The sequence below is a fragment of the Carettochelys insculpta genome, chromosome 15 (genome assembly GCF_033958435.1).
Source record: "Carettochelys insculpta isolate YL-2023 chromosome 15, ASM3395843v1, whole genome shotgun sequence".
In the NCBI taxonomy this organism is placed as follows: Eukaryota; Metazoa; Chordata; order Testudines; family Carettochelyidae; genus Carettochelys; species Carettochelys insculpta.
In genome coordinates this window covers 39,643,669-39,758,496 of record NC_134151.1, presented here as the reverse complement: position 1 = coordinate 39,758,496, position 114,828 = coordinate 39,643,669, and the positions used below count along the sequence as shown (strand labels likewise).

General features: G+C 55.1%; 3 protein-coding genes across 6 annotated transcripts; 2 read left to right on the top strand and 1 right to left on the bottom strand.

Annotated features, from left to right (window-relative positions):
* The first annotated feature begins 492 nt into the window (after positions 1-492).
* RGS14 (regulator of G protein signaling 14) lies at positions 493-15,876 on the top strand. 2 transcript variants are annotated; one of them, XM_075009923.1, is made up of 14 exons: positions 493-618; positions 3,282-3,303; positions 4,936-5,090; positions 6,546-6,638; positions 7,339-7,482; positions 10,079-10,228; positions 10,460-10,580; positions 10,733-11,118; positions 11,349-11,425; positions 11,862-11,988; positions 12,582-12,663; positions 13,775-13,833; positions 14,178-14,271; positions 15,075-15,876. In XM_075009923.1, exons 1-14 carry the CDS (start codon positions 574-576, stop codon positions 15,227-15,229), a joined length of 1,710 nt encoding a protein of 569 aa, XP_074866024.1. In that variant the 5' UTR covers positions 493-573; the 3' UTR covers positions 15,230-15,876. The 2 variants fall into 2 exon arrangements, with proteins under 2 accessions (XP_074866024.1, XP_074866025.1); XM_075009924.1 differs by lacking the exons at positions 10,460-10,580; positions 10,733-11,118.
* A 560-nt stretch (positions 15,877-16,436) lies between these two features.
* On the bottom strand, positions 16,437-25,088 carry F12 (coagulation factor XII). The gene is made up of 13 exons (XM_075010112.1): positions 25,035-25,088; positions 24,480-24,519; positions 23,905-24,004; positions 23,540-23,613; positions 22,736-22,843; positions 22,141-22,272; positions 21,818-21,922; positions 21,257-21,431; positions 20,705-21,118; positions 20,498-20,634; positions 17,355-17,498; positions 16,941-17,089; positions 16,437-16,622 (listed from the first exon to the last, which is right to left on the bottom strand). The coding sequence occupies exons 1-13, from the start codon at positions 25,086-25,088 to the stop codon at positions 16,437-16,439; spliced, it is 1,818 nt and encodes a 605-aa protein (XP_074866213.1).
* Positions 25,089-48,349: 23,261 nt separating this feature from the next.
* Positions 48,350-96,889, top strand: GRK6 (G protein-coupled receptor kinase 6). Of its 3 annotated transcripts, none has more exons than XM_075009548.1 (16): positions 48,350-48,457; positions 62,543-62,638; positions 68,566-68,678; positions 69,117-69,194; positions 69,521-69,621; positions 81,462-81,554; positions 81,936-81,999; positions 82,806-82,946; positions 84,812-85,002; positions 85,603-85,640; positions 85,820-85,909; positions 89,319-89,527; positions 90,174-90,311; positions 90,948-91,085; positions 91,361-91,495; positions 95,185-96,889. In XM_075009548.1, exons 1-16 carry the CDS (start codon positions 48,406-48,408, stop codon positions 95,233-95,235), a joined length of 1,728 nt encoding a protein of 575 aa, XP_074865649.1. In that variant the 5' UTR covers positions 48,350-48,405; the 3' UTR covers positions 95,236-96,889. The 3 variants fall into 3 exon arrangements, with proteins under 3 accessions (XP_074865649.1, XP_074865651.1, XP_074865650.1); XM_075009550.1 differs by having other exon boundaries at positions 94,431-95,312; XM_075009549.1 differs by lacking the exon at positions 81,462-81,554 and having other exon boundaries at positions 95,183-96,889.
* Positions 96,890-114,828: the final 17,939 nt, after the last annotated feature.

Below are 114,828 nucleotides of genomic sequence, written 5' to 3'. Positions count from 1 at the left end.
GCCCCAGGGCATTGTGGGAGCGCCAGGGACGAGGGACGAGCCGTGCTGCCCCAGGGCATTGTGGGAAATCTGTGGTCGTGGCGGTGTGAGGCTCTGACAGCGCTGTACCATGGAGGGATCTGGTCTCTCCAGGCGCTCGCCCCAGGGTAACTCCCAGGCCCTTCTACAAGGTGGTCCCGTGAGCCCTCGGCTGTGGCCGGCATTTGCGGCTCTGCGCTCCCCAACGGCCGGGGCCTCCATCAGGGCCAGCTGCCTCCCCTGGCGGCCAGGCCTCGTCTCCTGGGGACTGGCAGTGCTGGCGTCCGCGCCCGAGCCTTGGGGCGTGTAGCCCAGGCCCTGGGGCGGGGACGGGGGGGCCGTGCTTCAGGCAGGGAGGCTCCTCGAGAAACCCCAGTTCTAGCTGCGGTTTGGTTTCCATGGTGACACTTCCTGCGGTGGCGAAAAGAGGTAGTGAGCAGCCCGGCAGCCCGGCAGCGAGCGTCCTGCGCTGCTCCTCTGCCCGGGCTGCCCGCAGCCCGCTGGCCTGCCCTGGGCTTGCCTGCCCAGCCCCATGCTGCCAGCCCCCAGCTGAGGATGCCCGGGAAAGTGAAGCACCTGAGTGTGGAAAACAGCCACCTGGTGAGTGCAAGGCCTGCTGGGTGCTTGGCTGGGAGCCGGGCCGGCTGCGCTGGGGGTGCGACTGGGCCATGCCGGACCTGTGGTGCTCGGCTGGCCCTGGCCAGGGAGGTTCCCCCAGGATGTGCTGGGGGAGGCTGCCCCCCCCACCAGCCAATCTGTGCTGGCTGGAGGTTGCTGGTGCTGGGCCACTAGAAGGCACCAGCTCTGGGTGCTACCCCCCAGCCCGGGCCGCTCTCCTGCAGAGGAAGCGAATGGACAGCTGGTATCCTGGGCCTTGGGGCAGGGGGGCGGCTCAGGCTCCCTGACTCCAGGGTGGCTCAGTGCAGCTGGTACCCTGCCCCCACACAGCTCTGCTGCCTTCAGAGGATGCTGAGCAATGGGCCCAGGGCCAGGTGCTGGCTGGGGGTGATACTGCAGGGAGGTGCGGGGACTTGCAGAGTCTGTCCCAGAGATGCCGGCAGCTCACAGCCACCTTTTCCAGGCAGAAACACCATCACCAATCTGCCTGGCTTGCACCCTTGAGCAGGCTGGGTTGGGCTGAGGCCAGAAAGGCTGGGGGCCATGGGGGGGTGCAGCCCCCGTGAGAGGCCCTGGCAGGCCTGGGTGTGAGCAGCGCACAGGACTCAAAGAGTGGAGGGATGGGAGGAGTCTGTGGGTTTGGACTGAGCAGCATGAACCCAGCTGGGGCCTGGCAGGCAAGGGATGATAAGCGGGGGTGGGAGCTACGTAGCAGGCAGGCAGGGCAGGGCAGGGCTGGGGGAGCAGGCGGGCAGGGCAGGGCAGGGCTGGGGGAGCAGGTGGGCAGGGCAGGGCTGGGGGAGCAGGCGGGCAGGGCAGGGCAGGGCTGGGGGAGCAGGCGGGCAGGGCAGGGCTGGGGGAGCAGGCGGGCAGGGCAGGGCAGGGCTGGGGGAGCAGGCGGCCAGGGCAGGGCTGGGGGAGCAGGCGGGCAGGGCAGGGCAGGGCTGGGGGAGCAGGCAGGCAGGGCAGGGCTGGGGGAGCAGGCGGGCAGGGCAGGGCAGGGCTGGGGGAGCAGGCGGGCAGGGCAGGGCAGGGCTGGGGGAGCAGGCGGGCAGGGCAGGGCAGGGCTGGGGGAGCAGGCGGGCAGGGCTGGGGGAGCAGGCAGGGCAGGGCAGGGCAGGGCTGGGGGAGCAGGCAGGCAGGGCAGGGCTGGGGGAGCAGGCAGGCAGGGCAGGGCTGGGGGAGCAGGCGGGCAGGGCAGGGCAGGGCTGGGGGAGCAGGCGGCCAGGGCAGGGCAGGGCTGGGGGAGTAGGCGGGCAGGGCAGGGCAGGGCTGGGGGAGCAGGCGGCCAGGGCAGGGCTGGGGGAGCAGGCGGGCAGGGCAGGGCAGGGCTGGGGGAGCAGGCGGGCAGGGCAGGGCAGGGCTGGGGGAGCAGGCGGGCAGGGCAGGGCTGCGGGAGCAGGCGGGCAGGGCAGGGCAGGGCTGGGGGAGCAGGCGGGCAGGCAGGGCAGGGCTGGGGGAGCAGGCGGGCAGGGCAGGGCAGGGCTGGGGAGCAGGCGGGCAGGGCAGGGCAGGGCTGGGGGAGCAGGCGGGCAGGCAGGGCAGGGCTGGGGAGCAGGCGGCCAGGGCAGGGCTGGGAGATCAGGCAGGCAGGACTGCATAGAAGGCGGGCAGGGCAGAGCTGGATGCGGGGAAGGGGTACGCTGGGTCTAACACATACATGACCTGTGCGCCAGACACCAGGAAGCCTTGGGTCAGTTGCCTAGGTGGGAGCAGTTCCCTCATCTCCAGCTTTCGGAAAGGGGATGCCAGGTCTGAATTTTCAGGGGGCAAAGGGGAGCTGCTCCCCATTTGGGTGCCTGGTTTCTGGAGACCCTGGATGGCTCAGAACTGTTGGGCTGCAGGGTGCTGTGCTGGCAGGATGCACAGCCCGTCACAGGCAGCCCCAGTGGTGTGGAAAGCCCTCCATGGCCCTGGTCCTCAGCACCCAGGAGCGTGTCTGACAGCCATTCGCCAGGGCCAGGAGCCATGGGGTGTGGCAGGCCGTGGGTGGCCATGGGCTGCTGGAGGCTGCATTAGCTGGCAGAGAACGCATTGCCTGCCCTCCTCCCTGCCGCGAGCCCCAGGTGGGGAGCTCTTCCACAGGGGCAGGGTGCTGCCATACAGAAACGCCTGCTCCAAGGGCTGGGAGGCAGCCTGCAGCTGTCAGCATATTGGAGGCTGACTTCCTCTGCCTTTTCCTGCCCTCCCTCCCCTTCCTGTGCTGCAGTGCCGCAGCTGATAGCATCAGCCCTTGCTCAATCCCCTCGGTGAGAGGGCACGGCAGAACACTCAGCTTGCCAGCTGGCTGTGGCCCAGCCGGGCAGGGTAAACATCAGGAGCCCAGCTCCACGCGAATGCTGGATGGCTCCTGCACACAGCAAGCACCCGCGCTGGGGGCCAGCTGGCTTCCGGGGTGCTCCAAGGTGACTCAGGGCTGCACTGCTCCCCTGTGCCCCTGCCTAAATTGTAATTGCTAAATGGGGTGCGCCTTCATGTCCCTCCCTGCCCCTCTGGGTGGCCCTCCCTGCACCCCAATCCTGCAGGCACCAGTCACCATGTCCTTGCATGCCCCTGGGCTGAGCCCCTCTCCCCCAGGAGCTCCCTATAGCTGCAGGGTGCAGGCCTGGGATCCTGGCTGACCTCTCCTCCTCCTGTCCTTGCAGAGCCTGGCTGTGTCGGATGGAGGTGAGTCGGACCCTGGTGGGGAGATGTGGACAGGGGTGGGGGTGGAGGGTGCTGGGAGAAACCCAGGTGTTACCTGCACACAGTTCTCTATTATACGCTGTACGGGCGCCCACCTAAACTCAGTTCCTAGGCACCTCACTTCACCCGCTGTGGGCCCTGGGCTCCATTTCTCTCAGACAGTAACACCCTTACCCTCTGAACCCCACCCCCGGGCATCTGACAAAGCGGGTCTTCGCCCACGAGAGCTCATGCTCCAAAATATCTGTTAGTCTATGAGGTCCCACAAGGCTTCTTGTTGTTCTCAAAGCTACAGACTAACGTGGCTCCCTCTCTGATACTTGTCATCCTTAACCACTGTTTGTTACAATCACCCCCGCAGGGCTCACCCACCGTGCAGCCAGTGCTCACCACGCCCCATAAGACAGAAAAACTTCTCTCAATGCCCATCAGGAGCAGGTCCGTCTGAGGGACTGTGGCTTCTGCATAGCGTCATTGGCGGGGCGGAGGGCTGGCAGCCCCGGTCTTGGGGCTCTAGCCTGACCTTGCTTCGCAAAGAGCTGCCTTTTTCTGTGGGAAAGGCCAGCTTCTGTAGTGAACGAGCCCTGCTGAGCTGTACCTCAGCAATTGTTTTTCTGAACTTTGACTAAGGAGTCCTCACTTAGTGTACGAAATTCCCTCCTACTGGGCTGCTGCTCTGGAAAATTCAGCGTGTAATAGATCGGAGCGGCCAGGGGCCCAGGGAGCCTCAGCCAGACAGTTCCGAGGGGCCCCAGCGCCCGGACGCGAGAGAGGAAGATTTCCCACCCGGCTGCTGAGCTGTGGTTGCTGGCTGGACAGGATGCTGGGCACTGTTGGCTGCGACCCGCTGGGGAGCCGTGTGTTGCCTGGTGCTGGTGGGTGCCCAGGGCAGGAGAGCGCATTGTGCTCCTGTCCTGGAGCTGGAAAGGGAGGCCGTGACTTTCTGCTTCTCCCCACCGGCTGCTGCTCCCCTGAGCTGGCTGCAGGCGAAGGCCTTAGGCCTCCCAATATGGCTATATCCTTCCACGTGAACAGTGACCAGCTTGTCTCAGTGCCCAGCCTTAGGGCTGCTCAGCCACAGTCCAGAGCCCCTGGCCCCACACTGCCTGGGGACGGGGGGGCCGAGCTCCCTCCCCGCCCGCATTCCCCAGGAGACGGCTTGCTGCCCAGGCACTAGCCTCGCTCCCCGTGCCTGGCACCTGCACAGCTCCTGCTGGGCCCTAGGTACAGAGCCCCCCTGGGCCACTTACAAAACCTTGGCTGTTCTCTGAGGCTGGTGCCCCTCCCTGTCAGGGGGGCTCGCCCATTCCTGAGCCCAAGAGCCTAGGCCCACTGCAGGCCAGACCCCTCCGAGCTGTGCCAGGCTCTTTGCAGGTGCAGTGCTCCCACTCAGGCTCCGTTTGGAAGCGCCTCTCCCCCGTCTGCTGGTGCCCTGCTGGTTTGGATGTGCCAGAGGGGGCCTGTTCCAGGCCATGGGCCCTAGGACTGCAGCTCCTGCTGTGGAGTGCCTGGCTTCAGCATGTAGGGGAGCAGGGCTCCTGGCCTGGCCTGAGAGGACAGCACCCCCCTCCAGCGGGGCAGGGCGAGGGACTGACCCCTCTTTCTGCACCCTAGAGTTAAACAGCTCAGGGCCCCGGGGCAGTAGCCGCAGTGTGAACAGCCTGCCTGGAGCCCAGAATGCAGGCTGCACCGCACGGCTGCCTGTGGCCCGCTGGGCCGAGTCCTTCGAGATGCTGCTGCAGGACCGGGTGGCCATCGCCTACTTCACCGTGAGTCCCAGGGTGTCAGACCCAGCCAGACCTGCCCCGCCCAGCTGCTTCCCGTGTGGGTCTGGGGGATCCTGGCACTGGGTACTGGGACGCAGCATCCCGGCAGTCTTGGGCCTGGGAGTGCTGACGTGCCCTGGCCAGTAGTTGTCCTGCAGCCGCAGGGCCAGCCACAGCAGCCTGCCTAACCCAGCTGCCAGGTGCTGGGGCTGCGAGGGCTCTGGCCGCCCAGCCCTGCCCTCCAGATGGCTGCCTTCCTGGAGCCTTTGACGGAGTCTCTGCTCCATAGCCCCCTGCATGGGGCCAGAGCCGGGCCGGGGCCCTGAGCACGCAGAACCAGCCTCCCGAGGGCCCAGTGCTGCACTTTGGGTCTGCCGACTTTTCAGTGAGATACCTGCCATGGCCTGGCCTGGCTGCTTTCCAGGGACCTGGGAATCCCTGGGCATCAACCCCAGGCCTGGGGCTCTCCCGTGCCAGCTGGTGGTGCTGGGTGGGAAAAGGGCTGGTGCTCTGGGCTGGAGCTGAGCAGGGCTTGGGCTGGTGATGACAGGAGGGGGTTTGTCTGGCTGGGCTTGGCTGGGGCTGGGTGGGGGCAGGGCTGGCAGTGCCGGGCAGGGGCAGGGCTGGCAATGCTGGCAGTGCCAGGCGGGGGCAGGGCTGGCTGTGCTGGCAGTGCCGGGCGGGGGCAGGGCTGGCAGTGCCGGTTGGGGGCAGGGCTGGCTGTGCTGGCAGTGCCAGGCAGGGGCTGTGCTGGGGCTGTGCTGGCAGTGCCGGGCAGGGGCAGGAGTGGCAGTGCTGGGTGGGGGCTGTGCTGGCAGTGCCAGGCAGGGGCTGTGCCGGCAGTGCCGGGCGGGGGCAGGGCTGGCAGTGCTGGCAGTGCCGGGTGGGGCTGTGCTGGCAGTGCCGGGCGGAGGCAGGGCTGGCAGGGCTGGCAGTGCCGGGCGGGGGCAGGGCTGGCAGTGCTGGCAGTGCTGGGTGGGGGCTGTGCTGGCAGTGCTGGGCGGGGGCAGGGCTGGCAGTGCTGGCAGTTGCGGGCAGGGGCAGTGCTGGCAGTGCTGGCAGTGCTGGGTGGGGGCAGTGCTGGCAGTGCTGGGCGGGGGCAGGGCTGGCAGTGCTGGCAGTTGCGGGCAGGGGCAGTGCTGGCAGTGCTGGGCGGGGGCAGGGCTGGCAGGGCTGGCAGTGCTGGGCGGGGGCAGGGCTGGCAGGGCTGGCAGTGCTGGCAGTGCTGGGTGGGGGCAGTGCTGGCAGTGCTGGGCGGGGGCAGGGCTGGCAGTGCTGGCAGTTGCGGGCAGGGGCAGGGCTGGCAGGGCTGGCAGTGCCGGGCGGGGGCAGGGCTGGCAGTGCTGGCAGTGCTGGGTGGGGGCTGTGCTGGCAGTGCCGGGCGCGGGCAGGGCTGGCAGTGCTGGGGCTGGGTGGAGTAGCAGCACCAGTGAGGCTTACGCTCTTCTCCTGTGCCAGGAGTTCCTGAAGAAGGAGTTCAGCGCTGAGAACGTTTACTTCTGGCAGGCGTGCGAGCGGTTCCATCAGATCTCGGCCACAGACACGCAGCAGGTACTGGGCCCACGGGCGGGCTCACGCCTCGGGCCAGCCTCTGCGCCCCACTGCCGGCACCGGGAGCAGAGCCTGCCAGGAGCAGGAGCAGGTGCAGGCTGTGGCTCGCCCCGGGGCTGCCACACTGGGAAGTGGCTCCCAGCCCCTGGCAGCGTTGGAGAGCTCACCGACGGGGCTGCCTACAGGGTTTTGACTAGCAGGGGCTCGCTCAGTCCCCAGCGCAGGGCTGTGCCCATGGGCAAGGGCTGAAGCGAGACAGGGTGGCCTGGGTGGCTTCCCCCACTAGGTGAGGCAACAGGGCTGTGGCCCAGAGGAGGGGCCTCCGCCCGCCGCCCCAGGCAGCAGCCCCAGGGTCGTTCCGCAGCAATGCTTCCCCAGGCCCCATCGCCGCAGGGTCTCTGGGCCCAGGGGCAAGCGAGGGCCTGGCCGGGGCTGGGTGCGCGTGGACAAAGCAGTTCTGCTGAGCGAGAACAGCCCCGGGGAGGGCTGAAGCCGCCTGCTGTGGGGCTCAGGCCAACCTCTGACAGGTGTGGGGCTGGGGCTGGGCCAGGCTCCTGCTTCCTTGTCTCAGTCTGGTGCTGGGGCGCTGGGCTGGACGGCCCTCCCTGGTGCCCCACGTGGCAGCTCATGACGGCTGATGACCTGCTGTGGGTGTGCAGGGCTGGGCCAGGCCTCCCCACTGACAGCTCTGACTCCCCAGCTGGCCCAGGAGGCCCGGCGGATCTACGACAACTTCCTGTCCAGCCACTCCGTCAGCCCGGTGAACATCGACCGGCAGGCCTGGGTCGGGGAGGAGATGCTGGCGGTGCCCACCCCTGACATGTTCCGCGCCCAGCAGCTCCAGGTGAGCACTGCTCTGACACAGCCCCGGCCGCTGGGAGGGGCCATGGAGCCAGCCCCCCAGATTCAGAATGGACGAGCCAGGGACACGTCCCCTGCTCCCATGAGCCGGCAGTGGGGCGGGAATCCTGAGCACCAGGCACTGGGACGCCTCTTCCTGCCTCTGAGAGTGGGGAGAGGTCCTGGCCTGGCTGGGCTCTGGACTGGGTGGGGGAAGGGCTGACTAGGGCTGTCTGTGGGGCAGTGCGGGGGCGCAGGGTGGGGGAGGGCTGACCAGGGCTGTCTGTGGGGCAGTGCGGGGGCGCAGGGTGGGGGAGGGCTGACCAGGGCTGTCTGTGGGGCAGTGTGGGGGCGCAGGGTGGGGGAGGGCTGACCAGGGCTGTCTGTGGGGCAGTGTGGGGCGCAGGGTGGGGGAGGGCTCACCAGGGCTGTCTGCGGGGCAGTGTGGGGCGCAGGGTGGGGGAGGGCTGACCAGGGCTGTGTGCAGGGCACAGGGCAGGGTGGGAATAGGGCTGACCAGGGCTGTCTGTGGGGCAGTGCGGGGGCACAGGGTGGGGGAGGGCTGACCAGGGCTGTCTGTGGTGCAGTGCGGGGGCGCAGGATGTGGGAGGGCTGACCAGGACTGTCTGTGGGGCAGTGCGAGGCGCAGGGCAGGGTGGGGGAGGGCTGACCAGGGCTGTGTGGGGGGGGGCACAGGGTGGGAATAGGGCTGACCAGGGCTGTCTGTGGGGCTGTGCGAGGGTGCAGGGTGGGGAAGGGCTGACCAGGGCTGTGTGTGGGGCAGTGCGGGGGCACAGGGTCAGGGAGGGCTGACCAGGGCTGTCTGTGGGGCAGTACGGGGGCGCAGGGTGGGGGAGGGCTGACCAGGGCTGTCTGTGGGGCAGTGTGGGGCGCAGGGTGGGGGAGGGCTGACCAGGGCTGTCTGTGGGGCAGTGTGGGGCGCAGGGCAGGGTGGGGAAGGGCTGACCAGGGCTGTCTGTGGGGCAGTGCGAGGCACAGGGCAGGGTGGGGGAGGGCTGACCAGGACTGTCTGTGGGGCAGTGCAAGGCGCAGGGCAGGGTGGGGGAGGGCTGACCAGGGCTGTCTGTGGGGCAGTGTGGGGGCACAGGGTGGGAATAGGGGTGACCAGGGCTGTCTGTGGGGCTGTGCGAGGGTGCAGGGTGGGGAAGGGCTGACCAGGGCTGTCTGTGGGGCTGTGCGGGGGCGCCGGGTGGGGGAGGGCTGACCAGGGCTGTGTGTGGGGCTGTGCGGGGGCGTAGGGTGGGGGAGGGCTGACCAGGGCTGTCTGTGGGGCAGTGCGGGGGCACAGGGTCGGGGAGGGCTGACCAGGGCTGTCTGTGGGGCAGTACGGGGGCGCAGGGTGGGGGAGGGCTGACCAGGGCTGTCTGTGGGGCAGTGTGGGGGCACAGGGTGGGAATAGGGCTGACCAGGGCTGTCTGTGGGGTAGTGTGGGGCGCAGGGTGGGGGAGGGATGACCAGGGCTGTCTGTGGGGCAGTGTGGGGGCACAGGGTGGTAATAGGGCTGACCAGGGCTGTGTGGGGGCAAAGGGTGGGGGAGGGCTGACCAGGGCTGTCTGTGGGGCAGTGTGGGGGTGCAGGGTGGGGGAGGGCTGACCAGGGCAGTGTGGGGGCGCAGGGTGGGGGAGGGCTGACCAGGGCTGTCTGTGGGGCAGTGTGGGGGCACAGGGTGGGAATAGGGCTGACCAGGGCTGTCTGTGGGGTAGTGTGGGGCGCAGGGTGGGGGAGGGATGACCAGGGCTGTCTGTGGGGCAGTGTGGGGGCACAGGGTGGGAATAGGGCTGACCAGGGCTGTGTGGGGGCACAGGGTGGGGGAGGGCTGACCAGGGCTGTCTGTGGGGCAGTGTGGGGGTGCAGGGTGGGGGAGGGCTGACCAGGGCTGTGTGGGGGCACAGGGTGGGGGAGGGCTGACCAGGGCTGTCTGTGGGGCAGTGTGGGGGTGCAGGGTGGTAATAGGGCTGACCAGGGCAGTGTGGAGGCGCAGGGTGGGGGAGGGCTGACCAGGGCTGTCTGTGGGGCAGTGTGGGGGCACAGGGTGGGGGAGGGCTGAGCAGGGCTGTGTGGGGGCGCAGGGTGGGGGAGGGTTGACCAGGGCTGTCTGTGGGGCAGTGTGGGGCGCAGGGTGGGGGAGGGCTGACCAGGGCTGTCTGGGGGGCACTGTGGGGGCACAGGGTGGGAATAGGGCTGACCAGGGCTGTGTGGGGGCGCAGGGTGGGGGAGGGCTGACCAGGGCAGTGCGGGGGCGCAGGGTGGGGGAGGGCTGACCAGGGCAGTGTAGGGGCGCAGGGTGGGAATAGGGCTGACCAGGGCTGTCTGTGGGGCAGTGTGGGGGCAGAGGGTGGGAATAGGGCTGACCAGGGCTGTGTGGGGGGTGCAGGGTGGGGGAGGGCTGACCAGGGCTGTCTGTGGGGCAGTGTGGGGGCACAGGATGGGGGAGGGCTGACCAGGGCAGTGCGGGGCACAGGGTGGGGGAGAGCTGACCAGGGCTGTGTGGGGGTGCAGGGTGGGGGAGGGCTGACCAGGGCTGTCTGTGGGGCGCAGGGTGGGTCAGGCAGCACTAACGAGCTCTCCCTCCCGCTCAGATCTTTAACCTGATGAAGTTCGACAGCTACGCGCGCTTCGTGCGCTCCCCGCTGTACCAGGCCTGCCTGAGCGCTGAGAAGGAGGGGCAGCCGCTCCCCGCCTGGCCGGCTCATGCCCAGCACCGCAGCCCCCCGCCTGACCCAGGCCAGGTACCCGCCCCGCGTCCCAGCCCAGAGCGGCGCCGACAGGCCGGGCTGCTGGAAGGGCTGCCAATGTGGGCACCGTGCAACCCAGCTTGGCCTGAGCTGAGCGGTGTCGCACCAGGGGGCCTGGGGCACACAGCGGGGAGGGGGCAGTGTCTCCCCCAGGACTCGGTGTCGCGGGGCGGGCGGGGGCAGCCCCTGTGCCCTGAGCCAGGGTCTGCTTCTCTTGTCCCCTAGAAGGCGAAGCTGAAGCCGGGGAAGTCGCTGCCACTGGGGGTGGAGGTGGCTGGCAGCTGTGCTGGCAGGAGCCCCCAGAGGTCCTTCAGGAGAGCCAAGCAGAGAGAGCCCTCGTGGACCGGTGAGCCCCATGCCGGCCCCGCCTGGCTCCCGTCCCACGGCCTCTGGCTGCTCCCTGCCACAGGGCCCAGAGCTGGCCCCCCACGCTGGCCCAGGCACTGCAGGGCACTGGCAGCGCCCACCCTGACCCCAAGCCATCCCTCTGTGCCCTAGAGCTGGGAGACAGCAGTGAGGGCCTGTCCCTGTGGCGCGAGTCCCAGGGCTCCTTGAACTCCTCTGCCAGCCTGGACCTGGGCTTCCTCTTGGCGTCCTGCGGCGGCAGCGGCAGCTCCCAGCTGGACGTAAGCGCGCAGCTGCCGGAGCCATTGCCTGGCTGCACCGCCTCTTCGCCACACGGCCACAGGAGGAGCCTGGGCGGCACAGAGCCTGAGCCGCAAGCCCGGCCCAGCAAGTACTGCTGCGTGTACCTGCCGGACGGCACAGCCTCACTGGCCTCCGTGCGGGCCGGGCTCTCCATCCGCGACATGCTAGCAGGCCTCTGCGAGAAGCGCGGCTTCAGCCTCCCGGACATCAAGGTCTACCTGGTGGGAAAGGAACAGGTAGGGCTGGGCTGGGCTGGAGGAGGTAGCTGGGCAGGCTGGGCCCTGACCCGGCCCTGCACTGAGACCTGGCGCACCGCCCTGCAGACAGGACTTCCCTGAGCCCGGGCTGGGGGGCTCAGAGCCCCATCTCCTGTGGGAGGGGCTGTGTCTCGGGCAGAGCCTCGTGGCGCATGCTGGAGGAGGCGCACTCTGGGTCTGACTGTCTCCTCTGGGCTGGCTCTTCCCAGAAGGCGCTGGTGCTGGACCAGGACAGCGTGGTTCTGATGGACCAGGAGGTGAAGCTGGAGAACAGAGTCAGCTTCGAGTGAGTGGCAGCTGCTGGGCGAATGACCCTGGCACTCTGGGGGAGCAGCACCTGCAAGACAGGCTCTGAAATGTCCCTGGCTCCCCATGGCTGGCGTGGGGCACGGCAGTGGCTCTGGTGCTGAGCGTAGTGGTGCTCACGCCCCCAGCCAGCTGGGGCAGGCCCTCCGAAGAGCAGACAAGCATGGCTCTGCTCTGCCCCTGCACACACTGGCCTGGGCGTTGCAGGGCACTGGCAGTGCTCAGCCTTACTGGCTAGCAAAGGCCGTTCTGCTCATCCCTGCCCTACACAGCCTCATCTCCTCCGCTGCTGCCTGCCCCACACTGCCTTGCTCAGCCCTGCCCCAGCCCTGCCGTGTCCCGCTGCCAGGTCTTGCTCCACCCTGTGCTGCATGGCCCATCCTGCCCCAGGTTCCTTCCTACATCTGTCTTCGCAGGCTGGAAATCAGCCCCCTGAGTAAAACCGTGCGCATCACTGCCAAGTCGACCAAGTGCCTGCGGGAGGCTCTGCAGCCGGTGCTGGGGAAGTACGGTGTGGATGTGGAGCAGGCGTTGCTGCGGCGGGTAAGAGCTGCCGGGCAGCTGTGGCAGAGGGCGATTCCCCACACCCCGCAGAGGCCTAGGACCCCGCAGAAATTGGGCACCTGTCTCACAGTGCTGGAGAGAAGCATCCCCTGGCCACCCAGGGCTTCAGCAGCAGGGTCAGCTCTTTGTCCCGGCCAGACTAGGGCTTCCGCTGCATGCAGTGACTCAGCCACAGAGCTCAGTGCTGGGGCTGCCGACATGGCTTCCCCAGAGGCTGCCCACCCGCCTGCCCGTGGGCAGAGCTCCTGTGCCAGGGACTGGGCCGCCTGCGCGTGGGCAGAGCTCCTTCCCCAGGGACTGGGCCGCCTGCGCGTGGGCAGAGCTCCTGTGCCAGGGACTGGGCCGCCTGTGCGTGGGCAGAACTCCTGTGCCAGGGACTGGGCCGCCTGCGCGTGGGCAGAGCTCCTGCGCCAGGGACTGGGCCGCCTGCGCGTGGGCAGAGCTCCTGTGCCAGGGATTCCCCTCCCACCTGGGTGTGGCTTGGGGCCTCGCTGCCCCTTGTACTGTGGCCAGGGCCTGCTGTCTCTGCTCTCACTGCTCTATCCCATTGGCCACCCCCCGTGCTGGTGCAGCAGGGCGATGCAGGAGCCGTGGACCTCGAGAAGCTGGTTGGCACCGTGGCTGCACAGAGGCTGATCCTGGAAGCTGCGACAGGTGCGTCCCTCGGGCGAGAGGCCAGGCTGCAGCGCCCCTGCCACCCAGCTGCCTGCCCAAAGCAGCCCACGCCCGTGGCTGGCCCAGGGCCCTGTGGGCCGTGTTCCTGGGAAGCTGCTCAGGAGACATCGCAGTGGCACCCGGCTGACTGGCAGAGCGCCCCCAGCCGGCAGCTTGCGTCTCCTGGTGGGCACAGCCGCATGCGCCCCCGGGCACAGCCATGGCTCTGTGCGTGGATGGGACGACCCTGCCCAGAGCAGCATTTGGCAGGAGCATTGCAGTGGCGCCCGGGAAGTCAGGTGCTTCCCCTTCCCTGGGCAGGCCCAGCCTCTGCCCCCATGGGCCACAGTGTGCCCTGCGCTCTTCCTGGGGACAGGGGCACCGCCCTGCGCCGTTCCTGGGGGCCGGGGCACCGCCCTGCGCCGTTCCTGGGGGCCGGGGCACCGCCCTGCGCCGTTCCTGGGGGACAGGGGCACCGCCCTGCGCCGTTCCTGGGGTGTTTAGGGGCAGGGGCACAGCCCTGTGCCATTCCTGGGGTGTTTAGGGGGCAGCGGCACCGCCCCGTGCCATTCCTGGGGTGTTTAGGGGGCAGGGGCACCGCCCTGCGCCGTTCCTGGGGTGTTTAGGGGGCAGGGGCACCGCCCTGCACCGTTCCTGGGGTGTTTAGGGGGCAGCGGCACCGCCCTGCACCGTTCCTGGGGTGTTTAGGGGGCAGGGGCACCGCCCTGCGCCGTTCCTGGGGTGTTTAGGGGGCAGGGGCACCGCCCCGCACCGTTCCTGGGGTGTTTAGGGGGCAGCGGCACCGCCCCGTGCCATTCCGGGGGTGTTTAGGGGGCAGGGGCACCGCCCTGCGCCGTTCCTGGGGTGTTTAGGGGGCAGGGGCACCGCCCTGCGCCGTTCCTGGGGTGTTTAGGGGGCAGCGGCACCGCCCTGCGCCGTTCCTGGGGTGTTTAGGGGGCAGGGGCACCGCCCTGCGCCGTTCCTGGGGTGTTTAGGGAGCAGCGGCACCGCCCTGCGCCGTTCCTGGGGTGTTTAGGGGGCAGGGGCACCGCCCCGTGCCATTCCGGGGGCCAGGCATTCAGACTGACTTGCTGAGGTACTTGCCTTGCAGAAGGGAAAGCGACAGGCGCCTGTGACACCGCTCAGGCCCCTTGCCCCCCTCAGTGCAAGGTGAGTTTGATGAGTGGAGACAGCGCTGGGGGGGACTGACGAGGGGGGTGGACGACGGGGGGCAGTGCTGGGGGGGCGGGCGATGGAGGGGCAGCGCTAGGCCAGGCCTGAGCTGTGGCTGAGCCTGGCCTGGCCTGGGGGTCCTCAGACCTGTGGCTCTCCCAGGGCAGCCAGCCTGGCAGGCACAGGGCGCCTTTGGGTGCGTGTGCGGGGAGCTGAGTGGGGGCGCGGCGGGTGCAGCCAGGCTGGCTTTGGGCCGGCTCTGTGACCCGAAGGGAGGCTGATCTCCCTGCCGGGTGGGCTCTGACCTCGCCCCGCTGCTGAGCGTGCTCCCCCCCGGGCAGGACCCACCGCTGGAAGCAGAGGCGCCCGCCTCCTTCGCCAGGCCACGGCCCCCACCCCCGCAGAGCGCGAACCGGCACACGTACGACCTGGAAGGTGGGCAGCGCGGCACCGCCCACTCGGCAGCCAGGCCTGGGGGGCGGCCCGGGGTGTGCTGGGCAGAACGTGTCCGAGGCACACTCAGGGCCAGACAGCAGTGGGCAAACAGGGGCTGGGAGATGGGGTCTGAGGCAGGTGGGGCTCCAGGAGCAGCATGAGGAGCAGAAGGGGGCTGTGGGGGGGAGGTCTGAGTGCTGTGTGGGGCTGTGTGGGTGGCAGTTTGAGGGCCGGATGGGGTTGTGGGGGGGTGTGTCTGAGTGCTGGGTGGGGCTGTGGGGGGGGCGGTTTGAGGGATGGATGGGGTTGTGGGGGGGGGTCTGAGTGCCGGGTGGGGCTGTGGGGGTGGGGCTTAGTGCCAGGTGGGGCTGTGGGCCAGGTGGGGTTGTGGGGGGGGGTGGTTTGAGGGCCACATGGGGTTGTGGGGGGGTGTCTGAGTGCCAGGTGGGGCTGTGGGGGGGGTCTGAGTGCCGGGTGGGGCTGTGGGCCGGGGGGGCTGTAGGGGGGGCGGTTTGAGGGCCGGATGGGGCTGTGGGGGCGGGGTCTGAGTGCCAGGTGGGGCTGCGGGCCAGGTGGGGCTGTGGGGGGGGGGTCTGAGTGCCAGGTGGGGCTGCGGGCCAGGTGGGGCTGTGGGGGGGGGGGTCTGAGTGCCAGGTGGGGCTGCGGGCCAGGTGGGGCTGTGGGGGGGGGGGGTCTGAGTGCCAGGTGGGGCTGCGGGCCAGGTGGGGCTGTGGGGGAGAGTTCTGGGGATTCTGGCACAGTCTGGCTCTGCCCAGTGACCCTCTCTCCCTCTGTCCCTGCAGGGCTGGTGGAGCTGCTGAACCGGGCCCAGAGCTGCCAGGCCAACGACCAGCGTGGGCTGCTCTCCAAAGAGGTCCTGGTCCTGCCTGACTTCCTGCAGCTCCCGAGGCAGGACGCTTGCCCCAGCGAGGGCTGTGAGCAGCAGCCTGGCTCCTGAAATGCAGCCCAGCCCTCCCCACAGGGAGCTGCGGCCTGGGCTCAGCCACCTGCCCCCGCTGAACTGCACTTCCTTCAGCGCCAGTGCTGGGGATCCCCAGCCCCACATTGTCCTCAGCCCCAGCGCCCTGGCCCCATCCGGCCTCCGTAAAGTGCTCGGGCCCAAGACTGTTGTGTAGTGCCGCTGTGAGCTGCCATGCTCCACCCCAGGGGCAGCTGCATCTCCGAGGCCAGTGACAGGAGCCTGTATATAGTTTGTACGTCAGTCGTCTTCAAGCACTTTAGGATGTAATATATGCCTGATTAACAATCCGCATGGCACAGTGCCTCTGCTGCCGACCCCAGAGCAATGGGGGCGAGGAAGCTGCAGCCCCCACCACCACTGCCTGTGTCCGCACATGGGCCAAGGCAAGATGGCAGCTGCCCTGGGGAGGCCCTTGGGGTGACGTGTCGGTGGAGGGGGGATGGTGGTGGAGTCTGTCCCAGTACCCCAGGGGGATGCTAGGGGCGCTGTGCTGCCACGTGGGGTGTGGGGTCTGTCCCAGTGCCCAAGGGCAGCGCTGGGTGCTGTGCTGCAGGGAAGTGGACAGGGTCTGTCCCAGCGCCCAAGGAGGTGCTGTGCTGCAGGGAGGGGGCCATATCTCTCTCTGTGGGCAGCGCCAGGGGTACTGTCCCAGGGAGTGGGGTGGGGTGTGTCCCAGTGGCAACATTAGGGGGTGCCAAAGAGTGGGGGGGCGCTAGGGGATGCTCTAGTGCCTAGCCCTGGAGGATGAGGGAGCTGGGGGGGGGCGGGGGGGGGCTACACTTACTGGCCTTTTGCTCCTGAGATTTCCACTCCACTTTCTGGCCGAAGCTGGGTGTCCAGCCAGCCCGTATTGGCCGGGACGGGCCTGTGCTTGGGACACCAGAAAGGGGCCCCGACCTACATTTTAAAGGGACCAATTGTCCCCTTTTGGGGCCCTCCCCCGCTGACGTTTTTGGCTGGCAGCTGAGCAGGCGCAGTGGCCAGAGAGCAGGTAGGTCACTTTCCTGAGCCTCAGGGTGGGTCCTGGCCAGAGCTTAGGGGAGCGTCGCACCCAGCTCCACCTCCTGCTCCCTGAGCCTCCTGCCACCAGGCCCAGCAGCCCCACCCTGAGGACCTAGGAAGGGGCCAGGAGGCTCTGTCCTGCTGACGCTGGCCCTGGGCCACACAGAGAGAGGCAGAGGCTTTATTTAGGGGATGCGGGCGCAGCGCCCTCCGAGCCGATGTGCTCCTGGATCCAGGCGAGGTAGTGGGCCACCTTGGTGTAGACACCGGGCTTGTTCTGCTCTCCGCAGCCCACGCCCCAGCTGACGATCCCCTGTAGCGTGGCCCGGCCCTGCGCCTCGCACACCAAAGGGCCGCCAGAGTCGCCCTGCAGGGGCAGGAGCCACTCACAGCAGCCAGCAAGAATGGGGCCAGCCTCTCCAGGGAACAGGGGCAGGACGCAGTGCAGGGAAGGGGGCTGACAGGCGGGGGTCCCACAATGCGAGGGGGGTGGGGATGGCAGGCAGGGGCCCATGGCACTGGGTGTGGGATGGGCGCAGCCAGCCGGCTCCAGTGATGGGACAGAGGCTTGCAGCAGAGGGTGGCCTGTGAGGGTGCCTAGGCTGCTGTCCCTGGGGTGGGGGACTCTGCTCAGGAAGGGCTGATCTGGGCCACCCTGCCTGGCTCCCCAGTCCCACTGTCTCACCTGGCAGGCGTCGGTCCCGCCCTCCAGGTAACCAGCACACAGCATGTCTGCGGTGACCCTGGTCCCGTGCAGCAGGGGGGAGCGGCACTGCTCCTGGGGAACGATGGGGACCACGGCTTCCTGCAGATATTCCGAGAGCTGCCCAGCCCCTGCCCGGGAGAGGAGAAGGCACGTGTGTGAGCAGGAACGCTGCTGGCCCCCTGCAAGCCTGGCAGAGACGTTGGCACAGGGAGGCCTCAGCTTGTGTCACCGCGGCGTCCAGCCCGCTAGGGCACGGTGGGGGCAATGTCACCCCTGGCTCTCCCGACGCCAGCCGAGGCAGCCGCTGGTCCTGGGGGCAGAAGGGACCCTGGGGGTGCTACAGGACCAGGCGCTGGGCTTCCAGTCGCTCTGGGGAGTGGGCGGGTCGCTCACCTTCATACAGGTGCCCCCAGCCGGCAATCTCGCAGGGCCGGCTGGTGTTGAGCGGCTCCGACGCACTGGGCAGGCAGGCTGGCAGAACGGAGTGGGAGAACTCGGCACAGCGGCCTGGGGCTTCTTCCCTCAACCGCACCAGTGCTAGGACAACAGGAAAGCAGTGGTGATGGAGAGCCCTGGGGGGGCCGTTTCCTGCACCCCGGAACGGCCCCTCCAGGATCGAGCTCACAGCCCTGGGTCCTGCAGGCCAGCGCTCCAACCGAGCCCACTGCTCTCAGTGGGGGGATGGGCATTCACCACTGTCACGGCTGGGGGGGTGGGGGGCGGAATGGGTGCTCACCACAGCTGTGGCTCACAGGGTCATGCAGGGGGTGGGCGCTCACTGCTCTCGTGGCTCTGGGTCGGGGGGGGTGATGCGGGGGATGGGCGCTCACCACTGTCATGGCTCTGGGTGCAGGGGGGATGGGCGCTCACCGCTATCGTGGCTGTGGCTGGGGGAGGTGATGTGGGGGATGGGTGCTCACCACTGTCACGGCTCTGGGTGGGGGAAGTGATGTGGGGGATGGGAGCTCACTGCTTTCACGGCTCTGGGTACGGGGGTCGTGTGGGGAATGTGGTGACACGTGACTGGATTTTTTTATGTTGGATGTGGAAGCCTTTGTATGCGCTCAGTGTGTCTTTTGGAGCCAGACATTGTGCCGGGCCGTGGGGGCCTAAGGAAAGCCGAGGATGCCCTGAGTCTGTGTCGTGCTAGGAGGCAGAGTCGCAGGTTTTAGCTGTACCAGAAATGCTGTAGTGATAAGATACCCAAGGGGAGGTGAGAACAACCACAAGTCCTGGGGCACCTTAAAGACCAACAGATATTTTGGAGCATAAGCTTTGGTGGGCAAAGACAAAGGCCCAGACGGCCACCACACATCACAGGGACGTGGGACTTTTCTCCCGGGCTGCCAGGAATGACAACGCAGGCCCATGACCCACCCGGTCAGGTGGTAAGACAAGACCTGGGGGCGAACGGAATTTTCCCTCTGCACATTACAAGCTAGCAGCACCCGTCTTAGGCTTTCGTCTTCATCTTTTGTTCCCGTCCCAAGGTCGCATGATGGAGCACGCTGGCTCCAGGCCACGTAAGCGGGACCGTGCCCTGCTGGGTGGGCTGCAGAGACGTTCACGACTCCATGTAGGACATGGCTGGCTGCACCAGCAGCTGTCGCCAAGGTGGGTAAAGCGTCGCTTCAGCCACTGTCTCCCTCACCCTGTTCTTTCTTGCTTTGTAACTAAACCTTTAGGGCTGTGTCTACATGCAAATGGCCATTTCGAAGATTACTAACGAAGCGCTGAAATACATATTCAGTGCCTCATTAGCAAGAGGGTGGCCGCGGCACTTCAGCAAATAGGAATAAGGGGATTTCGAAGTTGCTGGGGTCCTTTCGGAAAGGACCCCTGTCTGAATGAGCCGCACAGCAGCGAGCCGCGGCAATTTCAAAGTGCCACAGCCCCCCGCATGCTAATCAGGTGCTGAATATGTATGTCAGCACTTCATTAGTGATCTTTGAAATGGCAATTTGCATGGCCCTTTCGAGGTTTTGGGCTAGTGTAGACACGGCCTAGATGTTTAGATTTGAAGGACTGGCACAGTGTAGTGACTTGAGTAAGAGCCAAGTGTACATTGACCAGAGCTGTGGCTGGACCTTTCAGGGCCCAGGAGAATCTGTGTGGAGCTGATGAAATAGGTTTGAAGAGCCTCTCACCTGATTTGGAGGTTGCAGGTCTGGGCTGGTGCAGCAGCTGGGAGGTCTGTGGGTTTGCTTGTGTGGCTCTGGCTGGCCCGTGGGGCTGGCAGAGGTGCTGTGGTGGCTGGTTGGATTTGCCTTAGTGAGAAGGAAATCCCAGCCTGGGGCTGTGAGTGGCCGGGTTTTAAGCAAAGATACCTTGGACTGATTCCCTCTGCTGTACCCAGAAACCTCGTTCTATTGCGTGGGCGCCCACCACTGTCGTGGCTCCAGGAGAGGTGTCATGCAGGGGATGGATGCTCACCACTGTCATGGTCCTGGGTGGGGAAGGTCACCACAGGGGATGGGCGCTCACTGATGCCATGGGTCTGGGTATGGGGGGGTCGTGTGGGGGATGGGTACTCACTGCTGTTGGGGTTCTAGGTGTGGGGGATGGGCGCTCATCACTGTCATGGCTCTGGGTGTAGGGGTCACCATAGGGGATGGCCATTCACTGATGCTATGGCTCTGGGTGGGGGAATGGGCACTCACCAATTTTGTGACTTTCAGTGGACGGGTCATCGCGGGTGATGTGCACTGACCACTGGTGTAGCTCTGGGGGTGGGCATTGCGCGGGATGGGCGCTCACCGCTGTCGTGGCGCTGGGTGGGGGTGGGCATTGCGCGGGATGGGCGCTCACCGCTGTCGTGGCGCTGGGTGGGTGGGCACTGCAGGGGATGGGCGCTCACCGCTGTCGTGGCGCTGGGTGAGGGTGGGCGGGCCCTGCGGGGGAAGGGCACTCACTGCTGTTGTGACACTGGGAGGTGGTGGGGGGGTGGGCTCCGCAGGGCATGGGCGCTCACCGCTGTTGTGGTGCTGGGTGGGGCTGGGGGGGTGGGCTCCGCAGGGCATGGGCGCTCACCGCTGTCATGGCGCTGGGTGGGGGTGGGCCCTGCGGGGGATGGGCGCTCACCGCTGTCATGGCGCTGGGTGGGGGTGGGGGGGTGGGCTCTGCAGGGCATGGGCGCTCACCGCTGTCATGGCGCTGGGTGGGGGTGGGCCCTGCGGGGGATGGGCGCTCACTGCTGTCATGGTGCTGGGTGGGGGTAGTGGGGGGGGGGCTCTGCGGGGGATGGGCGCTCACCGCTATCGTGGTGCTGGGTGGGGGTGGGCCCTGCGGGGGATGGGCACTCACCGCTATCGTGGTGCTGGGTGGGGCGGTGGGCCCTGCGGGGGATGGGCGCTCACCGCTGTCATGGCGCTGGGTGGGGGTGGGGGTGGGGGGGCCCTGCGGGGGAAGGGCGCTCACCGCTGTCATGGCGCTGGGTGGGGGTGGGGGTGGGGGTGGGCCCTGCGGGGGATGGGCGCTCACTGCTGTCATGGCGCTGGGTGGGTGGGGGGTGGGCCCTGCGGGGGAAGGGCGCTCACCGATGTCATGCCGCTGGGTGGCCTGCGAGTAGTTCTCGTGTAGCACGTAGCTGTGGGCACGGAGCTGTGCGGAGCCCTGGCTGCTGCTGTTGTAGTGGGTCTGGCCCAGCCTCACAGAGATCTGGGAGACGCTCGGCCTGCAGGGCGACCAGGCGTCAGTCGGGGAGCACCAGTGCCCCTGCCGCGTGTGCACGGCCCCCGACTTGCCTGTGCTCCAGGCAGTGCGCAGCTGTCAGCACCCAGCAGGAGGCGATCAGCGTCCCCCCGCAGAAGTGCTCCCCCAGGTGCAGGGCTGCCAGGTATGGGTGGGCAGCGGGCAGCGCCAGCATGCCGCCGACCACGCGGCTGCGCTGGGACAGGCTCTTTCTGTACCGCTGCCCACAGGCCGGGGCCGAGTGGTTGCTGCTGCTTGTGGGCTTGGCCTCTGGCTGGCCTCCTGCTCCCTCTGTGCCCGCAGCACCTGTGGGGAAAGTGCCGGTCACTCCAGGGTCCCCCCACCCCTCCCCGAGAGCCGGGGGCCTACCTGCTTGTGGCTTGCACAGGGGGATGCTGCAGAACTCCCAGCTGAGCTGCCTGTCCCTCAGCACGTAGCACCAGGGCTGGGTGTCATTATCAGGGTTCCTGCAGTGGTGAAGGCCCCACTCCATCAATGGACTCCAGTCCAGAGCGGAGCACCCGCCCCATCTCCCCCAGCCCGCGGCGGGGGCCTTGCACCTCCTACCTGCCAGCTGCACTTGCTGGGCTGGGGCCCCCACTCACCTGCAGAAGGCATGGCTGCCCAGGCCCCTGATGAAGGCGTCTTGCAAGGAGTGGCTGGAGAACTCGTGGGACAGCAGGTGGGAGTCCCAGGGCAAGCATGGCGCCCCCGAGAGGGTGCTGTGGGCTGTGCCCCTGTACAGGAGCCCGTTCCCGTCGTAACAAGCCTGCTTCTGGTCTGTGGGTAAAGAGACGGTCACTCGGTGCCCTCCGCGGCCCCTCCCTGCAAGGCCTCGGGCCCGACCAATGCTCCCCCCAGCTTCTCCGTCCTGGTGCAGAGCAGACCCTGTGCCCCACCCACAGGAGCAGAGCCAGCTGGGGGCGCCCTGCTGATCTCTCCCGAGCAGCCGCACGAGCGCCCCGCTTACAGGGCGCTCCGACCACGTGGACGCTTCCAGTTCTGCTCTGTGCTGCTCCCTCCTGGGCTCTGGGCGGCCGGGTGCCTGCAGCTCCAGTCCTGGCTCCGAGACAGCCACCAGGCCCAGCCCCCTGGGGTCCAGGCACCCTGACCTGGCCGGTGCTGCCCTCTGTCCCTGCCCTGGGGCAGGCTCTGGGTGGCCGTACCTATGTCACAGAAGCGCCCCACGTAGCCGCTTCGGCAGCTGCAGACATGCTCCCACTTCATCTCCATGCAGCGCCCTCCGTTCAGACAGGGGTTTCTGCGGCACGCTGCAGAGCAGAGACAGGTCTCGGGGCTGCCTCCATGGGGCTGGCACTGACAAGCTGGGGCCAGTCTGGCACACAGCGTCCAGCTCAGCCACCCCTAAGCAAAGAACATCACCGCAGCCTAATGCAGCTCCACCCCCAGCCAGGTGTTTGGAGTAGCCTCTGCCTCCTGTGGGGGGGACCCCGCCACCGTGGGCTAGTGCCCCTTGCCCCACGCTCACCCTTGCCATGGGCTCGCTGGCAGACAGCCTTCCCTCTGGCACAGTGGCACTCCTCCACGTGCGGGGGCTGGGACCTCAGCCACTTCTCTCCCTCAGAGAAGTACGCCAAAAGCTGCTCTTCAAAACAGCTCTCTGCAAAAGCCGAGGGGGCAATGAACCGGGGCCACCCCTCCCCCCAGCCCAGCCCAGCCCAGGCACGGCTCTGTCTCACCCTGGCCTCTGCCCACGCCCGCTTCGGCCAGTCCTGCTCCTGCTCACTGCAAACCCAGGGCCTGCTGCTGGCCAGCCAGCTGGGCTGGCGTTGGGGGTGACTGACCTCGTGGAGGTAACTCGGCCCAGTGGGGCTGAGCAAGGCTCTGGGGTGTGGGAGCTCTGCCCTGGACAGGCCCCGCTGCAAGCTGCTGCCACTGGCAAGGCGAATCCTGGAGCAGCCCTCCCTTGGCAGTGTATGCGGCATGCCCCAGTCGCTGGCACAGCTTGTGGCTGGCAGCCAAGGGGCAGGGGCCCAGGGGATGCAGCAGCAGCTGGGTCAGACTGGGGGGGGTCCCCACTGCCTGTGGCCCCAGCGAGCGAGTTGGGTGCTGGGCCCAGTCACCTTTCTGGCAGTGCTTGCCATGGAAGCGGGCAGGGCATTTGCAGTGGTAGCCGCCCTGGATGCTTGTGCAGACCCCTCCCTTCTCACAGGGGTTGGGCATGCAGGGATCTGCAGAGAGAGGACAGAGTTACATGTGCTGGAGGCCCCAGCAGGCGCAGGGCCAAAGGTACCTGCACTAGGACTGCCAGGCCCCTCTGGGACCTAGCCTGCGGGCCTGGGGCAAGAAGCTGGGCAGGGGAATGCCAGTGTCCCCAGGGAGCTGTGGGAGGTGGTCCCGGGCTGCCTGCAGGGTGGGTGCCCCAGGTGACTGCACTGGGCAGCAGAGTCCAGGTCATGAGGTCGCTGTAAAGGCAGAACTTGCTCCCACCGGGTAGGGGAGTGCCATGGGGGCAGCTATCTCCTGGGGGCACAGATCCTGCTCACCCCTCCCCACACTCCTGTGCCCCGGGGCAGCAGCATCCAGCTCTGTGGGTGTCTGACTGACTCCGCCCGGGCTGGGCTGCTGCTGGCTCTGCTCTGTCTGACAACCCAGCTGCAGAACATGCCTGCTGTGGCTTCTGGCTCCCCCACAGCCTGTGGGGTGCCCACGGAGAAGTGTTCGGGGCAATGCCAGCCGCTTCTGCACCCAGCTCACTGGGCACGAGGGGAGAGGCACAGGGAGGGCCAGGAGCAAAGGGGGCATCATGCCAGCGAGCTGGGGCACCACAATGCTAGCTCACCCCAGGCACCATTCTCCCCAGGGCAGTAGGGGCTTATCTCCTCCCACCCCGCAGGGGTCACTTGGGCTCCCATTGGCTGCCAGACCTGTCACGCCCGCCGCCTCCTCCTCACACAGAGTCCACTTGCCGTGCTCGTCGTAGTTCTCAGTGGTGGCGCACCTGCCAGGGAGGCGCCAGTGAGGGCTTGGCACGGTCTCTGGCTCGGCGTCGTGGGGCACCTGCCGGCCAAGGGCCTTGCCCTTCCCTGGGGCTGACGCCTTGTCCCCAGGGAGCGATCCCAGCTCCCCGGAGGGGTCTGCTCTCCCTGCAGCTCTAGCCCTGGGCACCGAGGCAGCCATCCCGCCCCACCCTGCCCCACACCTTTGCCAGAGCGCGCTGGTGGATGCCCCTCCCTGCAGCCCGGACCCTGCCTTGGGGCTCGGGGCACATGGAGGGGCAGCAGGCTCTTACCAAGGCTGGGGCCTGGCCCCGTGGCCCCGGATGCAGGAATAATGCATCTTGCGCTGGTAGCGGAAGGGGAAGTGGCAGGTCTCCCCAGCAGCTGCTCTCCCTGCAAGGGAAGGGCAGAGGGCGGGAGCTGCCTTGACACAGCCCCACCCTGGGGGTCTGCAGGCCCCTTCTCTCCCCCACCCAGCAGGCGGGAGGGATGGAAAGTCCTTGTTCTCATCTCTCCTGGCACACCCCAGCTCCCAGCCCGGAGGGAACTGCTCCCAGCGGCGGCTGTCCATGCAAGGGGAGGGCAGAGGGCGGGAGCCGCCCTGACACAGCCCCACCCAGGGGGTCTGCAGGCCCCTTCTCTCCCCCACCCAGCAGGCGGGAGGGATGGAAAGTCCTTGTTCTCATCTCTCCTGGCACACCCCAGCTCCCGGCCCGGAGGGAACTTCTCCCAGAGGCTGCTTGTGCCCGTGACACCCCCAGGACAGGCTTCTAGCCACAGCCAGGTGCCCCCGTACTGGCAAGCCCAGGCAACAGCGGGCATGTAGCCAGGCAGCCGGGGGCTGCTGTCCCCCATGGCCAATACTCACCCTCCTCATTCATCCTTGGGTGGGGCTTGGGAGACCGATGCTGCAGGAAAGAGCCCAGTGAGTATGTGCACGGGTCCCCCACACTGGTCCCTCACTGCTGCCCAGGCTGAGTGGCCAACCCTGGGGCTCCCTGTCCTGTGTGCCTCTGGGGACAGGGCCTAGCCCATGCCTGGCTCTGAGACTCTCTCATGGGGGTGCTGCTGCTCTCTGTGGTCCTTCAGTCCCTCCCCAGGGGCTGGTGCCCCACTCCCAAGTGCCCAGAGAGGGACGGGCAGCAATAACAGGGCAATGGTTCTCAGGACTATCCCACTCCATGGCATAGACTTTCCCCAGCCCCAGTGAGTGTGGGCCGTGCCTGGCTCCCAGCCCCACACTCAGCTCTCCAGGCTCTAAGCCTGGGCATCGCCAGCCAGGACTAGCCTGGGGCTTGAGGGACACTCAGGGGTCGGGGCACACGAAGGAATGTGGGGGCAGAAGCTGGAAGGGTGGGCGTGACAGAGGGTTGAAGCCAGGGAAAATTGCTGTGGTTTGGGGCGGGGAGTGGGGGAACCTTACCGGGACAGTAGCCCCCAGGCTGAGCAGCAGAACCAGCAGCAGCAGGGACATCATGGTGCTGTGCAGGGCAGTGGCTACGCCTGCTCTCAGGCAGAGCCAACAGTCCCAAATTGATCCAAGCCAAAGCAAAGGTCTTCTGGGGCTGCTGGGAGTGGGGGCAGAGCGTAAACAAACCTGCTCCCTTTGGACTCTGCTGAGACTTTCCAATTCACAACGCACTGCTGAGAAAAACCAGCAGCCGCAGCCCAAGACTCACCACACCAAGGTGGCCAAAAAGGAGGGATCAGGGATCAGCTGCTCATCGGGGAGTGCAGGGGAGCAGGGGCACAAGTGCTTTACGGAAGGGATGGGGTGCACAGGGCATGGGGCTGGGGGCCACAGCAGAGCAGCAAGGCTGGCTGGGGTCTGGCTGGGGCAGGTCTACCGCAAACTCAGAGACAGCAGGAGAGGGCCAGCAACGACACTTAGACGCTAGAGCCGCAAGAATGGGCAAAGGTGTCTTGTAGTGCTCAAGCAGCGCAATCTACAGCAGAGCCCAGTTTATCTGATCCAACTGGAAGTGGGCACAGAGTACCAGAAGGAGGCTGCCAGGCAACTCTCCAGTACCACATTCTACAGGCCTCTGTCCGAGGAGCCCACTGAGGAGTACACAAAGAAACTGCAGCATCTGCTCAGGACCCTCCCTATAAAAACACAGGAACAGATTTACACAGACACACGCCTGGAACCCAAACCAGATTTATTCTGCCTGCTACCCAAGAGCCATAATCTTGGGAATCCCGGACGCCCCATCACCTCAGGCATTGACATCCTCACCACAGCACTGTCTGGATATGTGGGCTCTCTACTTAGACCCTATGCTACCAGTGCCCCCCAGCTTTCCTCGAGGTACAACAGACTTCCTCAGGAAACTGAAATCCATTGGTGGCCTTCCTGAAAACACCATCCTGGCCACCATGGATGTAGGGGCCCTTTACACCAATATCCCACATGAAGATGGACTCCAAGCTGTTAGGAACATTATCCCTGATGAGACTGTGGCACAAATGGTGGCGGAGCTTTGTGACTTTGTCCTCACCCACAACTATTTCAGATTTGGGAACAAATTATACCTTCAAATCAGTGGCACTGCTATGGGCACCCGCATGGCCCCACCGTATGCCAACATCTTTATGGCTGACCTGGAACAGCGCTTCCTCAGCTCTCGTCCCCTGGTGCCCCTCCTCTGCATTGATGACAATTTCATCATCGGGACCCATGGGAAGGAGGCTCTTGAAGAGTTCCACCGTGATTTCAACATTTTCCACCCCACCATCAACCTTAGCCTGGACCAGTCCCCACAAGAAATTCACTTCCTGGACACTGCTGTGCAGATAAGCGACAGTCACATAAATACCACCCTATACCGCAAACCCACGGACCACTGTGCTTATCTACACGCCTCCAGCTTCCATCCAGAGCACACTACATGATCCATTGTATACAGCCAGGCACTAAGGTACAACCGTATTTGCTCTGATCCATCAGACAGAGACAAACGTCTACAAGACCTTTACCAAGCTTTCCTCAAACTACAATACCCACCTAAGGAAGTGAGGAAACAGATTGATACAGCCAGATGGGTACCCAGAAGCCACCTGCTAGAAGACAGGCCTCGCAAGGAGAACAAGAGAACACCACTGACCATCACATACAGCCCCCACCTAAGGCCTCTCCAGCACATCATCAGTGATCTGCAACCCATCCTGAACAGTGATCCTTCACTCTCACAGACCTTGGGAGGCAGGCCTGTTCTCACCTACAGACAGCCTGCCAACCTTAAACAAATCCTCAGCAGCCACTACAAATCACAAACCAGTGACTCTATGCCAGGAACCAGCCCCTGTAACAGTCCTCGCTGCCAACTCTGCTCACATATCTACACCAGTGACATCATCACAGGACATAACAAACATCAACCGTACCATCAGGGGCTCCTTTACCTGCACATCTACTAATATAATATGTGCCATCATGTGCCAGCAATGCCCCACTGCACTTTATGGCTACGTCTACACATGCCCCAAACTTCGAAATGGCCATGCAAATGGCCATTTTGAAGTTTACTAATGAAGCGCTGAAATGCATATTCAGCGCTTCATTAGCATGCGGGCGGCAGCGGCGCTTCGAAATTGACACTCCTCGCCACCGCGCGGCACATCCAGACGGGGCTCCTTTTCGAAAGGGCCCCGCCTACTTCGAAGTCCCCTTATTCCCATGAGCTCATGTTTGGGGCACGTGTAGACACGGCGTACATTGGCCACACTGGACAGTCTCTGTGTAAAAGAATTAATGGACGTAAATCAGCCATCAGGAAGGGTAATGTACAGAGGCCTGTGGGAGAGCACTTCAGTCTCCCTGGATGCCCACTGGCAGATTTAAGGGTGGCAGCCCTGAAACAAAGACATTTCAAATCTCAGAGAGAAATCTGTGAGCTGCAATCTATCTGCAACTTTGACTCCAGTAACCAAGGATTAAATGGAAACTGGGAGCGGCTCGCCCCTTCCACAAAGAGCTTCTCTGCCCTAGGTGTTAACATCTCCCATTAGACTGAGAATGGGCCATATTCCCCCCGCACCTCCACCCCGCCTCTTATCTGACCTGGTTTTTCCTCTCTCCATACACACTGCTGACAATGGGCCTTTTCCACCCTGACTGAATAGCCCTTGTCAGCTCTGGGCCTCCCTCTTCCCGGGACCCACCTCTCTAAGTACCCCTCTGAACCCACACACCACCCCCACTCATGCATCTGACGCAGTGGGCCTTTGCCCACAGAAGCGTATGCCCCAAGACACCTCTTGGTGTGCACGGTGCCCCAGGGCTTTATTGCTCTGGAAGCTGCAGACTGACAGGGCTGGCTCCCTCTCTGCACTTGGGGACAGGTGGGTCACCAAGATGTGAGTCCCGAGGATGGGAAAACCTGATGCTGCAGTGTCATCTAGTGGGCAAAGGCAAAACCTGCTTCTGGCCCTGTGCTGCTTGCTCAGCGCCGGGTAACTAAGGGTGGGATGGCCTGGGCTCTGCTGTATTGTGCCCAGCAAAGAGGAGGTTAAAGGGTGACTCATTACAACCAACAGGCAACTAACAGGGGAACAAATGTTTCACAATGGCCTTTTCCATCTGGCAAGGAAAGAGATGGCACCTTGGTGAGCAGCTGAAGCGAGATAAACTCAGCCTGGAAATTAGCTGTAGGGGTTCTCCGTCAGGGAGCACTGTTAACCAGAGATAGGCTGCGTTCCGAAGAGCCGCTCTCGGAATGATTCGGAGAGGGTCTCTGGCCTGCTGTGTGCATGGGGTCAGACTAGGGTAAGCGTCTGCAACCAAAACAGCAAGAAGAGCCATTTCTTCCAATTTGGTAAAAACCTCAATAAAGAGCCGCAAGGCACGTGAATATGAGACGGTCCTTAACACATCATGTCAAGCCACACTTTGTGCAGCCCCTATTTCGAGAGCAGCACACACTGATTTGTAATGTGACACGTCTTCACAAACTTTTTATGTATTCTATTTCCTCCCACTTCACGTGTGCTTGTATCACTGTCTTCCTGAGTTTCACTCCTGAACCGTCTCTCTGAAGGACCTGGGAGAAGTTATGCAATGTTTCGAGATTCCATATAATTTACTATTTAGATATGAGTTGTTCACTTTTGGGCTTTTAGACATTCACTGTTTATCGAAAATTACCAGGAGGGGCTTTTTTACTTTGCAATTACAGCATTGGGAGCCTCGAAAGTCTGTCCTGAGAATCTATTACTCTTGCAGATGTTAGGCAAAATACAGCAGGCACTTATCATATGAGAACCCTAATGAGAAACAGCTAGCCTTGGCCTGAAGCACCACCATTTTCCCTACAGACTTTAAACACATACTCCACTTTCATTCAACAACTACTCTACATAAAGTCAAACTGTCTTCTTTCGACAAAGTACCCATTAAAAGGTTTCTGGAGCTAGGGAACCAAAGATAAGCTGGATCTTCTGGAATGACAGGATAAATCATAACTCTGCTAATGTCCATAATGGTCTATGCAGCAAGTAAGCTCGAGTTTCTGTAGCTTCCAGTATAATGGACCTTTCTAAGGCAGTGGTATTAACTCTGGTGATTCGTTTTCATGATGATCAACAGTACATCATGGAGAAGTGCTCCTTCCTGATATTGTGTGGGTGTTGACCCAGATAGTTTTGGAAACCTATCCTGCAGAACCAGCAATAACTTTCCATTTATCATCAAGCTTTAATGCAGCACATCTGCACCTTCCTCGTAACAACACGAGCCTCCATAACAGAAGCCCTGAGAGTTGATCTACCAACACCCAACTGCAACCAAACTATTTAGATCCAGCAGAAGCAGAGACCCTTTTTCAATTTCTAGATCAAACCAGTCAAGAAAGCAGGTTAGAAAGTGTCCAGACTGAATTTCACACGTTCCAGCTGCAAAGCCTGGGAAAGGGTTCCTAGATAAATTGGAGGATTGGTCCTAAACAAATCAGATAAAGTTCAACAAGTGCAGAGTCCTGAACCTAGTATGGAAGAATCTCAAGCACTGCTACAGGCTGGGGACCGACTGCCTGGCTGAGCAGCAGTTCTGCAGAAAGAGACCTGGGGATTACAGTGGATGAGAAGCTGGATATATGAGTCAACAGTGTGCCCTTGTTGCCAAGAAGGTTAATGGCATGTTGGGCTGCCTTAATAGGAGCAACGGCAGCAGATTGAGGGAAGTGGTTATTTCCCTCTATTTGGCACCAGTGAGGCCACATCTGGAGTACTGCATCCAGTTCCGGGTCCCCCACTACAGGAAGGACGTGGACAAACTGGAGAGTCCAGCAGGAGGGCAAGGAAAATGATTAGGGGGCTTGGGCACAAGAGTTATGAGGAGAGGCTGAGGGAACTAGTCGTATTTAGTCTCCAGAAAATGAAAATAGTGGGGGAATTTGATAGCAGCCTTCAACCACCTACCTGAAGGGGCGTCTAACAGGTTGGGTCAGAGATCCCCTTGAGACTGTCACCTGATGGACTGATCATACCACTGCACCTGCTTGCTTGACCTCTGGGGAATCCCACCACCGGAACCTCCAGTCTCCTCCAGCAAAGGCACAAAGTTGGGGTAACTACCCCCAGCAGAGCAGCACAAACACTGAGAACAGCTCCACTTGGCAAGGCTCAGTCACAGGGACTTGACACAGCACCCACGTACACTGCCCCAATGAGACCAGAACCCCAGACAAATGAGCCGCAGGAGGCAGAAGGTGTTGGTTCGTAGGGGTAGCAGCTAATTGACAGGGCACCTGACAGCTGGAGAATGTTACAGAGAGCGCCTATTGTCAGGGCCTACCAGTGGGAGCTAAGCACCCACTACTTTTCACATGGGTGCTCCCAGCACAAAGCACCCATAAAGTCAGCACCTATGTTAGCTGCTCCATTATCTTGCACAGGACTAAGCTCAGGCCAATAATTAGCAAGACACATGGTTCACCTTTTCAAAATTCGCACCTCACCAGTGACCCTTCTAGTCAGTACTCCAGAGCTTTGTGCAAAGTAACGTTAATGATGTAATAAGGTCTTTTAAACCAGCTCTTTTGAAACTCTTGGATGCTGGTTGCCTAGGCCTTTTGATTGAAAAGTGCCTAGCTTTAGTAACATTAATTAGCCAGATATCACGTAAGAGATTGCCTCACCTACGAGGTCACATTCTGCAGGAAAAATGAAAGACAATGGATTCTGGGAGCAAAACCAGGGGTACTAGGTAGACACTCAATGCCTCACTTCAGAGACAAACTGCCAGCGGGTTTCACTTTATGAAAGGCTCACAATCAAGCTCTCTAGAAAACGCTGCAAACAGTGGGCAAGTTAGATGGGAAAACATCCTATTCATTCAATTTAGTCTCTGCAATATGTAATGATGACAGACACAGGTTGCCAGCACCAGGGATTAAACCTACAATCGTAGGGACTAAAGCCCTGTGCTCTATTGCACAAGCTGAAGGATAGCTGGCTCAAGCAGAGAATGCACTCACCCTAGTATGAGGTCTCATAGAATCACAGGGCTGGAAGGACCTCAGGAGGTCATCTAGTCCAGCCCCCTGCTTCAAGCAGGATCAACCCCCACTAAGTCACCCCAGCCAGGACCTTGTCCAGCCAGGACTTACAAACCTCTAGGAATGGAGATTCCACCACCTCTGTAGGCAACGCATTCCAGTGCTTCACCACCCGCCTGGTGAAAGTTTTTCCTAATATCCAACCCACTCCTCTCCTCCTGTAACTTCAGACCATTGCTCCTTGTTCTGCCATCTGACACCACTGAGAACAGTTTCTCACCATCCTCTTTGGAGCTCCCCTTCAGGAAGTTGAAGGCTGCTATTAAATCACCCCTCAGTCTTCTCTTCTGTAAACTAAACAAGCCCAAATCCCTCAACCTCTCCTCCTAAGTCACGTGCTCCAGCCCCTTAATCATTTTTGTTGCCCTCCCCTGAACCTGCTCCAGCAAATCCACATCCTTTTTCTTTTATTGGTGGGGGGGAGGCTCAAAACTGGACACAATATTCCAGATGTGGCCTCACCAGTGCTGAATAGAGGGGAACAACCACTTCTCTAGATCTGCTCCAAATGCTCCTCCTAATGCACCCTCATATGCTGCTAGCCTTCTTGGCTACAAGGGCACATTGTTTACTCATATCCAGCCTTTCATCCACCATAACCCCAGGTCCCTTTCCATCGTACTGCTGCTCGGCCAATCAGTCCCCAGCCTATAACAATGCTTGGGATTCCTTGTTGAGCCGCATCAGATTTCTTTTGGCCCACTCCTCCAACTTATTGAGGTCACTCTGGATCTTATCTCTACCCTCCAACAAGTCTACCTCTCCCCCAAGCTTAGTGTCGTCTGCAAACATGCTGAGGGTGCAATCTAGTCCCTCATCCAGGTCATTAATAAAGATGTTGAACAACAACAGCCCCAGAACCGAGCCTTGGGGGCGCAAGTCCTGTGGCATCTCATAGACTAACAGATATTGGAGCATAAGCTTTTGTAGGCATCTGACATGATGTATCTGACAAAGCGGGTCTTTGCCCACAAAAGCTTATGCTCCAATATCTGTAAGTCTATAAGATGCCACAGGACTTCTTGTTGCGTGTCTAAGGCTACATCTACATGACAGCCTAAGTTCAATATAAGCTACGCAATTAGTGATATGCCAATTGGGTAGCTTATTTCAAGTAGCTTTCAAAATAGGCTATTTCGCAACATGGCACTGTGTAAAGGGCACCACATTGTGAAATAAAGCACTATTTCGAGGCATTCTTGTATTCCTCCCCTTCACTGTACAGGGATTCTGACACATAATGGCTACGTCTACACGTGCACCCAACATCGAAATAGCTTACTTCGATGTTGCGACATCGAAATAGGCTATTTCGACGAATAGCGTCTACACGTCCTCCAGGGCCGGCAACGTCGATGTTCAACTTCGACGTTGCTCAGCCGAACATCGAAATAGGCACAGCGAGGGAACGTCTACACGTCAAAGTAGCACACATCGAAATAAGGGTGCCAGGCACAGCTGCAGACAGGGTCACAGGGCGGACTCAACAGCCAGCCGCTCCCTTAAAGGGCCCCTCCCAGACACACTTGCACTAAACAGCACAAGATGCACAGAGCCGACAACGAGTTGCAGACCCTGTGCCTGCAGCATGAATCCCCCGCTGCAGCAGCAGCAGCCAGAAGCCCTGGGCTAAGGGCTGCTGCCCACGGTGAACATAGAGCCCTGCAGGGGCTGGAGAGAGAGCATCTCTCACGCCCCCAGCTGATGGCCGCCATGGAGGACCCGTCAATTTCGACGTTGCGGGACGCGGATTGTCTACACTGTCCCTACTTCGACGTTGAACGTCGAAGTAGGGCACTATTCCTATCCGCTCATGGGGTTAGCGACTTCGACGTCTCGCTGCCTAACGTCGAAGTTAACTTCGAAATAGCGCCCGACGCGTGTAGACGTGACGGGCGCTATTTCGAAGTTAGTGCCGCTACTTCGAAGTAGCGTGCACGTGTAGACGCAGCTAATGCCTTTTATCTCGAAACCTGTTTTGAGACAACAGGCCACGTCACAGATGTAAGCAGCTATTCCAGGATACCACCGTATCCTGAAACGGTGCCCACCGTTTGGATGTAGCCTAACTGTTGTGTGGTAAGCAGTGCTGTGAGCAAAGGTGTGATGACAGGTTGAAGCTCTTTTGTCTGGTATTCTCTCATCTGGCAGTATCTGTAGTCCAGCATGACCATGGATGTTGCTGGACCAGAGAGGCCCAGCTGCCCAAAGCCAGACTGGCAGGAGGATGCGCCAGCTAGAGGGCAGAAGCAGGGAGCTGAGTCGTAAATCCCTGATGGCAGCCATGCAGGAATGGGGAGCCATGCTGGGGATCCTGCAGGGAGCTGCCCAGGGGCAGGGATCCCCAGCAGCAGCCCTGTGGCAGCAGAGCGCCTGGCTAGGGATCCTTAGCAGCAGTCCCACAGCTGCAGAAGCCCAGCTGGGATATGAAGCCCACAGGCAGCCTGGGAGCAGGGAGCAAGTGCCACCCAGAAGGGGCGACTCCCCCTGGACAAGCCTGGAGGCCCAACTTTCCCAATGCAGCACATTTCCTAGTTTGGGATCACTCAGGTGCCGAAGGTGCTGCACCAGGGGATGTACACCCTGCAGTATACAAGAGAGTTCTGTTCCTTCCAGAGCAGCAAATCTGAGCTCTTCAGCAGTGCAAGGGCTGGTGGCTGGAGCGATGCTCAGAGGTTGGAGCTTGTTGATCACTACAACCCCTTAGAGCAGGATTTGGGAACCTACAGCCAGCAGGACAATTCAGCAGCCACACAGTGAGGCTACCTAACTTGCAGCATCTGCGTGTGTAGTACGACGAAAGGCCTAAGCCCATACAGCACAGGCCTGGTTTGAAGCCTAAGGCCCAGCAACAACAGACAAAACCTGGCTCAAAGCAAAGCTGACCTGTGAGCAAGAAGGCAGCGCCTGCTAACAGAGCTTGGCACAGACAGGGCTGAGTACCACACCCCCTTTGGGAATCGGTCCAGATGCAGGACAATAATTGCTACCGTTCATAAATTGAAATCACAAGGCACCACTCATTAAAAAACCCCTTGGTGCCTACTTGGTATTTTGTCTGCCAACTGCAGCCAATCCCAGGTGCCCCAGAGAGCATGAACAGAGCAGGTAATCACCAAGCAATCCCTCCTCTGTTGGCCATTTGCATTTCTGACACGGGAGGGGGACACCATTCACATCCATCCGGGCTAACAGCCATTGACAGACCTACCCTCCATGAATTTGTCTAGCTTTTTCTCTGAATCTCGTTAAAGTCCTGGCATTCACAACAGCCTCTGGCAAGGAGTTCCACATGCTGTGTGTGCATCACGTGAGGAAATACTTCCTTCTGTTTTAAACCTGCTACCTATTAATTTTATCTGGTGACTCCCTCGTTCTCGTGTTATGTGAACAATAACTTTTCCTTATTTATCTTCTACATGTCATGATTTTATAGACCTCTGTTGTATCCCCCCTTCCTCAGGGTCCATTCCTTGCCCTGTTGAGGTGGCTTGTGTGTCTCAGGGACCCGGAGAGCGGTGCCAGCGGGAGCTACAGCTCCTGAAAGGGTAACCCAAACTGGACAGGTCAAAGGATAGAGACCAGACAAACGTGGATCACCTCTCCCTGAGGTAAAAGGGGTTGGCATAGGGTTAACAATGCTAGCTGTAAAAAAACAAAAGTTACAAAGAAACTTACAACTACACAAGTCTTGGGAAGAGCTGACAATCTGCTTGCATTGAGTATGAAGCATGGCAGGGAAAGCCAAAAGGAAGCTGCCCTGCAGATGACTCGTCTCTCACCCAGGACAACCACTCGGTTTGGTATGTGGAATGTTTGGACCATGGATCAAGCAGGGAAGGCAGCACAGATTGCTGTGGAGATGAAACAGTACAAGCTTGCAGTTTTGGGCTGTGTGAGACAGGACGGACAATCTGGGCAGCTATACCTGTCAACAAGCGAAACTCATCTACTCAGGACATGAGGATGAACCACACACACAGCAGGTGCGGGCTTTATGTTATCAAGAGGCATCCGATGCTCCAGTGGAATGGACAGCAGTATCAGCACGCATCATCACAGCCAGATTCTATATCAAAGTGCGAAACGGGGCTGCTTGTGCAATGTTATGCACTCACAAATGAAGCAGCTGAGGAATATAAAACCGACTTCTATGAGAAACTACAAAGTGTGGTGAACCAGAAAGCTAAGAAGCATATGTTGATTTTGAAGGGGCAACTTCAATGCGAAATCTTGAAGCATCAATACAGGCCAAGAACAGACCATGGGAAAAGAAGGCCTAGGCAACATGAATGGAAAATGGAGAGCACTTCAGTAACTTTTGTTCCTTCAACAGATTTGTGTGGAAAAACACTACCACCTGTCACCAAAGGATCCATAAGGCCACTTGATAAGGATATCAATGGCAGGCTAGGGAAAGCAACAGCTGCATTTAAGACTCTCCATCCCATATGGAGTTCACAAATAACATCTGTGAAGACAAAACTGCTGATCTTCAACACAAACGTGCAGCGTGTGCTCTTGTATGGCTGCGAGACCTGGCGAATTAAAAAGTCTTCAAATCACAAGCTACAGACATTCATAAACAGATGCCTGAGGTACATCCTCCCCATCAAATGGCAAGACCTGGTCACAAACAAGGAGCTTTGGAACAGAGCAGGACAAGAACCAACTGACATTGAAATCAAGAGAAGAAAGTGGGATGCCTAGGCCAGACTCTCAGAAAACCATCATCCAGCACTGTCTGTCAGGCTCCCAGATGGAACCCACTAGGAAAATGCACCAGAGGAAGATCTTGAACAATGTGGAGGTCTACTGAGACTGAAAGACAACAACTGGGGTACTCAGAGTCAGCAAGAAGTTTTGTCCCAAGACAGAGTGAAGGGGAGGAGACTTTTAGATGACCTATGCACCCAGGAGAGTACGAAAATGAAGTAGCGGTATCATATCCTCCATTAGTCTCTTCTTTTCTAAGCTCAATATTCACAGTCTTTATAATCTCGCCCCATATGGCAGCCATTCCAAATTATTTTGTTGCCCTTTTCTGAAATTTTTTCCAGTGCCAAGGTATCATTTTTGAAATAAGGCAACCACGTTTGTATGCACTGGTTGAGATGTGGGCATACCATGAATTTATATAGAGGCAGTAAGATATTCTCTGTCCCCTTTTTAATGATTTCTAACACTCTATTGGCCTTTTTGACTACTGCTGCTGCACATTGAGCAGATGCTTTCAGAAAACGATCCACACTGATGTCTCTCAGGTGGTAATAGCTAATTGAGTACCCATCATGTCATACATGTATTTGGGATTTTGTTTTCCCCGAGATGCATTACCTTGCATTTATCAACATTTAAAATGCATCTGCCATTTTCTTGCCCAGTCACCTAGTTTTGTGAGATTCTTTTGAAGCTCTTCAGTCTGCTTTGGCTTAACTATCTTGACTAGTTTAGTATTGTAGTATCAGTCTAGCCACGCTGAGCAGCCACACAGGAGCAAGGAAACTGCTGGAGTCCCTTGCCAGACTGGAATGCTCAGCACTCACAGCCATGCTGGGCAGCCGGGCAGCAGCAGGGAAACAAAACAGCAGGGGCCCCTTTCTCACTAGAGCACTCACCAGGTCACACTGGGCAGCTAGGTGGCAGTGAGGAAATCAGTGGAGCTCCTCCGCACCTGGTGCAGCTGCAGCAGGAAGCCAGACCATGCAGCTGTCTCCAGGAGCATCCAGCCCCTGCAATCAGTTAAGGAGGCAAGCGGGAAGATGAGAGAAGGCCCACAAGCTTCTTCTCTGTATAGGGTGCCAGGAAAAGGGAGGAATGGGCAGCCATATTTGAGCAAGAGCCACTTCCCTGGATGGGGCGCTAGGAGAAGCAGTAAAGGGCAGCCTGAGCCACGCCAGCCACCGAGCCCCTGCTTTAACTAGGCAGACATAGCGGGCCAGCCCCATAAGCTCTACTCTCTCTGTGTGGCTACGAGGTTTTTTTAACTTCTTGTAATAGCATCTTTGGCACATGCTGTCTTTCCTCATGACAGATGTGTTGATGTTGCAGGGGGGCTACCTGAAGGTGCCAACCTTTTTCAAACTAAAAATGACTTCTTCAAACAAAAGAAGTAGTCAGTGTCGTTTTTAATGGAAAATGGACAAATGACGACTTTTTTGTGGAGGTGAAATGCAAGATTGCCCGATTTGTGGAGAAGCAATTTCTGTCTTTGGGGGAAAAAAAAACACCACCACACAGCATATCAAATACGAAGATGACCATGGACAGCTCCATGCTGGACAAAAGTAAAGAACTTAAGACTTTGTACACACAGTAAACAATTTTTACAAAAACACAAAAGCACAAAACACGAGTTACGTGATGAGTTAAATTACTGCAAAAAAATTCATTCAGAAAGAACATTTGTAAAGGAGTTTATCATTTTGACTGCAGCTTCACTGGCATCAGAGAAACTTAGATTATTTGACAACACAAAAGCAGTCCAGTAGCACTTTAAGGACTAACAAAATAATCTATTGGGTGATGAGTTTACCGGACTGCTTTTTCGTTTTCATAGTATATAGACCAGCAAGGCTATCTCCAGATTATTTGACAGTGTGAACTTATTTCCTAGAACTGTTTCGACAGAATGAAGGATATGGCTCAGGAAATTCAAATACTTCTGAACAGTTCCACAGCTGACTTTGAGTTCTACTCTCTGGCTGTTGATGAGAAGTTGTAACAAATACAACCCAGCTGACTGTTTTCCCATGTAAAAAAAAAAAAAAAAAAAAGAATGACACCAGGTTTTGAGAGAACTTGCTTTCTTTAGTACCAATTTATGACATGATCAGAGGTGATGCCAATTTGAAGTCACATCAGGAATGCAAAGGCTTCAGTTACCATTTGAAAAATTGGCAGTCTTTCTAATGATAGTGATACTGCTATGGATGTATCTCAGAGGGGATTAGTTGCCTTCCTCAAAAAAGAAGTATGCCACCTTAGCCTTGACCCAAATCAGGTTAGTGTGTGTCATTTCGCCATCCATCAAGAGAATCTGTGTACAGCCCATGCGACTAAACAACATAATATTTGCAAAGTATCAAGCATCAACTTTATCAAAAGTAAAGGATAAACCAGCTCCCAGTTTAAAGATCTACTGAAAGACTGAAGCAGAATATGATTTAGTTGGTTATTGTGAGGTGCGTTGGCTGAGCTGAGAAAGGGCAATGATGTGGTTTTACAAATGGAGGAACGAAGTGAAACTTCTCATGGAGATGAAGGGGACCTGTGGCTGAGCTGAGTGACCTCAAATGCCTTCCTGGTTGACATTACCTAGTACTTAGCAGAGCTCAATTTCAAATTGCAAGGGCCTAACCAGCTTCTTACTTCCCTTGTCACAAAGGTCAAACCATTCAAAGGTAAATTAAAGATGTGGCAAATGCAAGTGGAAAAGGGCAACATGGTGCATTTCCCATCTCGTCAAAGGCAGAAAACTGCATCAACAGAATACACCAGAAAGTGTATAAATTTACTTCACAAATTTTGTGACAAATTCAAGGCCTAAGATTGAAGGAACTAGAATTAAGCATTTGCTCTCAACACTGTTCAATGTAGAACTACTTAATGTACCTGCCCTGGGCTTACCATAGAATCCTAGGGCTGGAAAGGCCCTCAGAAGGTCATCTGGTCCAGTCCCCTCCCTAAAGCAAGGGTCAACCCCAAGTAAATCAACCCAGCCAGAATTTTGTCAAGCTAGGACTTAAAAACCTCTAGGGATGGAGATTCCACCACCTCTCTTAGTAATGCATTCCAGTGCTTCACCACCCTCCTGGTGAAATAGTTTTTCCTAATATCCAACCTATACTTCTCCTGCTGTAAATTCAGACCACTGGAGATACACCTGTCTTACAGAACTGGAACTAAGCAGTGAGGTGGCAAAGTTTGCAGATGACACCAAGTTGTTCAGGACAGTCAAAAGCAAAAGGGATTGTGAAGAACTACAAAAAGATCTCAGCAAACTGAGTGATTGGGCAGCAAAATGGCAAATGAAATTTAATGTGGGTAAGTGTAAGGTAATGCATGTTGGAAAAAATAACCCAAATTACACGTACTACATGATGGGGTCAAAATTAGCTACGACAGATCAGGAAAGGGATCTTGGAGTTATAGTGGATAGTTCTCTGAAGACATCCACGCAGTGTGCAGCGGCAGTTAGTAAGGCAAATAGGATGTTAGGAATTATTAAAAAAGGGATCGATAATAAGACAAAAGATATCATACTTCCCCTATATAAAACTATGGTACGCCCACATCTCGAGTACTGCGTGCAGATGTGGTCTCCTCACCTCAAAAAAGATATATTGGCATTAGAAAAGGTTCAGAAAAGGGCGACTAAGATGATTAGGGGCTTGGAAAGGGTCCCATATGGGGAGAGGCTAGAGAGACTGGGACTTTTCAGTTTGGAAAAGAGGCGATTGAGGGGCGATATGATAGAGGTATATAAAATCATGAATGGTGTGGAGAAAGTGAATATAGAAAAATTATTTACCTTTTCCCATAATACAAGAACTAGGGGACACCAAATGAAATTGATGGGTAGTAGGTTCAAAACTAATAAAAGGAAATTTTTCTTCACACAGCGCACAGTCAACCTGTGGAACTCCTTGCCCGAGGAGGCTGTGAAGGCCAGGACTCTATTAGGGTTTAAAAAAGAGCTTGATAAATTTTTGCAGGTCAGGTCCATAAATGGCTATTAGCCAGGGATAAAGTATGGTGCCCTAGCCTTCATAACAAGGGCAGGAGATGGATGGCAGGAGATAAATCACTTGTCTTCTGTTCTCCTTCTCTGGGGCACCTGGCATTGGCCACCGTCGGCAGATGGGATGCTGGGCTTGATGGACCTTTGGTCTGACCCAGTATGGCCGTTCTTATGTTCTTATGTACCTTCAGAGGTCATTGAGGTTAGTCCCCTGCCCTCTCAGCAAGACCTATTGCCATTCCTGATAGAATTTTTTAAAATTTGTTTGCCCTATATCTCTAAATGGCCCCCTCACAACCAAGGGTTTAGCAGAACAATGGTCAAACCACTTAGCTATCCCTGCCACCAAAACCTATTTGCTCCAGGCCCCTCAATGGCCTCCTCAAAGTCTGAGCTCACAACCCTGGGTTTGAAAGGCCAATGTTCAAACCACTGAACTATCCCTTTCCTCCTTCTTGGCATCTTGTTCTGTCACCACTGAGAACAGCCTCCCTCCATCCTCTTTAAAGCCCACCCCTTCAGGAAGTTGAAAGCTGCTATCAAATTGTCCCTCACTCAGTCTTCTCTTCTGCAAACTAAATAAACCCAAGTCCTTCAGCCTCTCCTCAGGGGTCACATGTTCCAGCCCTTTAATCATTTTTGTTGCCCTCCACTGAACCTGCTCCAATGCATCCAGCGCCTTTCTGTGCTCATGGGCCCACAATTGGATGTAATACTCCAGATGTGGCCACACCAGTGCCTAGTAGAGAGGAATAACAAGTCCTCTAGATCTGCTGGAAATGCTTCTCCTAATGCACCCCAATATGCCATCAGACTTCCTGGCTACAAGGGCACACTGCTGACTCATATCCAGCCTCTCATCCACTGTAATGCCCAGGTCCTTTTCTGCTGCACTGCTGTTTAGCCAGTCGGTCCTCAGCCTGTAACAATGCTTGGGATTCAGCAGCCTCACCCCCAGTGACTGCCATCCCTCTCCTCTGCTCCTAGCAACCGTCCCATCTGTCACATGGCTGGATTTTTATATTGGGTATGGAAGCCATTTTGTGTGACTAATGGCCCCATATATTGTGCTAAGGGGGCCATGTGAAGCATCTAACAAAACCTGGCAATGCCCTGAATCTGCGTATGCTACTCATAGGTCTGTCTTATGTATGTAGGTAAACTCAGACATTTTAAGCTATGTAGCAGTGTTAAAAAATGTTTGTGTGCTAAGCTTCACAATAGTAAGCATGAACTCAGCCCCAGCAAGTATGAATGAACTATCAACAAGCGCTCAAGTGTGGAATCCACATCACAGATGCTTGGGACTTGTGAATGGGATGCAGCCCACTGGTCAAGCAACCTGGATGACACAAAGGAACAGGTGCATCTCAGAAATTTGAGACTAATCTCCTGGGATTTATCCAATGGCAGTTTGCTACAACAGCCCACCTGAGTTGGGGGGTGGGGGGCAGAACTTGAAGGGACTATGGGAAGAAGAGGCTTTGTCCTGGAACACAAAAGAGAGAAACCATACTGTTGGACTTAGAGGATCCATCTTGGATCTTTTGTCTTGTGGTCTCCAAGGGTCCATGTCCCAGCATGTGGGCCCCAGCAGGCTGAATCTGCAATGCTCTAATGACTGAATCTAGGTAGCCTGAAATGAACTTTCAGAGACTCACAAGAATCAGCAAACACCACCCCTGGATGCATCAGTAGTTATGACTGATGTATGTGAAGTTGCTTCCGATGGTGGGAGAGGTCTTCGGATCTCATTGGGCAGCTACCGCCCACCTCAAGCTAGGCAGCCCCCAGCCAAGTAGGTGCTGCCTCGCCACGGTCCACTTGCTCCACTGGGTGTGTGGGGCTTAGGGAATCACTGACAGGTGGATCGTTAACCTTACGCCAGGCAAAACAAACAAGCAACAAAATAATCCAGCCTTCAGGCTGGGCACATGGAGCGTAAGGACCATGACTCTGGGCCTTACAGAAGACCTACAGAGCATTAGTAACCCCCAGAAGACAGCAATCTTTAACGAGCTGAGAAGACTGCGGATGGACATTGTGGCCCTCCAGGAAACAAGGCTATCGTCCTCTGGATGTCTCAGGGAGAAGGACTTTTCCTTTTTCTGTCATGGGAAGCCTCCAGAAGAGACCAGGGGACACGGTGTTGGCTTCGCAATCAGAAACAGCCTAGTTGGCTCAGTCATACCACCAAATGTGGGAACTGAGAGAATGCTGAAAATCCAGTTTCAAACACCAGTGGGCATGGTCAACATCTTCAGCGTCTATGCGCCTACTTTAACTTCTGCCCAAGAAGTTAAGGACAAGTTCTATGATGAACTTAGCATTGCCATCAGTGAGGTACCTTCCCATGAGCCGTTATTCATCCTTGGCGACTTCAACGCCAGAGTTGAGGGCGACCACCACAGCTGGCCATCCTGTCTGGGACAGTTTGGAACAGGGAAGATGAATGAACATGGACAGCGCCTCCTTGAACTCTGCTCCCAACATGACCTCTGCGTAACCAATACCTTCTTCAACGTCAATCCCCAGCACAAAGTTTCATGGCGACACCCAAGATCGAAACATTGGCACCAGCTTGACCTCATCCTCACCAAATGCAGCTGTTTAGGGAACGTTAGGGTGACACGTAGCTACCACAGCGCAGACTGTGACACTGACCATTTGCTTGTGTGTAGTAAGGTGCACATCCAGCCACGAAGATTCTTTCGCTCCAAAAATGAAGGGAGGCCGCGCATTGACACTGGCAAGACTCATGACCCTTCAAAAGTATGCGAGTTTGCCCAAGCACTTGAAGAGGCCTTGCCCCGCCCGGACGACACTGATATCAGCAAGAGATGGGAACAACTACGGGACGCTATCTATAATACTGCGATATCTACCTTTGGGAAGAAGACAGTCAAGCCTGCTGATTGGTTTGAAGCCCACACTGAAGTGCTGGCGCCCCTGATTGAGAAGAAGAGACAGGCACTGGCTGCATACAGGTCCTCTCCCAGTGAGGTGAACCTGCAGGCACTAAGGTCTGCTTGCAGTCAAGTGCAGCAGGTTGCTCGGCGGTGTGCCAACGATTACTGGCTCCAAATCTGCTCCAAGATTCAGCAGGCTGCAGACACTGGTAACATGCGAGGAATGTACGATGGGATCAAGCAGGCCATCCGTCCATCACAAGGAAAGACTGTCCCACTTAAGGCAGCCACAGGCAAGGTCCTGAAGGACAGAACCAAGCAGATGGAATGCTGGGTGGAACACTACTCACAGTTGTATGCCAGAGAGACCGTAGTTACAGAGAGAGCCCGGAATGCCATCAAGCCTCTGCACACCATGACTGAACTCGATGCTGAGCCCACCTTGGAGGAACTCAGTGACGCGCTAAAAGCACTCTCTTCTGGAAAAGCCCCAGGGAAAGACAATATTCCCTCAGAAATCCTCAAATGCGCTAATGGTACCCTAGTTTCAGAGCTGCATGGAATACTTTGCCAATGCTGGAGAGAAGGCAGCGTACCGCAAGATATGAGGGATGCTAACATCATTACTGTCTACAAGAACAAGGGTGACAAAAGTGATTGTAACAACTATCGCAGCATCTCCCTTCTCAGTATCGTGGGGAAGCTATTTGCACGTGTTGTTCTGAAGAGGCTCAATGTACTTGCGGAGAGAGTCTACCCTGAGTCTCAGTGTGGGTTCTGAGCTGAAAGGTCCACCATAGACATGGTTTTCTCCATTAGGCAACTACAAGAAAAGTGCAGGGAGCAGAACAAACCTCTGTACATTGCCTTCATCGACCTGACCAAGGCATTTGACCTCATCAGCAGAAAAGGTCTGTTCGTGATTCTGGCTAAGATCGGCTGTCTGCCAACGCTGCTCAGCATTATTAGGACCTTCCATGAAGGGGACCGTCGTATATGATGGATCCACATCCAAACCCTTTGAGATTCTCAGCGGAGTGAAGCAGGGGTGTGTGCTGGCTCCAACGCTGTTCGGCATCTTCTTTGCAGTTTTGCTCAAATATGCCTTTGGAACTGCTACAGAGGGCATCTCTCTCCGCATGAGAATGGACGGCAACCTGTTCAAACTGTTGAGGCTTAGAGCGAAGACCAGGGTGCCTATGAAGCGTCTAAGGGAGCTCCTTTTTGCTGACGATACAGCTATTGCTGCTCACACTCAGCAGGAACTGCAGTCACTCATAACTCGCTTTGCGGATGCATGTATGGAATTTGGCCTCACAATCAGCTTAAAGAAGACCCAGGTGATGGGCCAAAACGTGGGTAACGAGCCACCTATCAACATGCTAGACTACGAACTGGAAGTCGTCCATGAGTTCGTGTACCTAGGCTCGACGATCTCGGACAACTTGTCACTTGATAGTGAGATCAACAAGCGCATTGGAAAAGCCGCCACAACATTCTCCAGGCTGACGAAGAGAGTATGGGCTAACAATAAGCTCACTGTACACACCAAGGTGCAGGTCTACACAGCCTGTGTTTTGAGCACACTGCTGTACGCCAGTGAAACACGGACTTTGCGCTCAAAACAAGAGCAGCGGCTCAACACATTCCACATGCACTGCCTTAGGTGTATATTTGGTATCTCATGGCGGGACAAGGTCCCCAATAGCGCAGTGCACAGGCACCGCCTCCACGTTCACCCTTCTCAAACAGAGGCGTATGCGCTGGCTGGGCCACGTCTCACGCATGACGGATGGCCAAATACCGAAGGACCTCCTCTTCGACGAACTGGCGTCTGGAAAGAGGCCAAAAGGGTGACCTAAATTGCACTACAAGGACACGTGCAAGCGTGACCTCAGCGCTCTCTATCAGTGTGAACACCTGGCATTCGCTCGCCTCAGACAGGCATGCCTGGAAACAGGGAGTGAAGGAAGCTCTTGCTATGTATGAAACTACCTTGGTGAAGGAAGCAGAATACAGGAGAGCCCTCAGGAAGATCCATGCCCGTGATACCAGAGCGACATCTGCTTACTGCTGCTCACCGTGCGGAAAGGACTGCCACTCCTGCATTGGATTGCACAGCCACAGAAGACGCTGCTCAAATCAGTCCAACTGGGGCACAAACCCATGATCCCTCGGGATCGAAGGATGCCTACTACTATGTGAAGTATTGTTTTAACAATTCTCTCTAATTCTGTTTTTTTTATTAATAAATCCTTAGATATTAGATCTAAAGAACTGGTGAATGTGTTGCTTTGAGTAAGATCCAAATACATATTAACTAGGGTCTGGAGCTGGGCCCTGTGGGGTCTGGAAGAATCTGTGCAGTGTTGTTGAAACAGGCGTAAAAGCCTCTCACCTTAAGCTGGGGGTGGTTGGTCTGGGCTGATAGAGCAGCTGGGCAGTCTGTGGGTTTGCTCGTGTGGCTCCTGGCGGGCCAGTGGGGCTGGCAGAGGTGCTGTGGTGGCTGGTTGGATTTGCCGTAGGGAGAAGGAAATTCCAGCCTGAGGCTGTAAGTGGCCGGGTTTTAAGCAAAGGTACCTGGACTGACTTCTCTGGCTGTGCCCAGAAAACCTGTCCTGTCACAAACAACAAGAAGTTCCGTTGCACCTTAAAGACTAACTGATGTTTTGGAGCAAAGACCCACTTTGTCAGCTGCATGGGATGAAGCAAAACAAAACAGCCATCAGGCAGCAGTAGTAGCATCCTTCAGTCTACATAGACTATGGAACACGCCCTTCGTAGTTCTGTTTGGCATCCTCATTTGCAGTGTCGGCTGTGACTGTGAAGACCCACACGAGAGTGACAGTGCTTACTGCATCTGTTGCATATGTAATGGGTGTCTGGCAGGTCCTTGCTGTGCTTTCTGTGGGCTCGCTTCTTCTTTGCTAGCTGTCTGATCCTCAACTCACCTTTCTGAAGGCCCTTGTATAGTTCCTGCCTCCGTCTGCTGCGATCGTCTGCCAGCTCCTCCCAGCTGTCTGGCTTGATGTCTACTTCCCTGAGGTCTCTCTTGCAAACATCTTTGTAGCGCACCTGGGCGCGTCCGGGAGGTCTTTTGCCAGAGGCTAGCTCACCATACAGGATGTCTTTTGGGATCCTTCCATCATTCATCCTGTGGACGTGGCCAAGCCAGCGGAGCCGACACTGCCTGAGGAGGATGTGCATAGCTGCGATTCCAGCTTGCTCAAGGACAGTAGTGTTGGACACTCTGTCCTTCCACGATATTCCAAGGATACGCCTGAGGCAGTGCAAGTGGAAGACGTTCAGCCTCTTTTCCTGGCGGGCGTACAGGGTCCAAGTCTCGCTGCCATAAAGGAGGGTGCTGAGGATGCAGGCTCTGTAGACTTGCATTTTGGTGTGAGTGTACAGCTTGTTGTTATTCCACACTCTTTTGCTGAGTCTGGACAGAGTTGTGGCTGATTTACCAATCCTCCTATTTAGCTCAGTGTCCAACGACAGGGTGTCAGTGATGGTGGACCTGAGGTAAACGAACTCATGGACGACCTCTAACGTATAGTTGTCAGTGCTGATTGATGGAGAAACAGCAACGTCCTGAGCAAGTACATTTGTCTTCTTTAGGCTGACGGAGAGCCCAAAGTCCTTGCATGCTTTGGAGAACTGATCCAGCAGCTTCTGAAGCTGGTCTTCTGTGTGTGTGACATGACAGCAGTGTCATCTGCGAACAGCATATGTCTGATAAGGACTTCCTGCACCTTAGATTTAGCTTTCAGCCTTGCAAGATTAAACAGTTTCCCGTCAGATCTTGTGTGCAAAAAGTTGCCGTCTGTTGAAGATCCAAAGGTGTTTAAGGAGGAGTGCGAAGAAGATCCCGAACAATGTCGGAGCAAGGGCGCATCCTTGTCTGATGCCGCTCCTGATGTTGAAAGCATCCGATAATGTGCCATCCTATTGGACGATTCCTCTCATGTCTTCGTGGAAAGACTGGATCATCTTGAGTAACTGTGGCAGATGTCCTATCTTGTGGAGCAGTTTGAACAGTCCATCCCTGCTGACCAAGTTGAAGGCCTTGGTTAGGTCGATGAAGGCAATATAGAGTGGCTTGTTCTGCTCCCTGCATTTCTCCTGCAGCTGCCTCAGAGAAAAGACCATGTCGATGGTAGACCGCTTTGTGTGGAATCTGCACTGTGATTCAGGGTACACGCTCTCAGCAATCTTCTGGAGTCTGCCGAGGATGACGCGAGCAAACAGTTTACCAGTGACGCTTAGGAGGGAGATTCCATGGTAGTTGTTGCAGTCGCTTCTGTCTCCTTTGTTCTTATACAAGGTTACAATGTTAGCGTCACGCGTATCCTGTGGAACCTCACCCTCTTTCCAGCACAGGCACAGCAGCTCATGCAGGGGTTCCAGGAGTGTGTCCGCGGCGCATTTGATTACCTCTGGTGGTACCGTCCTGGCCAGGGGCCTCTCCTGCTGCAATGCTGTCGATGGCTCTCTTGAGTTCATCCACAGTCGGTTCCTGGTCCCGTTCGTCCATTACTGGTAGGAGCTCGACGGCATCGAGGGCTGCGTCAACCACGACATTCTTGCGTGAGTGCAGCTCGGAGTAGTGCTCAACCCAGTGCTCCATCTGTTTGGCTTTGTCAGCGATGACTTCACCAGATTTGGATTTCAGAGGTGCCGTCTCGTTCTGGGGGGGTCCTAATGCCTCGTTCATACCCTGGTACATCCCCCTGAGGTTCCCAGAGTCAGGCAGCGCTTCAAACACTGACACATCACTGATGAGCGTCCCTGGGACAGACCCACCTCTTCAGATCACCAGCGACCCCCAGGGACCTCCCGCCCCCAGCGACCCCCAGGGACCTCCTGCCCTGCCCTGCCCTGCCCTGCCCCGCCCCGCCCCCAGCGACCCCCAGGGACCTCCTGCCCCGCCCCGCCCCCAGCGACCCCCTCCCGGCCCCCAGCGACCGCGACCGCCTTCCCCCTTCTCCGCCGCGAGCAGCTTGTCCCTGCCCAGCGCGCAGCGGTCGCCCCGCCCTTGCCGCTGACGTCCCTGCACCGCCCCCGCCCCCGCCGGGCCCACAGAAAAGGCCGTTAGGAGCTCCGGCACAGGGTTTTCCTATCACCACCGGGATCACGGCAGAGTGGCAGCTGCTCCTCCAATCAGAAGCAAGCTCCGTCCCGTAGGCGGGGTTCATTCCCTCGGGCCATAGCGCTTGCCGGTTACAGCTCCGACAGTGCGTTCCGCTGATTGGCAGATTTCTGGCCTATCAGGCTCCAGGGATGACTAGAGGCCAGTTTAGCCAATCCCCGCGACCTGACGCCCGGCTCTGGGTCCCCGCCCCTCCACACCTCCTTCGCCTCCGGGCCAATACGAGTGCAGCGGCGCGGGGACGGCGGAGCTCGTGCTCCTTGCGGCCCAATCAGAGCGCGGCGCGGGAGGCCAGTGCGCGCGGACTGCCGCGCTCAGGTAAATAGTGGGCGGGGCCAACGGCAGGGGTGTGGCCGGAGCCGGAGGCGGGCTCTGAGCCGGAGCCGGAGGCAGGGCGAGCCCGGCCGGGCAAGAGGCGGCGCCGCCCGGGCCCCATGGAGCTGGAGAACATCGTCGCCAACACCGTGCTGCTCAAGGCGCGCGAAGGTGAGGCTGGGCCCCGCCTGCTGCCTCGGGCCTGTCCGGTCGGCGGGACCGGCCGGCTCGTACCGGACCGCTGGGGATGGGCCCCAAGCCACGTGTGAGGGTGTGTGTGTGTGTGAGGGGGGATCAGCGGGGGGGGAGGCCCCGTGGCGGTGTGTGTGTGAGGGGGGATCAGCGGGGGGGAGGCCCCGTGGCGGTGTGTGTGTGAGGGGGGATCAGCGGGGGGGGAGGCCCCGTGGCGGTGTGTGTGTGAGGGGGGATCAGCGGGGGGGGGGAGGCCCCGTGGCGGTGTGTGTGTGAGGGGGGATCAGCGGGGGGGGGAGGCCCCGTGGCGGTGTGTGTGTGAGGGGGGATCAGCGGGGGGGGGGAGGCCCCGTGGCGGTGTGTGTGTGAGGGGGGATCAGCGGGGGGGGAGGCCCCGTGGCGGTGTGTGTGTGAGGGGGGATCAGCGGGGGGGAGGCCCCGTGGCGGTGTGTGTGTGAGGGGGGATCAGCGGGGGGGAGGCCCCGTGGCGGTGTGTGTGTGAGGGGGGATCAGCGGAGGGGGGAGGCCCCGTGGCGGTGTGTGTGTGAGGGGGGATCAGCGGGGGGGAGGCCCCGTGGCGGTGTGTGTGTGAGGGGGGATCAGCGGGGGGGGGAGGCCCCGTGGCGGTGTGTGTGTGAGGGGGGATCAGCGGGGGGGGGAGGCCCCGTGGCGGTGTGTGTGTGAGGGGGGATCAGCGGGGGGGCCCCGTGGCGGTGTGTGTGTGAGGGGGGCTAGTGGGGTGGCTGTGTGTGTGTGTGAGGGGGGCTAGTGGGGGGGGCTGTGGCCGTGTGTGTGAGGGGGGCTAGTGGGGTGGCTGTGTGTGTGTGTGAGGGGGGCTAGTGGGGGGGGCCGTGGCCGTGTGTGTGTGAGGGGGGCCCGTGGCCATGTGTGAAGGGCAGGGTGGATAGGAAGGATGGGTGGTGCAGCAGATAGTGTGGGGGTGGTAGGCACTGTCAACTTCCTGAGCAGAGGAGTGTTGGGGTTTGGCCAAGCCCCAGAGCGTGGAGAGGCGCTGCAATTCCCAATACACTGCCTAGTGCAGGACATGTGACTGTGGCACTATGGGCAATGCCATGGAGCTGGTGAGAGGCAGTACTTCAGGAGATGCCTGGAGAGGGCTAGGGTTCAGTGCCAGGGTTACTGAGGGTGAAGGCAGTTGGAAGGCCTAAGTGGAGGAAGAAGGCAGAGTGTCTGACCTGGGAGGGTGCTGGGGGAGCTCCTGTTGCACAAGATAAATTCTTCTGCCTGTGAGATGTTAAGCAAGAAGCTGAGCCATAGCCACAAGCGGGCATGTTTGAGGCAGGCAGAAAGTGGGCATAGAATCTTAGAATCCCAGGGCTGGGAGGGACCTCAGGAGGTCATTGAGTGCAGCCCCCTGCATCAAGCAGGATGAACCCCAACTGAGTCATCCCAGCCAGGACCTTGTCAAGCCGGAACTTAAAAACCTCTAGGGATGGAGATTCTACCACCTCTCTAGGCAACACATTCCAGTGCTTCACCACCCGCCTGGTGAAACAGTTTTTCCAAATGTCCAACCCACATCTCTCCTTCTGTAACTTCAGACCATTGCTCCTTGTTCTGCCATCTGACACCACTGAGAACAGTTTCTCACCCTCAGGCTCCTATTAAATCACTCCTCAGTCTTCTTGTCTGCAAACTAAATCAGCCCAAATCTGTCAGCTTCTCCTCATAGGTCCTGTGCTCCAACTCCTTTATCATTTCCGTTGCCATCCTCTGAACCTGCTCCAGCACATCCACATCCGTTCTATACTGGGTGTTCCAAAACTGGACACAATATTCCACATGTGGTCTCACCAGTGCCGCATAGAGGGGAACAACAACTTTTTTTAGATCTGCTGCAAATGCTGCTTCTAATGCACCCCAATATGCTGTTAGCCTTCTTGGCTACAAGGGCACACTGAGGTAGAAAAAGAATCAGCGATTTAGCTAGAGAGGTTGGAGGGGGTTAGGGCTACTGCAAAGTCAAGAATATTCCTTGAATGAAAAAGCAAAAAGAGGGTGATTGTGCTGAGGGATCTGAGTCCTGTACTGAAAAAACAGTCATGGAAGTTTAGGGAAGACTTTTCCCAAGGGTTGATGAGAGGGTGGTGGTTGGTGCTGTGATATGGGGCACCTTTTAGAGAGTTGGAGAAGGTTCCAAAGGCAAATGGAATTGTTGAGAGTGGACAGAGAGTAAGAAGAGCGAGTTGTGTTTAAATTATAAGGGAGGGGGAAGACTGTAGAATGGATTATGTTGGATGTGGCTGAGCATGTGTAATGGTAGTACCGTAAACTCTTGACATGCACGATTTTGCGTTGAGCTTAACTTGAGTTAACACAAGTTAAGTGCAACTCAAAATCTTGCTCCTCCCCAACCCTGGTTCATCTCCCGACCTCATGGCACCCCGGTTAGCACCCCTGCGCCAGCCCTGCTCACCACCTGTGCACTTCTCCAGCTCAACCCGCCACGTGTGGCTCTGGCTCAACTCCACCCCTGCCCCTCTGCAGGCCGAACTCACCCCAGGCTTCACCCCCAGCCCACTGCGAGGCTTGACCATCCCCAACTGCCCCCACAACCCCAGGACTTATATTTCACAAGGAGTTCCAGGTGCTCCTGCTGCTTCCCCAGCTGCCAAACGTGCGTTCCGCCAGGAAAAAAGCCACCCCTGACTTATGTGAAATTCGAGTTATGTGAGGGTGGGTGGGAACAGAACCCTTGCGTAACTCAAGGCACTGCAGCGTATCTGAATAAGCTGGGTGAGACTTGTGACATTTCTGTGAAACCCCAAATGTGGGCGTCAGTCAGCCTGGCTCGGTTCACAACGTGACATCTTGTAGGATCCTTTGCTGCTGGTGGATGTTCATCTGCCAGTTAAGAGAGCCTTTCATAATTTTTGCCTGAAGTCTGGATAATGGATTTAGCAGCAGGTATCACAATCTGTGACCTTGGTTTGGGTCACTGCAATGAACTGTACATGGGCTACATCTTCAAAGGAGCCTGTTATGTTACATTCAGTGCAAACACTCCAAGGACTAAACAAGGTTTTATTAAGCCTGAGACTAGTGGGAATATTGGACACCTTAAAAGTCCAGTGGAACAAGTTGCTTTTAAACAAAGGACCCTTCTCCATCAGTATGTGCTACTCAAACACTGGAGTAGAGAACTCCAGCATGCAATTGGCTTTCATTGTACCAACTGAGCAAGATGCATGAACAGTGTCCAGATGTGGACAGACTTGTAGAGACTCCTTCCCTTCTGGTAACTCTGGGTGCTGTTAGTAAAACAAAGAGGTTTCTTTACTGTGTATGATTTTTGATTGACAGTGCCTGAAGTCATCGGGAGATTTCAACTTACCCAGAATGTGAATTCCCCAGGGGAAGCATCTCAGCCTGGCATACTGTGGCCTGCGTGGCTCGCAGCCCATTTGTTCATGGTATTGGCTTTAACTTATAAGGCCCTGGATTGTTTGGGTTGTGCCTCCTTTAAATACCATCTTTCTCCTTTTATGTTTCCTCAGCAGCTTTGCTCTCCAGTGCACAAGCTCACGGGCCTGTGGCTTAAGCATGAGCAGCCTACAATGGGACACTTTGGTGAAAAATCCTTGATTCCTGCCTTCCCTCTCCTTGGTCTGCCAAGTCCTGAACTAGATAGTCTATGTGTGTTCCTGGGATTACCACTGGAGAGGCTTTTAGGCAGTGCTCTGCCTCGTTTGTAATGTCTTCAGGTTTTGTGCATGTCCTAAAACGTTATATCTAAATGCCTCAAATGTCTGGGGTGAGTGAAGAAGAGAAAGTATTGTCAGGGGTAGAGGAGATACCAACGTGCATTAAGTAGAAGTCAGTTTCAGAGAGAGAAGGCAACTCCTTACTCTACTTTTTCCTGGCCAGATGAATGTAGAGAAGACACTGAATGAGGTAGAAAAGGCAGCCAGAGTTGCCAGCACTCTCTAGTCTGAGCTCTTCGTCCTACAAGCAGAGAATCTGTTACTGGCAGCCCACTGAAAGCATGTGTCTGTTCATCAGTACTACAGACTTCCTGCTCTTTCTCCTTTGCTGAGCAGGAGACCCCTTTCTTACTTGAGGTCTGATGATCCTCTCTCCCTCCCCTCACTCTCCCAGTAGGTTTTCTGCCCTGAGCAACTTTTTAAAGACCTTGCTGCATAGTCTGAAGATGGCTGGGGTGTCTGTGAGGACAAGTATGCAGTTCAAAATTTCCCAGCTCACAGTGCTACTGTGGCCAAGCCTGCCCACAGCCGCCAAGGCGATGCAACAGTGCCAGTTTTGATAGGTGGTATAGGAGAATCCTGCACATAGGGCCTTGTTTTCTCTTTTCTGCTTTCCACTGCTGTTGCACAGTCAAATTCTGGTGCTGGGTGGTCACCCACAATAACCTTGGTGTTTTTACCCTTATTTAGAATTTCTCCTCATCTCAATCTGTATTCAGTGGTGATTGCAGAGACGCTCTCCATCTGCTAGCTGCTCAGTCAGGTAGAAATACTAAGTGAGGGTTTGCTGCGACAGGCTGTGGGATGGGCATTATTTGATTTTCTGTGATGTATTTTCAGTCCTGATGGCTAGCTGGCTCTTGGTTTCTTCATCACGGTCTGAGAACCTAGAATCTGAATATCTTATGCTGCTGGGTGGTTTGATTCTGGATTGCTGCTTAGACAATGCTGAGATGGTTACCAATGGAGAGGAGCAGTTAGGGCATTGATCTAGTAATGCAGAGAAAAGCCACCATAGCAAGAGCCATATATATGACTAACAAGAGTATGTAGAATAGTAACAGAGAGGTAGCCATGTTAGTCTGTGTGCCATCAAAACAAAACAGCAGTAATGTAGCACTTTAAAGACTAACAAAATGATTTATTCGGTGATGAGTTTTCGGTTAGCGTATGGGAGGAAGAGTATGGACATGTAGAGTTAGAACAGTTAATGCAAACAGAATTTGGAAGAAAGAGTAGCTCCTGCTTTGAGGGTTAAGCCCATTAGAAGTTAGATGAGATCTATAGCGTAGGTGGTTTATCTCACATCTGTTACTCTTGGGTTTCTTGTAACTTCCCTGAGGCAGCTGGTGTTGGCCTGTCACACTCAGGATACTAGACAAGTATAGGTTTGATCTGGCCTGGTGATGTCTTTGTTGCCAAAAATCAAACTGGACCCTGCAATTTGCACTCTGGACTTCTAGTATGTCATCTCAACTCTGAGGATTGTAGACTTCACTGATTAGGAAGCTGGTGAACTCTGCAGGGCTGATGGGGTAAATTTACCCCTAAATGAAGCCCCCTCAGAATTTGGTGTTCAGTTCAGCATTTGTGAGACTGGCACCTCTTGTGACTTTTCCTTCCTGCTGATGTTACACCAGGATCTCAAGCCCCTTTAGGTTTTTTCCATTTCTGGGCAGCAGTTCTTCCATCAGCAGAGCTATCTACACTCTGTACTGTGGATTGCTGTGTCTCCAGAGCCTGCCCCAGAGGCTGTTGCTATCATAAAGGCGCAGGAGCAAAGCTTGCCTCTGCAATCTCTTGGACAAAATGGTGAATTTCTGCCTGACAATCCAAGTGCCTCTGTTGTGACCCTTTCCACCCCAGCGCTGATCCCAAAACTGTACAAGGTCAGATCCACTCATTTGCTGCCTCCCATATGGTTCATGGGCCTCAGCTGTCTCCAAAATGGAGCAGGCTTCTTCAGTCCTGAGGCTGAATTCTGTTCAAGGACTTTTGGATTGGGCAGTGGGCAACTAGCAGTGGAATTGAGTGAAATGTAGTGCTGCTTAGTGACGAGCCATTGGAACAGCTTACCACATCAAAGCTGGTTGTAAACAAACAAGGAGACATACCTGTCTCATAGAACTGGAAGGGACCTTCGGGGGTCATCAAGTCCTGTCCCCTGCACTCACAGCAGGATCTATCACCATCCCTGAGCGATTTTGTTTTAAAAGTATTTTCCCCAGGCCCCTAAATGTCCCCCTCAAGGATTGAGCTCCCAACCATGGCTTTAGCAGGCTAGTGCTCAAACCACTGAGTTATTCCTCCTCCCAAAAAGAAGCTTAGTTCAGTCACATGGTATGGAACTCAGTAGTGTCTCATATGGAGTGGAGCAGAAGTTAATTCCCTTCATTGCAGGAATAGCTGGTAAAATTTCCTGGCCTCTTGTTATGTAGGCCAGACTAAGTGAACAGAGCATGGGCACTGCTGAATTTCAAGTTTCTGTACAGGTTTTGAAGGGAATCATAGAATCATAGGGCTGGAAGGGACCTCAGGAGGTCATCTAGTCCAGCCCCCTGCTTCAAGCAGGATCAACTCCCACTAAGTCATCCCAGACAGGACCTTTTCAAGCCAGGACTTAAAAACCTCTAGGGATGGAGAATCTACCACCTCTCTAGGCAACGCATTCCAATGTGTCACCACCCTCCTGGTGAAGTAGTTTTTCCTAGTATCTAACCTACTCCTCTCCTTCTTCAACTTCAGATCATTGCTTCTTGTTCTGCCATCTGACACCACTGCGAACGGTTTCTCACCCTCCTCTTTAGCGCTCCCCCTCAGGAAGTTGAAGGCTGCTATTAAATCACCCCTAAGTCTTCTCTTCTGTAAACTACACAAGCCCAAATCTCTCAGCCTATCCTCATAGGTCTTGTGCTCCAGCCCCTTAATCATTTTTGTTGCCCTCCCCTGAACCTGCTTCAGCAAATCCACATCCTTTTTATACTGGGGGTCCCAAAACTGGACACAATATTCCAGATATGGCCTCACCAGTGCTGAATAGAGGGAGAACAACTACTTTTCTAGATCTGCTTGAAATGCTCCTCCTAATGCACCCCAATATGCCGTTTGCCTTCTTGGCTACAAGGGCACACTGTATACTCATATCCATCCTTTCATCCACCATAACCTGTAGGTCCCTTTCTGTCATACTGCTGCTGAGCCAGTCGGTCCCCAGCCTATAACAATGCTTGGGATTCTTCTGCCCCAGGTGCAGCACTCTACACTTCTCCTTGTAGATCTACATCTTTTGGCCTAATCCTCCAATTTATCCAGGTCACTCTGGATTCTCTTCCTACCCTCCAACGTATCTACCTCTCCGACTAGTTTTGTGTCATATGCAAACATGCTGAGGGTGCAATCCAGTCCCTCATCCAGGTCAATAATAAAGATGTTGAAAAATACCGGCCCCAGAACCGAGCCTTGCGGCACTCTGCTTGAAACCAACTGCCATCCAGATATTGAGCCAATGACCGTTACCCGTTGGACCTGACTGTCAAGCCAGCTTGCTATCTATTTTATAGTCCAAGATCCAATCCATTTTTCCTTAACTTATGGGCAAGAATGTTATGAGTGACTATATCAAAAGCTTTGCTGAAGTCCAGGTATATCATATGCACTGACTTCCCCATGTCCACAGAGCCTGTTACCTTGTCGTAAAAGCTAATCAGATTGGTCAGGTAGGACTTGCCCCTGGTGAATCCATGTTGGCTACTTTTGATCGCCTTCCCCTCTTCCAAGTGCTCCAAAATGGATTCCTTGAGGACCCCTTCCATTATTTTCCCAGGAATTGAGGGAAGGCTGACCGGTCTGGATTGTCTGGATGTCCCTGGATTGTCCTCCTTTCGTTTTTTAAAGATGGGCACTACATTTTCCTTTTTCCAGTCATCCAGGATCTCCCCCGATCTCCAAGAGTCTTCAAAGATAATGGCCAAAGGTTCAGCAGTGACCTCTGCCAATTCCCTCAGTACCCTGGGGTGCATTAAGTCTGGGCCCATGGATTTGTGTACATCTAGTTTTTCTAGATAGCTCAGAACTTGTTCCTTCCCCACAGGTGGCTGCCCTCCACCTTCCCATACTGCATTGTCCAAGACGTTGTGTGGGAGTTGACTTTGTCTGTGAAGACTGAGGCAAAAAAAAGCATTGAGCACTTCAGCTTTTCCTACATCATCTGTCAAAACAAAAAGCTGAACAGGGACCAGTGCAGACAAACTCCTCAAGTTGCTTGAAGATCAGGTTTAGGGGGTGGAAGACTCTGGCCAGGTAATCCTGGAGCTAATGCTCGTGCCACTGAGGTGGGAACCGAAATCCATGCAGTGTCAGATTTTGATACAGACAGATCTATTGCCTGAAGGGACAAGCTGTAAAATCTCTCTGGAGGAAAGTACATTGGGGCAATTATCTTGCTCCTAGATTCAAGAGATATGAAAGGAACACTGCTACTGCAGTGATGGCCATAAGCTGCTGACTTCCAGGGGCTGGAGTGAGATACCTGCACATGGGGGAAGTGGAGCCTCAGCACCAATTTTTAGCAACTCTCCAGCAACGAATTTTGGTATTAGTGGTTGCTTTGTATGGTCATCTGGGTGCAGCTAAGCACACTCAGTTTATGCTGTACAGTCATTAATTAGAACCATGGAAAGCACCAGTCCGGAGTTTGCACTATGTGTGATTCAAGAATGGAAGATGCTCAGCTAGGTGCTTTGGTGGGTGAGAGCAGTAGGTGGCTCTACCACCTTTCTGCATACCCATGTCCTGAGGGTCAAATTGTCAAGCTCCATGGTGGTTGAGAGCAGCCCATGCTGGTGGACAGAACTGCTGTACCCGCTAGGATTGCTAGCCAGTCCTGCTCTCCCTGGAACGCCATGTACACCAGGGATCTCGAACTCACAGCCCTTCGGCCATCTGTGGCCCGAGTAGTTCAACAGCCTGGCATGCACATGACTCCCTATGGCCCTGGAGCAGGAGTGTCCATACTCTTCCTCCCAACTCCAGCTCTGCTCCTACTCTGCCCTCTTCCCCAAGGGATGTGGCCTCGGGGATTATCTGAGGGGGCCTGGCACAGGCAGAGAGCAAGGGTTGGGGCCCTCCTGAATCACTGCAGCAGTGATAGCTACAGGGAAGCGGAGTGACAGCAGCCTGTGCTCTGATCTATTGCTATCTTGCAAGCCAGCCTGGTTGCTCGGCATGGTGTGCCTCAGCCTGCTCCACAGCAGGCTGAGTTTGCCATCATGGTGAAGAACAGCAACCAGCCCCAGAATACCACAGGTTAACCTGAGTATGGAGGACTGTCATGTCCATAGGACAGTTGGGGCAGCCGTCACAGCTCCCCTCAAAAATGCAGGGCCTGTGGCCATTGCCCTGAACCATCCTATGAATGGGGCATAGCATTGCTATAGGCTGGGGACTGACTGGCCAAGCAGCAGCACAGCGGAAAGGGACCTAGGGGTTCTGGTGGATGAAAGGCTGGATATGAGAAAACTGTGCCCTTGTAGCCAAGAAGGCTAACGGCATGCTAGGGTGCATTAGGAGGAGCATTGCGAGCAGATCTAGAGAAGTGGTTGTTCCTCTCTAATCAGCGCTGGTGAGGCCACATCTGGAATATTGTGTCCAGTTTTGGGCCCCCAGTATAAAAAGGATGTGAATTTGCTGGAGCAGGTTCAGCGAAGGGCAACAAAAATGATTAAGGGGCTGGAGCACAAGACCTATGAGGAGAGGCTGAGGGATTTGGGCTCGTTTAGTTTACAGAAGAGAAGACTGAGGGGTGATTTAATAGCAGCCTTCAACTTCCTGAAGGGGAGCTGTAAAGAGGATGGTGAGAAACTGTTCTCAGTGGTGTCAGATGGAAGAACAAGGAGCAATGGTCTGAAGTTACAGAAGGAGAGGTGTAAGTTGGATATTAGGAAAAACTACTTTACTAGGTGGGTGGTGAAGCACTGGAATGTGTTGCCTAGAGAGGTGGTAGATTCTCCATCCCTAGAGGTTTTTAAGTCCTGGCTTGACAAGGTCCTGGCTGGGATGACTTAGTGGGGGTTGATCCTGCTTGAAGCAGGGGGCTGGACTAGATGACCTCCTGAGGTTCCTTCCAGCTCTGTGATTCTGATTCTAGCTCTGCAAACATCTCTCCCAGGCCACAGGGACATGCCAGCAGATGTGTGGAGATAGCAGCTGGAAGCCAGTGTAGCCCCACTGCGCTGGTGATAGGGGCCCTAAGAGGGATGTTAATTGTCGGGGCGGCAGACGGGGCTCGAGGAGGAGAAGGAGAAGGAGTACAATGAAACCTCCTTCTCTGCCTGGGAACTCGCCAGAGAGGGAGTGCCTGCTGGCCCTCTAAGGCTACATCTACGCATCAGCATTATTTTGAAATAATACATTCCAGAATAGCTATTCTGAAGCAGCTTATTTCAAATAATAGGGCTACATTGGAATGCATTTGAAATAGTGCCACTGGGTGCCATTATGGCTTATTTCGAAATAGTGTTATTCCATGTCTTAACAGCGCCTATGATGAAATAGCTATTTGGAAATAGGCATTTTCCTCCTGCAGTGAGGATTATGAAATTTGAAACAAAGTGACCGCTATTTCAAATTTATTTTGAAGTGTAGATGCTATCAACGTTATCTCAGAATAACTGCTGTGTTACTGTAGCCTAAGAGGATTTAATGACTGGCACTGGCCTTAAGATAAATTGAGTCTGAGACCCTTGATATACACTGGTGCAGACAATGAGAGCAGGGGTGATGCTGCCCTACTTGGTGGCAAGTATCAGAGGATAGCCATGTTAGCCTAGATCTGCAAAAACAACGAGAAGTCCTTTGGCACCTTATAGTGTAACAGATATATTGGATAGTAACAGAGAGGGAGCCGTGCTAGTCTATATACTATCAAAACAAAAAGTCAGTCAAGTAGCACTTTGAAGACTAACAAAATAATTTATTAGGTGAGCTTTCGTGGGACAAAGTGGGTCTGTCCCAAAGTGGGTCTGTCCCACGAGAGCTCACCTAATAAATTATTTTGTTAGTCTTCAAAGTGCTACTTTACTGCTTTTTTGTTTTGATAGATATATTGGAGCATAAACTTTTGTAGGCAAAGACCCACTTTGTCTTATGCTCCAGTATATCTGTCAGACTGCAAAGTGCCACAGGACTTCTGACTGCTGCTTTACGTGTTAGAACGGTGCATTTCAGGGAATCCTCAGCTGCTGCCTGAAAGGCAGTAGAAGTTTCCATTGTACTGCTGCAGTAGGGACAGGAGGGGCTGAGGATTTGGCCCACTCAGTGTAAAGCTCTCCATTAAATTAACTCCGCACCCTTGCTCCACAGGCCTATAAGAATGGAGCAGCCTGGCAGCATGTTCTGACCGGTGTTCAGCTCCTGCAGGCTTTGGGTGGGAAGGAGCTCCTCCTGGAGAATGGCCTGCCCTGACTCCTTCCCCTTAAGGCAGACGCTAGTGGCTGAAGTGCCTCCATTGCCGTCTGCTGCAAGGGGGTTGTGTAGGATGGGCCCTCAGAGCTGAGCTGGGCCTCTGCTTGCTGTAACTGAGGTCAGAACATGGGGCGTGAATGCTTTGCTGCTACGTTCCTTTCTAAACAAACCAGGCAAAAGAAGCTTGAGTTCTGTGGCTCTCTCCTTCCCAACTCCCAAGCAGGGAGGTTCTAGGTCTGCCCTTCATCAAACCCTCTGTACTGGGGGGAGGCTGTCCCTGGTTTGTCCTTTGTGCCTGTCACTGCAGGCTGTGTCTGAGAACAAGGTATCTGTGCTGCTGGCTCCTTCCCATCGCTGCTTGCCCTGGGCTTTGAGTCATTTCCTTCCTGGGTTTGTACAGTTGCACAGCAGAGCTGCTGATGCTGGGCAGATGAAATGGTGCTGCCTACAGAATGTGGCGCAAACTCTGGCATGTGCACCAGGGGCTAAGCTCCTTGGGCTCCAGCCTGTGGTCCCATTGGTGGCTGCATGAGATGCTCCAAGTGGAATTCTGCTTTATCCCGAGCCTAAGTGGTGTGTTGGACTGGTGGCACGTGGCCTAGTACCAGAGGTAGCAGTGTCTCCTCTGGCTGTTTTTCTCCCTGAAGCTTTCAGTGTTGCATGTTTGGACTGTGTGTAGTGAGCCTGTGGGAAGCTCTTTGCCCCAGAGAAGGCAAGCTGATTTAAACAGCCCTTGTTGAAGACAGCAGTGTCAAGGGCTGGACAGAGCTGGAACACTTGGTCCTGTACTGTACCTGAGGATTTTCTGCTGGGTACAGTTCCTTCCCCCACTTTTTCTGCCAGGGCTCTTGTCTGTTTATTTAGTAAGTACCCTATCCTGTTCCTTTGTCCTGTCAAGTTGGTCTCTTATAGGTCCCCTAGTGACGGCTGCAGGAAATCTGGCTGGGGAGGGAAGTGCAGACTGGCCAGGAGCAACACTAGGGGTTGGTTAATGTCTTCAGCAGTTCTTGGTGTACTACTGCCAGCTGCTTTTTCAATAGCTGATCAGTCAGTTGGAGGAAAACATCTTCCTTCTTTCGGAAGAGTCCCATTTCTATGCCTGAATCAGCTGAATCTGGCACCGTTGCTGGATGGGAGGGAAGGCAGCTGTGCTTTGGGCTGGTTTCCAGAGTGACTGTCCCACCCTGTGGCGTTTTAATACTAGCTTTTTACATAAAGTATTGTATACCCAGTATTTGAGGGCATCCGTCTCCTGTCCCACAACACTGGGCAGTTAGCCCTAGGAGACTGACCTGCTTTTAGCAGTATTGATGCTGTAATGATACCTGGCACTTGGATCTTGCTTTCCAGGTGTTAACTAACCCTTGCTCCTTATCTGGGAGGGAGGAATAGTGGCAGAGAGGTAGCCGTGTTAGTCTGTACTCCAATAAAACAAAGCAGCAGAAATGTAGCACTTTAAAGACCAACGAAATGATTTATTCAGCGATGAGTTTTCATGGGACAGACACACTTGGAGTTCAGTTTTGCAGGTGGGGAGGCTGGTATTTGGAGAGAAGGAAATGGGAAGGAAGATCAGTGTAGATGGGATTGAGCTGGAGAACTCAGAGAAGCTCACATATCTGGGGAGCAGCAGTACGCATGATCTAGACTGTAAGAAGGAAATAGCGACTAGAACAGTGAAAGCAAGAGCAAGTTTGAAGGCGATGGATAAGATCTGGAAAAGCAAAACAATTAGCTTAGGAACGAAGCTGAGCGTCTTGCAAACGTGTGTACAAATGTGAGATGTGGGCGATAACGAAAGAGTCTAAAAGAAAAATATTGGTTTTCGAAAGGAGTTATAGAAAGATTCTGAGAATAGGATGGATGCAGAAGGTCACCAATGAGGAATTATATAGATAGAACCTGATGCAGAAGGTTATAAAACGGAAGCTACAACTATTTGGGCATATTTGCTGAATGAACGACGAACAAAAAATCAAGACCCTGGTATTCGGCATAATGGGCTGTTCGAATCAGAGAGGCAGACCCCACAGAGAATGGATGGATGATATAGTAGATTGGTGTGGAGCTAGTCCACAGAACGTAAGCCTCTCTGTGCTGGACAGGGAACAAAGGAAAGGAATAGTGAGAGAGGCATCAGACACCAACGGGCGCTGAGCCCACGGTTATTGGTGATGCCGAGGAGGCTGAAGCGATGTGCCCAAGGCTACCCAGTGAGTCGGCTGCAGAGTTGAGATTAAAGTAGAAATTTACGTCTTCAATTCTACATGGATTTTTTGATAGCATATTGCTTCCATGTAGTGAATATATTTAGTCTCGGACGACTAGGTAGCATGAGCCTCTCTAATTATGCTAGGCAGGAAATTATGCCCTGGGGACTCCATACTCTCGCAGCACCTGGTAAATGTTGCCCGTCAGTGGAGGTTACTTTCAGAGATGAATTTGGAGTACGGGCCTGGAAGCTAGAGCAGCATTGGGCACTCTTAGGCCTTTCCAGTTTCCATTCTATGCCACAGTTTCCCCACCCATAAATGCAGGTAACTCCTTAAAAACGCTCGGACAGAAGAGCTTATTGTGGATTCAGTGGTTTACTGTTCCTCTCTAGTGAGCTGAGTGATTTATCTTTCTTTTAACAGCAAGGCAGGGTCTTGTCATGCAGAAAGGCACCTCTGCTATCTAGATCTGCTGCCTGGGGCTCAGGTCCCCAAGGTGCCTTGCCTTGTAGCTGTTCCAGGCAGTCCATCCCCTGATTCCCGTTGCCTGGATGGGGTGTGGAGGTGGAGTAGAGGTGTCTACTTCTGTGCTGCCAGGTCTGACACAGCGGCTGAGCCTTGTTCCTGACTGCTTCATTGTGATGTCTGTTCTGTGTCCCCTGCAGGTGGTGGAGGGAACAGGAAGGGCAAGAGTAAGAAATGGCGCCAGATGCTGCAGTTCCCACACATCAGCCTGTGTGAAGATCTCCGGCAAGCACTCGGTGAGGAATAGCTGTTCGTTGAATGTTGAGTGCTGTCCCGTGCCCGCTTTGCATGTGGGGCTGGTAGATATACACGTGTGGCTTTCTTGGGGTCCCTGCTAGTTGCTTAGCAGGCAGTTGTTCATTGTCCTGCTAGCTCTGCCTAATTGCATTTGTGAGACTCGGTGCATCATGGGGCACCATCATGTGCATGAAGCACAGGTCTGCCAGACATGGTCAGAGACAAGGTACAGAGAGGGGGGATGCAGTAAGTTATATTTTCTCTGAGCCTGTTGGACGCATCAAGCAAGATCCGTCGGAGTCCTCTAGATTGACCAGTGGCTGTCAGCCTTCCCAGACTACTGTACCTCTTTCAGGAGGCTGATTTATCTTGTGTATCCCCCAGTTACATTTCACTTAAAAGCCACATGCTTACAAAGTCAGACATAAAAATACAGAAGTGCCTGAGCACACTTCTGCTGAAAAAGGCTGACTTTCTCCTTGTACCATATCGTACAATAAATCAGCTGGACTACAAATAGTGTACTTACGTTGCAGTGCATAGTGTAGAGAGCAGTAAGAACAAGTCGTTATAGGAAAGTGTAGCTTTTTAACATAGCCTGTTACAAAATAAGGCAAATCTCTCTTGGAGCTGATGTACCGCCTGGAAGATTTCAGCGCACCTCTAAGGGTTATGTATTTCTGGTGGAGAACCACTGCCCTAAATGTTAGAGATTTGCCCAGGGGCAGGAACTTCCTTTTTTGTGTGAACAACGCCGAACCTCACATCCCATTTGAGGGCTACCCCTTTCATAAATGACAAAGCTGGTTTCTATAGCCACAGCCCCACATGCTCCCTGGCAAGCTGAGCCTAAATTCTTCACCACACTTCCTGGGCCTCCAGTGCAGCGTGTTCATTCCACTTACCAAAGGCACTCTGGAGTGAGTTGCAGCCCAGATAGCCACAGTTGATGCAGGAAAGTTGGGTTGTTCATTCTGATATTCAATTCAGTTTATTGTATGCAGTCCCCATGTTTTCAGTACTGGGAGTGCTTCTGGGTTTATTACTGATACAGCGTAACTGCATCAGCAAAGCCATGGCAAAAGCTGGAAGTTTTGGCAGTAGAGAAGGACCTGGAGTCATTTGAGGCTGTGGGATAAACACTTTACACATGAGTAGTAGTAAAATAGTGCAGTCACATTTCAAGCTGTTATCCTTAATTTTCAGCATTAACACACACTTCAGATGAGTGATGTGGTTCACCACACTGAGCTATTGTTTCAGGCTGTCTACAAATTAGGGCAGATGCCATTGCATCAGGTGCATTCAGGTCACATTGTGAAGGTTTCTGTGTAACATGAGGCGAGCCATACTAGGCCAGATCAAAGGTGCATCCAGCCCAGTATCCTGTCTTTTCACAGTGGCCAGTGCCAAGTGCCCCAGCGGGAATGAACAGAGCTGGTAATCATCAAGTGATCCATCCCCTGTCACTCATTCCCAGCTTTTGACAAACAGGCTAGGGACACCATCCCTGCCCACACTGGCCAATAGCCATTGATGGACCAAACCTCCGCAGATTTACTAGCTCTTTCCTGAACCCTGTTGTTGTCTTGGCCTTCACAACATCCTCTAGCAAGGAGTTCCATAGGTTGACTGCATTGTAAGAATCATAGAACACTAGGACCGGAAGGGGCCTCGAGAGGCCACCGAGTCCAGTCCCCTGCCCCGACGGCAGGACCAATCACTATCTGCACCATCCCTGATAGACATCTATCTAATCTGTTCTTAAATATCTCCAGCGAGGGAGATTCCACAACCTCCCTTGGCAACTTATTCCAGTACTTGACCACCCTGACAGTTAGGAACTTTTTCTTAATGTCCAACCTAAACTTCCCTTGCTGCACTTTAAGTCCATTGCCTCTTGTTCTCGCCTCAGAGGCCAAGAAGAACAAGTTTTCTCCCTCCTCCTTATGACACCCTTTAAGATATCTGAAAACCGCTATCATGTCCCCCCTCAATCTTCTTTTTTCCAAGCTAAACAAGCCCAATTCTTTCAGCCTTTCTTCATAAGTCATGTTCTCCAGACCTTTTATCATTCTAGTTGCTCTTCTCTGGACCTTCTCTAATTTCTCCACATCTTTCTTGAATTGGGGTGCCCAGAACTGGACACAATATTCCAGCTGAGGTCTAACCAGCGCAGAGTAGAGTGGTAGAATGATTTCTCGTGTCTTGTTCACAACACACCTGCTAATGCATCCCAGAATCATGTTTGCTTTTTTTGCAACAGCATCACACTGTTGACTCATATTTAACTTGTGATCTACTAGAACCCCTAGGTCCCTTTCTGCTGTACTCCTTCCTAGACAGTCTTTTCCCATTCTGTATGTGTGAAACAGATTATTCCTTCCTAAGTGCAGCACCTTACATTTATCTTTATTAAACTTCATCCTGTTTACTTCAGACCACTTCCTTCTGTTTGTTTGAAACCTGCTGTCTAAAGACTATCAAATGAAATTAATAAAGTGCTACATGACTGCTGTTTTGTTTTGATAGAATACAGCCTAACGCGGCAACCTCTCTGTCACTGCTCACCTCCTAGTTCTTGTGTTATGGGAAGGACTCAAGAGCACTTACTTATCAAATTTCTCTGCACCAGTCATGATTTTATAAACCTCTGTTATATCCCCATCTTAGTTGTCTCTTTTCTAAGCTAAAAAGTCCCACTCATTTTAAACTCTCCTCAGAAGGCAGCCATTCCAAGCTCCTAATAGTGTTGATTGCTGTTTTCTGAACTTTGTCCAATGCCAAGATATCTCTTTTTTTGAGATGGGACATCACATCTCCTTGAAGTATTTGAGGTCTGGCTGTACCATGGATTTGTACAGAGGCAATAGAATATTCTGTTTTACTCTATATCCCTTTCTTAAAGATTCTCAACATTCTGTTCCCTTTGGCTGTAGCTGCACTGAGTGGCTGTTTTCAGAGATGTATCCACAATGACTCCAAGGTGTCTCTTGAGTGGTAGCAGCTAATCCAGATCCATCATTTGATATATACAGTTGGGGTTCTGTTCTCCCAGGTGTACTAGCCAAGAGGTTATTACACTTTGGCTGTGACTCTCTGCTGTCTGAGCACACTCTGAGCTAGGTGTGGCTTTCTTGTCACCAGCGCCAAGCCCCACCAGAGGTGAGAGCAAAAGGGACCTGTTCTAACTTCCATCTTGCTTCTAAGCCCCAAGCTTGCCCTGCCTCAGCACTACTGCACCCCTTTGTCTTGCCTTGTCTGACACATCCCACCCGTCCCCACAATGCCCTTTCCCTAGAGGTGGAGGGTGCCACTGGGGAGCTTAGAGCCCAATTCTCGTTTGGCTTTTTAAATAAAAGTTGAGATTGTGGAGCAGTTCTGTCCCTGATCACTGAACATAGGGCTCAGTGGGTGGCAGCCGCCTTAGTCACTACCCAGTTCCATAGCCGTCCCAGTTTGTGTGTGTAATTCTGGGCAGAGATTTTCCTTCAGCTGGCCTCCATGGGGCTCAGACCTCCGCTCAGTCGGCACTGCAAGCATTTTGTTGCCAGTGCATTTCATCTGCTGTTGTGCTACCTGTTGACTATGCTGGCTGATGGAATTTAAATGCCTTTTCCACTGTCCTCTGGAAGGCCTGGGTCCTGTCCTTTGTTGGGTTGCTCCCCATGTCCCTTCTACCTCCTTTGCTGGGCTCCAGCTTTGTGCTTACTGGCTGTACATCTGCTCCAGAAAGACACCCCTTCTCATTTACAGCTCCAGGGCTGAGGTGCTGCTGTCCTGATGGGCAGCCCACGTTCAGGATTTGTTTCCAGCAGGGGGTCTCATGTTTCCCCTCTCGATAATGGCTTTGGTGCCAGGTGTGGGCATTCTTGTTTCCCTCCCCACCCAACCAAGCAGGTGGGCAGGCTCCTCTGCTTCACTGAGCTTCGAATCCCATTGCAGAACTCCAGCCTCTCTGCATGCATTGGCACCTGGAGGCCTGTGCAGCGCTGGGGCCAGTGATGGCGGCAGGGGATCTCTGACCTCTCACCTTTCTCCCCGGCGTGCGCTCATTTTCCCCATAGAGAAGGCAAGAGTGCAGCTAGTGAGGCAGCAGTGTGGCCCACTCCTCTGGGCTGGAGCTGTTGTCTCTGAGCTCTGCACCACTCAGGAAACCACAGCTTCCTCAGGAGCAACTGCTGCATAGGGGAGGGGACCGCCTACAATATGCCTGCCGTGGGGGCGGGACCTGGCAGCCTATCAAGGAAGAGCTTGAGGACCCCTGTCCTGGGGGGGGGAAGAGGTGGTGCTGAATACAGGGAGATGTGTTCCTACCAACCATACCTCCTGGCACTTTTCTGCCCCCCATACCATCCCTAGTGAGGGGGCATGGCCCTTCCATTGCCACCCTGCTCTCCCCTGTGCTGTGAGGGCTTTCTGGCCTGCGTGGAGGGCTGGACCCCAAGAGAAAATGGAGCCCCCTGCAGGCTGGAGGTGTCCTGGTCCTGGTGGCTGAGGGTGGGCTCTAAAACATTGCTGATTAAAGAGAAATAAGCAATGTTTCAGATGGGTGTTGCAGGAATCGGGTCTCAAACCACTCCTCGGTATTTTTACCAGAAAGCTGAAAGACATGTAACATCACTGTAGACTTAAAAAGAAATAACAACAAAATGGCAGATGGCCCAAAGATTGATTGGAGGGTGGTAAGTAAAGGTGAGGAGAGGTACTGATACCGGCTGGTATGGATTGCTTGGGGTGTGGGGCGTGAGCACCTGGACTTTTGTATGGGCAAAGGCAAAATTATACACCTAGGAATAAAGACTATAGACCATATCTTACCCTGGAACACAGGGTCTGAAAAGGACTTTGGGGCTTGGCCAGGAGAGGCAGTGTGGTAGACACCACCTGAACATTATTCCCAGTTTGGTGCAATGGCTAAGAGTTAATGCGTTGCTGTACTGTATCAGCAGGGGACTCTTAAGCAGCTACAGAGAGGTGATATTCCCCTTGTATTCAGTGTTAGTGAGACTGTTTCTGGGTAGCGTCCAGTTCTGATGTCCACACTGCAGGAGGCATGTTGAAGAATTGTGAAAGGTTCACAGAAGAGCTTTAAGAGCAATATGAGGTCTGGGAAATCTGCCATAGAGAGAGAGAGGGTTAAGGAGTTAAATAGATTTAACTTACTAAACAGAAAGCAGTGGTGACCGGACCATGGACAGTGAAGATCTCCATGAGGAGAAGGGTTTTGATTGGAGGGTGCTGTCATGTAGAAGACAGGCTGACCAAGATCATCTGGCCAGATATTGACGCTAACAAGATTAGATGAAGGGAGGAAGTAAAGTACCAAGTTCTGAAAGTGAAGGGAATTGCCTGTTGGAACAGCTTGGCGTAGGCTCACATCAGGTGGAGTCTCTACCCAGGACTGGGTGTCTTTCTAAATCTGTGGTGTCCAAAACATGGTGAACAGGGCAGTGTAGTGTGGCAATATGCAGCTCAGCGGCTCAAGATGATGAGAGGCAACCCACCAGCTGCTCCATGCACGTGCCCTACCACATGGTGGGATGCACGTGTAGCGGCAGCAGCAGAGGTGGCTCCTACGGCCCCAGCCTGGCTTCAGCCCAGGGTAGCTCGTGCGGCAGCAGCTGCAGTCAGTAATCTTGTGGGGCGCCTGCCTGGGGTTGTGTGTGCCTGGTCTGAGGGGGGTGGGAGAGGCAGTGGCTATCTGGTAACTTCCTCTTGGACAGCACCCTGCTAAATGCTATGCTCTAGTTCAGCAGCAAGTTATGGGGTATGATTCTTTGGCCTGTATAACCAGGAGGTCAGACTGGGTAGTCACAGTGCCCACTGTTGGCCAGATCTGTGAATTCTCATTGGCTTGGCTATGATGGGCTTTGCTTATATCTATGTTCCAGCAAGTGCCTCACTTCTTCCTTTGCATTTGCAGAGCGGGACTATCGCAGCCTGTGTGAGAAGCAGCCGATTGGGCGCCTGCTTTTCCGGCAGTTCTGCGAGACGCGGCCTGAGCTGTCACGCTGTGTCATGTTCTTGGATGCTGTGGTAAGCACACACTGCTTGAGAACCTCCTCCAGGATGCTCTCGCCCAGGTTGAGAGAGTCTGGGGCCAAGGCCCAACTGAACTAGAGCCCTCAGTGTGTTACTATTGTAGGGCTGTGTTGTGTGGAGACTAAATCCTGGGCCCTTCTTCCGTTACCTCAGCAGGGTGACTGCTTTATGCTGCGTGGTTTCCCTTGGGAAAGAATCTGTCACCTGCTGTTCCGTGAGGATCTCTGTAGAGGTTGGGGCGATGGTTGGAGTGGGAGTCGGGAGGTGCTCAGCTTGCAGGAGCCCTCTGTGCCAGTGATAGGGAGAGACCCATACTCCCGGGGGGGGAGATCTTGAGGGCAGGCAGCTAATTCACACTTTTCTGCGGCACTCTCTGTGCATACACTCCATGCTCAGCAGGGCCACCTTACCAGTCTCACTTTCTTTGTACAGGCAGAGTATGAAGTGACTCCAGATGAGAAGCGGAAGGAATGTGGACAGCACCTGATTGACAGCTACCTAAACCCCCATGTAAGTAAGCGACCTGAGCAGGCTGCTGTGGAGGCTCAGCTGTTGGCTCCATACCAGCACAGATAAGAGGGATACTTGGGAAGCAGATGGCATTATCATCCAGATACTCAGTGTGCTCAGGAGAGAGCAAGCCCCACCCCTAATGCAGGGCATCCTCTTACAGTCAGGAAGGAGGGAGCAGAGGAACAAAAGTCCTTGACTTCTAAGTGGCCTGAGGCAGGCTGAGACTTGTGTTGGGTTCCCCTGGATTCTGTTGTCCTAGCGAGAGCCTGTTGATGACCCTGGGGCTCAGCTCCCTGCGTCTAATTCAGCTTCTCCTTTCCCAGAGTGCGGATCATGTGCCTGAAGTTCCCTTGCAACTGGTGGGTGTCTGTTCTGAGAGGCTGGAGCAGGAACCATGCAAGGAATTATTCAAGGAATCAACCAAGTAAGTTGAGGAGGGGCCCTGGCGCATGGCTAGAGGTTGCACTGGATAACATAAATATTCCCAAGGGAACGTATCAGAGGGGTAGCTGCACTAGTCTGTATGCACAGAAACAACAAGAAGCCCTGTGGCAGGGGAATGGACACAGCAGGTAATTGGCCGAGCCCAGTGTAGCCATCAACATGTGCCCTCACGGGAACAATGTGTGTTGCTCCCAGGATTTGAATCTTGCTCCCTAGCATTGACAGCTAACATGATCTGCATTTGCAATGAGCACGCTGAGTCTCACCTGCACTGACTGGGGTGGTGGTGGTGAGTGCAGGCCAGGTACTGCATTTCCCTGGGTTTCAAGGGTCTTTGGAGGCCACAGCTCTGTTCTTGTGTTCTTTGTTTTTCATAAAATCATAGGGCTGGAAGGGACCTCAGGAGGTCATCTAGTCCAGCTCCTGCTTCAAGAAGGATTAGCCCCAACTGAGTCATCCCACCCAGGATTTTGTCAAGCCGGGACTGAAAACCTCAAGGGATGGAGATTCCACCACCTCTCTAGGCAACACATTCCAGTGCTTCACCACCCTCCTGGTGAAGCAGTTTTTCCTAATATGCAACCTATGCCTCTCCTTCGGTAACCTGAGACCATTGCTCCTTGTTCTGTCATCTGACACCACTGACAAAAATTTCTCTCCATCCTCTTTGGAGCTCCCCTTCAGGAAGTTGAAGGCTGCTATTAAATCACCCCTCAGTCTTCTCTTCTGTAAACTAAATAAGCCCAGATCCCTCAGTCTCTCCTCAAAGGTCTTGTGTTCCAGCCCCTTAATCATTTTTGTTGCCCTCCGCTGAACCTGCTCCAGCACATCCACATCCTTTTCATACTTGGGGGGGGACACCCAAAACTGGACACAATATTCCAGATGTGGTCTCACCAGTGCTGAATAGAGGGGAACAACCACTTCTCTAGATCTTCTCAAAATGCTCATCCTAATGCACCCCAGTGTGCCGTTAGCCTTCTTGGCTACAAGGGCACAGTTTACTCATACCCAGCCTTTCATCCACCATAACCCCTAGGTCCCTTTCCATTGTACTGCTGCTGAGCCAGTTGGTCCCCAGCCTGTAACAGTGCTTGGGATTCTTCCACCCCAGGTGCAGGACTCTGCACTTCTCCTTATTGAACCTAATCAGATTTCTTTTGGCCCAGTCCTCCAATTTATCCAGGGCCCTCTGGATCCTATCCAGAGAGTAGGGAGGGTAGACTTTGATGCCTTGGTGTCATCTGCAAACTCGCTGAGGGTGCAATCCAGTCCCTCATCCAGGTCGTTAATAAAGATGTTGAACAACACCGTCCCCAGAACCGAGCCTTGTGGCGCTCTGCTTGAAACTGACCACCATCCAGAGATCCAGATATTGAGCCCCCACCGTCAAGCCAGCTTTCTATCCATCTTATAGTCCATTGATCCAATCCATCCTTCTTCAGTTTATGGGCGAGAGTGTTGTGGGAGACTGTACCAGAAGCTTTGCTGAAGTCAAGGTATATCACATTCACTGACTTCCCCATGTCCACAGAGCCTGTTACCTTCTAATAGAAATTAATTAGAGTGGTCAGGCAGGACTTGCCCCTGGTGAATCCATGTTGGCTACTCTTGATCACTTTCCCCTCTTCCAAGTGCTCCAAAATGGATTCCTTGAGGATCCCCTCCATTATTTTCCCAGGGATTGAGGTAAGGCTGACCAGTCTACAGTTCCCTGGATTGTCCTTCTTTCCTTTTTTCAGGATGGGCACTACGTTTGTCTTTCACCAGTCATGTGGGATCTCTCTCAATCTCCAAAAGTCTTCAAAGATAATGGCCAAAGGCTCAACAATAACATCTGCCAATTCCCTCTGTACCTTGGGTGCATTTTTCTAGGTAGCTCTTAATTTGTTCCTTCCCCGCCGATGGCTGCCCTCCACCTTCCCATACTGCATTGTCTCGCACCGCAGTGTGGGAGCTGTCCTTGTCTGTGAAGACTGAGGCAAAACAAGCATTGAGCACTTCAGCTTTTCCTACATCATCTGTCACTAGGTTACCTCCCTCACCCAGTAACAGCTCCACACCTTTCCTGATAACCCTCTTATTGTTAACATGCCTGTAGAAACCCCTCTTATTATCCTTCACATCCCTCGCCAGCTGCAGTTCCAATTGTGCTTTCGCTTTTCCGATTACTGCCCAGCATTCTCCAGCCATATTTTTATGCTCCTCCTTAGTCAATTGTCCACGTTTCCATTTCTTATATGCATCGTTTTTGAGTTTAAGCTGACCAAGGATTCTTCTTCGAGTGTCCCCGTGGGTGCTCCACATTAGGTGTCGGGCTCGCCCGGCGCCGCAGATCGGATCTTCCAAGCAGTTTCTGCCGGACCGCGCATGCGCCGGTGCGCGCCGCTCCCCCACGCGCTCCCGGCCATGTGCGCGATCCGGTCCCCGCCAGTTCCTCTTAACCGCCGTCGGCTGCAGACGGAATCCAACTAGGCTAAGGCTAAGTAGTGTATTCAACGACTTTATCTGTTTTTTCTTAAAGTTTTTTCAGGCACTTAGGCTACTATAAGCTTGCCGGTTGTTATTTTGTAAAAAAAAAAAAAAAAAAACAACAACGAACAAGCTAGGAGAGGGACAGCTCAGCCAGTCCCAGTAACAAGCGCCGGAGGCCAGGAGCTAGGGCTATCAGCCCTCCTGCTAAGGCAGGCCATCGGACGGGGAAAACGGCACAAAGAAGGTGCTAAGTACCCACTTAAAAACTCAAAGACTCATCAACAATGTCCTCTTCAGGCTTTAAAAAAAAAAAAAAATGCTGCTTCTTGATAAGGCCCTCCAGCCAGAAGCGCCGGAGCGGCCGCAGCAGGAGGGACCCTCCGGGGCCCTTAAAAGGAAAGCTGCCTCCCTCACTCCATCAGCGCAAAAACGGAGGAAAGTATCTCCAGCCCGATCCCTGCCGGCAGCAACAGCGAGCGGGACGGGAGGAGCAAGCAGCCCCCAGCCGCAGCAACAGCTGATCGGCAGCTGCACGGAGAGCCACGTGGAAGCGGCTCAGCCTCCGATACTCAGCCAGCCACCCCGCACCGCAGGCAGGGCGGCGGCTAAGCAAACGCCGGTACCGGCGGCACCGCAGGCAGCGACACCGACCCCCGCGGAACCGGCGGTGCAGAGCGCGCAGGCACGTAGCCTGCCGGCACCGGAGGACACCGCACATGCGGCATCGCCCTCAAGCGTGCCTAGCACGGTGCGGACGGGGCCGGAATCCCCTGTATGCTCCCCAGCCCGATCCCTGCCGGCAGCAACGGCGAGCGGGACAGGAGGAGCGAGCAGCCCCCAGCCGCAGCAACAGCTGATCGGCGGCGGCACGGAGAGCCACGTGCAAGCGGCTCAGCCTCCGATAATCAGCCAGCCACCCCGCACCGCAGGCAGGGCGGCGGCTAAACAAGCGCCGGTACCGGCGGCACCGCGGGCAGCGGCACTGACCCCCGGGGAACCGGCGGTGCAGAGCGCGCAGGCACGTAGCCTGCCGGCACTGGAGGACACCGCACATGCGGCACCGCCCTTGAGCGTGCTGAGCTCGGTGCGGACGCCGGAATGCCCTGTATGCTCCCCAGCCCGATCCCTGCCGGCAGCAACAGCGAGCGGGACGGGAGGAGCGAGCAGCCCCCAGCCGCAGCAACAGCTGATCGGCGGCGGCACGGAGAGCCACGTGCAAGCGGCTCACCCTTCGATAATCAGCCAGCCGCCCTGCACCGCAGGCAGGGCGGCGGCTAAACAAGCGCCGGTACCACCGACCCCCGGAAAACCGGCGGTGCAGAGCGCGCAGGCACGCAGCCTGCCGGCACCAAAGGACACCGCACGTGCGGCACCGACTTCGAGTGTGCCGAGCTTGGTGCGGACGGGGCCGGGATCCCCTGTATGTCAGGGGCGGAGTTACCTCCTCAAGGGAGGGGGAAGACTGCACACAAGAGGAGGCATTGCAGCCCCTCTCCGCACAGGGCTGTGGAGTTGCTTTCTCACAGCCCTCCGCTATGTTGCAGACTCCAACTAGAAGGCAGGGGTCCCCCCCCCCTTGGCCTACCCGGAGCCCCCTTCTCCATTTCTGCAACCAGCCTCACCCTGGCTGGGACCACCTCCACCCTTCCTGGGATTTGAACCGCTGGACTATTAGGCAAAGTCACTCTCTCCGGGGTCTCGACGGTCTCCCTCCCCCAGACGCACAGGGTATGCACCAAGGGAGTGGTCTAGGTCACCTTCCCAAGACCAGTGCTTATACTGCCATGGTTGCCCCTACCACGCAGGGCATAGACACCATCGGCAATCTACTAGGGAAAGATCCCTACGAACGATCTCGTACCCCCGAGGGCAATTGCGACCGGGGACAGAGACTTAAGCATCTCAGGGGGTTGGAACCTCAGGTTATGGAACCCCGAGATTTTCCTCGCACACCTCTAGTGAGAGGGTGTACCATCATCAGCAGGAACCGGAAGGGTCCAGAGAGACATACCCCAGCGGTTCCTCGCTTTCCTCCCCGGATGAGGCTACGGCCCCGGGGGGCGTCCATCCTCCGGACGATCTCAAACAGTTCCAAGAGCTGTTTTACGAGGGTGGCCTTCACGCAAGGCTTCCAGACAGCAAAGGTGCAAGAGCAACACCATAAGCTCCTCAAAAATCTGAGACCTCCGGCCTCCTCCAAAATAGCAATACCGCTGATGACGCAATCTTGGAGTCTGCCACTATGATATGGCAGACTCCTGCGACTATTCCGCCTGTCCACAAAAGAGCGAAAAAAATAAATAAATAAATAAATACTTCGTGCCCACGAAGGGCATGGAGTTCCTGTTCAGCCACCCACAACCAAATTCTTTGGTGGTGGAGTCGTCGCAACGTGGGGGAATAGACAAACATGCCAAAAAGCTAGAGCTGTTGGGCAGAAAGGTCTACTCCTCCTCCACGCTACTGTTGCCAATGGCAAATTACGCAGCGCATCTAGCGAACCATAATTTCGACAACCACATTAGGTTGACCTCCCTCATGGACTCGCTTCCAGAGGGCACGAAACCAGTGCTCAAGGCCATCATCCGACCATTTTATAACCAGTGGCAAAGGATCACCACAGACAAATGGGTGCTAGAGATCATAGCCACGGGGTACGCCATCCCCTCCCAGTTGCTCCCACCGCCATGACCTCCACCCGGGGCCCCACCTCCAGGAGACCTCCCATGTAGCGAGGCTCAAGCAGGAGGTAGACCATCTCATGCTTGTAGGGGCAGTGGAAAGAGTGCCGGAGCAACTGCAAGGGAGAGGGTTCTACTCCAGGTACTTCCTCACGGGGAGGCCCATCTTAGATTTTCGAGGCCTCACCAGTACCTGCGCAAGCAACGTTTTCGGATGATCACAAACGCCTCCATCCTTACGGCACTAGACGATGGAGATTGGTTCGCAGCCCTCAACTTACAAGGTCCTACCGTTTGGGCTCTCCTCAGCCCCCAGAGTCTTCACCAAGACCTTGGCAGTGGTGTCAGCCTACCTGCACAGACAGGGGGTATTTATATTCCAGTATCTGAATGACTGCCTACTCAAAGGGGCCTCAAAGGAGGAGGTACTACGCATAATATGTGTCACAGCAGGCACATTCTCTTCGCTCGGCCTGCTTATCAATCTGACAAAATCAAAGACAGACCCCACACAGGACATAGAGTTCGTAGGGGCACGCATAAATTCTATTACAGCGAGGGCGTATCTACCAGAGACTCGCTTTCGGGCCATCGGCTCCCTCGCGCAAGGCTTCACCTTCAGCCCTATGGTGCCGGTTCTGACGTGCTTACAGCCGCTGGGCCACATGGCAGCAGCGACGTTTCGTAGAACAGAACTCCAGGTTACACATGCGCAGCATGCAGCATTGGCTGGCGAGCGTATACAAACCGGCAGCACACAGTTCACAGGATGGCGTCGCCCACAACGGAGGTGCGCAAATCCCTGCAATGGTGGGTAAACCCCGAGAACCTGCTAACAAGGGTACCCTTCCACCAACCACACGTATTGGTTTTTCTTACTACAGATGCCCCCCTCATAGGGTGGGGAGCACACATGGGCGAAGAGGTGACGCAAGGGCTGTGGTCCTCTATGGAGCAGTCACTGCACACAAATATACTGGAGCTCAAAGCAGTGTTCCACGCCTGCAGACACTTTCAAGACCAACTGAAAGGCAAGGTAGTCGGGATCAGTACAGACGATACCTCCACCATGTTTTATATAAATCGGCAAGGAGGAGCTCGGTCCCGTGCCTTATGTGTAGAAGCAGTCCAGTTGTGGAACTGCTGCATCGCCAACAATGTAACCTTGAAAGCCTCGTACTTACCAGGCGCTCGCAATGTGAAGGCAGACCAGCTGAGCAGGCGTTTCGCACTCACGCACGAGTGGCAGATCCGTCCCGATCTGCTGCAACCGATTTTTCCACGCATGGGGTTTTTCCCCAAATAGACCCTGTTTGCTACTCAGCACAACAAGAAGTGCCCACGATTCTGCTCCAGGGCAGGACTGGGACGGGGGTCCCTGAGGGATGCCTTCGCGATCTCATGGAGGGGCCCCCTGCTTTACGCTTTCCCTCCCACAGTGCTCATCCACAAAGTGTTGCAGAAAGCCAGGAGGGAAGGAACCTGAATGATCCCGATAGTCCCAACGTGGGATCGACAGCAATGGTTCCCCCTATTCCTGCGCATGTCGGACCGGCCACCGATGTCCCCTCCGGTGGCGCGGGATCTGCTCACGCAAGCCCAGGGGTCCATAGTGCATCCGCACCCCCAAAGCCTGCGACTACAAACGTGGTTAATCCATGGCTCAGCTCCCTAGAGAGCACATGTACGAAGGAAGTGCAGCAAGTCCTAGAAAGTAGCAGGAGGACTTCCACCAGGAAGACCTTCAAGCAGAAATGGACTCGCTTTACGGCATGGTGTTCTACCAAACAGCTAGCCCCCTTTCGGTGCCTATGGCTGTGATATTAGAGTATTTACTGGACCTCCAGAGAGGAGGACTCTCGCTATCCTCGTTTCAGATCCACCTGGCCGCCATTTTGGTGTTCAGACACGAAGAGGAAGGGCACACGGTGTTCGCCCATCCCATGGTTACCAGGTTCTTCAAAGGGCTGGTAAGCCTATACCCCCCTCAGAAACCGCTTCCACCTCTGTGGAACTCGGACCTGGTGCTTAATGCGAAAGGGGACCACCGTTTGAGCCTTTGGCCACGGTTTCCCTCCGCCTCCTTATGATGAAGACGACCTTTCTTCTCGCAATCACGTCAGCTCGCAGGGTGAGCGAGCTTGAGGCAGTTATGGCAACGCCGCCCTGCGCTGTTTTTCCAAGGAGGCGGTAACCATACGGCTGCATCCAGCCTTTGTTCCTAAAGTTTTTTTCTGAGTTTCATACTAACGAACCTATTGTTTACCCTTGTTTATCCAAAGCCTCATAACTCTAACAAAGAGGCGCACCTACACCTCCTGGACGTGAGCAGGCGCTAGCCTTCTATATGGACAGGACCAAGTCCTTCCGGAGAACGGATAGGCTCCTAGTCTCTATCGCTCCCAAATCAAAAGGAGAATGTCTCTCTTCGCAGACAATCTCTAAGCACATCGTATCTTGCATAAAAATGTGCTACAAACTCAAAAAGACTCCTTTACTGGCCACGCCCAGGGCTCATTCCACTAGGGTGGTGGCAGCATCAATAGCCTTTTTTTCAAGGGCGTTGCGCTAAAAGACATTTGCAGAGTGGCGACCTGGTCATCCTGTGACACCTTCGCCAAACATTACGCCCTTCACAGGGTATTCCAAGAGGATACCCGTCTCTCGGCAGCGGTCCTCTCGGGGACAAGCTGCACATAATCCGATTACCCACCTCCTATCTTGGGTTACTGCTGGGTAGTCACCTAATGTGGAGCACCCACGGGGACACTCGAAGAAGAAAGAGAGGTTACTCACCGTAGTAACGGTGGTTCTTCGAGATGTGTCCCCGTGGGTGCTCCGCTACCCGCCCATCCTCCCTGCTCCGGATCTCTGTTTAGTGTTTTGCAGGAGCATCCGAGGCAGTTGGTCAAGGAACTGGCGGGGACCGGATCGCGCACATGGCCGGGAGCGCGCGGGGGAGCGGCGCGCACCGGCGCATGCGCGGTCCGGCAGAAACTGCTTGGAAGATCCGATCTGCGGCGCCGGGCGAGCCCGCCACCTAATGTGGAGCACCCACGGGGACACATCTCGAAGAACCACCGTTACTACGGTGAGTAACCTTTCTTTTCCCTGTTAAGCCAAGCTGGTTGCCTACCATATTTGCATTTCTTACTATGCAGCGGGATGATTTGTTCCTGTGCCTTCAGTAAGACTTCTTTAAAATACTGCCAGTTCTTTTGAGCTCTTTTCCCCTTCATCTTCATTTTCTAAGGGATCCTGCCCATCAGCGAGTTGAACTTTGCTCTTTTGAAATCAAGGATCTGTAAGTTACTGCTCACCCTTCTTCCTTTTGTCTGGATCCTGAAATCTGCTATCTCATGGTCACTGCAGCCCAGGTTGCCTCCCACTTCTACTTCTCCTACTAGTTCTTCCCTGTTTGTGAGCAGCAGGTCAAGTTGTTCATGGCCCCTGGTTGGTTCCTTCAGCACTTGTACCAAGAAGTTTTTCGTGGTGTTTGTCATCATTCTGAGGGGAGCCTAGTTCTGATGGTCAGCCTAAACTACCTTTTGTTGGACTCCCCAGTCCATCTCTTTGGGACAGGTGCTCTGCCTACCCGAATGCTGTTTGCATGTGGATCTGGCTGCTGTGGACACCTGGTAGCAACCACGAGTCAGGGGACTCCAGGAGGTGGAGCATGCAGGGGCCTGAAGTCTACTTGTGTAGGGAGAGCTACAGAGAAGGGGCAGGGGTGTTCTGTACCTTGTATGCCTGCAAAGCTGTGGTGTCCAACGAATTCTGAAGCAGTAGCCATGCTGACAAACTAGTCATATTATTGTGAAGATATTTCTTCAAGCCAACTAGCTGCATGAGGCTGGCACATTGGATGCCACAGCTGTAAAGGAAGCTGGTCTCTTCACTCCCGGCCCCCCTATCCAGCTCAGACACTGCCTGGTAGGATACTAGCTCTAGCAGTAGCTTTTGTGGAATGGAACCAAAAGTGTTGTATGAGCAAGGACTCTCCAGTCTGGGCCCTGCTGTCTCTTGGCAGCCTCCTGAAAAGGGAAGCGCCCATCTGCTGCTCTTGCTTTCTGCAGGACTCCTCTCATTAGGCTGGCTTTGGCGCTGGCCTCAGGAGCCAGAAATGCTTCACACGGGTTCCCTGGCAGCCACCTGTGCCGACTTTGCATCTGAAATAGTGGAGCCCTGGGATCCTGCTTCAGGCTCCTACACGCAGCAAAGGTGCCTCAGCAGATGATTAGTGTCTGGGTGTGGGCCTTGGTGAGGAGATGTCATGGACTCAGTTTGTGCTCTCTCCTGGCCCCGTACAGTCCCTGGGCAGAACCCTCTTCGGTGCCACAGCCCTTCTCAAGGGTCTGCTGTGTTTCAGGGTTATGTCACAGGCCCTGCCACCTCACTGAGTGTCCAGCATGCCTACTTCTCACTGTGGTTCTCCTCAAGGAACCGCCTTGCTCTTCACCCCGGTGCCTTGTACTCCCAAAAGGAATAATACAGCAGTCCAGTTCGCTAGGCTAGAGCAACTTTCAGCCAGTGGAGAACACAAGGATTTATTGAACATCTGAAGCAGCACAGGAAACTCTCTGGACCTGACCTCCCTGAGCACAGTATATCTAGGTCTCTCCTGCATCCAGGTGGGCTCTGCCTGCTCTTTCTTCCCAGTCAAGTAGTTTCCTCCTTCCAGCGGGGCATCCTATACTACTGGCCCCGACAGCTACTCCCTAGTCCTTTGTCTTCTGTCCCAGGTAAACAGATCACTGGGGTCCTCTGTCCTCCATCCTTTGTTACCCCCTGCCTGGAACTGACTTGTCCTCTCTCCTCAGCCCTTTGTGCTCCCACTGGCCAGAACCAGCTGACTGCCAATCTGGGGTGGGTCTCTTAGCCACCAGGTAGCTAGGGTTCCTCATCTCCAGGCCATTGTCCAAGGTCCCAGCTGCTAGACCAGGTCACACCAGGTCCTCTGCAATGACCAACCCTCTCTCATCACCTTGATAAACATGCAGCACACAAGGAAACTGGGGCATGTGCACACTGATCACAAAAACGCAACAAAAATCCTCACCATTGTCATAGGGCGCTGCGGCTAAGGGTTCCTTCTCAAGGGGCAGACCGCACCTCATCTGTGTGTGTGCAGCAACGACAGGCCAGCCCAAGGGTGACATTGTCATAGGGCGCTGCGGCTAAGGGTTCCTTCTCAAGGGGCAGACCGCACCTCATCTGTGTGTGTGCAGCAACGACAGGCCAGCCCCAAGGGTGACATTGTCATAGGGCGCTGCGGCTAAGGGTTCTTTCTCAAGGGCAGACCGCACCTCATCTGTGTGTGTGCAGCAACGACAGGCCAGCCCCAAGGGTGACATTGTCATAGGGCGCTGCGGCTAAGGGTTCTTTCTCAAGGGCAGACCGCACCTCATCTGTGTGTGTGCAGCAACGACAGGCCAGCCCAAGGGTGACATTGTCATAGGGCGCTGCGGCTAAGGGTTCTTTCTCAAGGGGCAGACCGCACCTCATCTGTGTGTGTGCAGCAACGACAGGCCAGCCCCAAGGGTGACATTGTCATAGGGCGCTGCGGCTAAGGGTTCTTTCTCAAGGGCAGACCGCACCTCATCTGTGTGTGTGCAGCAACGACAGGCCAGCCCAAGGGTGACATTGTCATAGGGCGCTGCGGCTAAGGGTTCCTTCTCAAGGGGCAGACCGCACCTCATCTGTGTGTGTGCAGCAACGACAGGCCAGCCCCAAGGGTGACATTGTCATAGGGCGCTGCGGCTAAGGGTTCTTTCTCAAGGGCAGACCGCACCTCATCTGTGTGTGTGCAGCAACGACAGGCCAGCCCCAAGGGTGACATTGTCATAGGGCGCTGCGGCTAAGGGTTCTTTCTCAAGGGCAGACCGCACCTCATCTGTGTGTGTGCAGCAACGACAGGCCAGCCCAAGGGTGACATTGTCATAGGGCGCTGCGGCTAAGGGTTCTTTCTCAAGGGGCAGACCGCACCTCATCTGTGTGTGTGCAGCAACGACAGGCCAGCCCCAAGGGTGACATTGTCATAGGGCGCTGCGGCTAAGGGTTCTTTCTCAAGGGCAGACCGCACCTCATCTGTGTGTGTGCAGCAACGACAGGCCAGCCCAAGGGTGACATTGTCATAGGGCGCTGCGGCTAAGGGTTCTTTCTCAAGGGCAGACCGCACCTCATCTGTGTGTGTGCAGCAACGACAGGCCAGCCCAAGGGTGACATTGTCATAGGGCGCTGCGGCTAAGGGTTCTTTCTCAAGGGGCAGACCGCACCTCATCTGTGTGTGTGCAGCAACGACAGGCCAGCCCCAAGGGTGACATTGTCATAGGGCGCTGCGGCTAAGGGTTCTTTCTCAAGGGCAGACCGCACCTCATCTGTGTGTGAGCAGCAACGACAGGCCAGCCCCAAGGGTGACATTATTACCGGTGGCTGCTGTCTCACTGGATGGCTGGCACTCCTGGGAAAGTGCTCCTGTGGTGGGGAGCTTGGGGCAAAGCCTACCTACCCTGGCAGGGATGCAGCTAGGCAGGAGGCCAGCTACCACTTGGAATAGCAACATGCTGAGCCCGAGTCTGAGTTGGTGAGCTGCTCCATCCCACAGACAGCATTTACAACAACCTCCTGCCCAGCAGGCATCACTGACTGCCTTCCCGTCTCTCAGGCTCATCCATGACTATCTGAGTGTGGCTCCCTTTGCTGATTACCTTGACAGTATTTACTTCAACCGCTTCCTGCAGTGGAAATGGATGGAAAGGTAATTCTGTCCTGCTCCTCTCGGCAGCGCTGCACCCCCGGGCCCTGCAGGCTGGGGGCACTGCTCAAAGGGAACCTTCACCCCGTCCTTTGGTCCTGGTGGAAGCCAGTCAGGTGGGAGCAGATGTTCCAATACTTCACATCAACACAGGGTGCTGTTCTCCTCAGCACCCCCAGGCCCTTTTTCAGGCTCGAGACAGCCATGAGGCCCTCCTTTCCCTGGGGCTGCAGACCCATAGTTACCCTACCCCCCGACTCCCTGGGCTAGCTCAAGCCAGATGTGCCTGCTGTACCAGGGTGTCTGGGGGACTTGTGCCATGCAGCATGGCTCCTCCCTGCTCCCCCTCCCACCTCATGTTTGCCTCTTGTGCTTTGTTCACAGGCAGCCCGTGACCAAGAGCACTTTCCGCCAGTATCGCGTGCTGGGAAAGGGAGGCTTTGGTGAGGTGAGTGGCCAGCATGTTCTCCTGCCTTTGAGGGTGAGGGAGATTCAGGGCCCAAAGCTTTGTCCAGCCAAAGGGCCCAGCCTGTCTCCTAGGATAGGACTGGCCTTTGCTTTCTGACCCAGTCCCCAGGAAAGACTTACTTGCTGGCCGCCCTCTGCTCCTGCTCCCCTTTTCTGAAGCTGGGCAAGCACCTCCTGTTGGACACTAGAGCTGTGGCAGGTGGGAAGGAAGAGCCTGGCACACTGTGTGTTCAGGAGAGGCAATTCTGGGGCACTTATGGCACCTGCCACTGTGTGGGAAGAAGGCCAGTATCATTACCTCCCATTTTACAGATGGGGACACTGAGGCACACAGCTGGGATTTTCCTGTGTCAGTGGCAGAGCTGGAATTAGAATGCAAGATTTATGGACTCCCAGTCCCTTGCTTACACCATTCTTTTGCACCTCTCCTCAAGCATCCCTCCATGGTGGCCAATCAGTTGCCGGTCTTGTGAGCACCTGGTGACAGGTGTCCAGGTTTCACTGCCATGTACTCACAAGGGGACAGCTCAAAGTTGGCCAAAGCAGGTAACAAGAAGAGTTAGCTGGGAAGGTCACACAGGGGCCTGCAATCAGTGACCAGAAGGCAAGGGAAGCTGAGTAGACCCCACACCAGGGAAAGACTGGCTCTGGTGGCCTGCTTGGCGGGCAGACCCAGAAGGGCGTGCCAGAAATGTTAACAGTTTGCCTAGGGCTGGAGTCTGATCCCTTGACCTGCACCAGCTGAGTCCAGGGTTAAGGTCTGGCCTGCATGCTGGTTTCCTCCAGGTGTGTGCATGCCAGGTGCGAGCCACTGGGAAGATGTATGCCTGCAAGAAGCTGGAGAAAAAGCGGATCAAAAAGCGGAAGGGGGAGGCCATGGCCCTGAATGAGAAGCAGATTCTGGAAAAAGTGAACAGTAGGTTTGTAGTAAGTACATGGGACCTGCTTTCATTTTGCATCCGGGGACTGAGACGCGGGCTGCCCAACCCGCAGCTCCCTACTCTTTAGAGGCTGCCTATGTGGGCCCTACTGTGACCTTTCCCAGTGGCTGGGCTGTAAACGTGCCGTCTCCCTGGCTGCGCACAAGAGGACATGGTCACGTGCTCTGAGGAGGGGTCGGGGAGAACCCAGAGGATGCGCTGATCTTCAGTCCCCCTCCTGTGGTCCATGTTAACAGGAGTCATCAGGACTGTACTTGCTGCGTGCTCAATGGGGTGCGGAAGCATTGGGCAAACGCCAGTCATGAGTGAGCCACAGCAACCCCCACAGCCCCCCGGGGTTCTACCTGCAGCTCTCCGTCGCCCTGGTACATGAGAGCCGTGCGTTTACCTGCCCCTGCTAGACACCCCCACAGCCCCCACAGCCCACCGGGGTTCCACCTGCGGCTCTCCCTCGCCCTGGTACATGAGAGCCGTGCGTTTACCTGCCCCTGCTAGACACCCCCACAGCCCCCACGGCCCACCGGGGTTCCACCTGCAGCTCTCCGTCGCCCTGGTACATGAGAGCTGTGCGTTTACCTGCCCCTGCTAGACACCCCCACAGCCCCCACGGCCCACCGGGGTTCCACCTGCGGCTCTCCCTCGCCCTGGTACACGAGAGCCGTGCGTTTACCTGCCCCTCCTAGACACCCCCACAGCCCCCCGGGGTTCCACCTGCGGCTCTCCCTCGCCCTGGTACATGAGAGCCGTGCGTTTACCTGCCCCTGCTAGACACCCCCACAGCCCCCACGGCCCACCGGGGTTCCACCTGCGGCTCTCCCTCGCCCTGGTACATGAGAGCCGTGTGTTTACCTGCCCCTGCTAGACACCCCCACAGCCCCCACGGCCCACCGGGGTTCCACCTGCGGCTCTCCCTCGCCCTGATACATGAGAGCCGTGCGTTTACCTGCCCCTGCTAGACACCCCCACAGCCCACCGGGGTTCCACCTGTGGCTCTCCCTCGCCCTGGTGCACGAGAGCCGTGCGTTTACCTGCCCCTGCTAGACACCCCCACAGCCCACCGGGGTTCCACCTGCGGCTCTCCCTCGCCCTGGTGCACGAGAGCCGTGCGTTTACCTGCCCCTCCCCGACAGTAAACGTGCATTTAGCTGTAAGGGAAAGCTCAGCCCATGCAGCCAGCCCACCTCTGAACTGCTGCCGCTTAGGGGTTATGCGTACAGGTCTCCTGAGCGACTCTGGTACCTGTTCCCGTGCCCGAGGACCAGGCAATGCACGGTGTGGAGCCTGCTGCTTCTGGCTGTGTAGCACTGAGCAGTGCAACAGTTCCTGCCAGATAGGTCTGTCGAGTGGGGGCCTGCATGAAATGGTTCCACAAAGCTGCTTCCTGTCCAGGTCTCTTGCTCTCCCGGCTGGCTAGCAGCTTTTGTTCTGACCTCTTCCCTGGAGGTTTCCCCGCTTCTTCTAGAGACAAACCAGCCCGTTCACTTCAGTGTGCAGTCCAGAGGGAAGCTCCTGTGAGCCAGGGCTCTGCCTAGCCAGGCTCTCTAGCCACTCTGCCGTGGGAGACTTGGGTTTGAAAGGTTTTCCTCTCTGCAGCGTCTGCCCTGGCTGGCTAAGGGCTTTGCAGCGGGAAGGCAGGTGAAGCCAGAAGAATAGGTGGAGTGCAAATGCCTCTCTTCTAAGAGGTAATTCCCATTATGTCTGATAGTTGATGAGGATGCAGAACGGTTCTAACCTTGCCTGCCAGGTAGCTGTGCCCATATCAGGCTGCCTGGGGGGAGCACGGTCTCTGTCAGCACCTCTATGTGCAGCAGTATTGTTGTCTTCTAACAGCTTTTCCACCCTGTCTTGCAGGTGAGCTTAGCCTATGCATATGAGACTAAAGATGCCCTCTGTTTAGTTCTCACTCTCATGAATGGAGGGGACCTCAAGTTCCACATCTACCACATGGGCGAGGCTGGTTTTGAGGAGCCTCGGGCTGTGTTCTATGCAGCTGAGATCTGCTGCGGCTTGGAGGACCTGCACCGGGAGAGGATAGCGTACAGGTGAGCGAGCTCTCCATGTGCTTCCGGGCAGGGGTACAGATGTCCCTCCCATTGGCAGAGCTCAGGATTTGTGCCCTCCGGTGATGGTGGCAACAGGGCCTCAAGGGGAGACACAGTCTGACGTTTAATGGGCTGGTTGTTTCACTAGCTGCAAAGGCAAGAAGGCTCTGGGGAGCGCACCTTCTGCAAGCTCGTCCCTGCCCATCCTGCAGGAGGGTCCCCCTGGCCCTGGTTTGTGGGAGTGGGGGAGGCCTGGGAGGAAAGGCTGGCTGCAGCCCGGTGCTGAATGGGCTTGTATGAGGGAAGGAGCTCAAGATCTTTTCACTTCCCCTCTCTCCCTGTGGCTGGAGTCCGACCTGCCAGCCCCAGAGTGAATGGGGCTGTGCCAGACTCTCCTGGGGACAGGGATGGGACTGCAGGAAGGCAGAGCTCCTTGCCTGTGGGATGGTAGCAGCACCCATCGAGGGCTGTACAGACAGTCAGGCTGCAGTATCAGGCAGAGCCCCGGTGTGAGCTTACTTGTAGGACTGTCCTGGGCTGAAGCTGAGGCTGTTGCTGCTCTGGGGCATTTCTGATAGAATCCTCTCTCTGCGATTGTAGGGACTTGAAGCCAGAGAACATCTTGCTGGATGACCATGGTGAGTCGAGAGCCGCAGGTGGGAGAGGAGCCAGGATTGCGTGGCGGTGCTCTAGCCCTGTGCCTGGATTGTGGATGCCTCTCATTTCCTCCTGTGAATCAGGGCTGCTCTCTGCTCACCAGCAGCCAGGGCCTATCCCTTCAGCTCCTGAGCACCTAATGTCTTATTCCCACATTCAGGTCACATCCGTATCTCCGATCTGGGGCTGGCTGTGCATGTGCCTGAGGGCCAGACGATCAAGGGCCGGGTGGGGACAGTTGGTTATATGGGTGAGTATCTCCTACAGCAGGAACTCTGGAAGCTTTATCTAAATAACATGATGCCCCCGTTTATAGATTTGAAGCGTTTTCAGTTTGCATAATGCCCTCTTCTTCGAAAGTTTGCCTCCCTTCCTGCCCCAGCGACCTTGCCTAGCCTGTGGCCTTCAACCTGCCTGTGGCCATAGGGAGATGGCGAGAGCAACTACCTATACCAGTGTCTGTCAACCTGTCAAGGCGACTGTCCCCATTTCAAGAGTCCTGCTTGTCTTGCGCATTCTCAGGTTTCACCTCACTTAAACTACTTGAAATGCCCACTCACACGGGAAAAGGGCTCCCTCGCTCATTTTTACCATGTAACTGTAAATTCAACTGGAACATTAATATTGTACTTGTGTTTCCCTGTATAGTGTGTGTATATACCGCAGTAGAAACAGGTCAGTGTCTGTATGAAATTTTAGTTTGCTAGTGCTTTCTGTGTAGCCTGCTGTAAAATTAGGCAACTCTCTAGCTGAGTTGCTGTACCCCAGGGAATAACTCTGCATGCCCCCAGGGGTACATGTGCAGTACCACTGGCCTACACAATCCCTCTGTTCATCACTTTAAACTGCATTCCAGCACGAGTTCCATGGCTGGGGGTAGGCTGGGGGGATTGTGCTTGTGAACTGGGTGTCTGTGGACAGACCCCGCACAAGACCCTTGGAATCTGATTTAGAATCTTGGTAGTCATAGAATCATAGAATACTAGGACTGGAAGGGACCTCAAGAGGCCAGTCCTCGACTGTGTAACCGTGGGACATGGTGGCTTCCATGAAGTGCTGCCCTACACTCCCAGTGAAAACAAGAGACAGAAGCAGGGGTGCCCATAGCTTGGTGTCTACTGACAGAGCTTAGCAGTTGTGGTATCCTCAGCAGGGTGAACAGAGTGAGGGGATGGTGTGTGTGCTTACTGAAGACTAGGCACTGGTTCGACATCTCTCCTGTGACCTAAGGTGCCTAGGTACACACACTGAAAATGCCAAGGTCAGGGCAGTCTGCAAAGAGAGCAGATTCTACCAAACATGATGGGTAACACTGCAGTTAGATTCAGCATCCTGTCACAAACTCTGCTCCTGATTTCCCCCCACACTGCTTATCAAGAAGACCAAAAAATAAATGGCCCCCTTTCTGCAGTCCAGTATCTGGCTTGCAGTCAGCAAATAGGTTCAGAAAAGTGAGAAGTTATTTAAAACTCTGCTTACTATACAAAATGTTCTTCTGATCCCCAGTGGACCAGCTACATTAACAGATCAATACTAGTTTGGATCTTACCCAAAATGCCGCGGTGCCAGCCAACCCTTTAGGATCTAAAATGAGAGGGTTATAATAAGAGAAAGGAAAGAGAAGACGGTTGTTAAATTGTCCCCCTGGAACACATCCAGAGTTCCCTGCTCAAAGCTTCTGTTTGTAGAGAAGCTGCTCCAGAGGTGGGAAGCAGGACTGAAGACAAAAGGGAGAAGATGCAGCTACCTTTTTATAGCCTGTGCCATGTGATGTGTACCATCCTCTGTCCCACACACCAGCTCCCAACATATGAGCTTGGAAAAGCTCCCTGTCCACAGGCATGTCCCGCTGACTCTCAGGCCTAGCACCAACTTCTCAGTGGGTTTGTTGGGCAGCTCAACGCACGTGAGGGGCCCTCCATGAGGCGCACACACTGCTTGGAGATGCAGCTGTATCACACACATTTACAACTCCTAGATTACATGTGTACAAACGTACCTAACAAATGCTGACTTGCCCCCCGAGTCCTTACCTGGCTGGCTACTCTGGGTCATTGCGATATTAGAGTACTGGTGTCAATCAGACTATAAATGGACCCCACGTTCCATCCAGTATTACTGGGAGCAAAGGCAGTTGTCATGTATAACTGGTATAACTAGTGGGGTTCCACAGGGGTCTGTTTTAGGACCGGTTCTGTTCAATATCTTCATTAACGATTTAGATATTGACATAGAAAGTACACTTATTAAGTTTGCAGATGATACCAAGCTGGGAGGGGTTGCAACTTCTTTGGAGGATAGGGTCATAATTCAAAAGGATCTGGATAAACTGGAGAAATGGGCTGAGGTAAACAGGATGAAGCTTAATAAGGACAAATGCAAAGTGCTCCACTTAGGAAGGAACAATCAGTGTCACACATACAGAATGGGAAAGGACTGCCTAGGAATGAGTACAGCAGAAAGGGATCTGGGGGTTATAGTGGACCACAAGATAAATATGAGTCAACAGTGTGACGCTGTTGCAAAAAAAGCAAACATGATTCTAGGATGCATTAACAGGTGTGTTGTGAACAAGACACGAGAAGTCATTCTCCCACTCTACTCTGCACTGGTTAGGCCTCAGCTGGAGTATTGTGTCCAGTTCTGGGCACCGCAGTTCAGGAAGGATGTGGAGAAATTGGAGAGGGTCCAGAGGAGAGCAACGAGAATGATCAAAGGTCTAGAGAACATGACCTATGAAGAAAGGCTGAAAGAATTGGGCTTGTTTAGTTTGGAAAAGAGAAGATTGAGGGGGGACATGATAGCAGTTTTCAGGTATCTAAAAGGGTGTCATAAGGCAGAGGGAGGGAACTTGTTCTTCCTTGCCTCTGCGGATAGAACAAGAGGCAATGGACTTAAATTGCAGCAGGGGAGGTTCAGGTTGGATATTAGGAAAAAGTTCCTAACTGTCAGGGTGATCAAACGCTGGAACGAATTGCCAAGGGAGGTGGTAGACTCTCCATCACTGGAGATACTTAAGAAGAGGTTAGAGAGATGTCTTTCAGGGATGGTCTAGAAAGTGCTTGGTCCTGCTGTGGGGGCAGGGGGCTGGACTCGACAGCCTCTCGAGGTCCCTTCCAGTCCTACTCTTCTGTGATTCTATGTACAGCAGCTGAGCAGGGTCAGGCAGCCTGGGTATGCTGAGCACACTCCTGCCACAGGCTTCCCCCAGCAAAACTGTGCCCAGATACCAGTGGCTGCACAGCCTTGGGGCTGAACAAGCCTCCTGTCAGTTTTCACTGGTCACAGAAATCACACTTTTCACACAGTGAATGTTGATCTTTTTCAAGAGTCTTCCCAGACACAGCTCCCTAGCTGTGGCCCTGGGACATCCCTGGGAAGCAGAGAGCTATTGGACCAAACGGTGTGCCCTGTGTATGACAGAAACAACCCCCTGGCTTGAAGTGCTGCCACATCCCCAGCTCTGCTCCTTCCAGCACTGATAGCTCCAGGGCAGAAGAGCTGGGGAATTGCTAAGGGGTGGAGGAGGCAGCTAGCAAGGAATTCTTGCCCAGCTCTCCTGCCTGAGCTATTCCCAGCCCCTCTGTGACTAGGTGAGACTCCTTCTCTGCCTGGTGCATCCATTCTCATGTTGCACACGTTTGCCCTGCCCCTTGCAGCTCCTGAAGTGGTGAAGAATGAGCGCTACACCTTCAGTCCTGACTGGTGGGCTCTGGGCTGCCTCGTCTATGAGATGATTGAGGGCCAGTCACCGTTCCAGCAGAGGAGGAAGAAGATCAGGCGGGAGGAGGTGGAGCGGCTGGTGAAGGATGTACAGGAGGAGTACTCGGAGAAGTTCTCGCCTGGCGCTCGCTCCCTCTGCACCATGGTACCAATGCCCTGGGGCCACAGGTGCAACTCCAGGGGTGCTCCAAGCTTGGAGCACCCATAGAAAATAAATAGAGGTGCTCAGCATTCACCAGCCACAGCTGTTTGGTGGCTGGGGTAAGGGCAGAGAACAGCAAGTGGGAAGGCGCCTGGGAGGGGGTGGAGCAGATGGAACAAGTGGCAGAGCAAGTGTATGGCTTCAGGGGAGGGGGCAAAGTCAGGCTGAGAAGAGGTAGAGGGTGGATGGGGGGAAGTGAGGGCGTGGTCTCTAGGGGTGGGGAAAATGAATCCCCCGAGTCTGCCCCTTGCCTCTGCAGATGGCCAAGCAGCAGCTCCCAGGCCTGCTGTCCTTGGATCAGCTAACACTGCTCAAGTATCTTCTGTTCTAGCAGAGTTGACTGGGGTTGAGGCTGCTGAACTGGGTGGGAGATGGGGGAGCTGCACCCCTGGCACTCAAAACAAGGGGTGCAGAGTGCACCAACTCACTCTGGCAGCTACCTGGCTGGGGACCCTGTTCCCTAGGAGGTCACTGTGAAGATCAACCTAACCCTCTAAGTGCTGCTGTTCCAGCTGTCTTCCTCCCCAGGTCTCTGCAGAAGGGCCCTGCCCTCTACTTGCGGTTCTCACCCTGCTGTCCTGCGTTGCAGCTGCTGTGCAAAGACCCTGGGGAGCGGCTGGGATGTCGAGGCTCTGGAGCCAAGGAAGTGAAGGAGCATCCTCTTTTCAGACACCTGAACTTCAAAAGGCTGGAAGCAGGCATGCTGGAGCCCCCCTTCAAACCAGACGTAAGTGTATCCTGGGTAGACTGGGGCAGTAGCGCTGTGGGGAGCTCTGCTGCTACATTACTGCTGTCCCACTTATGAGGCTCTTACCCAGAGGAGCAGGGGCCCTGGACCCACATACTAAAGGGGTGACCTGCTCTGCTGGGGTGCTCCTGTAGCCACGGCCCTGGGAGGTTTACAAAGCTTACAAAGGCAGTTTCGCTGTGCTGGGTGCTAATATTTCCCCATTAGACTCTGACAAAGGCTCACACCCCCCTGCCTGATCTGACGTGTTTTTTTCCTCTTTTGATAAGTGCTGTTGATACTGGGCCATTTCCAACTTGCTGAATAGACCTTGTCAGCTCTGGCCCTCCCTCTTACTGGGACCCCACTCTTTAAATACCCCTCCGAAATATCCACCCCACCACTCATGCATCTGATGAAGCGGGTCTTTGCCCACGAAAGCGCATGATCCAAAGTATCTGTTAGTCTATAAGGTGCCACAGGACTTCTTGTTGTTCTCTGGCCCTGGGAGGGATGCTGTTGAAATGAATAGGGTAAGTGGAAAGGGGACTGCCTGGCAAATGATGGGAGTCCTGGCAGTGACCCATGGGGCTTGGCTCTGCTGCTGCATGACTTCTGCCTTTGCTTCTCTCCCAGCCCCAGGCCATCTACTGCAAGGACGTGCTGGACATTGAGCAGTTCTCCACGGTGAAGGGGGTGGAGCTGGAGCCCACAGACAACGATTTCTACCAAAAGTTTGCTACAGGGAGTGTGCCCATCCCATGGCAGAACGAGGTAGGGGAGGGCTTGGGCGCTGCCAATCATAGGACAGCACTTGACTTGGTCCAGGCCTTGAAGAAGGTGCCTGCAGAGCCTGGTTTCTGTGCAGTAACTGAGTGAAGGTTCTTGGCAGTCTCTTGTGCCATGTGTGATCAGCCTTGAGTGGGGTGGGTAGGGCAGGGCCTTTTCTGGGCTGTTCCTGTCTGTGGCGCTCCAGCCCCCAGGATCCTGTCTGCTGGGGCAGGTGGGTGAGTGTCTGTCACCCTACAGCTGTCTCCTTTCTCACCTAGATGATTGAGACGGAGTGTTTCAAAGAGTTGAATGTCTTTAGCCTGGATGGCTCCGTGCCCCCTGACCTGGACTGGAAAGGGCAGCCTTCTCCGCAACCAAAAAAGGGCTTGCTACAGCGTCTTTTCAGCAGACAGGTAAACCCCCAAGTGTGGAGCAGTCCCTGGCCCTTGAAGACAGGTGATCACACCCACCTCCCCTCTGTACTGAGGCTGCCAGTGTCCCCACCCTCTCCCTCACCCAGCAGAGTCAATGGCAGGAGCAGATGCAAGGTGGCACCAGAGGAGTAGGGCCTCACAGGTGGTCACCAGTATGATTTGGGCTGGATTCCAGGGCAGCTGCACTTCTCTGACATGCCAGCTGAGACCCTCTCCTGGCGGTCGGGAGCCTGGCAGATCCTCTAGCCTGGGTGCTCTGGTCCCTAATGGCTGGAGTGCTGAGCTGTGTCCACGGGGCCTTCAGCGTGCGCTCCTTTCCCTGGGTTTTCAGGCCTGCAGTTGATGGAGTTTTGTCCCCCTCAGCAGTTACCTGGCAGATCATCTGGCCTTGCCAAGTGAGCTGCTGCCCTGCATAGGCACCCCCACGCTCGTGGCCCATTCCTGGTCATGTCAGCTCATGCTGGCTTGATGGGGCTTGTATCTCATGAGGGAAGCTCACAGGAAATGGGGAGCGGTTCTCACAGATGTCCGGCCCCATCTCTTCTCTCCTGAGCACCAGTCTTCCCAGGTTTCCCTCTTGATCTACACACCCTGGTCTGAGAACAGTAGTGTCTGGAGCATGGAGACTCTTCACTTCCCTGTGCAGGGCCAGCTTAGTCCTGGCGAGATCCTGCCCCTCCCTCTGCACCTATCTCCCAGCCTAGGGCCCTGCCATATTCACCACCCATGCTGGTGAATTTCACAGTCCAGAGGCTTTTAACAGTTGTACATTTCATGACTTCAGCTATTTTCAATCTGAGTTTGTACAGTGTTGGAATTGTCAGGGTCCTGAGCTAAACTGGAGGGGAGTGTCACACAGTTATTGTAAGGAGGTCTGGTATTGGTACCCTTAGTTCTGCAAAGCTGCTGCTGGTGGAGCTGCCTTCAGAGCTGGCTAGCTGGAGAGGGGTGGCTGCTGGCTGGGAGCCCAGCTCTGAAGGCAGAACCGCTGCCAGTACAGAAGTAAGGCTGGTATGGTGTAATATGGCATTGCCACCCTAACTTCTGCACTGCTGCTGACAGGGCGCTGCCTTCAGAGGCTGGTGCCTAGCCAATAGCCACCACTCTCTGGCTAGCCAGCTCCAAAGGCAGCACAGAGGTAAGGGTGACGGTGCTGCCAACTGCCCTGAAATAACCTTGCGCGCACACACTTGTGCAAAGCCTTCTTGGGTTGGGCCTCAGCACCTTGAGAAGTGCTGGTTGCTGTGTGAAATCTGTAGAGTACAGGGCGGGAGCACATGAGATCGGACTTCACGGAGAGACGGAGTTTACTGTCCACAAGGCATTTTTTAATGGCCATGAATTTGGTAAGGCCTTACCTGTGGCATCTGAAAAGGAAAAGCCAACTGCAGCCAGTGCACTGTTGTCAAGTCTCTCTGACCCCAGGAAGGAGGTCAGGGCGCCTCAGCTCATGTGAGACCCTAGTTCAGACCCACATGTGTGGACACAGCCACTTGATCACCTGGATGCTGGTGTGACCCTGAAGCTTTCCCAGATGGTCAATGGCTTGTGCAGACTGCAGCCTCTGGACTGTGCCTTTATTGGACATGGGACTGAAAGCAGCTTTTCCCGTAAGCCTGGCTGCTCCCTGGGCTTCCTTTAGGGGCTGTCTACACCTCCTTTGCTCTGGGACACCCCTTCTGATTTCAGAGGGCGGGGGCAGGAGTCAAAGCCTGCATGCCACTCTGCTGTCAGACAGGATCGTCAGGAGCCTGCAGCCCTCCAGAGGGCGAGAGATTGTTAGGCCCCTGCTGCTGATGCACACGTCCTTCCTGGATAGCTCCAGCCTGTCCGCAGGATGTTTTCTGGGCTGGGCTGGGCTGCGGGATGACCAGTTCCCTCTCGCTCCCTTTATTAGCTTGTACCCTGCATGTACTTGGGCCCCATTGTGCTGGGCACTGCCCCAAAGAGCTCAGTGTGGCCTGGAAATACTCGTGAAGTGTATGATAGACGAGGGGTTGGGCAGCGGGAACGGCTAATCCCAGGCTGGGCTGGGCTGGGCTGGGGTGCACCAGCTGCCCTGGAACGCCCCTGCCTGTGCTGGCCTTGCCTCAGGAGCGCGGGGACGAGACCCTGCAGAGCAGCTCAGGGAGGGCGTCCTGCTGGAGAAGAGCAGGTAGAAGTGGGCGAGGCAGGACCCTGCCATTTGCGGCACGGAGGCCGTGGGCACAACGGTCCCTCTCGTTTGCTCCATCTGGGGTGGAATAAACTTGTTTCCGTGCACTGGGCAGGTGTAGGTGTGCACCACCCATGGGAACACGCTGCTGCCGGCTGTGGGTGTTCTGCTCGTCGGCTGGGCGGCCGGTGGTGGAGTGAGCGGTCAAGTCGGCACCGTGTAATTTGGAGGAGTTGAGGTCTGTGCCTCCCTCCCAGGCGGAAGGACCAAGTGCACCAATCTCAGGGTGTCAGCTCTCCAAGTCCCCAGTGTCACTGGGTCCCAGCCTGGCCCAGCCTGGAGCAGACAGAGCGTGCCACTGCTGCTTGGGCACAGCTCTCCGGTGACAGTGGGGGCAGAGCCACGTGGCCTCATTGGCATGGAGCAGCCTGATTTGTACCCAGGGATGGGCATAGCCTGAGCTGCTGCCACTGAGCTCTTGCCTAGCAGGTGTGTGACCTGCACACATGCATGTCAGAGCAGCCTGGCCCAGGCCCGTTCCAAGCTGCCCCCTCTGCTGGCCCCTGCTTTTCCCTGGCAGGCTGTCAGCATGGCTGTCCCTCTTTGGTGTGGTTCTCTGGGGCTCTGTCCTGGCACAGGATGGCTTGGAACCAGCTCTGGGGCTCCTGTCTCTGGCAGGGGGGTGGGGGCTGCAGCAAACATTGGGCCCTGCCTGGTGGGACTCACTGGCCTCTTATGCCACATCTTTTCTCTTTCCAGAGGTGAGCAGCCCCTCCCCTGGCTGCTCTGCCCAGGGAAATACCTGGTTGCCTAGACTCACCTGCGGACTTGGCAAGACCCTGGGGAAGAGGAGTCTTGTCCTTCAGTGCCTAATTCTCCCCCTCCTTCCCCAATAGAGCAAATGCTGCTTGTGTGTGTGAGAGCCATTAACCCTGCTTCCCTGCACTCGCTGCCTCACCCAGCTTGAGCGGGGCTTTGCCACTGCTGCCCACTCAGCCGAGGCGCATATTGCCACTGCTGTGGTCGTGGCTCCTGCCAGCCCCTGGCTCCCACCCTGGCCTCTGAGTCATACCAACCCCGGTGCTCTGGAGGGTTTGGTCTATTTGTATAGGCCTGTGGGTTCTGAGGGCACAAGGACTGACCACGATCAGCCATGAGGGGCTGGCAGAGCTGTCTTGCCCAGATCCCTGCCCTTTCCCTGCTGAGGGAGCTGGCTGCTTGTGGGCCCCTCCAATCCAGGGGCCCTTGGGGGGTTGACAGTGGGTCAAATGTGAGCTGGCTGCTCTGTCTTTTGCAATTCTGTGGTTTTCAGTGTCTCAAGCCCTTGGCCCAGCCAGCTTGGGAGTGTTCCTCCACTCCAGGGTCCAGCTGGAAGGACTCCCTGGGGTGCTAGTTGTCTTGCCAGGCGGTGCCCCGTCCTGCTCAGGGCAGCTGGGGGCATGTTGTTTTGTACCCGTGCTCACCCTCTGCTTGCTGTGCTCCTCTCTCCCTCTCGTTGCCCTTCTGACTTTAGGACTGTTGTGGAAACTGCAGTGACAGCGAGGAAGAGCCCAGCCGGCTGTAAAGCCCAGCCTGTTCTCACGCCCAAGACCCTCTTGCCTTCCCCAGGCCCCCAGCTGTACAGCACGCCAGCCTGACGGACAAGGTAGCAGCTGCCCTGCCACATGGGAGTTGTTGACGGTTTTGCACATCTCCATTGTGAGACACTCGATGTTCAGCTCCAGAAGGAGTCTTTGGGGTGTCAGCAGCAAGCGGGTGCCAGGGAGCGCTGTGCGCTAGGGCCTCACTGTGCTCGCGGAAAGCACGCGGCTGGCAAGACCTGGATACTTCCGAATCTCCTGCTTGGGACTGCTCTTCTGCCACTGCTGCTCTCCTCCCTGGAGCAGAGCGGGACCCCCAGCGCAGGTTGGGCGCTGGCGCGAGCAGGTCCAGTGACACATTCCAGTGGCTGACCAGTCTTGCAAGCCCCGAGTTTGCTGTATTTATATAGGTCTGTCTGTACGTATGTATATATCATGCACAGGTTTTTAATTTCTTGGAGGAGAGGATCCTTGTGTGTTCTCCTCCCATGGACTCTGGGCCCAGGGCTTCCCACGGTGCGGGAACTGCTGTGCTGCTTTCCCTGGCAGTCTTGGGCAGGGGTCCCTTGGCCACTTCTGGCACCTTAGTGTCTAATGCATCTTCCATAAGACCCTCTGGGACTGCTTCCAAAGAGCTGGTTCTCTGAGGGGCATGCAGCTGCCGTCTCCTGGCAGCAGAAGGAGAGGTCCATTGTGCGCACACGCCACCAGCCCTCTGGGCACAGGAAAGCACCATGCCAAAGCATTTACCACTAAAGACCCCAGCCTTGGGCCCTTCAATGCTTCGCTTCACTCCATTTGCCCTGGTGGGCACCTTTCCTCCTTGACCAGCCTGGCTCTTGCTGCCTCTGGCCCTTTTGCCAGGAGCCAAGATCAGCCTGGCTCTTTTAGACCACATTTAAGCATTTGCCACTCTCTCCAGTGAGGCAGGGTGTGACCTTTCCCAAATAAAGCTGCGAGCCAGGCCAGGCTCTGGCCTCTGTACATGATGTGGGGTAACTGGCCAGCTGTCCTGGCTGCTGCTGAGAGAGATGTGAGAGGCTTGGGAGTCCCCTGGCAGAGCTGCAGCAAGTCAGCAGCTCATTGTGCTGGCTGGCAGAGACCGTAGTCGGTGCCCAGCATCTCGCTTATCCTTGTAGCTTTCATTTTGTGCAGATGCCATAGGAATGTGCCTCTGTCCCCATGGAGGACAGTGGGTCTAAGCCGTGGGGCCAGCAGCTCTGCCCAGCTTGGAGGTACAAAGCTGCTTTCCGTGGGATAGCCCCACTCAGCCCATCACCTCCAGGCTGGGACCAGCTGGTGCTGAGCTCCTGGGACCTGTGCCAAAGGCTTAGCACACCTCACACTTGTTCTGTGGAAATCTGTTCCAGTAAGAAGACTGCAGCATCTGAAATTTTGTGCCTTCAGGGAGGTGAAAGGAGAGGGGCTCAGGGTCCCCCCTGGAGCCGGGCATGGCCCTAGGGAGCTACTTCAGCCCAGGGCCCTGCTCTCAGGTCCATCCGTTTGCTCTTGTCCAGTACTGTTGCTGGCTATCGCGGCTCTCTTCTCCATGCATTGGGCTGGTGGCTCCCCAGTCAGACCTGTGGTGTGATTCGCTTGCATTGCACTGATGGTGGAATATTTAAATAATTTTTAACCTTTTTGTTATGTGTAAGTTCTGTCATGTCTGTTACTGCCATGCAGGGGTGAATACAGTGAGCACAGCACGCTGCCCACTGCTTCCTCCTTGTGCCACCGTCTCTGCCTCTTCCTGTTTGGGGAGAGCTCCCCCACTCTGCCCAGGAGCCTACAATGAGCCTGGCTGCTAGGCGAGCCAGGGGCATGCAAAGCAAAGAAAGGTGCTTGCCTCTCCTGGGCCTCGCTGCTCCTCTGCAAACTTGCATTCCACCAGCCTGTCAACTTGAAGAGGCTTCCCAGGGCATCCACCTGCCAGTTGCCTTTGGCTCCCAGCCACACCCATGCTCCCCAGGAGTCCAGGTGTCACTGCTCCCATTCTCTGCCAAAGCTCTCTGCAGTGGTCAGGATCCCCTCCTCCCTGTCTGTCTGAGTCACTCTGCAGCGGCTCAGCCACAGCTTCCCCTCCTGGGGCACTGGGACTCGTTTTTGGGTGCTCTGTTGCTCCCAGGTAGCACCGCTGAGTTGCCTCTGGGGTGCTGAACCCTGTCCACATGGCAGGGAGCACAAGGAGCTCTGAGGAAAGGAAGGCAGCATTTGATCAGCAGAGGGTATGTGGGGCGCACTGTGGAGGGAGAGCACAGATGCATTACCCTCAGCACAGGGGCCTGGCTGCACAGACACTCCCATCCCTGAGCTGAGCAGGGTCCCCTCTGGGAAGCCCCCACCAATACACCCAGTCCCTTCCCGCTGCTGTGCTTCGCCATCTGCGCAGTGGGGGTGGGGAGGGAATGGCTGGACTGAAGAGGCTGCGTGAGTTCATGGCAGAGCTGGGGGCTAGCACTCCCTGGCTGAAGAGGGATTGCAGCTATGCTCCTGCAGGGGCCATGGAAGAGAAGAGGGAACCCATTTAACCCTGGCCCTGAAGCTTCCTGCTGGGGGGAACTCCAGCTAGCAGGGGAGGCCAGCTGTGTGCGTTGATACCCTAGTGCATGCTCAGCCAGAACACTCACCCGTGCTGTCTGATGTGCTTCAGCCCCTCCCAATAGGCAGCCGGGAGCTAGAGCTGGGACTTACCTGTAAGCACAGGCTAGGCCTCCAGCCACGGCAGTGCTAGTTGGGCAAAGAGGTGAGTTCTCGAAGCAATGTCAGGGCCTGTGCAGGGTGCCACCTTCAGCCCTCACTGCATTGCCCCCTTTGTCTCTCTCCAGCCATTAGTGCTTCCCCCAGAGACTTGTTTTTTAATCCCTCCTGCCCTCCGCTAATCCCCCCAACTTGCCAGAGGAAGCTGCTGCCCCAGCTATGGCATTTTCCTACATTGAGAAGCTGGGCGTCCACTCCCTGCCTCTGTGGCACCCTACATGCAGGGGAGGGCGCAGGCCCTGCTTGACCCAGGTGCCGTCAGGTACACAAAACCCGCAGCTGCGAAGACCCCTGTGTGTAACTCCCTCCTGTTCTGCGGGGCAGGTGCTCTGTCTAGCTGTGGCCTTGGGGCTTGTTGCAGCACTTAGACTAGCTGGAGATGGTCCTAGTGTTGCTCTCCGCCTGGCGTGTTTGCCTGGCACATGCTCCTGGCTGGGGCAGCAGCGGAGGGCTGCGCCACAGGGTTAAACTTCCAGCTGGAGTGGGCTGCTTCCTTGTTAGAGTTGGGGCCCTTCCACAGCCACAAGCACAGTCTGCTACCTTCTGCTCCAGTGTGGGCTCTTCCAGGCGCTGGGAGGCTCCTACTTGAAAGGACCGTGCTGCTGTGCTCGGACAAGGCCTAGCATCCCGTGCCCTCCCCTTAGAGGGCACCCTCATGGGGGAAGCTGCCCTCCTGCTCTTGTTTGCTGGAGCTCAGCCCCAGCTTCCCCCCCACACCCGGGGCCTTGGGGTTTGATCACTAGAGGGTATGTGGGGTGGGTTGTGGAGGGAGAACACGGATGGATTTCCCTCAGCACAGGAGCCTGGCTGTGCAGCCGCTCCTCTCCCTGAGCGGAAGCAGGGTCTGGCACTGGGGCTGAGCAAGGCCCCTCTGGGAAGAGGGGAAATGGGCTCTGTGCTTGTGTCCCAGTCCCGGACCAGACTGAGGCTGTGGCTCAGGGAGCTGCCTGGAGCACAGGTACCTGCTGGGGGGTGTACACACATTAGGCCCCTTTCCCTCAAAGCAGCCCTCCCTGTCTGAGCTTCCCCCCTTCGCGTGGTGCTCAGAGCTGGCCCTGGAGTCTGGCCAGCTCCAAGGCTGGTTCTGCTGCTGGTTCTGTTTCTGAGAGCAGGGTCGGGGGTGGTTTGCGGCAGGTAACTCAGACAGCTGCACAGAGGTGAGGTGAGCCTGCGGAAGGCCTGTGCCTGCAGCGGAGCAGGCTGCCCCTGCTGTCGCTTTAACTTAACCCGAGTGCCAGAGGTCTCCCGAAGGGGAGGGCAGCCGTTCCCTCCGCCTCACCAGGGCCCCTCAGGCCCCGCTTCCAAGTCACTTTCTGTGTGGAAAAGGGTTCTTCTGCCAAGCGTTGCACTGGTTTTCTTGGCAAATGGAGAGGTGTTTAAAGGCCATTTGTTCCCCAACAGTACGTTTGAAACAGGCTTGCAAATTGCTCTTTCCCAAGAGCACCCAGTTCTCAGTGATGCCTGAAGACCTCGGCTCCAAAGCTTAAAAACAAAAAGGAATCGTCTTCAGCGCTTGGAAGTGCATCATTGAGGGGCCAGGAACTGAACTAATCCTCTGACAAGCACTCCCCACCTGGCTGCCTCCTGCGGTGCTGACCCAAGTGATCAGCCTGGTGGGTTTGTCCAGTTCCTTTGAGGCTGGGGAGGCAGGGTGTTGGCAATGTCTCTTTTCCCTACTCCAGGAGGAATCAATCCCAAAACAGGTTCTTTGTTCACACGTCAAAGCCTTTTTTTTACTAGCACTTGGCTCCAAAGCTCTTGCTCGGAGCTTTGTTTTCACGGTCATGATCCCTGTGCTGCTTTTTGCCCCCTTCTCTCAGCTTTTCTGGGCTTTCATGCTGTTTCTATCACAGACACGCAAACCTTCACAAAACAATAGCCAGGGAAATTTCCTCTGCCTGTTTTAGATTCTGGGTTATATAAAGAAGTTTAGTGCCTGTTACAGCTACTTTAAATGACTGATTCCAGGCTGAGAGAAACAAGGTGAGTGAGGTAATCTCTTTAATTGGGCCAACTTCTGTTGGTGGAAGGGACAAGTTTTTGAACCTCAAAGAGCTCTTCTCAGGTCCATCTTTCTCCTGGCCTGAGGAAAAGCACTGCGAATCCTTAAAGCTTGTCCCTTCCATCACCAGAAGCTGGGCCAGTGTACGCCTGTTCTTTGAGCGATTGCTCGCGTGCATGCCCAACTGGGTGTGCGCTGGCACCTGGCCAGTTGCCAGAAAATGTTTTGCTCTAGCTGGTAGCCAGCGGGTTGGAGTGGCGCTGATACGGCGACCCACATATGCACTTTCTGACCTGCCCCCGCTCAGTTCCTTCTCACTGCGCTGCCAGTTGCTGGAGCTCCCTATTTGTAGTTTTCTTGCTGGTAGCCTTTGTAAATGGTTCTTAGTTAAGTAGTTAGTCATCCAATGATTGGGACGGGCGTTTTTCATCCTTTCCAGCACTTCAGCACTGGGCGCTGCCTGGCTCTCCGGACTTCAAGAGCTGCTCTGAGTGTGGGAAGCATATGCCCAAGTGTGACACAGGCGCTGCCTGCCGCTGTTGTTTGGGTGAAGGCCACCAAGGAGATGGCCATGTGATTTGCAGGTCTTTTAAACCTAGAACCCTGAAATATAGAGCACAGAGACAATGTTCTCCTGACGGAGGCGGCCTTACAGCCAGACATTTCCCCTCAAAAGGACCCAGTGTGGCCTCCTCAGTGCAGAGTGTCCCAGCGCTGTCTTCGGCTTCAGTGCAGTCCAAAGAGGCCAGGTGCCGAGAGGTAGGGCCTGGTGCCCCCCATGCCAAAAGGCATAAAAGTCAATCCCCAGTACCAAAGAAAAGGCTTGGTCCCACCTCCAGTCTGACAGCCTCGGTGCTGTTAAGGAGGATGAAGGTCTCAGGGAAGGAGAACATCAACCTGGAGCAGAGGGAAGTGATTCCATACCCAGGACCCTCCTTCCAGATGATGTCGGCGTAGCCTCTCGCACTGAGGATACCTCTCCAGGGGAGGGAACTCCAGTTATTAGGAAGAAGCAGGTTTTAATTATGGGTGATTCAGTGATTAGGAACATAGATAGTTGGGTTTGTGATGACCAGGAGAATCACATGGTGACTTGCCTGCCTGGTGCAAGGGTTGCTGATCTCTCAAGTTGGCTAGCTCGACTTGTGCATACTGCTGGGTAGGAGCTGGTGGTTGTGGTCCATGTTGGTACCAATGACATAGGGAAGGATAGAAGGGAGGTCCTGGAAGGCAAATTTAGAGTGCTAGGTAGGAGATTGAATGCCTGGACCTCCATGGTAGCGTTCTCTGAAATGCTTCCAGTTACACGCACAGGGCCAGTTAGACAGGCAGAACTGCAGGGTCTCAATGTGTGGATGGGACGAAGGTGTAGGAGGGAGGGGTTTAGATTTATAAGGCACTGGGGAAGCTTTTGGGAAATGGGGAGCCTATGGCACCAGATTGCTGGCACCTACAATTACAGGTTGTAGCGCAGTTTTTAAAGTAAGGTCTGGGGGAGAGCTGACAGGTGCGGAGGCGCACATGATTCAGGCAGTAGAATCACAGAATGCTAGCGCTGGAAGGGACCTTGAGAGGTCATTGAGTCCAGCCCCCTGCCCTCGTGGCAGGACCAGGTACTGTCTAAACCATCCCTGACAGACATCTATGTAACCTGTTCTTAAATATCTCCAGAGGTGGAGATTCCACAACCTCCCTTGGCAATTTATTCCAGTGTTTAACCAACCTGACTGTCAGGAACTTTTTCCTAATGTCCAACCTAAACCTCCCTTGCGGCAGTTTAAGTCTATTGCCTCTTGTTGTATCTTCAGAGGCCAAAAAGAACAAGTTTCCTCCCTCCTCCTTATGACTCCCTTTTAGATACCTGAAAATCACTATCATGTGCCCCCTTAATCTTCTCTTTTCCAAACTGAACAAGCCCAATTCTTTCAGCCTTTCTTCATAAGTCGTGTTCTCTAGACCTTTAATCGTTCTTGTTGCTCTTTTCTGGACCCTTTCCAATTTCTCCCCATCTTTCTTGAACGGCGGTGCCCAGAACTGGACACAATACTCCAACTAAGGCCTAACCAGCGCAGAGTAGAGTGGAAGAATGACTTCTCGTGTCTTGCTCACAACATACCTGTTAATGCATCCCAGAATCATGTTTGCTTTTTTTTTTTTTTTTTTTTTTTTTTTTTTTTTTTTGTAACGGCTTCACCCTGTTGACTCATATTTAACTTGTGGTCCACTGTAACCCCTAGATCCCTTCTTGCCCTACTCCTTCCTAGACAGTCACTTCCCATTCTGTGTGCATGAAACTGATTGTTCCTTTCTATGTGGAGCACTTTGCATTTGTCCTTATTAAACTTCATCCTGTTTACTTCAGACCATTTCTCCAATTTGTCCAGATCATTTTGAATTTTGACCCTATCCTCCAAAGCAGTTGCAACTCATACCAGCTTGGTATCATCTGCAAACTTAATAAGCGTACTGTTTATGCCAATATCTAAATTGTTGGTGAAGATATTGAACAGAACTGGTCCCAATACAGACCCCTGCAGAACCCCACTTGTTACACCTTTCCAGCAGGATTGAGAACCATTAATAACTACTCTCTGAGTGTGGTTATCCAGCCAGTTTTGCACCCATCTTATAGCAGCCCCATCTAAGTTGTATTTGCGTAGTTTATTGATAAGAATATCATGCAAGACCATACCAAATGCCTTACTAAATCCTAGGTATACCACATCTCACTTCTCCACAAGGCTCGTTATCCTATCAAAGAAAGCTATCAGATGTGTTTGACATGATTTGTTCTTTGCAAATTAGCATCCCTTAGGGCACGATCTCTTATTGGAGATTCTCTATGTCCTAGTAAGGAGGAGAGTCAAGTAAAACAGAGTCTCTTTCAATTACATCATGTAATGGTAGGCAGCTAAAGAGTGACAAGTTTTTAACGTGCTTATATACAAGTGCTAGAAGTCTAACTAATATGATGGGTGAGCTAGGGTGCCTTGTATTAAATGAAGATATCGATAGAGTAGGTATCACAGAAACTTGGTGGAATGAGGATAGTTAATGGGACAGGGTACAAAATTTATCACAAGGACAGAACAGGCCATGCTGGACAGAGGGTGGCACTAGATATTAAAGAAAATGTGGCATCAAATGAAGTAAAAAATCATAAATGTACCAAATTGTACCATAGGGCCTCTCTGGGTAGTAAACCCATGCTTGAATAATAAGAATATAACGGTAGGGATATATGACTGACCACCTGACCGGGATGGTGATAGTGACTGTGAAATGCTCAGGGAGATTAGAGAAGCTATCAAAATAAAACACCCAATAATAATGGGGGACTTGAACTATCGCCATATAGACTGGGCACACGTCACTTCAGGACAGGAAGCTGAGAGAAAGTTTCTTGACACCTTAAATGACTGCTTCGTGGAACAGCTAGTCCTGGAACCCCCAGGAGGAGAGCAGTCCAGTTGTACTTTAAAGACTAACAAAACCAGCTAGAATATAGACTAACACGGCTATCTCTCTGTTACAAGAGGGAGGTGATTCTTAATTTAGTCCTAATTGGAGCACAGGATCTGGTCCAAGAGGTGAATGTGTCTCGACCTCTGGATAATAGTGACCATAATATAATTGAATTTAACATTCCTGGGGCTGGGAAAATACTACAGCAGCCCAAGACTGTAGTATTTAATTTCAGAAGGGGGCAGGACGCAAAAATGTGGATGTTAGTTAAACAGAAATTAAAGGGTACAGTACCTAAAGTGAAATACCTGCCAGCTGCATGGAAACTTTTTCAAGACACCATAATAGAGGATCAACTTAAGTGTATTAGGAAATGTAGTAAGAGCCCCCAAAAAGTGCCACTGTGGTTAAATAAAGAGGCAGTGAAAGACAAAAAAGGAATCCGTTAAAGAATGGAAGTTAAATCCTAGTGAGGAAAATAGAAAGGAACATAAACTCTGTCAAGTGAAGTGTAAAAATATAATTAGGAAGGCAGAAAGAGAATGTGAAGAACAGCTAGCCAGAGAGTCAAAAAGCAATAGCAAAAAAAAAAATTAAGTTACATCAGAAGCAGGAAGCCTGCTAAACAACCAGTGGGGCTACTGGATGATTGAGATGCTAAAGGAGCACTCAAGGATGAAGACACCATTGCAGAGCAACTAAATTATTTCTTTGCATCTGTCTTTACGGCTGAGGATGTGAGCAAGATTCCCAAACCTGAGCAATACTTTTCAGGCAACAGATCTGATGAACTGTCTCAAATTGAGGTCTCATTAGAAGAGGTTTTGGAACAAATTGATAAACTAACGAGTAATAAGTCACCAGGACCAGATGTCATTCATCCAAGAGTTCTGAAGGAACTCTTGTGAAATTGCAGAACTACTAGCTGTAGTTTATAACCTACCATTTAAATCAGCCTCTGTGCCAGATGACTGGAGTACAGCTAATGTGACACCAATCTTCAAAAAGGGCTCCAAAGGCAATCCTGGCAACTACAGGCCAGTCAGTCTGATTTCAATACCGTGCAGACTGGTTGAAATGCTACCAAAGAACAGAATTGTCAGACACAATGCTGAACATAATTTGTTGGGAAAGAGTCAACACGGCTTTTGTAAAGGGAAGTCGTGCCTCACCAATCTATTGGAATTTTCTGAAAGGGTCAACAAGCATTTGGACAAGGGGGATCCTGTGGATATAGTGTACTTAGATTTTCAGAAAGCCTTTGACAAGGTCCTCACCAAAGGCTCTTAAGCAAAGTTAACTGCCGTGGGATAAGAGGGGAGGTCCTCTCTTGGATTAGTATCAGAGAACAACAAAAAGTCTTGTGGCACCTTATAGACTAACAGATATTCTGGAGCATATGTTTTCATGGGCAAAGACCCACTTCATCAAATGCATCTGATGAAGTGGGTCTTTGCCCATGAAAACTTATGCTCCAAAATATCTCTTGGATTAGTAACTGGTTAAAACATCGGAAACAAAGGGTTGGAATAAATGGTCAGTTTTCAGAATGGAGCGAGGTAAATAGTGGTGTCCTTGGGGTGGGGGGTGGGGTCTGTGCTGGGACCTGTCCTATTCAACCTATTCATAAATGAGCTGGAGAAAGGGATAAACAGTGAGGTGACAAAATTTGCAGATGACACAAAACTACTCAAAATAGTCAAGTCCCAAGCAGCCTGTGAAGAGCTACGGAAGGATCTTAATACATTGGGTGACTGGGCAACAAAACGACAGGTGAAATTCAATGTTGATAAACGCAGAATAATGCACATTGGAAAAAAATATATCTATATATCTATATATATATCTATATATCTCCCAGCTATACGTATAAAATGACGGGGTCTGACTTAGCTGTTACCACTCAAGAAAGAGATCTTGGCGTCATTGTGGATAGTTCTCTGAAAACATCTACTCAGAGTGCAGCAGCAGTCAAAAAAGCTAACAAAATGTTGGGAATCATTAAGACAAGACTAGACAATAAGAGAAACAATGTCATGTTACCTCTATATAAATCCATGGTACATTCACATCTGGAATACTGTGTACAGATGTGGTCGACCCATCTCAAAAAAGATATATTGGCATTGGAAAAGATTCACAAAAGGGTAACGAAAATGATGAAGGATACGGCCTGTCTGCCATATGAGGTGAGATTAATGACTGGGACTTTTTAGCTTGGAAAAAAGACAAGGGGGGATATGACAGAGATATATAAAATCATGACTGGTGTGGAGAAAGGAAATGTTATTTACTCCTCACAACACAAGAACGAGGGGTCACCAAATGAAAGTAACAGGCAGCAGGTTTAAAACAAACAATAGGAAATATTTTGTCACACTATGCACAGGTAACTCCTTACTGGAGGGTACTGTGAAGTCCAAGACCATAGCAGAGTTTAGAAAGAACTAGATAAATTCAATGGCTATTGGCCAGGATGTGCATGGACAGTGTCCCTGGCCTCTGTTTGCAAGAGGCTGGAAATGGGCGACAGGGAACTGATCACTTGACGGTCAGCTGTTCTGTTCATTCCCTCTGGGGCGCCTGGCTTTGGCAAGACACCTGTCGCAAGACAGGACACTGGGCGTGATGGGCCTATGGTCTGAGCCAGTATGGCTGTTCTGACGTTCTCAGGCTTCTCGGACCCAGTGGTTAAGAGATTTTTCAGGGGCTTGGAGAGAGTTAGGCCACAGGTGCGAACTCCTCTGCCCACATGGAACCTTAACCTGGTTCTGTCAGCTCTGAGGGGGGCCCCCTTCGAACCCTTTGCTTCCCATTCCCAACTGTTTCCAAGTTCCCAAACAGCTTTCCTGGTGGCCCTCACCTCAGCTAGGAGGGTGTCTGAGTTAAGGGCCCTGACAGTGGACCCACTCTGTGGTATTGCACAAGGACAAGGTCAGACTGAGACCCCAGCCGGTGTTCTTATTGAAGGTGGTCTCCTCTGTCCACGTTAACCAAGAGATTTACATACCAGGTTTTTACCCAGAACCTCATGCCTCCCCGAGAGAACAGAGTTTACACACCTTAGATATCCGAAGGGCTCTGGCCTGCTGCATGGGCAGGACCAAGCCATTCAAAAAAGTCGCAGCAGTTTTTATCGCAGTGGCAGGTAGAATGAAAGGGTTTCTAGTCTCCTCCCAGGGATCTCCTCCTGTATAGAGACCTGCACTAAGAAATGCTACAGATTGATTGGGGGGGGGTCCCCTCTCCCCCAAACTGGGCCCACTCTACTAGAGTGCACGCATCTTCCACAGAGGTCTTGGCCCAAGTCCCTATGCAGGACATCCACAGAGCAGCCACCTGGTCCTCAACACATCCATTTATGGCTCACTACATGCTTGTGCAGCAGGCTCAAAAGGATGCTGCAGTGAGCCGGGCTGTCCTACAATCATTCCAGGGCTCTGACCCCACCTCCTAGGCCTTAGCTTGTATTCACCCAGTTTGGGACACACATGAGCAGTCACCTGAAGCAGAAAAGACACACACTGGTGTTCTTTGAGATGTGTTGCTCATGTCCTTCCAAACCCCACCTGCCTTCCCCTCTGTCAGCTTAGCCAGCAAGAAGGAACTGGGTGGGGCGGACAGGGCATATATTGGTTGCCATATCGGTGCCACTCTGACCTGATGGCTACTGGCTACGGCAAAAAGTTCTCTGGCCGCTGGGCATGCACCAGCGCACACCCCGTTTGGAATGGACGCGAGCACCACAACTCCAAGAACAGCAGCTCTGGAGCAGGTAATATCTTGCCTTCTGTCTCAGCTGCCGTCAGTGAAGGGTGCTGCTCGCATCCCTCCATTTCAAAACCATTCGCCCAGCCCCTAATGTTCTCTCCCCCGCCCCCCACAAAGCTCAGCTTCAACTCTTGTCCTAAGGGAGTCCAACATGGCGGTGATCTAATCCAGTGGATCTCAACCGTTCCAGACTACTGTACCCATCTCAAGAGCCTGATTTGTCCTGTGTATCCCACATTCCATCTTTTAAACTACTTACTTACAAAATCACACATAAAAATAAGGGCTGTTGATTAATCACAGCTCAGATTAATTGCAGTTAAAAATCACAATGACAATTTTAATCACACCCTTCAGTTGCTATTTTAGTATTTGATAAATATTTTGTGTGTGTTTTTACATGTCCAAATGTGTTGATTTCAGTTACAACATAGAAACTAGAGTACAGCGCTCACCTTCTTAGTATTACAGATCTTTGCATTGTAAACGTGACACAAAGTGGTTTTCAGTTCACTTCATACAAATACTGCAGGGCACTTTATTGTTAAAGTGTAACTTACAAGTGTAAATATTTTTGTTCCATAATTGCAGCCCAAAATAATGTAAAACTTCAGAGCCTACCAGTCTACTCAGTCCTACTTGTTCAGCGAGTCACTAAGACACACAAGTTGTTTACATAGTAACAGAGAGGGAGCTGGGCTAGTCTATATACTGTCAAAACAAAAAAGGCATCCAGTAGCACTTTAAAGACTAACAAAATAATTTATTAGGTGGTGAGGTTTTGTGGGACAGACCCACTTCTTCAGACCAGAGCCAGACCAGAACAGACTCAATAGTTAAGGCACAGGGAACCAAAAACAGTAATCAAGGTTGCCAAATCAGAAAAAAATTATCAAGGTGAGCAAATCAGAGAGTAAAGGGGCAAACGTGTGGGTGCGGGGGAGCCAAGAGTTAGATTAAGCCAAGTGTGCAAAAGAGCCCCTATAAGGACCCAGAAAATTCACATCCCGGTTCAAACCACATATTAACACGTGGTTTGACCTGGGATGTGAATTTTCTGGGTCATTATAGGGGGTCTTTTGCACACTTGGCTTAATCTAATTCTTGACACCCCTCCCCCCCCGGCTCCTCCACTCTCTGATTTGCTCACGATCTTTTTTTTTTCTGATTTGTCCCCCTTGCTTACTGTTTTTGGGTCTCTGTGTCTTAAATATCGAGTCTGTTCTGGTCTGGCTCTGGTCTGAAGAAGTGGGTCTGTCCCACGGAAGCTCACCAAATAAACTATTTTGTTAGTCTTTAAAGTGCTACTTGACTGCTAAGTTGTTTACACTGACAGGAGATAATGCTGCCCACTTATTTCGAGTGTCTCCTGGAAGTAAGAACAGGTGTTCACATGTTCAATAGCTGCTAGTCTATATACTAGCAAAACAAAAAGCCGTCTTTAAAGTGCTACTTGACTGGTTTTTGTGTTGAGGTGTTCACATGCCACATTTTTAGCTGGTATTGCGACAGTTGCGCGCCCATCCATGCGCTGGCCATTTTTAGAACATGCTGATGCGTGGTTTAAAGAAAGCACTCATTAAATTTGGGCCAGAAACTAGCTGGAGGAAATTGTATGGCTGCAGCTCTGCTTTACCCCCATTTGACCATATCTATTTTCCAAGGGCTTGCTTATGTGCCTTCCAGTAAGCATGCGGAAGGCTTCTCCCCTTGCTGCATCTTGGTGGAGAGCAGCCCACCTCTGCTGCTGCCTTAGTGGCCCTGGGGCCTGCAGTCTGTGCTCCACGCCAGAGCTGGGTTTCCAGGCTGGAGTGTGTGCCAGTGCTCCTTGCAGGAGCCCGTCCTCAGCGGCAGGTGTCTTGCTAGGAGGCCAGTGTGCTGCACACTGATGCTGCCAGTGCTGTTTCCTGTACCAGCTGAGGGCGAAGGGCTGAAGAAGAGCTTCAAATACGAGTCCAGCTGCCTCGGTCCTCAGCTTAAAGCTTGCATAAGTCAAGCACTTCTCTGCTAGGCACAACTTGAACCCCTGAGACCAAGGCATGCCCTGGCCTCTGCCAAACGAATGGGGAGGGGGGAACTTACTAACTACGCTACAGGAACTATTGGCAAGTGACTGGAAAGTGACTAGGGAAGCGCTCGTGGGTGCAAGAGACTGAGTGGCTCTAGTGACCCTATATGGCCGTAAAAAGGACCTGAAGAGGAGGTGAATCAGCAGGGCCCTATGTGCGCATCCATGAAGGCCCTATTCCAGGAGGCCCAACAGCCCAGAAGAATACGAGAACTAGTTACTTACCATTTCCTAAGTGCTGGGCTTCACAATGGATTGCTCATGTCCATTACAAATCCCTGCCACCTCCCTTCTGTTGGAGTATTTGGCAAGAGGGAACCATTCTGGGGGGCCGGGGGGGGGTGCGACACTGCACTGTTGACTCAATGGGTACCACTAGTGGGGGGGGAAAAAAAACTTCCAGTAATCATACCTAAGTCATGTGCACACCTGTTGGTATGGACATGATCAACACATCTTGAAGCCCAACAGGTGTGAGATGGTAAGCAATCCTTTTTGTTCATAGCAGCCCTGAGGGACGGCCCCACACGTGCTCGCTGAAGAACACATTGGCTGCAGATTTACCACAAGGCCAATGTGAGATTTCTAAACAGAGCTACAGCATTCAGTCCAAAGTTTAAGACTGTGAGGTGCTTTCCAAAACATGAGGGGGAGCAGGTGTGGCACATGCGTTCAGAAGTCTTGGAAGATCAACATTCTGATGTGGAACCTATGGAATATGAACCACCAGAAAAGAAAATCAATCTTTTGCTCTTCTGCTGGTGGTACCAGCCGCAGATAATGAAAATGAAATGCATTGGTCCACTCTGCTTTGGATTGTTATCAAGCAGAACTCGTCATCAGCATGGATGCACGTCCTCTGGAATGGGGGTTGGAGCATGAAGGGGCACATGAATCTTGAGTGCATCTGGCACGTAAATATTTTGTGGTGCCAGCTAAAACAGTGCTATCCAAATGCCTGGTCTCACTTTCAGGTGACTTTGGAAACGAAGTAGACAGCGCTATCGCCTGCAAAGGTAAAGTGACTGAGTGAATACGAAGTAGGACTGAATGGACTTGCAAGCTCTAAAGTTTCACATTTTATTTTGAATCTAGTTATCTTTGTACATAATTAATTCTGCCTTTATAAGCTCAGAGTTCATGGTCAAGATGGCTCCATTGTACTTGTATTAGATGAATTGAAAAAATGCTGTTTTTAAATTGCAAATATTTGTAATCAAAAATAGTGTTGTATTTGATGGTGTAACTGAAATCAATATATTTGAAAAGGTAGAAAATTCTATTATGCAAGTGTAATTAATTGTGATTAATTTTAATTGCTTAACAGCCCTAATAAAATATAAAAGTGTCACTGCACACAGCTACTGAAAAATATTACTTTCTTGTTGTTACCATAGCATGAAATAAAATCACCTGGAATATAAATATTGCACTTGCATTTCAGTCTAAAACCGTCATTGTATGAAATTTCAGTTTGAACTGACTTTGCTAGGACTTCTTATGCTGCTTATTGTAAAGCTCGGTGACTAGCGAGAGGACGAGAAGATGCGCCCCCAGAAGATCTCTGCATACTCCTAGGAGCACCTCCATCTTTGGCTGGGCAGCAGTGCTATAAACTGCCCCTCCCAGCCAGAAGAGAGAGAGAGAACTGAACTGGACAACTCACTTCATTTCTGGTGCATTTAACCCTGCTCACAGGTCAGGTTCTTCAAGGCGCTGCTCCGCTTCAGGTGCTCTGTGTCTTTGAGTGCCAGCTGCATCCTTTCAGCCCACGTATGTGTTGTACCGTTGTCATGCTTCCGCCAAGGCACACTAGCACGACGTGGCCTTTCAGCCCAGATCTGCACTGCCCACACCCTCACGTCCTGGCAAAGCTCCACAGGGCCGTGTGGGCAAAGCACCATCAATGCCTTCGCAACCACCTTGGCCTGCGATGGAACCGCCGTGCCCCTGCTTCTGGCATGCCTGGTCAGAGTCTCTCCGAGTGCTCAGTTCGCAGGGAGGCAGTTCACGTTTTGGTGGGAGGAAGGCCTGGTTTCCACGCTTCGCTCATGCAGCAGATTTGCCTTCTTTGGGAGGGGGCTCTCCAGAGGCATTGTTCTCCCACTTCGTCATGCAGTCTTCCCAAAGCTGTTGCTTATTAACTCTCCTTCCACACTAAGTACAGGCCCTGCCGTTCTTTGTCATTCTCTTGCTCCTAACGCATTTACAGCACCTCTTCTTGCTGCCTCTGAGTCTCGGCCAAGTGGAACTCACTTTGTGCCTTAGCCTGTCTGATTTTTTTCATAAATACGTTTCTGCTGTTCTTCAGTGCTCATCCTTCACAATTCGCCTGTGTTTTCACTTGTTGTCGGGTTTATTTTTGGTTTTCTGGTTGTTAGCGCATCCCTAGTGGTACTCTATTGCCCCCTTCCCATTAAACGGGTCTTTCCTTTGCGTCAGAGATGGTGGCAGTTGGGCACTTAATACTGATGATTCCCCCTTTACAATTACATTGTGAGACGTTTCAGTGAGATGACTGTGCCAGCTGCTTCCTCCTCCAATGCAAAGCATCAGTGGCTCTTGGAGCCTTGTTTCCCATAGCACTGACAGCTCCTCATCAGCTCTCTCATTAAGGACCAAGCCCAGGGTGAGGATTTTGGTTATCTTCTTAAAATACTTTACAAACACCTTATTTGTCCAGCACTCTGCTGTGCCTGAATTTTTTTTCCTTGTGTCCGCTTGATTCTCTTCTCACCTTCCTTAGCTTCTGGTATGCCTGCAGCTTGTGCATGCGTGGGAGTGACTCTAGGGCTGCTTTCGGTTCGCCTCAGCACCACATTATTTTCTTTTCTTCCTTCCTCAGTGGAGACTTTTTAGGATTCTGGTGAAATTTGGCACCAGCCAGGTCATCTGAGTGGTTTTCTTTCCGTGGCTGATTTCCTTCCGACAACCAGTGCAGGGCTTTTTTCTAACCTAGCGCTGAAGATCAGCTGTTGTCTTTTGTGAAATATGATGGGCGACTTGGACCTGTTCTGTGGCATTTTACTGGTGTGTTTGGGGTTATAACTGTCACAGCTCTTTCAGCCAGCGGCAGGCACCTCTCCAGTGCCTCCCTTGCTCTCCTGGGTAAAGCTAGGTCCGAAGCCCACCGCCTGAACTTGGCACCCCGATGCCCCAGCGCGTGCTGACCTCCGTTAGCCAGGGGGCAAGGCACATGAGCCCACGTCAGCTTAATGCATTCAAGACTGGGCGACTCATGATACCTCCTCTACCCTAGAAAGCAGCGCGGCTGTAATAGCACAAATCACTGCACCACGGCCCTGGCAGCTGTGGCAGGGGAGGAGTTACCATCCCCTGACTTCTGCCTGTACAGACACCTGCAGTTTCCCCATCTCTCTCTCCCCCGCAAATGCGGCTCTGTGAGAGACCCAGTGCTGGAGGGCCGGGGGGGCGGGGGCCGAGAGCCTGGCACGTGTGGCTTCTAAGCTGGAATTTCGTCTCTTTCTGGCAGCCTCACAAGCAGCACCTACGTGGTAGGTGTCCCGGCAGCACTGGCACGGGCCGGCTGGGGGAGATGCTCGCAGCCTGAATCCTGGCAGCTGCTGGTGGAGCTGCCTGGGGTGGGGATGGGCCCTCAGCTTGCTGCGAGGTGAGGCAACGGCCTGGTTCCGCCAGCTTGCAAGCAGCCTGTCCCTTCAGAGCCTCTTTCATAGCTGCACATGCCTGAGAACGGGTGTTATCTTGGGATCTGTTGCCATGGGAACAGGCAAAGGTAGTGCTTGCTTGCCAGGAACAGGAGCATCTTCGGCTAAAATCCCAGGAGTTTTCTATGCTGTAGCCTGACATACCCTCCCCCCCTGCCCTGTCCTGCACGGGTAGGGGGAGGCCCTGTCCCGTGGGGGGGGGCTGTCTCTGGGGTACAGCCATACCCCCCTTCTTTTCCGCCTTCCTTGGGCAAGGCCAAGCGAGCACACGCTAAGCGCAGGGCTTGCCTGGTACCAGCCAGGGCCGGGTGCTGGCCTGCTGCATGGTATAGATGGCACTGGGCAGTGTGTCGCGGAGGGGAGGGCCAGGGCTGAGCTGAGCTGAGCACTCAGAGCAGAGGGCTGGAGCCTGGCCTAGCAGGCCTGTACATCAGCTATTCCCAAGGGTAGTGCTGGGCAGGAGCCAGGCTGCTCTGGGGGGCGGGGGGGGACTGGCTCGGTGGGTGCTCTGTGCCATCAGAGCCCTGTGTGCCGATTGACTATTGTGGGGTCCAGCCCATGGGCAGTGGATGCTCAGTGTGCCACCTTGGGGCTGGCGCCGAGGGCTAGCCCAAGCACTGAGCCCATGCCACCCACCGCTGTAAGATCAGGTGTGGAGGCTGCGTCAGGGCAAGCAGCTTTACAGCCATGGCTGGGCTGTCCTGGGCTACGCTAACTGCAGAAGTGGGTGGGCCAGCCCCTCTGCCAGCAGCCGCTGCTTAGTTCAGCTGGAGCAGTGAGTGCATGCCTGCTCTAAGGCCGGCCTGGGCCCGCAGCGTGGTTCTGCCTTCCCATACCAACTGCCTCCCCTTTTCGCTGCCATAAGCCAGGACAGCAACACCCCACGGCAGTTTTAGGGTGAGTGATGCTCTCAGCTGTTGCTAGGAGAACAGCTCCTCCCACAAGCGTGTGGCTGGCAGCAGCTTGTTGACTCCTTCCACCCCCTGCTTTCTGGGCTCATTTGGGGGCGGTGGATTCTGTTCTCCTGGCCTGGGGCTAGACTGTGCCTTGCAGCGATGGCTGGTTTCCACCTGGGCTTGGCGGTGGCTGGCCAGCTGGGACTCTGGCCTCTTGCCCATTGGCTCAGCCCTGCCTTGGAGTAGGTGACTAACCTTGCCTGGAACAGAAGCCGGGCGCATCTCCCACCTCGCTCACTGGTGGCTGGGCCATGCTGCAGCTCCAGCATCCCTACATTTGCTGGCAGCCTTGCAGCTGGCCTAGAGATGCCCAGGGTGGCCTCCAGCATGGGAGACAGCTCTGAGAGCCCGTTTCAGCACACACGGTCTCCAGGCTAGTGAGGGCAACCTGGGGCAGTGCCGGGGAGGGGGCTCAGACAGCAGGAGCCGTCCCACAGAGCAGAGCTCCACTGCTGCACAACTTGGGCTGCTGGGTTTGGTGGGGCATGCAGCTGCGGTTGCAGGGGGGGGAGCTGTGAGCAGCCAGGGCTGAGCCTAGGAACAAGGACAGCAGGTGTAGCTGTCGGCAGTGGGCCCCTGGCGCCCTGACTTAAGTCAGGCAGTCTTTGGGGGAGGGAGAATCCCGCAAGGGCCAGGGCATAGCCTGCAACCCGCTTCCCTTTCCGGGGGACAAAGGCAGGGCTCTCCCACCCCAGTGCATCTTCCCATACCCAGCCATGGGGCCTGGGCCTCCCCTCTGGCCAGAAGGTGAGCCAGCCAGGCACCCAGGCATGTCCCAGCCAGCTGGGCCCTGGCCCATGCAGCCCTGCCTGCCACAATATGCTGATCAGGGGCTGCCCTCAGGCATAGGCTAATGGATCCACCACCAGCCC

Coding starts and splice junctions, on each gene's coding strand:
- RGS14 (XM_075009923.1), top strand. CDS start 574: ATGCCCGGGAAAGTGAAGCACCTGAGTGTGGAAAACAGCCACCTG. Junction 10,229..10,459: donor CCCCGCCTGACCCAGGCCAG/GTACCCGCCCCG, acceptor CTTGTCCCCTAG/AAGGCGAAGCTGAAGCCGGG. Junction 13,834..14,177: donor CTTGCCCCCCTCAGTGCAAG/GTGAGTTTGATG, acceptor CCCCCCGGGCAG/GACCCACCGCTGGAAGCAGA.
- F12 (XM_075010112.1), bottom strand. CDS start 25,088: ATGATGTCCCTGCTGCTGCTGGTTCTGCTGCTCAGCCTGGGGGCTACT. Junction 22,844..23,539: donor GGAGGCGGCGGGCGTGACAG/GTCTGGCAGCCA, acceptor CTCTCTCTGCAG/ATCCCTGCATGCCCAACCCC. Junction 21,923..22,140: donor CCAGCGAGCCCATGGCAAGG/GTGAGCGTGGGG, acceptor TCTGCTCTGCAG/CGTGCCGCAGAAACCCCTGT.
- GRK6 (XM_075009548.1), top strand. CDS start 48,406: ATGGAGCTGGAGAACATCGTCGCCAACACCGTGCTGCTCAAGGCGCGC. Junction 68,679..69,116: donor TCATGTTCTTGGATGCTGTG/GTAAGCACACAC, acceptor TTCTTTGTACAG/GCAGAGTATGAAGTGACTCC. Junction 91,086..91,360: donor CCATCCCATGGCAGAACGAG/GTAGGGGAGGGC, acceptor TTTCTCACCTAG/ATGATTGAGACGGAGTGTTT.